At 35.3% G+C, this 144,179-nt stretch overlaps 3 protein-coding genes across 5 annotated transcripts in view; 1 reads left to right on the plus strand and 2 right to left on the minus strand.

Moving 5' to 3' along the window:
- Positions 1 to 38,337: 38,337 nt before the first annotated feature.
- Positions 38,338 to 80,588, plus strand: LOC145690911 (uncharacterized). Of its 2 annotated transcripts, none has more exons than XM_081766340.1 (2): positions 38,338 to 38,935; positions 76,259 to 80,588. In XM_081766340.1, the coding sequence occupies exons 1-2, from the start codon at positions 38,571 to 38,573 to the stop codon at positions 76,365 to 76,367; spliced, it is 474 nt and encodes a 157-aa protein (XP_081622466.1). In that variant the 5' UTR covers positions 38,338 to 38,570; the 3' UTR covers positions 76,368 to 80,588. The 2 variants fall into 2 exon arrangements, with proteins under 2 accessions (XP_081622466.1, XP_081622465.1); XM_081766339.1 differs by lacking the exon at positions 76,259 to 80,588 and adding an exon at positions 68,392 to 76,237.
- Positions 80,589 to 107,905: 27,317 nt separating this feature from the next.
- LOC145689067 (uncharacterized) lies at positions 107,906 to 109,415 on the minus strand. The gene is made up of 2 exons (XM_081763193.1): positions 108,139 to 109,415; positions 107,906 to 108,035 (listed from the first exon to the last, which is right to left on the minus strand). The coding sequence occupies exon 1, from the start codon at positions 109,340 to 109,342 to the stop codon at positions 108,413 to 108,415; it is 930 nt and encodes a 309-aa protein (XP_081619319.1). The 5' UTR covers positions 109,343 to 109,415; the 3' UTR covers positions 107,906 to 108,035; positions 108,139 to 108,412.
- Positions 109,416 to 135,128: 25,713 nt separating this feature from the next.
- The window catches only part of LOC145690912 (uncharacterized), a 23,555-nt gene continuing 14,504 nt past the window's right edge, over positions 135,129 to 144,179 (minus strand). Inside the window, exon 2 of one of the 2 annotated variants that reach the window (XM_081766341.1) lies at positions 135,129 to 137,061. In XM_081766341.1, the coding sequence (XP_081622467.1) occupies positions 137,049 to 137,061 (13 nt within the window). In that variant the 3' untranslated portion in view covers positions 135,129 to 137,048. The remainder of the gene's footprint in view (positions 137,062 to 144,179) is intronic. The other variant, XM_081766342.1, reaches the window with a different exon arrangement.

Genomic DNA, 144,179 nt, shown 5'->3' on the forward strand with positions numbered 1-144,179 from the left:
TGTAATTCAATTAGGCGCACCTTTTCTTGCCTTTTGGGCGTAAACTTTCAAAATTTTGGGTCTTGGCTTTTGCCTAATAAAACCATTTCTCCGCAGAATAAAAATACGTATAGTTTCATTTTTTCCGTATTGTCCCTACGCATTGTGTCGTTTCAGTTCTTCATGTCCTTCAAGCAATTTTTACATACTGTTATTAGCACTTTTGATATTTCGTGATCAAATGTTTGGAGGGGAACGTGAAAAACCCAACCGTTTACTCCAGGAAAATATGAAACCCATATTCCCTCATTTTACGTCTGCAGTATCCATCCACAATTTCATGCACTTCGGTTGACTTCTTGCCTTTCGCGTGTCAACTTTCAAAATTTTTGTGGGGGATTTTGCCCCTTAAAACTGTTTACCGCAGAAAATTAATAAAAACAGTATTCCTTTGTTTTTAGCGTATTGTCAATACACAAAGTTATGTTGCAATTCTTCATGTCCTTTACACACATCTGACATACTGTTACTAGCACTTTTGATATTCCGTGATGAAATGTTTGGGGGGTCCGTGCGCCACACAACCGTTCCCTCCAGGAAAATACGAAACCCGAATCCGCAGTTTACGTCTGAAAAATCTATGCACAATTTCATTCACTTCGTTTCACTTCTTCTTGTCTTCCGGGAGTCAACTTTCAAATTTTTGGATGGGGTCTTTTGCTCCCTAAAACATTTTTTTCGGAGAACATAAAAACCCGTATTCTGTTTTCGTTTTGCGTATTGTCCGTACACAAAGTTTCGTTTCAATTCTTCGTTTCCTTTACACACATCTGACATACTGTTATTAGCACTTCCGATATTTCGTGATCAAAGGTTTGGAGGGAATCATGACCCACCCACCCCTTTTCTCCAGGAAAATACAAAACTTGTATAATCATTACACGTCTGCAATATCTGTGCACAATTTGATTCACTTCGGTTTACTTCTTCTTGCATTTCGGGCGTCAACTTTCAAAATATTGAGTAGAGCCTTTTTCCTCCTAAAACAGTTTTTCCACAAAACGTAAAAAAACGTATTCGTTTGTTTTTGGCGTATTGTCCATACAAAAAGTTTCGCTGTAATTCTTCATGTCCTTGACACACATCTGACATACTGTTACTAGCACTTTCGATATTTCGTGATCAAAGGTTTAGAGGGAATCATGACCCACCCACCCAATACTTTTCTCCACCCAATACTTTTCTCCAGGAAAATTCTAAAACCCATATAATCATTACACGTCTTCAATATCTGTGCGCAATTTCATTCACTTTGGTGTACTTCTTCTTGCCTTTCGAGTGTCAACTTTCAAAATTTTGGGTTTTGGTATTTTGGCCCGTAAACTGTTTTACGCAGTAAATAAAAAAAGGTATTTGTTTATTTTTTGCGTATTGTCAATACACAAAGTTATGTTGCAATTCTTCATGTCCTGTACACACATCTGATATACTGTTACTAGCACTTTTGATTTTTCTTAATCAAAGGTTCGTAGGTATTCGTGCCCCACCCAACCCTTTTCTGAAAGAAAATACAAAACAACGTATCCTCAGTTTACGTTTGCAATATCTGTGCAAAGTTCATTCACTGTGGTTTACTTTTCTTTGTCTTTCGGGCGTCAACTGTGAAAATTTTGGGGTAGATTCTCTTGAACCTAAATCATTTTTCCGTAGAAAATGAAAACTTGTATTCCTTTATTTTTGCGTATTGTAAATAAAAATAGTTTCGTTGCAATTCTTCATGTCCTTTACACACATCTGACATACTGTTACTAGCACTTTGATATTTCGTGATCCAGAATTTTGTGGGTCCGTGCCCACCCAACCTGTTCCTCCAAAAAAAATACGAAACCCATATCCTCGTTTTACGTATGAAATATATGTGCACAATTTCATTCACTTCGGTTCACTTCTTGCTTTCCGGGCGTCAACTGTCAAATTTAGGAGGGAGCTTTTGAACCCTAAAACATTTTTTCCGGAGAACATAGAAAACCCATATTTTTCCTTTTGTGTATCGTCCATACAAAAAATTTCGTTGCAATTCTTCCTGTCCTTTACACGCATCAGACATATTGTTAGTAGCACTTTTAATATTTCGTGATTAAAGGTTTGGAGGGGTGGGTTCCCCACCCAAACCCTTTGTTTTGGAATACACTAAACCCTTATTCCCTCATTTTATGTTTACAATATCTGTGCACAATTTCGTTCTCTTTGCTTCACATCTCTTTGCCTTTCGGTTGTCAACTTTCAAAGGTTTTGGTGGGGGGTTTTGCCCTTATTTTTTTCCGCTGAACATAAAAAACCCGTGTTCATTTATTTTTGGGTATTGTTAATAGTAGTAATGGCGTGACCTGAGGAAAATTTGGACTTTGACCCCGACAATTGTGACGTCATAGGTCAAAGGTCAATGACCTGGGCCGGTGTCAATGACTTAGGGGTACCTAGGACCAACCCCTCTAAATTTTGGCAGGGGTAGCATGGCCCATCCCCTAAATTTTGGCAGGGGTACATAGGACCACCCCCCTAAATTTTGGAAATTGCCAAATCCAAAAATTCGGTATGGTACCATATGTCCATAGTATGTACCCCTATCAGTATTGGGTGTCTATGTCGTTCCCTTTCATGGGTAAAAAATTGCCAAAAATTCAAATTTCGGGGGTTTTTGACCTAATTTATCCCCTTTGATGAGGTATTATTACTCTACATAGTTATATGGGCGTATACAGGAGTTCATTACCTTTAAAAACATATGGGTATATTAATGCATCCCTTGAAAAATTTGGGAGGGGTAACTTGGCCCACCCCTTAAATTTTGGAAATTGACCAATTTAAACATTGGATATTATAGTACAGGACTTTAGTATGTATCATGATAAATATGGACGGTCCACCTCGTTTCCTTCTAGGGATACAAAATTGGCAAAATATAAACGTAAGCAATACGTTATATCACGTGTTTGGTATTTGGTCGATTTTATCCCCTTTGATGAGGTGTTATTATCCTATATAGTTATATGGTCATGTATAGGGGTCCATTACCTTTCATAAGATATGGGTATATTTGTGCACTCCTTTAAAAATTTGGGAGGGGTACTTTGGCCCACCCCTTAAATTTGGAAATTGCCCAATTTAAACATTTGGTATTATAGTACCGGACCCTAACATGTATTTTGATAAATCTGGGTGGTCCACCTCGTTCCCTTTTAGGGGTTCAAAATTGTTGAAATATAAACGTAAGCAATACGTTGTACCACTTGTTTGGTCTTTTGGCCCAATTTATCCTCTTGGATGAGCTTCTATTACCTTATATGGTTATATGGTTATGTATAGGGGTTTATTCCCTATCATAAGACATAGGTACATTTGTGCACTCCTTTTAAAATTTGTGAGGGGTACCTTGGCCCACCCCTTAAATTTTAGAAATTGCTCATTTTATATATTTTGTATTATAGTACTGGACCCTAACATGTATTATGATAAACTTGGGTGATTCACCTCGTTCCCTTTTAGGGGTACGAAATTGCCAAATTTTAGTACAACCACGTGTTTGTTTTGGCTCGATTTATCCCCTTGGATGAGGTCCTATTACCTTATATGATTATATGGTTATGTATATTGGTCAATTCCCTATTATAAGACATGGGTATATTGATGCACCCTTTAAAAATTTGGGAGGGGTACCTTGGCCCACCTCTTTATTTTGGAAATTGCCCACTTTAAACATTTGGTATAATAGTATAAGACCCTAGTATATATATATATATATATATATATATTACAATAAATTTGGGTGGTCCATCTCGTTCCCTTTCATGGGTACGAAATTGCCAAATTTTAGTACAACCACGTGTTTCGTTTTTGGCCTAATTTATTCCCTTGGATGAGGTCCTACTACCTAATATGATTATATGGTCTTGTATAGGGTCCATTTTCTATCATAAGACATAGGTACATTGATGCACCCTGGAAGGGATACCATAGCCAATCCCTTAAATTTTGGAAATTTTTCAATTTAAGCATTCGCTATCATAGTATATGACCTCAATATGTATCGTGATAAATTTGGGTGGTCCACCTTGTTCCCCTTCATGAGTAAAAAAAATGCCAAAATATAAACATAAGCAATATGTTGTATCACGTGTTTGGTTTTTGGCCCAATTTATCCCGTTTGATGCGGTCTTATTACCGTATATGTTTATATGGTCATGTATATAGATTCATTTCATATCATAAGACATGAGTACATTGATGCACCCTTTAAAATTTGGGAGGGGTATCTTGATTCATCCACTCAGTTTTAGAAAATGTTTAATATAAGCATTTGGTATCTTCGTACAGGTCTTCAATATGTACCACTATAAATTTGGATGGTCCACATCGTTCCCTTTCATGGGTAAAGAACTACCAAAAATCAAATTTCGGAGGTTATTGACCCCTTTGATAAGTATTTAGCACGTTATATGGTTTATTACCTCTATATATTTATGTTTGGGAATTGGGAATTATCAAATATTTGGGAATTGGGTTTAAATTTGGGAATTATCAAATAACAAAATTCAATAAACGTTTTCTAGGACCCATTGGTATTCCTCTTATGGCAAAATATTCAAAATTTAAAGGTTATTGACCGGCTTTATTATTGAATAAGTACAGGATTTATTACTTTTTTCATAAGACACAGGTGTGTTTGTGTACCAATCTTAAATTTTGGGAGGGGTACATTTCTTATTGTCATATCAATAATTGGTAATTGTTCTTAGAATTGGGTGGTATCTCTTTCTTTGGGTAAATCATTGTCAAATATGAGTATGATAACGTGGTCAGTTATTGACCTATGATGGGATTAGGAGTCCAGGACATTGGTACATTGAAACTTTGTAGGATAATTTGAGAATTGTCAAATGAAATTACGTCATTGGTTTTGATTATTCCCGCCAAATATAAACGTAAGCAATACGATGTACCATGTGATTGACCTTGATGAGGTAGTGTACAGGGATACATAGCTAACCTTATTGAATCTTATGACTCATAGTCTTAAGGAAATACATGCTACAACACTGGCAAAGTTATTGTTGATGCAATTTGATTGGTTGATTACTATCTTTCGTGCAATCTGATTGGCTGATCACTATATTTCGTGCAATCTGATTGGTTGCTGATTTTCAAATCTTTGCTGCATTCAGTTTTAAGTTTTGTTTAACATTTAAAAATCTTGGTTTCGTTCAACATTTTGCACTCACTGATAAATATGATCAAGAAACCGTTTATTTGTTAATCGAATAGTTAAAAACCGGATAAAGTTTGACGGTTAACCGTGAAACGTAAAATCTTTTTAGTTTGAAAATGTTTTGGTTGAAAGCTTTTGTTTGAAAACTCTTCTTTCAAATTTTTGTTTGAAATTTTTTTGTTTCAGAATTTTGTTTGAAATTTATGTTTCAAAATTTTTTGTTTGACATTTTTTTGTTTGAAAATTTTTAATTTTTTTTAAATTTTGTTTGAATTTTTCGTTTCCAATTTTTTTTCTTTTCAAAAATTTAGTTTCAAAGTTTGGTTTGACATTTTTAAAAGTTTGTCCACTCATTAGTAAAGAACTGGAACTGTTTAGAACTAAAGCCTTTGGCAACATTGTGGTGCAATAATATACGTCAGAACATGATAATGCAACGTCATCAGTTTTGCATCATATATAAGTATGGTTCGAGTTAGTATTCATGATAACATCATCATGGCTACTTGTCTGCAGTTTCTAAACACACGTGATGTGATGAAATCATTTACCAAGATTACTGATTTACAACAGAATGTATCTTATAGAATCTTAGCTAGCCAAATGATCCCTACAAAGTTTGGATTAAGAATCGTAGTGAAGCTTGAAAATGATAAGAATATAATTTTAGCAGCAAGATATTTACCCATGGAAGCATCGAAACAAGAAGAACTGCTGCGTTTCTTAAATACTGGATCTGTATCTTTATGTTACAAAGGATTCTTGGGTCGAAGTCATGAATTTGAATTTAGTACACAGCCAGATTCGTCAGCAATTGTCATGAAATCATGAATTCAAACGTCAGCACATTCCTTTGACGTCAAACACAGTTGTATGAATTTGGTTGGTCAGCATGAGGTCAGCAACTGTGATGAAACCATGAATTCAAACGTCAGCACATTCCTTTCCAATGACGTCAGCCGTAGTTCTATAAATGAACCAATACACTGTCATCCCACGAAATCATTTGAGCAAGTTCGTTTCAGCAGGAAAGATGTGTACTTCTAACGATAAAGATTTCATCTTCGCAAGCTATTATCCAATAAATATATTTCAAACAAAGCATGTGATGATTGGTATCAGTACTAGAACATTTGAACCAGTGATTCGATTGGGCAAAGCAGAACAATTTGGTGTACAACTGACTTGTGAAGAATGGCAAATATTATGTTCACGAATCGACCAAATGAACGATTATTTTCATGATGAGCTAAATGTGACCATAGTCAAATCATTAGGCTCAAATCATGAAGTGGTGATGCGTACACTCCTCGAAGAGAAGATGGTGCTGTTACGTAAAAAGAGTACATTCCATGTCCCTCGCAACATGGTGTATCTAACGCAAACAGAATGGAACAAATTCATCAATGTATTTCAGTGTGTGAAACATGCAGTGGAAGTGTGCAACAAAACAAGTATATACCTGAAAAAGTACTATTTTGAAAAATGTGTTATGCATATTGTACAACATGTATCTAGATATTGCGATGGTTGTCAACATCGTTCGTGGGTGCATACCTGTATTGATAAACAGTTTATTTGTGATCAAATGGACATTGAGTTTCCAACAATTGATATTGCAATAGACCTTAAAAGACTTCAATTGGAATTAAAATTATATGCTAAAGAGAAACTAGTGCAAGAAGTTCAAAATACATTGTATCGACAATATCCAGAACCACTGTCTGGTATGGATGTGTGTGGAGTGTAATAAAATGATCCATTTCAATGAATTGTGTTTTTTTCATTTCAAGTACAACCCCATGTTCTGACGTGTACTATTGAATCACAATGTTGCCAGAGGTTTTAGTTCTAAACAGTTCCGGTTCTTTACTAATAAGTGCAAAAACTTTTAAAAAATGTCAAACTAAACTTTGAAACAAAAATTTCAAACAAATCTTTCGAAACAAAAATTTTCAAACCGAATTTTCTTCTAAGCAGTTCCGGTTCTTCACTAATGAGTGCACAAACTTAAAATTTGAAATAAAAAATTTTCCAAACAAAAATGTTCAAACAAAACATTTTAAACAGAAAAAAATTCGAACATTTTTTAAACTAAAATTTCAAAAAAAAATTTTTTAGTTTTGAAACGAAAAAAATTAAAAATTTCAAACAAAATTTTGAAACAAAAATGTCAAAACAAAAAATTTCAAACAAAAAATTTTCAAACAAAAGTTTCAAACAAAAATTTCGAAACAAAAATTTTCAAACTGAAATTTTTTTTGTTTGAAACTTTGGTTTGATATTTTTTTCGTTTGATATTTAAAAAAAAAATTCAAAAACTTTTTTAAATGTTAAACAAAACTTAAAACTGAATGCAGCAAAGATTTGAAAATCAGCAACCAATCAGATTGCACGAAAGATAGTGACCAGCCAATCAGATTGCACGAAAGATAGTGATCAACCAATCAAATTGCATCAACAATAACTTTGCCAGTGTTGTAGCATGTATTTCCTTAAGACTATGAGTCATAAAATTCAATAAGGTTAGCTATGTATCCCTGTACACTACCTCATCAAGGTCAATCACATGGTACATCGTATTGCTTACGTTTATATTTGGCTGTAATAATCAAAACCAATGACACATTCTCAAATTATCCTAGAAAGTTTAAATGTACCAATGTCCTTGACTCCTAATCCCATCATAGGTCAATAACTGATCACGTGATCATACTAATATTTGACAATGATTTACCCAAAGAAAGAGATACCACCCAATTCAAAGAACAATTACCAATTATTGATATGACAATAAGAAATGTACCCCTCCCAAAATTTAAGATTGGTACACAAACACACCTGTGTCTTATGAAAAAAGTAATAAATCCTGTACTTATTCAATAATAAAGCCGGTCAATAACCTTTAAATTTGGAATATTTGGCCATAAGAGGAATACCAATGGGTCCTAGAAAACGTTTACCGAATTTTGTTATTTGGTAATTCCCAAATTTAAAAGAGATCATAAACATATAGAGGTAATAAACCATATAACGTGCTAAATACTTATCAAAGGGGTCAATAACCTCCGAAATTTGATTTTTGGTAGTTCTTTCCCATGAAAGGGAACGATGTGGACCATCCAAATTTATAGTGGTACATATTGAAGACCTGTACGAAGATACCAAATGCTTATATTAAACATTTTCTAAAACTGAGTGGATGAATCAAGATACCCCTCCCAAATTTTAAAGGGTGCATCAATGTACTCATGTCTTATGATATGAAATGAAACTATATACATGACCATATAAACATATACGGTAATAAGACCGCATCAAACGGGATAAATTGGGCCAAAACCAAACACGTGATACAACATATTGCTTATGTTTATATTTTGGCATTTTTTTTACTCATGAAGGGGAACAAGGTGGACCACCCAAATTTATCATGATACATATTGAGGTCATATACTATGATAGCGAATGCTTAAATTGAAAAATTTCCAAAATTTAAGGGATTGGCTATGGTACCCTTCCGGGGGTGCATCAATGTACCTATGTCTTATGATAGAAAATGGACTCTATACAAGACCATATAATCATATTAGGTAATAGGACCTCATCCAAGGGAATAAATTAGGTCAAAAACGAAACACGTGGTTGTACTAAAATTTGGCAATTTCGTACCCATGAAAGGGAACGAGGTGGACCACCCAAATTTATCATAATACATGTTAGGGTCCGGTTCTATAATACCAAATGTTTAAATTGGGCAATTTCCAAATTTAAGGGGTGGGCCAAAGTACCCCTCCCAATTTTTTAAAGGATTGCACAAATATACCCATATCTTATGAAAGGTAATGGACCCCTATACATGACCATATAACTATATAGGATAATAACACCTCATCAAAGGGGATAAAATCGACCAAATACCAAACACGTGATATAACGTATTGCTTACGTTTATATTTTGCCAATTTTATACCCCTAGAAGGAAACGAGGTGGACCGCCCACATTTATCATGATACATATTAGGGTCCTGTACTATATATCCAATGTTTAAATTGGTCAATTTCCAAAATTGAAGGGGTGGGCCAAGTTACCCCTCCCAAATTTTTCAAGGGGTGCATTAATATACCCATATGCTATGAAAGGTAATGGACCCATGTATACGCCCATATAACTAAATAGAGTAATAATACCTCATCAAAGGGGATAAATTAGGTCAAAAACCCCCGAAATTTGAATTTTTGGCAATTTTTTACCCATGAAAGGGAACGACATAGACACCCAATACTGATAGGGATACATACTATTGTCCTAGGCTACCATACCAAATTTTTAGATTTGGCAATTTCCAAAATTGAAGGGGGGTGGTCCTATGTACCCCTGCCAAAATTTAGGGTGTGGGCCATGGTACCCCTGCCAAAATTTAGAGGGGGTGGTCCTAGGTACTCCTAGGTCATTGACCCGGGCCAAGGTCATTGACCTTTGACCTATGACGTCACAATTGTCGGGGTCAAAGTCCAAATTTTCCTCAGGTCACGCCATTACTACTGTTAATACACAAAGTTTTGTTTCAATTCTCCATGTCAGTCACACACATGTGACATACTGTTAATATCACTTTTGATATTTTGTGGTCAAAGGTTTGTAGGGGTTCGTGCCCCACCCAACCGGTTTTTCCAGGAAAATACAAAACTCGCTTTTCCTGGTTTTTCTTCTGCAATATCTGCGCAGAATTTCATTGACTTTGGTTCAGTTGTTCTTGCATTTCGGTTGTCATCTTTCACAATTTGGAGTGGGTCATTTATACTAAAACTTTACGTTATGTAACTTTTTCTTTTTATGAGATTCTTTTTTGGGTGGAGAGGAGAGAAATGCTTTCCTCTGATATCTGTTTCTTGTCATTCGTGTTGTTTGAACTGCTTGAGTAAGATAATTTTGTAACTTTTTATGTCATCCAACTCTGTCATGATAAAGATTTTCGTTTTTCACAATTTGTTTTATTTTCTTATTTTCAGTTTGCCATACTGATATATTTGTTACAAAATTGAGGTTTGATTCAACGCCTTTCGAATTTACAGTCAACCCAACCGCCGAGCTGTTATGGGTTGCCTGCTATTGCAGGAAAAGGAGAATTGCAGGTGGTAATGCACTTTTGGAGTCATGTATACATAATGTATGCGTTGACCTAGTATTAAAACTAAAATTAAATTTTAAATATGTGGAACGGTTCACGAAATATACGAATCTCGAGTTGTGTGCAATGAAATATTTGACCTCTGTTTCACCTCAAGTTGACCACTTGGAACATCGATATGTCACTAAGCCATCAAAAATGGTTCTCGTCAGCATCGAAGATCTTGTGTCACCATTCTGGAAGGCCGTGAATTCCATCACGAAGAAAGTATTTAAACTGGCGTATCCAAGGAATGGGACAGCTGCAATGTCCGGGGAGTATGGTATATGCTATTTTGTTTCCACGTATGGATTAGCTTCGCCCCATAACAGGAGGACTGGCTTTAGAGTTTTGCAATAATGCTTGGAAAAACGGTGACAGAAAAAAAAACAGAGAGTTCTATTCAAAGGGACTTTGTACCCATCCTGTACTTTGTCGGGGATGCCGCAGTAGTCTCAAATACGATAGTCTTAAACAATGGAATGAGGGTATGCTCCGCGCAGCACCTCGAAAACTACGCATAAGAGTCATATCATCTATTGAGCTCTACGAAATTGAATAAATTAAGAGTGTCCTCTGTCTTTACGTGCAGAAACCAATTCTATCTGGAAAATGTTTGTGGCCATGGTTATGTTAAATAGGAATTGCAAAAATATGACATAGCCTTATAAAAATCGCTACATGTAAGTGCTTAAAAGGTTGTAATTTTTGGTGTTAGACAGAGGTTCAAAGGTGTAAAACAAGGTATTCTCATTTATTAGCTCTGCAATGTTACATAGGGTTAAAAAGTGTGCTCGTAGCTTTCAGTAATACTTCGTTATAATTTTTGTTATGTTAAATATATTCGCAGTCTGCTCATATGTAATTGGAACCGGAATTGGCACTGTAACCTAAATTGGAGCTGGACATACATATCTAAGTGCTCCAAAAACCATGTGTGTGTGTGTGTGTGTGTCTATGACCGGGAGATCTAGTTCAAAGCCCCACGATTATGCAGAATAAGCTAAATTGAAAGTTTATCCATTCCACGCGAGAACCACTAAGCCACCACATCTGTTATTTTTTAATTTCTGCTCTACTATTTGCCATAGTCTTTTTTCACACCAATACGGGTAAATGTTGTATGTTATTTAAGGAATTAAAATATATCATAGTCTTTTATAAAGGTTACAAAATACCCGCCGCCAATGTCATACTCGTTCTGCTGTTGTGTGTAATTGGAATCAGAACTGTACTTTCTCTGTGCATAAGTGTAACTTCTACTTAATTGCAACCGAATTGGAACTGTAATTCTATTGGGCATACGCTACCAAGGGCTCCGTGACCCCTGTGTATGTGTGTGTGTATGAGCCGAGTAGAAATTTTTAAGTTTTATGCCCAACGAATATGTCGAGTAAGCTAAATAAGGCGACATGCGAGGTGAAAGCAAACCACCGAGCCACCGCAACTGTTATTTTTAATCTCTGCTCTACTATGTTGCCACAGACCTTTTTCACACCAATACGGGTAGGAATTGAAATTTATTTAGGGAATGAACGAAATGGTCGTAAAAGGCTAAAAAGAACTAAAACTTTCATAAAACGTGTATCACCCATAAACTGTAAGGCCTAGGTAAAAGCAAATATGATACTCGTACTCAGCCTGTTCGAGAAACCCTATTTGCCGAGTTTGATCCAAATCGGTTAAAATTGACATAAAAAGGTCATATCCCACATAAACTACATGACCTAGGTAAGAATATATATGGTATTCGCACTTAGCATGTTCGAAAATCCCTAGAGACCGAATTCCATCCAAATCGGCTAAAATGTCTTAGAAAGAGCGTATGCTACAGAAACTATAAAACCTAGGTAAAAATAAATATGGTATTCATAATCAGCGTATCCAAGAACCTCTATGTGCTGACTTTCATCCAAATCGGTTAAAATTGTCATAAATATGGCATATCCGACATAAACTATAAGAGCAAGCTAAAAATAAATATGTTACTCGCAATCATCGTGTCCGAAAATTTCTATATGCCGAGTTTCATCCAAATCGGTAGAAATTGTCATATAAGGGTGTGTCTCACATAAACTACAAGCTCTAGGTAAAAATAAATATCTATTCACAATCAGCATGTACAAAAAAACCCGATAGTTCGAGTTTTGTCCAAATTGGTTAAAATTTTCATAAAAATGGCATACACGCATAAACTATAAGAACTAACTAACTAACTAACTCTATGGCATATGGAACCCGGAGGTTCAAAGCCGCGTTCACAAAAGCTCTCTACTGACTTCCATCCTTAGCTAACTGCATCCAGTTTCTACTTTGTATTCCAATCTCTGCGAGATCCATCTTAATATTGTCCTCCCATCTCCGCCTAGGTCTTTCTAATGGTCGTTTTCCGATTGTCAAGTCAAGACTTTGAAAGCGTTTTTACTTTCTTCCATTCTAGCTACATGACTCGCCCACCTAAGTCCCCTAGACTTGACGACCCTAACAATGTTGGGTAAACCATATAAATTATGTAGTTCCTCGTTATGAAGTTTCCGCCATTCCCCATTCCCGTTCCTCTTGGGTCCGAATATTCATCTCAGGATCTTGTTCTCAAACACTTTCAGTCTATGTTCTTCCCTCAGAGTAAGGGACCACGTTTCGCAACCATACAGAACAACAGGCATGACTATCGTTTTGTATATTTTAAGTTTCAAATTCCTCGACAGAATTCGCGACGACAAGAGATTTTGGACCGAATAGTAACACGAATAAACCCTGCTTTTAGTCGACATTTAATTTCTCCGTGAATATGATTTCCGTCTGTTAATATCGATTCTAGATATTTGAAAGTATCCACTTTATCAAAAGTATTATTTAATATTTTAACGCATCCATAATTTGCTGTATCGTGGTTCCGACGCATTTACATGTGTTTAGTTTTCTCTGCATTTACTTCTAAAGCCATGTCCCTGCAAGCGTTTAAAGAGATCTCTACATTTCTTTCTATTGTTCTCCTATCATCCCCTATTAAATTTACATCATCAGCATATGCCATAACCTGGTGAATACCGTTCAACTCTAGGCTAGGGTGTACTGAAAAAGACTTATTTTGAAATGTTAAGGTGGGTAGTGCGGGAAAGTGGCCATTTGTGACCAAAAAAAAGGCCAGATTTTTTTTCAGATTTTTTGGAGGTCGTTTAGGTGGCGAGCATCGACTGTGAAGTTTTGGTTATGCCACCACGCACAACAATTTCACAAAATACTTAATAATTGATTATTTTATGTAATTATTTGTAGGTTAAAGTAGTTTCTCATTTGTTCCTGGCAAATATAATAAATTTGTGCCTCAAGGAGGGTTCTATGTTATTTACGTATTATTTTTGGCTAGAAAAGTGATTTTCGGTTAAAATTCCTTTCTTTTTATGGATTTTTTCTAATTTCTTTTCAGTTTGATTTTTTTCGATAATTTCTCGATATAAAACACTAAAACACGTTTTTTCAGCGTTCAAATTTATTACCGTTTCTCAGTGTTTGTCTAGCTCTTCGCTTATTTTCAATGTTAATTGTGCTATGCAAATAACCCAGAGCTCACCACGAGGAGTTAGCTGGACTGCGAGCTACACCCACCCACCCACTCCAAATTATCATAGTAAACAGAAGTTTACTAAGAGGCTAGCCAGGATTTCCTTTTAGTTTTCTCCTTTATCTTTATAGTCACTTTTTGTTTGAAATATCGGCATATGTTCTCTAGATTGCAATTTTGCTTTGATGTAGCCCTCACGTTCTCTGGCGCCGAAAACGGAAGCAGCAGCCTCTGTGACAATTTTCACAAGTCGCTCTACACCTTGGGTGTGACAGGGGAAGTCTTGAAATTGTACTTTTTTTGTTTTTAATGTATTCATCTACTTCTTCATTTGTCATCTCCTTGATGAGCGGAGGCTCGTAGAGGGAGCATGAAGCCCAATCAATGATCTCATAGTATTGCTCTGCATTAAAATTGATGACTGGTAAACCAAAAGTTCGTATTCTCTTGCCTTTTGTCAATCCTCTTGCTTTCTTAATTCTTCTCCAGCCAAGACTTCTGATGTCTGGATTTTGATCCGTTACTAAAGCCAGCAAAAGATTTTCAGAGTGAGCAAAAAATGCATTTTGTTGAATGACCCTACCAGTCAGATTTCTCAAGTGGTCTGGAAGAAATCGGGACAAGTGGATCATATTCCAGAGGTATGGGGCTCCGTCACTTATCAATGGTTTCTTCTTGATCTCAAACCACACCGGTGCGTACAGGTTCATTATATACCTTGCAAGAAGTTGCAGCTGTTCAAAGGGGTGGTGTGTGCTTACATACAGCCGAAGAACACGGCATTCTGTCGTTAACTATCGTGACTGGACAAGTGATCCAGGCTTTTTCCTCGCTAGACTGCGAGGACCAACTCCGCTTGAAACAGCTGAAGAGATATCCAACATATATTGTTGATCCGTGCTTAAATCTGTTATACCTGACATTTCTTTCACCCAGGGGATTGTGATAGGTTCAAACAACATTGATTTGTGTGATATACAAGTGATCGGATGTGACGGCACACCGGTAAATACAGGATGGAAGGATGGAGTCATCCGTTTGATTGAAGAAAAAGTCGGCAAACCACTCCAACACGCAATTTATCTTCTTCATTTGAACGAATTGCTGTTTCGCCACTTATTTACAACATTAGATGGCACCACAAAAGGTCCGTCAAAACTTTCAGGACCAATTGAAACAGCCATACAAACCTGTGAAAATCTTCCAATTTGTAAGTTTGAACCTATCACAATCCCCTGGGTGAAAGAAATGTCAGGTATAACAGATTTAAGCACGGATCAACAGTATATGTTGGATATCTCTTCAGCTGTTTCGAGCGGAGTTGGTCCTCGCAGTCTAGCGAGGAAAAAGCCTGGGCCACTTGTCCAGTCACGATGGTTAACGACAGAATGCCGTGTTTTTCGGCTGTATGTAAGCACACACCACCCCTCTGAACAGCTGCAACTTCTTGCAAGGTATATAATGAACCGGAGTGGTTTGAGATCAAGAAGAAACCATTGATAACTGACGGAGCCCGACACCTCTGGAATATTATCCAATTGTCCCGATTTCTTCCAGACCACTTGAGAAATCTGACTGGTAGGGTCATTCAACAAAATTCAATTTTTGCTCACTCTGAAAATCTTTTGCTGGCTTTAGTAACGGATCAAAATCCAGACATCAGAAGTCTTGGCTGGAAAAGAATTAAGAAAGCAAGAGGATTGACAAAAGGCAAGAGAATACGAACTTTTGGTTTACCAGTCATCAATTTTAATGCAGAGCAATACTATGAGATCATTGATTGGACTTCATGCTCCCTCTACGAGCCTCCGCTCACCAAGGAGATGACAAATGAAGAAGTAGATGAATACATTAAAAACAAAAAAAGTACAATTTCAAGACTTCCCCTGTCACACCCAAGGTGTAGAGCGATTTGTGAAAATTGTCACAGAGGCTGCTGCTTCCGTTTTCGGCGCCAGCGAACGTGAGGGCTACATCAAAGCAAAATTGCAATCTAGAGGACATATGCCGACATTTCAAACAAAAAGTGACTATAAAGATAAAGGAGAAAACTAAAAGGAAATCCTGGCTAGCCTCTTAGTAAACTTCTGTTTACTATGATAATTTGGAGTGGGTGGGTGGGTGTAACTCGCAGTCCAGCTAACTCCTCGTGGTGAGCTCTGGGTTATTTGCATAGCACAATTAACAATGAAAATAAGCGAAGAGCTGGACAAAGACTGAGAAACGGTAATACATTTGAACGCTGAAAAACCGTGTTTTAGTGTTTTATATCGAGAAATTATCGAAAAAATTCAAACTGAAAAGAAATTAGAAAAAAATCCATAAAAAGAAAGGAACTTTAGCCGAAAATCACTTTTCTAGCCAAAAATAATACGTAAATAATATAGAATCCCTCCTTGAGGCAAAAATTTATTATATTTGCCAGGAACAAATGAGAAATTACTTTAACCTACAAATAATTACAAAAAAATAATCAATTATTAAGAATTTTGTGAAATTGTTGTGCGTGGTGGCATAACCAAAACTTCAAAGTCAATGCTCGCCACCTGAACGACCTCCAAAAAATCTGAAAAAAATCTGGCCTTTTTTTGGTCACAAATGGCCACTTTTCCGCACTACCCACCTTAACATTTCAAAAAAAGTTTTTTTCAGTACACCCTAGCCTAGAGTTGAACGGTATTCACCAGGTTATGGCATATGCTGATGATGTAAATTTAATAGGGGATGATAGGAGAACAATAGAAAGAAATGTAGAGATCTTCTTAACGCTTGCAGGGACATGGGTTTAGAAGTAAATGCAGAGAAAACTAAACACATGTAAATGCGTCGGAACCGCAATACAGCAGATTATGGATGCGTTAAAATATTAAATAATACTTTTGATAAAGTGGATACTTTCAAATATCTAGAATCGATATTAACAGACGGAAATCATATTCACGGAGAAATTAAATGTCGACTAAAGCAGGGTTTATTCGTGTTACTATTCGGTCCAAAATCTCTTGTCGTCGCGAATTCTGTCGAGGAATTTGAAACTTAAAATATACAAAACGATAGTCATGCCTGTTGTTCTGTATGGTTGCGAAACGTGGTCCCTTACTCTGAGGGAAGAACATAGACTGAAAGTGTTTGAGAACAAGATCCTGAGATGAATATTCGGACCCAAGAGGAACGGGAATGGGGAATGGCGGAAACTTCATAACGAGGAACTACATAATTTATATGGTTTACCCAACATTGTTAGGGTCGTCAAGTCTAGGGGACTTAGGTGGGCGAGTCATGTAGCTAGAATGGAAGAAAGTAAAAACGCTTTCAAAGTCTTGACTTGACAATCGGAAAACGACCATTAGAAAGACCTAGGCGCAGATGGGAGGACAATATTAAGATGGATCTCGCAGAGATTGGAATACAAAGTAGAAACTGGATGCAGTTAGCTAAGGATGGAAGTCAGTAGAGAGCTTTTGTGAACGCGGCATTGGAACTCCGAGTTCCATAGGCCATAGAGTTAGTTAGTTAGTTAGTTCTTATAGTTTATGCGTGTACGCCATTTTTATGAAAATTTTAACCAATTTGGACAAAACTCGAACTATCGGGTTTTTTGTACATGCTGATTGTGAATAGATATTTATTTTTACCTAGAGCTTGTAGTTTATGTGAGACACACCCTTATATGACAATTTCTACCGATTTGGATGAAACTCGGCATATAGAAATTTTCGGACACGATGATTGCGAGTAACATATTTATTTTTAGCTTGCTCTTATAGTTTATGTCGGATATGCCATATTTATGACAATTTTAACCGATTTGGATGAAAGTCAGCACATAGAGGTTCTTGGATACGCTGATTATGAATACCATATTTATTTTTACCTAGGTTTTATAGTTTCTGTAGCATACGCTCTTTCTAAGACATTTTAGCCGATATGGATGGAACTCGGTATATAGGGATTTTCGAACATGCTGAGTGCGAATACCATATATAGTCTTACCTAGGTCATGTAGTTTATGTGGGATATGACCTTTTTATGTCAATCTTAACCGATTTGGATGAAACTCGGCAAATAGGGTTTCTCGAACAGGCTGAGTACGAGTATCATATTTGCTTTTACCTAGGCCTTACAGCTTATGGGTGATACACGTTTTATGAAAGTTTTAGTTTTTGTTGCCTTTTAAGACCATTAATAATTTAATAGCTTAAATAATTTAAGTTATTATTGATATAGTTTTGAAAATTTTTGGTAAGGTCATAATATACTTATCATAGTCTCAATTCAGTCAGCCTCCCCCCAGAGCTTTTACCTTCTAGATCCGTCACTGGTTTCGTGCCTATCTCGGTGTCATCTCGTGTTTCCGAAAGAAGACAAATTGTTATCTAGTCTCCTTTCGTCTAATTTTCTTTCGTAAACCTCATAATAATTGAAGTAAAATTGGAACTCATGCGGCTTCGAAATGTAACGAAGTTTACAAGTTAGAATAATCGGACAACAGAGGGCTGTGGAATGGTTTCAAGACATTTAAAATGCGATGAGTCCAGACAAGGATTTAACCCTTAGAATCCCGGAAAATAATACTGATGAACTGTCAAACATAGTCTTGGAGTCCATTGTACCCCACTGGGAGTCCTAGGGTTAACAAAACCTATATTGTCTCGCCCATGCTGGATTGGAAGCCTCTCACCAGAGATGAAATAGATCGTGGGACGTGGGTCAACAGGACGTGACCCATTGCAACCCACCATCCGCCGTGATCCAACATAATCTACAAACCTACTACGACCCTCCAACACACTCTGCTTAGTGCATTGTATATAGCATCCTCTGAAGAGTGGCGAATTTGTCTAAATTTTACTTTTAGGATCTCCATTTTCTTCTTCTTCTTCTTTTGCATTTGTTTCTGTTTACTTACCTGAGATGAGTATATCTAACAAGGACAAGGCAGACTTTGTTATATGAACTTAGGGGCCAACTTTCGCGAGGTAGTAGTGCACAGTTAAACTGGGAGAGCGCAATAGCCAGAAATAGCTTAGAAAAAGCGTCTCAAAGTTTCGAGTCGCCGTATATATGGTACGATGCCTAAAATTGTCAAGTAGCGGTGTGGCAGAGTGTGGAGCATTGACGACTCTCGTGTAAAGGGTCCAGCGTTCGATTCCCGCTCGAGTCAACTTGTTTTTGCTTTTTACCAATAAAGTAGGTATTTATAACAACAAGTAAAATATTAATTTACTATATGTTCATATATTCTAAACTATAGAAATTTCAAATCAGTTGTAAAGTTTTTAATGTTTTATGTGAACTAGATAAAAAATATAACCTAATTCATAAATGTATTGATATCAATAGCTGTATTACGGTTACCACAGTCGTTGTGTCCGAAGTTTCGTGTCTATATCTGTGGACAATGTGAGAATTGCAAGTGGGATGAGGGGGAAATCCGCTAGGGAATACTGGATGTATGCTATAGCCAAAGGGGATTTCCGAATATTCCCCCTTGCAATTCGCACTTTGTCAACAGATATAGACACGAATCGTCAAGAAAATTTTTCATTTAACGGCTTTACGCAATAGGTTATATTTGTATCTAGTTCACATGAAACATTGAAAAGTTTTACAACTGATTTAAAATTGCTATTTTTTTCATGCATTATAAACATATGGTGAATTAATATTTAACTTGTAGTTATAAATGACTACTTTATTGGTGAAAGCGGGAATCGAACTCGCGATCCGTTACGCGTGAATCATGAATGCTCCACTCTCTGCCACATCGTCACTTGGGAATTTTAGGCGTCGTATCATATATACGGCGAGTCGAAACTTTAAGACGCATTTTCTAGGCAATTTCTGGCTATTGCGTTCTCCCAGTTTGTAATATTAACACTTTAAATATGCACTACTACCTCGCGAAAGTTCATTTAACAAAGTCTGCTTTTTCCTTGTAAGATATAGTCATCTCAGGTAAGTAAATAGAAACAAATGCTAAAGAAGAAAAAAAGAAAAGAGAGACCCTAAAAGTAAAATGTAGACATATTCACCACTGTTCAGAGGATGCTATATACAATGCACTAAGCAGAGTGTGTCGGTGGGTCGTAGTGAGTATTGTAGGTTATGGTGGATCGCTGGTTTATGGTGGGTCACGGCGGGTGGAGGATTGCAGTGGGTCACATCTTGTTGACCCACGACTTGTGATGTGAGGTGGAAAATTTTCTGCTGTATTTTTCCGGAAAATTTTCCGTTCTAAAAAATCAGTAATCAAGAAACAATTCCTCAGCAATCATAAGATAGGTTGAATTCGTGTACAGAAATGTAAAAATGTGAAAGATCGTTTAAGGAATCTGAAAATTTTCATCGCTCACACAATTTTCAGTACTATGTAGTAACAAGTTAAACCATTTTTCATGAAATATTTTCTGTCTTATATGGAAAAATTGATAAACTTTTTATGAGTCGGAAAATTTTCATCATTTTGAAGCAAAGAGTAAAACAACTTTTTGTAAATCGGAAAGTTTTATTGCTCTGTAGAAACAAGTGAAAGGATTTTTCATAGATCGGAAAATTTTCATCACGATGTAGAAACAAATGGAAAAATCTTTTCATAAGCCAGACAAATTTGGATATTATGTATAGTGATGTTAGGTGGAAAATTCTACACTATATTTAACTGCACATTCAGCTACAAAATTGAATTTCTGTAGATTAAAGTTAGTCAACAACAAATTGTAATTTACCAATTAGCTTTCGGAAACGGAAAATTTTCTAATATTTCAAGTTGGGAAGTAAATTTTACACAATGTTTCTCTCTCTCTCTCTTCATCTGCGAGTTCCTTCGTCCCTAAGCAGTTAGCATACGCGCCTTTGGCATGGAAGACCTGGCTTTGATTCCCAGCGAGAGCTCATGTAGTTTGGATTTCACGTTAATCATATTATACCGTCTTATAGTCTCGCTGCTGAAAGGGACGTTAAGCTCAAAATCAACTCAATTCAACTCCTCTCTCTCTCTCTATCTATCTATCTATCTATCTGTGTATGTGTGTGTATGCAAAGTGCAGAAAACATGAGTTCGTAGAGTACAAATATCCAATTCTATTATTTAAAATTTCAATAGGAATGATAATCAAGAAAGAGATTCAAGCTATTTTGATCATTGTAAAGTACAGAATATCCATTTTCGTATTTCTAGAAATGAGTCTTTTCCTTTAGAATTTTTGAACTTAGATTTTGAAAAGCATAAATATCTCAAAGCTTAGGAAATGTATACAATATACAAGAGAGTTATAATTGTAAACACTGAGATATTTTATTATCCTAAAGAGTTTTTACAAAACAGACCGATGTTTGTGATTAACACAAGCAAGCATAAATCAGTAACTGTAAATGATAGAACCAATTTGAAATTAACTGTTACTTTTGAAAGCGATGTACCAGATAAAACGATTTGTTATGTTGTAATGATTGGCAAGAAAAACCTTGAATATGATGTTCAAAAAGAAAAAATAATCGAGAAGGTATAAATCAATTACATGTTTAGTTTATAAAGTGCTTTTATGGTAATTATCAAGAAAATAAACAGATAAACCCAGAAGTATAGACCAAGAAGATAAACAGATTGTGATCCAAACCGTACAAAACGGAACGAATTGTTCCACTTGTGTTTAAGCTAAGATGAATGATGAATTGTGTTTATTAGGAACGAAAAGTTCCACTTGTGTTTAAGCTAAGATGAATGATGAATTGTGTTTACTAGGAACGAAACGTTCAACTTGCGTGCTGTATTTACTGTTAATTTAAAAATGATCATAAAAACTTATTTAATAAAATGAATATACCAAATAACATTCCACGAGAGAATCTAATTGCGTTAATTGAGGATAAGATATTAACACTTCAAAATTTACTAGTAAAAAATAAGAGGAAATTTAAGAGATTAAAATGCATTTAGGTTACTCTTATTGCATTTTCGATACTACTTTCTGCTTCTACAGGGTTTATTCCTGTTACAGTCTATTCAATTATTACAACAGCATTTGCATCTGCTTCTGCCGTTATCACTGGTTTACCAACACGATTTAATATAGCTTCGAAGAAAGAGTATTATAAAAATATGGTTACTCAAATGCTATGTTTAAGGATCAGCTTAATGTTATTAAAGTAATGAATGGAGAATTAACAGACGAACATATAAAAGACATTGTTAATAAAATTAACTATATATATAACGAGATAAGATCACTACAAAAATGAACACATTTTTAAAAGTTTTATACAATAAATGAGAAATGGACTCACAATTAAACAAGAAAAACAATATTAACATTTAGAAGCTTGTTAAAGTACAAGATCTGGAAGAAGGAAAATCATACGAAATAACCTCATGGAAATTGATACAAACCAAATACACGGGGGAAAGGGTATTAGTACATCTAAATGAGAAATACAAAACCTTATTGCCACAGAGATATAATGAAGATACTCATCAAGATTTAAAAGAGATGAAAACTAAGAACTGTTTATGAGGTATGATGAAATGAAGGATTTCTCTAATGGTTACAAAATACATCAACTGTTCTTTAAAAATGATTCTAAGTAACAAAAATGATTATTTTTTTCTAGTGTAAAAAATGGAGTGGTTAATATTGACAACCCAGCCACTCAGTGCCTAATTGGGGATGCAAAGTTGAGTGCAACTGGATGCCTTCCACTCACCATCTAGAATGAGTGGGATAAAATTTGATATTCATTTGCGAGAGGTTTCTTATTGGGGATAAAATCAAATAAAGATACGTCCACTTCATTAATTTGATATCACTGTATTTCTCTGAATTATGAGTTTACTGTAAGATTTCATAAATCATGTAATGACGGATATTAAGAACAATTTGCCAGACGGGTATAGAAACGGTCAAGTATTGAGCCTTTGAGCTCTGAGTCGGCGCAACACATACCTGGATAATCTGGTGTAGTTCCCACGATGCTCTGGCGTCGAACTTAGCTCCTCTATGCTGAATCTCCTTACTGCTGACTTACGAGGACGATCGTATGACTCCTCTCAATTGACTCGTATTACTTCGTATGACTCCTCTCAATTGCTTCTCTCTGCGTGATGTTCTACGGTGTTAGAATGATGTGGTATACGAAGTATTTCCTTTCTCTGTCATCTGGCTGACTGGCGACTATAAGCTTGGTTCTCCAAGAACTCGAACCAAAGACTGATCACTAAGACTTAATCAACTGCACTCCAAGGACTTCCACTAGGACTCGATCAAAACTCCATCAAAGACTCGATCTAAGACTCGATCAAAGACTCGATCAACTGCATTCCCAGGACTTGATCCAGAACCTCTCTCATCCTCTGGTTTTGTTGAGCTTCGTCCAACCTCCGTCGTCTGCTTGCGGCACGTGCGACACCGTTTTCACATGGAGAGACAAATTCCTTCCGTGTGTCAAGACTCAAAATTGCAATCCCCGACACGCTCTGATTTCCCGATTCTAAGCAATTTTCCGCATATCCGTAATTTCGTGAAATTCGTGAAATCTTACAGATTCACTTTGTACAATGTATAGAATCTGGCTAATGCGAGGATAGACACATTGTCAACATTTCCTTCCTACATTGCCAGACTCTCAACGAAGACATTCTTACTCACATTTATTTACAACAAACTGCTGACACAAACATTAGCAACATTGTGCAGCTTGCATTATAATCTCATACACAACATTTAATTACCTTAACCTTAATAAATGATTTTTATGACGTAAACATTAAAACAGAATCAAAAATATACAAAATAATTTACTCGAAAAACGAGTGCTGCTACAATATGGATCCCCAAAAGAAGTTTATACTTACTAATAATTTCAACGTAATGGTGAAAAATGTGCAAACCGAAGTCCAAGTAGATTTTGATATTAACGGTTGTCTATTCAGCTTGAATTATAATCAGTGGACAGAATTTAAGAAATCATTGTTTTCGATAGAAAACGAGGTTAACAGAAGACTCCATTATTAGTGTCCAAACTTGTAATTTTAAATATGTTCTAAGTGTATAAGTGTTTTTATGGTTTCAAGACTATAAAAACTGAGATCTTTAGACATACACAGCGCTATGTTATTCGATTTTTAAAGTTCTATACATAAATAAGAGATTTATTTGAGTTTTGTAATAGTATCCTTAGAGCTATACTACCCACAATGAATTCAAAAAATTGCAATTTTATTTCTCTATTGGTTGTCGTTTGAATTTTGAAAATCGGTTAATATTTGGCGAGGTTATAACAAATTCAAAATAATATCCTGACAATTATGCAACACACAAGGCATTCAGAAAATAGCGGATTTATTTCTCTATTGACTGCCGTTTCAGTTTTGAAAATCAGTTAATATTTGGCAAAGTTATAACAAATTCAAAATTTCGGGAATTTTTTACGGGTTTATCTTTGAGTTTTCGGGGAAATGTTATTTTTTAAAAAAAGTCCTAGAATTTTATGTAGATTACGCTAGTATTTTCTATTTCTCAAATATCTGAATTTTAATTTTTGCAGTGTTGCAAACTCATATTTTTTTTCTGAAATTTGCCCACCTTTTGTTTGATGAGTTAGCATATTGTAACTATGTAGGGGTAAAACTATCCTCTTAAAAATATTTGGGGTAAACATTATGATATTTGATAAGGGGGTTGGCAACACAGACATTTTTTCTTTTTGAACATTGATGCTTAAGCTAAATTGGACAGGTAGTTGAATATATTCAAGCAGTTACTCAATAGATGGCGTTACATATCATTTAGTTTATCACTTTACTAGTAGATGGCTCATGTGTAACATATGTGTAAATATATGTGTAACATATGTGTAAAATTCATGACGATACCAAAAAAGGAAAAATATGTCGTTGTCGCACTTGCATAAGCATCCCTAATTTTGTTTGCAAAAAAGTTTAGTAATTATTTCCCCTGTGCATACTGCTGACTATACGTAATGCTCGCTGGCGCGTTGTTTCCCAGTAAATGTTAATCCTAATTTGGAGAATTTTATAAAGTTTCACAATATTTCTCACTAGATAGTCTTCTATCTACTTGTTTGGATATTTTGATAACAGATTTCCCTATTAAATGTTTAATTTTCCCTAGATGTTTAATTACGGAAAAGTTTTACAATGTATTTGTATTAAATTGAAAGTGTTTTGAATTTACCACATGAGATAAGTAGCTCGAAGGAGGAAAGCTCAAGTAATTGATATTCTACGTAAAAGCTACCTATTGTAGAATGATGATACTTCTTGCCCTCAGCACATAATCTTCACGTTAGAGAGTCAGACACAAAAAAATTCTGGTTTTTCCTCCCTATGACCACCAATCTTAAACCTCTACATTCCGTTGTTCGTCTCACAAAATTTCGGTGCTCCAAAAACATTCATATAATAATAATAATAATAATAATAATAATAATAATAATAATAATAATAATAATAATAATAATAATAATAATAATAATCCTGAATATGCCATCCTTACATAATGTAAGGATATCTTAGTTTCTTAGTTTAAATCTTAGATATCTTACTCTAAAGTGCTTTCTTTAGTAATTATTTGAACAACCATGTAGGAGGAGGTACGGCGTTTTATTTTGCCCCTCTCATTTCAGTACCCTTCCAACAGAAAGTAATTTCTGGTAAGCAGGGTAGACAAAATGAAAAAGAAATATATTTACAGCATCCTCTCCCCTTTCATGATTGGAATATCACGTAACATTTTTTTTATTCTACCAAAGATGGCCCTGTGCGGTTAGGGGTAGGTAACTAAAGAAATACCTAATATATAGCGCCCCTTGATTGTAATATTACCGCTTCTTTATTTGTACGAGGGAGCCCCAACAAGGTGATAAAAAGAATAGGAAAAATGTCTATCGAATCCAGTGGCGGATCCAGCAAAAACTCCTGGGGGGGGAGTGAAAGATTCTTTTGATGATGTGAAGCTGTCACAAATTGCCACTTAACTAAACTAAACATAATAGTGGGGTGAACTGGAACCCAGCCAGTTTAAATTGATGTAAAGTTTAACTTTTGGCTTCATATTAAAGTTTTGGTTTCAAATGAGAATTTCAGTCCCAGTGGTCAAGGATCAAATCTCGTGGGGCTCTTCAGTGTAGGCTAATACGGGCCCCTTATGAGAAAAGGCAAAAATATTAAAATGTTTATAACGTTCGAATTTTTCGTCTATTTTAAAGAAATGTTGGGCTTCGTATTAAAGTGTTGGTTCCAAATGGCAATTTCAGTCCGATGGAGAATGATCAAATCCTGGAGTCGGGGGGGGGGGGGAAGGGGGCTCATCAGTATAGTGTGTTACGGCTCCATTATCGGAAAAGGCAAAAATATGAAAATGCTTATAACTTTCGAATTTTTCGTCTATTTTAAAGAAATTATTGGCTTCATATTAAAGTCTTGGCTTCAAATGACAATTTCAGTCCTTGTGGACAATTATCAAATCTCGGAGGGCTCTTCAGAGTAAGGGTTTCGGCTTCTTTATGGGACAAGATTCACGTAATAGATATTGCAAAATTGTTTTGTATACATTAGTGTAAACTTGCACCATTTGGTTAATTTTACATCTTATATTTTGCAGATTTCAAATTCCAAGCATAGTTACTTCTCAAAGCTAAAAGGCACTTACTAGTTTCATTAAAAGAAAATGTCTTTTATGAAAAGTTGTCATGGAGTAGACGAACGAACAGGCACCCAAACATTGGTTAAGTCGGAAGGTTGAAACTCGTTAAGCTCACTTCAATTATTATTATTATTATTATTATTATTATTATTATTATTATTATTATTATTATTATTATTATTATTATTATTATTATTATTATTATTATTATTAATAATAATAATAATAATAATAATAATAGAACATTCATGGGGTCCGTGGCTCGACTCCACTTCGCGCCAAGTGAAATTTGAGGTAGACAAATACCGTGTGCATGGGTATGGGTCTTCTTGGAATTTTCCATTTTCCTCCCACTTTCTTCATTTCATCATTTCATTCATCATCATTCTCCCTTAGCGTAGGTGCATATTCGTGCAAAGTTAAACTGGATATTCCATTTAATTTTAATTTCAATAATAATAATAAACAATTAATTCAACTGAAAGAACTGTAATTTATGTTGACGGCAATTATCATAAATATGCAACCATTATAAAAACAATGCTTTGAGTAGAAAGATAATCCTTCCCAAGTGTTAACGAATGCGCACGAGATAAGACATGTCTCGAGAAAGAGACGAGACGTGCTTTGTGACATCCAAAAGAAGACGTAACAAATGTTTTGGACACGAGATAGCTTTTAAAATGTCTCGTCTTGTCTGGAATGTCTCGAAAACAAAAGTCTAAGTTTTAAAATTATTTTTAAAGATCTATTCTCTCAAAAGTAGCTCTTTGCCTTAAAATTAATAACGGCATTTGTGATTTTTTTTAAAAAATAAACAATGTCTAAAGTTAATAGTTAACTTTTCGAAAAGAAGCTTCATTAAGGGTGAACCTGAAAGATGTCCACAAACTTCGGGAGATGATTCGTGACATCAAAAGGAGACAAATAGCTCTCTTGCAGTTTTCGAGTTCAGCTTCGTTGTCGAGATACAGGGTTTCCAACTGGTCGTGTTTGAGAAACTCACTGGAAATAAATTCAACTCCAAGAATAAGCTACTACAGGTCAATTGACTTATACCATGCTGCAAGGTTAAATATTTGTTTATGAAGTGTGTACAAAATTTGCCAGTGTCTTTTCTGAGAACATCGTCGAGAAAAAGTCACCTCCAAGAATAAACTATCCGTCGTAAATTTTTCTAAGAGAAATATCTGATACTTCAATATAGGGTTGTTAATTAAATATTGATTAATGAAAAATAAACAAAATTGTTAAAACCATTTTGGAGAAAATAGCTTTTTTCGATTTTCGGCTGTTAGTAAACCACACTTATTTTAGGCGGTAGGAAAAAATGGGAAAATCTCATGGCGGAATACTATGTAAACCCTAAAGGCGAGTGCACAGAAAAGTGTACCGAACGGACGGACCGGAATGACGGGTATCGAAAAATCACATTTTCGGTATGTAGACGCCATGAAATATGTAAATCCGTTGAAATCTGAATTTGATATACTATTTTCACAATCACCATATTTTCTTCTCTCTTTTGTCGCTCGAAAAAGAAAAGCCTGAGTTTACCACAAAAAGCTAGGGTGTTTACCAAAAAATATTTAATTACAGGGCCACCGCACTAAACTTTTTCAATTCAATTTCTTAACTGTGTTAGGCCGCAGTTGTTACTGAAGTGTGTATTTGGATAATACGAAAAAAAATCGTATTATTCAAATTTATCGAATCTCAGATTATCGAATAAAAAACTTCGATTGAAGAAAATCCACACTACAAAACTAACTCACACTTTGAGCACATTTTCATTAGACATATAAAAGGACGATTAATGCAATAATTGTTTATGAAATATGAAAAAATCAAATCAGTCATTTTCGAGAAAGTCGTTCAAAAAGAACACGTCAGAAGTAACCTACTTCTTGTGAATTGTTTCGAACAATGAGTTAATATATACTTTTGCTTATTAATGAAATATTTTTTTGCGAAATTTGAACAAAATCGCCTGTCGTTCGAGAAAATTGTTGGGAAAAACCTTGACCCCCAAAATAATCTATCCCTCGTAATTGTTTTTCATAGAAATGACTTATATTAAAATATAGGGTTATTAATGAAATATTTATTTATGAATTATCAATAAAATTGTCCACGTAAGTTTTGAGAAAATCGTGAGGGAAAAATAACTCCCCGAATAAGCTATCTCTTGAGGATTCTTTCAGGGTAAGCGAGTTATTCCATATTATTAGGTTTTTAATGAAATATTTATTTCTGAGTACGAACAAAATTGCTTGATTCATTTTTGAGAAAACCGTGGAGGAAAAACACCCCCAAGAGTAAACTACCCCTCGTATATTTTTTTTCAGGACAAACGAGTTTTGCCATATTGTTCGGTTAATAACGAAATATGTATTTTTGAAATACGAATAAACTCTTTTGAGTCATTTTTGAGAAAATCGCCCAGACAACACACTCCACCAAAAATAAACTACCCCTCGCATTTTTTAGGACAAACGAGTTATTTATGCCATATTGTTAAGTTATTAATGAAATATTTATTTATGAAATATGAACGAAAACACTTGAGTCCATTTTGAGAAAATCACTGAGAAAAAACTCACCCCTAAATATTAACTACCCCTTGTAGATTTTTCTCAGATAAATGCCTTATACCACAAAATAGGGTTTCTAATTAAATATTGATTTATAAAAAAGAAAGAAAACAAGATCGTTAGAGCCAGTTATTAGAAAATATATTGTTTCTATTTTCATCGTAGAGGAATCTACCCCTGTTTTGGGAGTAGGAGGGAAATAAAAGAAACTATAGTAAATACTATGAAAATATTAAACTAAAATTTGGTGCAGATAAGTTGAACGGTTGGCCTCTAGGCGAGTGCACAGAAAAGTGTAGCGAACGTACGGACGAACAGATGGACATGCATCAGAAAATTTATTGATTTAAAACTGTTTTAGTTTGTCATTTCACTTCCAATTGAAAGGTTTTACCATGACTAACGGCATACCAATGACGAGACGGAAGTTTTGAGGAAGTAAATACATTCAGAAGTCTAGACTACATTACGCCTATCAGCCTGTTTTTACTTCTGCAATCGTTGACAGTTGTAATTTCGTCCAAACTCTACATGAAATAATTCTTGGTTGTAGTCATTGTGTTACTATTTTAGTATTGTTCTCTTCAGACTTGGTTGAAGCTTTGTCTTAACGGTTATACATTTTTTCTTTCTTATTTCATCGTTACACATAAGAATAAAATGTTCTGGTAAGTGGATAGATTCGAACCTACGAACATTGAGTTTTCATTCTTCCAACACTTTACCAATGGACCAATGGACCACGTTAACGCACGGTTACAGGATTTATTAAGATTTAAATAAAATGGCTGGCTGTTAGAGTTTCCTGCCTAAATATTTCGATAAAAAATTTTCATTGCTTCGTAGATACGTAGAGCAATGTTTAGATACACATTTTAGGATAGTGCATTTTGGTGTATATAATAATTTCATGCCAAATAAAAGCTAGATAAGTTTTGATAAAATGTTTCATATGTAGTTCTCAATAATAGGTTTGCTGTTCGGGGTGAAGTTTCAAGGTTCAGCATTGACTAGCAGTTTTTGCTATTAATATCCCTTCTAACAATATTGGCAGTGGACAAAAGTTAGCCCGTGTTGAAGCTTTTTGCTCCTAATTTAATTATTTTACTTTATTATTTAACGAATATATTGAAAATTGTCAGCAGGCACGTATACAGTAATTTATTTCGGAAGGGGCCCGACTTCAATATTCGGATAAATTATAAGAAAATTTTAAAAGATAATCCCAAAAAGTAGGCTAAATTTACAGAAAAGTTGGGACTTCAGAGGGGGTCCGGACCCCCTGTACCCACCCCTAAATGTGTCCTTGTTTGTCAGTAACGTTTCCTCATTTTGAAACCCTAAAAAACTTCGGATATATAAAGGGAAAAGTTATTCTCGATAAAATATCACTTCAAGGAGACGCGAGAGTTTTATTGCACATGGTGGTATCCAACCTTCACAAGGGCAAGAATTTCTTCCCTTTTATTCTTTTGCTATTGTGCTCTATCGAAAGGTTAGGTTTGTAAAATATTACTCTTACAAACAAGCGTGATTGGCAGATAGGAATACTGAACAGAACTCCACAGAAATGCATGCTGAACTTACGTTTATAGCTACCCTTTGGTGATTTGGCCTCAAGGTCAATCGAGTGGTAATTCAGTTCCGTCTCTGTTCTTGAGCCATGTTCGTATTACTTCGAACAGTTTTGCTAATGAAAAGCATGCCTCGTAATATAACAGACTTCTTTCGCGTAAGAAATCGAAACTCAGTTGGTCAGAGCAACTAGTCTGTACGAATAAGGTTGTTAGTTAGAGCACAGTACGAGTAAGGGTTTTTATTACTATTGATTGTTTTTATCTTTTATAGGTGAGGAAAAATCAAATTGTGACATCGCGATATCAAATGTATTTGGTTAGGTAACTTTGTCTCAGCTAAACTTTAAACATCAGTAACCGTCGAAATTATTTCACTAACCTATCAGTCACTGAACATTTCAAACACGTCAAACCAGTGGAATAATATGAAGGTTAACATCTCCTCCGCAGTCCTTAGTTATGCGTCCGTACTTTCAGGTGCGTGCCAAGGGCCGGGCGACTGCCCAGGGCGCCAGAGAAAGAGGGGCGCCAAAACGAGCCTCAAAAAGTAAATTTTAGAACGTGTTTTCTACTGACGTTTTTGGTTTATATTCTTGTAAAGTAATGGCAATTACATAACCATGGAAGAAGAGAGTTTCATAGTAATAAGGGGGCTGAATCGAAAAATGGAGAGATGGCATGCAGAATAAAGAGCGGCGAGGGTGTTTGTTTGCTTGAGTTTAGCGTTCCACGGTTATGCCTTAATGGCCAAAGGAGACGTGGATACTAATTATAGTGGAATCTGAACCACTTTTATCGTTCAACAGTAATCCACCGGGAATTGGATCCGGTACCACAGAAGGCAGGCGTGCTAGCCACAAGACCAAGCGGGGGGCGGAGAGTTCGTATTGTTTATAGCGGGCCATATTCTTTGTGAAATTTTCCTAGGTAATGAATGTCTTTTTGAAAAATGGGTTTAAAATATTAAAAACACTATGATAAAATGTAAAATATAGGCTAGTTTTAGGGGGAGGGCGCCAAAAAGTCACTTTGCCCGGGTGAAAATTTGGCCTGGTCCGCCCCTGCGTACTTTCTGTATATTTTTGGCCTTTCAGCTTGTGCGGTCCCCACGCCACAGGGTTGCGGGGGCGCTATTTACGCGTATGCTTCGAACGTAATTCAATAACTGCTTAAGAAATTCTACCATCAGCGTGGAAACGGGAATATATATATTTTCTAATAGTCCCATAGAACTTTCATTCGGAACGCCAGATGCAATGAAGTAGAAGGAGGATCTGATGTTTCCTAAGTAAGTTCCTTTCAGAAAGTTTGCTATTTCTTTAACGGTGATGTAAATAATTATACTCATCATTATTAGCCCGACACAAAACCATCCTGGACAAATCCCTCTAGAAAACTTTATTCTGCCTAATTTTATAAGCAACTCAACGGTGAAACACTTGTTAACGAAAGCAATGCTGTGTATACACTGCCTTGTTTCTGACAAAATATAAAGTGTTTTGTAATCTTTAGACACTTTTCCTATTCTTTTTGTCACCCTTGGTTATGTAGGGTGGCCTCTAACAAATAAAGAAGAGGTAATATTACAGTCAAGGGGCGCAATAAATATAGTAGGTATTTCTTTTGTTACCTAACCATAACGGCCTAGGGTCGTCTTCAGTAGAATAAAAAAATGTTACGTGATATTCCATCCACGAAGGAGGAAAGGTTACTTTAAATATATTTCTTATTCATTTTGTCTACTGTGCTTGTCAGAAATTATATACTTTCTGTTGGGACGGTGCTGAAAAGAGAGAGAGAGAGGGGGGGGGAATAAAACTTCGTGTCCCCTCATACATTTTAAATTTTGTTACATGGTTGCTCAAATTATTACTAAAGAAAGCACTTTAAACCAAGATATCTAAAGTTACATTATCTAAGGGTGGCATATTCAGGAATAATAATAATAATAATAATAATAATAATAATAATAATAATAATAATAATAATAATAATAATAAATGTCTTTGGAGAGCCGAAATTATGTGACACGAATCATTACATGTAGAGCTTTAAGGTGAGTGGTCATAGGAGAGGAAGAAACAGGGTTTTTCTCTGTCTGACCAACGTAAAGATTATGTGCTGAAGTTAAGAAGCATAATCATTCTACAATAGGTTTCTTTTACGTAGAATATCAGTTACTTCAGTTCTCCTCCTTCGGGCTACTTATCTCATGTGGTAAATTCAAAACAATTTTAATTTAAGACAAATACATGTAAAACTTTTCTGTATTAAATATATATAGGGGAAATTAAACATTTAATAGGGAAATCTGTTATCAAAGTGTCCAAAAAAAGTAGATAGAAGACTATCAAGCGAGAAACATTGTGAAACTTTATAAAATTCTCCAAATTAGAATTAACATTTACTGGAAAACATTCGTTATGCACCAGTGAACATGGAGTGAGTAGTGAGCACAGGGGAAATTATTACGAAACTGTTTGCAAACAAAAATTAGAGACACTATTGCAAGTGCGAGAACGGCAATTTTTTTTTGGTATCGTCATGAGTTTTACACATATGTTACAATTTGTTTTTTCCCACATAAAAAATAAATAAAATAACCACAGTAATAAAAACGACAACGGCACTTCCATCTGGATTCGAACCCAATACTTTCGGCATACAGACTAGTTGCTTTAACTAAATGAGCTACTTGTTTTCTTACGTGAACTGAACCTGTTCTACGGTAAAGACGATTTTTCATTACGATTGTGCTAAGAATTCGTCTTTTTCCATAGGTAATTTCCACTATTTGCTCTATCTATACGTTAATACTTAGCATAGATTCATATATTTGGAGTTCGCTGATAATGCATGTAATAAGACACATTAGAAATGTTTCGTTAAAAGTTTCGTTTGTAGATCTAATCCACGTCTCTCTCAATGACATAGATGTCGCTGCTTCGTGTTGAACTGCAGAATTCCCTCGCGTTCTTGAAAATTTCCCACTTTAGCAGAGTTGGTAATTCTCGAGATTTCTGTCGATTTAATGTTTTTTGTTTCTAATTTATTTATTATAAGCTAATATCTAACACTAAAAATGGGTTTGTTATTAACCTATCCTGCTGGGGAAACCTTCCGAAATTTCGAACATATAAAGAAAATGGAGATATTTTCAAAAAACTTCAGAATAAAGAGACGCGTCATTTATTTTGCTCATGGTAGTACATATATGTATTTTACCTTAATTTGTCTTAAGTACTTTGAGGAGAAACATTCATTTCTAGATATAGTTTATTAACAATACTTCAAGTCTTTACTACTCCATCGCTGTAGTTAAACCCGATACTACAATCAGAGTAAGGTGCCTTGACATATAAGATAACTGACTTCTGTCTGTCAGTTTCACATTACTTTCGTTTTACAATACAAGCCATTATCAGACTTCCATCATTCAATTTTCATAACAGGACTGTCATTAAACCAATTGCTTGGAGTAGATTGTATCTTAAGTATTAAAACAGTTACTTGACACTTCGTCACGCCGTTTAAGAGAAACACTTGTAATTTAGTCACAAACCAGCTGAATAAACATTAAGAACTTAACATCACACTTCATACGTACAGCGCAATAATCTGAACGGAGTAGTTCTCGCCTGAGCTAGCGCCGATTGAAAGAAGTGTTACCACCTCCTGGCTCAGTTCAGGTGCCGAAGTCAACAACCAACGAAGGAAAGGAGGAAATATTTACTGAACCTCCCCGCTCGGCAGCTCCAACCATGGGCGCACTTTACTACTAACTTTAATGTCATAATGTTAAGGAAGTCAAGTATTTTACACCTGAAATCTCAATCACCACTTCAGCATGATCGAACTCCTGTTCACACATTTCACAAAGCTCACTACGCCGTAACAGCTTAGATAAGAACGTGTACAGCCGAACATTCAACCGGGCCAACACAGCAACCGGTGACTTGAACTTTGATAATAATGTTCCCTTCCTTGCGGACAAGTTAGACGGACAGTATAAACAGTAGATAGTAGGTAGACAATCTAAATTTGGCAATGGACAAGAGGATATATAGTATACTTAGTAGACGACGATGGGATGAGATATTTATGTATTAACTGGATAGACGTTGGACGGATGGACGTGAATATATATCAATCTATGGAATACAAAGCTTTATTTAAACTGGAGCTTTTAACAGTATGTAATTAAACTAATAAACTGATAATTCGGTTCAACACAAGACTTAATAGACGTCACAGCACAGCGAGAGAGAGAGAGAGAGAGATTAACACAACGTGTGAATTACATGATGAGAAGACTGACTAGGACTGTTCGAGGCCGTGCACAGGCCAGGCCCCCTGGGAGAGGGTTCCTCCCATAGGAACTCTTTACCCGGACATCGTGTCGTGTGTGAAATACGATTGTAAAATATACATTTTAGAACTCACTAATATGATTTTGTACATATGGAAAACGGCAATACTCTATTTTTGTTTATCTCAACTATGCTAACCCACTATAGTGATCAAAATGGAATAAATGGTTTCTTTCAGAACAATCTTGTTTCTTAATAATATAACTGAACTAAACACACCAATTAACTTCCCACGAGTTCTAGTTTCAAGATTCGATATTTCCAATAGAGAAATTGAAATTCACTTCACTTCGATGTTTCCAATGCAGAATAGTCACCGTAGATGGACTTTAAGTTAATCACATTACCTGGGATGCAGCTACCAGAGAGAGAATTACCATTATCGCTGCATAAATCCGAAGCACAAAGAAATCACCATGTGCTCAGCTGGCCTACTCACTTAACGTCATAATTATCCACTTCTCGTCAACAACAATGGACTAACAACATTATTTTCAGTAACACAATGCTTTCGATAATCATGTTAAATGTAAGAGAACAGCAGGATAAGTCTTAACACTTCAAATAACTAAATTTCTTTCACTAGGGAAAGAAAACACAAGTAACAAGTTCAATCTGGTGCAGGTGAAGTACACAGTATATAGTTGCGAAATGTGATAAACATAAGAAACTCTGTATCGCGCTGTTAAAATACAATAACAATATGAGTAATATAATCCAAAATTTACATTGAGCCTAGTAACTTGTCTGTAACAAACAAGGTATGTTACAAGACGTATGTTAGCAAATGTAATTCTTCTGACGCCTTCAGTGAAATCTATAAGGTTAAAATGACTTATGAAGATGCTTATGCTCTACTTGCTTCTATCCGACCATTTGCATGCAGTACCGCTTTATGTGAATCTTCGTTTTCTGTGTTGACCCGCACAAATAGCCCAGAAAGACTTTCCATGAGTCAGAAACGATTGGCCAACCTGGTGTTTCTTGCGTTTGTAAAGAAACGAACTGCAAACATATACATCATGAAAGTTCTCCAGAAGTTCAACGCAATGAAGAATAGGCGATTGCAGCTTTTTTAAGTCAAGTAAGTAGACGCATTTTCTTTTCCTTTTTTTAAAGAATCATTGAGTTTTACGGGCCACGGTTATGCCGAAGATGCTAAAGGGGACGGTGATGATGAGAATAATGAATGAGCTAGTGGAATGAAGAAAGTGGAAGGAAACGGGAGAACCCGAGAAAACCACGCACACGGTGTTTGTCCACCACAAACTGAACTTCGCGTGAGCAGTACCATGATTTCAGATTTTGCTTGGGGGGGGCAAGACCTTTTGATATATGTAAAATTTCGCGTCTTCACTGATTACTACTAGTCCATTGATAAAATTTATATAAATCTCAAACTCAGGGGGAGGGCAATTGTCCCTCCCTGCCCTCCCCAAATAACGCCCCTGGGCGTGAGCTGGGATCGAACCAGCGTGAACGCTCTAACACTGAGCCACTAGTGTCTTCCTCCCTATTGTTTTATTCACAAGAAAAATAAATTGATGAATCAGCTATACATTCATTATTTGTTATTGGCTTTGATCATTTATCTAAAATTTTAAACTTTTACACACAGTACAGAATTATAGAGGAGTACAGATTGTCCAAATTGTAACTATAGTATAGCTGATTTATCTATTTTATTTCTGTATTAATTTCTTCATATGAATCCTTTATATCTTACTTCAAACAATTACATATCATTGTTTATTCAGTTTTCAATGTAATTCAATTTATACAAACTCTTCGAGTTACCATTTCTCCAAATTTGTCTTAGGAAAAAAAATTAATTTAATAAACAGTATGTTTCACATTAGTGACCTTTAATTATTTTCTGTGTAGTTTTCGATTATTCTACTCTGAATTCTTGTTGGGGAATACAATGATCGTAAGTTAACCTTTAAATGCCAAAGGACGCATCTGCTACGTTGGACTTTAAACCTTAATAACTCAGCCCCTAATTAAGCTAGGAAAATAATTTTGGTATCAAAGTCTTCGTAAAAGATGAAGCTTGTCGCCGATATGCATTTTATGTGTGTTGGGAGTACTACGGCGGAGACGAGAAAGGTAAATTTCGTGTTTATTTTTCGTTAACTTTTTGGGGGTCATTCTCCATTGGGGGTAAAGTCATAAAAATTGCACCCTAATACCCTGCAAAAGTACTTGTTACTTATATGAGGGAAGTAGGAAAGGGACGAGGTTGGCCAAGATTTTAAGTATCATTTTTTTAACGTAAATTACATTTATTTTCTGAACTTCCATATAAGACGAGATATTTTCTCACTGAATTGGTCTAGAAGCATAACTCTTGTTGCCTAGTTGCAATCTGTGTTCCATAACATATCCAACGGTGTTTCAATCATGATTAGAGGGGTCACCAGGGCCGCCAAAGCGAATTTCTGTAACAGCCCTTCGAAAATTATATACAGGGCGCTTTATAGATTTTTTCTGAATTTTTCTCTCGCTTTGCATTGCAGCAATTGCTACCATTTTTTAAAGTAATATTATAACAAGCGTATTGCATATACATTATCATCGTTTGGCAGCATTGGTTGTCTGTGTGGGTTGCAAGGACCCCCCAAGTTCTAATTTTTTCGTATTTTTAAAAAAAGTTTTACGACAGCCTTCTTCTACGATTAGGGTGGGAATTCCACAGTGATACCTCGTTGGAATGAGTGTTCCGTAAGCTTTCCAACGAGCTATAGATACGGGGGAATTTGTAATTAGGGGGTCCCCTAGGTCCCCAGCGTGAGAGTCTACGATTTCGTTCAAATTCTTGCCAATTGTATAAAGGTTAAATAGCAACAATAAATATGAAAACGTGGAGTCAGGTTGTTCACCGCAGAAGACACAATCAAAAGTAAAACTTGAAGCAACAATAGCACGTATATTAAATAAAAATCAGTATACGAAACGGGAGTTCGACAGTCAATCAAACCGCAATGGCATACAGAAATACAGGATTTGCTATTCCCGCTAAAACGATAAAGATGGATGGATACCTTCTGAACCAAGAGAATAGCGGTATGCGAGAGTGAGCAACACTAGCGACAAAAGATCTCACTTGAATGAAATCTGAACTAAAACAGTATACATCCGGGTTCCATTTTGCTTTCCTCCGGCTGCTACAAACAAATAAACAATTGCCGACAGAGCGATCGTGGCAAAGTAAATAAGCAAAATCAGAAGAAAAAGATTTGAAATATAAAGTTGCATTTGTGAACGTTTTTGTCAACCATTTCATTTACACTGGCAACATAAAATATAAGGAAAGTATAAGAACAGTATATAACAGTATATAGAACAGGAAAGTATAAGAAATTCTTATTATATTTCAATTCACAATGGCTGGTGAGGCGTCTGTTAAGTTGGAATTGATGTGCAAAGAAGAAATTGCTTTTGACTTACCTCAGGATGATCCACTCGAAGGGAAAGGGTGGACATACGAACTAATGACTGACAAGAAAGAGTTAATATTATCCACAACGGAAGGAGAGGAAACAATGGACAAGGATACAGTTATGTGTTCTTTGGATGTGAAACAAAACGTTGATAGGGTGAAATCAGAATTAGCAGTAAAAGAAGATCCTGAATTTGAAAGGAATATAGAAACGCCTAGAAAAATAGAGGTTCAGGAGACTTGCGTGTCGCACTCCAATGACTCCCAACAATTAACAACAAAAAGTTTAAATTCAGTTCGGGCAGCAAGGTAATGTTCAATTCTTTATAAACTAATTGGCTCAGATTGATAAAACGGTTACATGCGTTTGGAAAATTTGTTGGTTAAAAGCAATACTTCACGAGAAATGTTTAGGTATGGGGTATATCTCGAACGTAAGTTAGAAACATACAATTTGGAAATGGCATGGCACACATAGACTAGCTGTATACCAAATAAAAATAATAATAAGATCGATACGACTCATACAAATCTTATGTAGTTCATATTTTGATAAAATAATTAATTCTTTATTATTGATTAGACATTCTCACTAATTGTTGCACATATTTAAAATATAGGTGGTCGACAATATTGTTTTATTTATGTAGAGACTTATGTAAAATAAGAAATCGTGAGAATGGTATTTATCGTAAAATTTTCCAAATTTAAACGTGGAATGTATTATATTGGAACAAAAACTATGGACATTTGAGTTTTTATTTAGGATTTAGCTCAAATGTGTCTAGCCTCATTTTTTCGGTGCACTTCGAAAGACATTAGCAAAATACATAATATGTAATATTTTAACCATCAATGAATGGATGTTCATTAATTGTAGAGGTCCATACATCAATCCATTTCACAGCTGCACTTTTCTTTCAAGGAAGTCGATTATTTACATTCCCATGAATCATTTCTATAGAATGGACCTCCATTTCTCAATATATAATCACTTTGAGGGCTTAGTGAAGTGAATATATGAATTATTGTTCAAACAACGCTAATCAGCATGTGCTAGATGGCCGGTAAAGATAAGATTGCTATGCAGATTAGGGCATTACGCAGAATTTTGGTAGACGAGGATAGCGCAAAATTCTTTATTTAGGATAAACTTACATATCTTACGTGTTGAATGTGTTCTTGAATGTATTTTATAGGTAACACCCTGAAATGCTTTCTTTGCTTCTATATTTGTGTTCCAAATAACACAATATATTAGGGACGTAATTTCTTAATTATATGGATTCCCTCCTTTCCAAACGTTTTTGTAGTTTTGTATCATGATTTGCCACATTGAGTTTTGATACTTCGTTTCGCTACCGTAACACGCTGTTACTTTGCACAACGGGCATTACTTCCCAAAAAATATGAAAAGAGTTTCAGTCTTCTGTTGGTAAAACCATGAACTGTAAAAAAATTGGTGCTAGTTTATATTTTTCTCACAGGGTGCCTCTGTACATTCATATGGTACTCTGTTACTGTGAAGTCACATATTCTGTCTGCTTCTATGTGTGGAATGCGGTGAATGGGTAATTGAATTTTTGTTTCATGGGGACGATCCTAGCAACTATTCTACAACCAACATTACTGAATAAATAACTTATTTATTTTCATTTTTAGTAGTTAAGTTTAACAAATTAGGAGTTTGTGCCTTTTACAATTTAGAAATTTGTAAGAACATCCCTAGGTGGAAACTACAAAGAAAGTTTGAATTCGTTTTATTTCAAGCGCTTTCCAATTCGATTTTTTTTTTTTTTTTGCGCTGCTCTGAGCCTATCGTAGAAGTATATATTTGACATCCTGCTATTCCTAGTAGAAGAGGCAAGTAACACGTGAGTATTCTTTTTTTTTTTTAATGAAAAAGGAAGTATTAATGTCCGTACTGACAAACAATGAAAGAAATTTTGATTCGTAGCATTAAACTTGTTTCAAACTTCGTCATCAGAACGGCTCCTACTCTGCGGATGGTATAATTTGAGATCGTTTCATTTCTTTTAGGCGAGTAAAATGAATTGAGTTTTTAGTTGAGAATATAAAGGAACGTAAGAATATCTCAGGTACAAACCATGAAAAATTTAACAAACATTCTATTTGAAACATCTTTCGAACTATTTCCATTTATTTTGCTTTTAACTGCAGTGAAAGTAATTTGCGATCACGTCTTTCTTATTAGGTGAGCGAAATAAATTTTGTTACTCTGCTTTTAGATTCTAGATAGAAATGAGAATGGCCATAGATACAAGTCCTGCAGGATTTTTTTTATTATTATTTAAGAAGAGAAGGTTAAGAATAGATTTATCAATACAAGATATCTATGCAAAGTATCTTTTTTTAGAAAATATAATCTTATAATGTTTAGAAAATGTGCCCGACGTCGGCTTCTTCTTTTTAGGTTCCCTGTAAAGGGGGTGGTCATTATGACTACAAATCGATTTCTAAGAAACGTTAGTTTCAATTTTTGTTATGGTTTATCAGATAATGTTCTCGTTGTACTTTTGAAAAGGATATTTTATAAACGACTTTTCGTTCTTCTATATAGAACTCTTGTAGAACTTCTACATAGATCATCATTTTTATTTAAATTCATTTCAGAGAGATGTTAAGTCAAATTTCATTGCGGGTTAATGAGATGTACTCATAAAATGCCAGCGAAGCGTTATTTACTTATTTATTAATGAGCCCTGTGCAGTCCAGATTAAGAATATCGTAAATGAGATATTATTAAGTACATCCCGATTTTCGAACAAAATCTCTTAGTAGGATAGAAAACTACACCGTATAAGCTTCATTTCATTCTTGAAAGTAGGTTTACTTTAGGGAAGCACGATGATGGTTGATTCCAAGTTTTTATGAGAGAAAGATATAAACTGTTTTAAGAAAAATTATTGTCCACTTTTATTTTATTTCTTACACGGGGGAGTATATTCTATGATCCAATCGAAAGTGCAGGAACGAGAGAGTACAATGAACCAAGTCAGACGAGAAGGTTATGGAGCTAATGGTTTATAGTTTATTTTTGTATCAGTTTTCTGATATATTTTGAGTTTCCACGTAGTTTTTTCTTTCTTTAACTTGCTTTTCTCTCAATTTTTAAGATTTTTTCACACTATTTTAGATTCAATTCCACCAAGGTACGAGTTTTCTATCATTTTGTCAGTACTAGTGTGTATTGATAGATTTTCCCATACTTCATTCTGCATTTTTGGACAGGTCAACATTTTTGCACTTGAAGTAGTAAACGCTGAGCTATTCCATATAAAATCAGGAAGATCACGATTGAAACCTTAAAAATTAAAGTTAGATTTTACATTTCAAAGGAAATGGACGTTTGTTCGATTTGCACTTGCTGATGGTTCAAAGCTCTTAGGATACAGGCATGGGTGTCGTTCTTAAGCTTATGCATCACCCTTTACAAGAATTTCCATTAAGAAGCCTGGATTTCTTTAAATGGTACTATTGTTTTCTTTTAAGATTTTAGGCTGCATTCTCCGTTTTTTGTTGACTACTTACAGTCTTATCTAGGGCATTTGCCTCGTGCCTTTTTTTCCATGTAATTGTCTATTTCCGTTGCAATTCTTTTCTGGTTAGTTATAACTCAGTAGGTTACGTTTATGCATTTTAAATGTTGCATCGTCTCTGAAGTTTAAACTCAATTCCTTTTTCCTTCGTTTCCGTCTGTTTTTCTAAGATATTTTCTGAATTTAAAAATTACTCTAATAGCATATACCTTACCAAAATGGAAATCCTAGAAGAGCTGGGAGTGAATCCAAAAACTACTCTCTCTTCTTTGTCTTCAGCAAATATAATGTTACTATTTGGATGAATCCTTCGCGGTTAATTCTACCAGTATTGTCTTAAAATCGATAGGATAAAGCGGGAGTAAAATGGAATTAAAAGAAGAAGAAACTGCTGGCAATCAACAGGGATATCATCTAAAAGTTTGTTCTTGGCTTTCTTTTTATCCTTCCGAATATCTTGTTATGGTTTGTTTCTCTTTTCCATTTGGTCTATTGCGAAACAACATGTGGAATTACAAACATGTATTATAACGAACACTAACAAATCGGAAGTGATATTCACCTGTTCCAGGTTATTTCGAGAGAAGATAATTTTGTTTATAACAAGTTTTCGTCTTCGTTTATAAAGATATTTAGTTTTTGCTAAAGTAATGTATGCTTTTTTTTTTTTTTTGCTTTCGTTGTTTTTTTCTTCTCGCGATATTCTTTACTATATATTAAATTAAGTTCTGAAATTAATTTTCTATCTTAACATTTATGTTATCCCATGTTTCTGCATTATTTTTTTAAGTATCAATAATGTTCTCATTTCTACCAGGATCATAATAAGAAGCTGTGAGGTGCGTATACCTAAAATCAATAATTAGGCGCACTGACTGTAACATAGGAACGTTATTACATATGCGTATTTTTTCTTAAACTGGTTTATCAACAGTTGTATGAGGAGTATTATTAAAAACTATCCTCGCAGACGGTTTAAACGCTCAAAATTGTAAGTTTCAGTAAAACGCAGCGAAATGATAGCTATTCCATAATAAGTTACTAGGTTTGGAAACACCTGCTCGAAACACAGGTACCGTAGTGAGTCATCAAAATGGCCTTCTGACAATTTTATAACTTTTACGTTTGTAAAGAAAAGTTTAATCGAATATTTCTGATTCAGGCCTATACATCCGGAATAACAATGCTACCAACTTGAAATGTGCAAAATGTAGCTAGAGGACCAAATATATAAACATGTACATATTTTACTCTGAAATCCAAATTGAAATGTTGAATATATGACAATTCAAAGATATGGTAGTAACTTAGATTGATTATTTTTTCTCTGTTGGTTCAAACTTCAGAAAAACGATCATATGGCATTTCACTATATTTGACCCAAAAGCCGTTGGTTGTAGGAAGCGCAAACCGTTGGCCGCTAGGTTAGTCTGATGCTGATTTCTTCCGGCGTTTGGTCTACCATGCAGTAACATGTTTAAACATATTCGGTATTTAATCTTCTAGTATAAGGATTACGGGAACCATGACCTGTAAACACTTCTATCGTTTCTTTGTTTAATTTCCTTTTCCCTTTCCTAATTAGAATAGTCGGTATATTTTATTCCAATTTGTCCTTTTATGGTTATTTTTTTACCATGATATGCATTTTCTTTTAATGATTGCGTTTAGCTACATAATCGGAATTGTTCCAAATATTTTTTAAATGTTCACTTATTTTTCTTTAATCCAATTTTTTATTGTCCTAGTCAGCTAACCACTAACATTTAAGGAGACTGGCGTTCTAAGTAATAGTATCTCCGTCCTCTAGTTGAACATGGCAACACGCATGCCCCAAGATACGACATGCCAGTACATTTCTCCAATTGGAGCAAAAAAAAAAAAAATGAACATTTCGCCATCACTTAGACACGCACTAGGTAGATTTGATAAACTACATTCACGTTGAATTTTAAGAGATGAAAATTAATACAAACAAAATGAATATAACAATTTGCATCTGCTGAGAGAGAAAGCATGGACAGAACAACGAAATTTTACTCTCATGCATAGACAGTTTGAATTTCCTTCCTGCCCCATCTTTCTGTTTTGGATTTTTCTCTTTCCTCTAAGGAATAAATCGCTTTTAGCTGCAATAGCGAACATAATTTACAATGCTTAACTCCCTGAAAATCAAAATGTAGTTCCAGGCTGCCAATCGAACGAAGAATAATTAAAATGAGTCTCACACTCTGTCTAAGTAGGTGATCAATCTAAGGCGTATGTTCAAATTAGCCATAAAAGTCCACACTGCCGTATAGCTGCCCCGGTTCCATTTCAATTTTTAAGTTTATTTACGGCTTTTAGCTGTTTATGGGTTAAGATCTTTCTTCAGAAAAAAATATTGGATTTGTAGATCAAGCTCAGACAAATTTAATCCACTATCTTCAGAACTTACTGTTGCGTGTACATATATGTAGTATTACTAAAGGATTTCCATTGAGAAAAGCTAAAATATCCAAGTTAGAAGCATTTTGAATGTGGTATTGGCGCACAATGTTGAGTATATCATGGACCGAAAGAAAAAGAAATGAACAAGGACTAAGGGACAAACAGGACAGGTCATGAAAATAATAGGGTACAGAAAAAACATTATGCTTTGCCTCCTTATTTAGCACTCCGATTGGATCACCATGCTGATAGCGGGAAAAGCAATAGGAATACCAGGAAAAAGAGGACCAGGGATACAGTATATAGACAGTTACGAAGAAGAAAGGTTATCAAGTTTTAAAACTCATCTCCCAAGGTAGAGAAAAGTTTCAAAATTTCCATGTAGCCCACCTACCTATGGTTGGTGTGAACAGGAAGGAATCGACGATTTAAAGAGTGATTTATTAAATTTACTATATTCACACTAGTTCTTGAAGAAGGATTAGAACGTTGATTTCATAAATCTACGAAGCCAGTTCTACCTTTTGAAGGAGGTGTACTCACCAATAATCCATGCGGGAAGGACATTTCGTAGCTTTGTTATGTAACATTTTTGCAGCGTAAATAAAACTTCGAAAATAATATTTGCAAGCTCTCGCATGAATACGTTGGAACTGGGTCGTGTTGTTTTTTCAAATAAACCGCGTTCAAGTATCGGCTTGTACAAGCTATATTTTACTCTTAAAATACATTAGTTTGTTAATAATAATTTGTTTTCCGCATTTCTTGTACATATGTTAAATTTTATTGGCCAGTGGTTAGTCGACGCCAGTGTTTGTAAAAAATCTTTACCCTTCTATTTCTGTCTTTTAACTGCGTGGGTTATTCGTGTGGCCATGAAATCGTATTTTGTGTGGTTGTTAGAATCTTGTAAATTTATTCGTAACCTTTATATTGATTTTCGCTTTTTTTCCCAAAGTTTACACTTCCCTCTCTCTCTCTCTTTCTGTTACTTGTTTATTGCGTTTATCCCAACTTTGGTATGGCAAATCACGATTTCTTCCGTACCTACGTTGTGTCATAAACCGAAGCTGGGGAGATCGGTAGACAAAACATAGATACCGTAAAATTGAAAAGTGAGCAAATGAACAAATTAAGCTCAGATATTAACAAACTAAAATTATCTCGTGCAAATCATAAAATCTGGTTAAACTGTACAGAAAATATAATAATACCGAATATAATTCATACAAATTAAAAGAACACTAAAAGGTTACAAATGAAAAAGTAGCCTTTACTGTATATATTTTCGGCCGTTTTAACTTCTTTTATTCCCCTTTTATCTTATTTTATTTTTTCTAATACTGTACTGTGTGACACAATTGATAAATTAAGATTTCACTTACAATAATCTTCGACCGGTCAACTCCTTCCGGGGTGTTGCAGTTATAAGGATCTCATTCGTTTACGTCGGGAGCTCCCTCGTGGCTAAGCGGTTAGCGTACGCGCCTTTGGCGTGGGAGACCCGGGTTCGATTCCCAGCGGGAGCTCATGTGGTTCGGATTCCACGTTAATCAGTAGGTCCACGTCTCATATAGCCTCGCTGCTGAAAGGGACGCTAAACTAAAATCAACTCAACTCGTTTACGTCGGATAATCCAAAGGATTCGCTGGAGTCCTCTGCTGATAGTAATAAGCGATCGTCCAAGCCGGCATAATTATTCCTTCCTTTTCATTGATTTTGAGCCAGGGTTTGTCACACAAAACTGTTATTACAAACGAATGTTAGGGTTAAACAGTGTGGTGCATTGTTCCAAAGTAAACACACGTTATTCTTTTATGAGTGCTCCAATTGTACGGATTGATCTTCGCAAGCTAAATAGCAGTTTGCATACGTGAGAGCCAAATTTTTTAGTTTATCATCAGTGTATGTACGATATTTTCATTCGCCGCACACGGTGGTTCTTCAACACAAAACCTACATGGCACGGGCCGGGATCAAACCAAGGTCTATGTACCAGAGGCGACCGCTCTACCAATGAGCCAACGCGGCTCCAGTAAATGTACTAGTAAGAATGCTACCATAAAAACAACTACAGCCTCTAGAGTACAGACGGTAAAGGTAACATATTTGTCATAAACATATATTTAGGAACAAGCACAAGGAATAAAAGATGAATACATGATATTCATCGTGACAAGTAACATTCCAACATGAAGTAAAAGGTATAGAGAAAAAACTTCTAAAATGCAGTACATGACATTAACTTACCCTAAAATAGTCGTTAATGTTGTAAGAAAAAATGTCCTCCACAGTTTTACAAGGTAGTTTTATGTATTCAGGAAAAGATCTAGTAGCCTCTGGTTTGGGAGAACAATTTTCTATAATAATTTCCTGCTGCTCGCCCACTTCTTCCAGCTTTCTTTCATTTTTTGCAAGGTGGCGGGAAATCACTGCCAAATAGTTTTCGTCCAATTCGAAATGCCTTTCATTTGAGCTATGATCAACAGCTAATGAACTTCCTTCACCTAAAATTAAAATGGGATAAAAATAATGGTCGGAATGCAATTGAAAAATACAGACTAACTTACAAGATGAGAGCACATTTTGGGAACATTGTTGTCGAATCAGTCTTCCAGTAGTGGTACTTCAGTATTAGTGTTTTATTAAAGCCCTGGCGCGCACTGCCAAGACAAAATAGCGAAACTCTTCCTAAACTCAGCCACACATATTGCCACTTTTTATACGAGATATTCTCTCGACCACAGTTCGAAGTGGAAAAAGCAGAGGCAGCATGTTCTATTTCGATTTTGACTCGACATACCGGCTATCTAAATGTTGAAATACAGTGAGGGTACGTTGCTTAAAAGATTGAATGACTAAAAACCAGTCAAGAATTTCTTTGTAGTTAAGGGAGGGAGGGACATGGGAAGACTTTGATCCCCTACCAACAACTTTCTGAAAAATTAAAAATATTCGATTATGTTGCATTATAGAGAATAACAGGTTTCACATACTTTTTTGAAGAATGAATTTCCTGACTCTTTTAGATTTTTCCCGAGTGTTCACAAACAATTCTCCGTCCTCTTATTTACTTTGTTCTACATTGTACCTATTACAAGCACATGCTAAAGTTTCAAGAGTTTCCGTGTTTCAATGAGAATGGCATTTAATTTTTAACAGCCTTCTAATCACCCCACTTTAATAGCCATCCATCCTTCTGACTTTATTAAAAGATACACAAACACAGTTTACACAAAACAGTAATGGATGATTAAACAAATAGAACTTATCCTATAGAACTCATGGCTTATCACATATTTCTATAATCTGCATTAAATTATTGTTTAAAACTTTACTGTTTCCACATATACATCGCTAAGATGTAATGAAAACCTAATATGTTATTTGCATATTAGGAACTATTGAAGGTACGAATAAAAATGTGAAGGAAGAGCTAGGTTTATCGTAAGAACATATATATATATATATATATATATATATATATATATATATATATATATTTAGGATGGATAGAAATTTTAAGGGTGAATTCCACGCACTAAAACAAGAATAATGTTCTTCTCGAAATTCCAAAGTTTCGCAGCTAGACCCGTGCAAAGCTAAAGTGGCGTCGATATAAATGTCGTAATATATCTAATAATGACGCAAGCCGTACCAATTTAGCAAATCACAGCGGAAGTTGTAACCAATGGCTCTATTTTTAGCGAACTTTATGATTGGATAATGCTGCTTGGATTTCTTCACATGCTTTATTAAACCATACTAATATTGTGACAAATGAATTTGTACGTAGGGAAAATTTTGTATGCAGCACTCCTTAATCAAAAAGTTTGCTGGAATAGATGGATTGGGTACACCTTCGAGTGTGATTCCCTAAAGCGAAAAGTCTTGCCTTAACTAGATGTTTTATTAAAATGAAATCATGTGGTACCGTAATTTATCCATTTTTGTGAACATTGGTGTGTTACTCTAGTGGTAGCTTGCAAGATTTAAACAAGCTTACTTGCAGATGATAAAATCAGGTGTTCAGTAGCCTCGTTCCGAATCACAAGTTGGTCAGTCCTTACGCGAATATCCAATTCAGATGACGACCTGGTGCAATCTAATGACGCACTTGGTGGTGTTGGGAATTTCAGTTGATTTTTATCTATAATTCGCATTCTTTTCTCACGTTCATCATCAGATCTATCTGAATCACTTTCCGAACCAGAAAATATTCTCTTCCTTATTCTTCGTTTTTTCTTCTCCGCTTCTTCTATTGCGGATTGTAATTCTGAATCGCTTTCTGCTTGCTTCAATTTCTGTCTGGCTTTAAGAATGTCATCTGAAAAGAAATTTGTTATGAACAACTATCGTAATTTCAGACGAAAAGTACATTAAATAGACAAAAAATTATAACCGCCGCTTTCAAAATGAACATATTTGGTTGACGTCAGGAAAATGGACAAGGATCAGTTACTCGCCGTGCGTATTAGGAGACAGTCTGCTGTGATATATCGGAGTTTGGCAAAGGGATGAATCTACTATACATCTGAACTTCACAGCCGTGACTGACAATTACCGTAAGAGATCTTCATATCACAGCATACCTTATCATCGATACTATGTTTTTCATATAAGCTAAAATACTTTTACGCAGGAATTTAGAACTGCAGAACATTTTTCGAAAGTGACAATGGCACCTTGACAACAGGGACATAGTGTCCATTAAGGCTATAAGGCTTAGCCTATCCATTTATTTATACATCAGCCTGAAATGTTGATTTTGGACATTGATACAATTAATTTTATTAAAATGGATTTATTTTATAATGCGCTGTTTAAACATCACGCGAGAATAGTTGGAAGCTTCTGCAAGAACGCATTGTACGCTATGAGCCGCTAGCCTTCCGCCTTTCTCATACAATCTTGAAAATGGGGCGGTGCCATCCGCTTTCCCGTCACCTTCAGCAGACGAAAACCATGAGGAATACATAAATGCAACACGATGCAACGAAGGTGGACGAATGCTGACGAAAGGCTAGCCTTCCGGGCGTTTGGGGAAACAAAAGCGACAGGACGCGGTATTGTAAAAAAGTATAAAACAGAGAGACTATGAAAAATTTAGGAGCTCGCATTCAGTCACAAGTTCTGATAAAGAAAGGAAAAGATAATAAATCTTTTGAATAGTACTAATACATCAGGGACCTTATTGCGTACCGGTTTGCATTATCGCAGCGTAACATTTGCATTTTAGTTGGCAATAATTGATGCAGCAGTTATAATTGCTTGTTGTATTTTTTCCTTTGTGTTGCGACCCGCAAGTTTTGCGAAGATTGATACTGAATGAGGCCTCAAATGAGGTATAGTTTTTTTTTTTACTTTCAATCTAAAAATAGCTTTTTCTGTAAAAATCATCAATTGACTGTGAGCTGCAGCACATTAGTATGCTGATATATTATGTTGTGGATGAAGTGGTTAAGTTTGTGTCTATGATTTGGGGAATTTAAAATTAAGATAGCTCTATATCCGTTTTCATTTGTTTCTTTGAAATAGTAATACAGTGCATGTGTGATATGCGAGTATCGCATATGTAAGGGTGATATGAAGCAGAACAACTCTTATACTTTTTCCTGCGTTGTATGAAAAACATATTGCATGAATTAGCATTTTTCTGTCAAGCATTACAGCCAGGTCCATAGTCAGAACACTAAGACGTGATCGTTTAGATAAGAGCGGGATAGTTTCTTTGGGGGGCAACTTGAATTCACTTTACATTCATATATACATACAACAAACAATTACAAGTTTCAGGGGACCTACCCTAGCCACCATCTAGCTATGAATCTAGTTTCAGTCTACCCATGTCAAAACTTCACGCTACGTTACTGCTTGACAATACATTATCACACAAACGTGATAAAGTGTGAAAAATGACCAAAATATCCCAGCAAAAAGAAACAACTTCCTTTCGAGTTCTTTCATCTCTGGGTCCTGCCTACAAGGACTAACTGGAAAATCCCTACCCTTCAAAGGGCTGTGGCATCAAAAAGTACTTTTTATATATATACACATGGTGTTTCAAAACAACACCGACAACGTTTGGGAGGTGAATCCTGACACCAAAATAAGACAAAAACTATAGTCCATCCTGGGTTCACAAACATCCCACACAGCAATGAAATATTTTTAAAACGTTTTTGAAACGTGCCATCATTTTCCTTCAGAAAATGTATCCTACTTCCCTTAAGGAAATATATTCCATACGTTGTTGAAAACATTTTCTAATTAATACTGAAAATATTCTCGTAACACACTCAAAAACGTTTTACAAATATTTTATACGCCGTTTGAAAAGTTTTCCAAAAAATGTTTTCCGTACGATTTCCAAACATTACTAAAAATGTATTTGAAACATTTTATACAATGTTAACGAAATGGTTTTTAAAATGTTTGGCATGGAATATTTTAAAATTATTTACTAATAACACAGAAAATAATTTGTCAAGAATGAAGAAAATTGTTTTCTAAATATTTTTAAATGTATTGCGTACATTAGTTGAAATATTTTCTGAAGATTTGTAATTCATTTTTAACAAAGATTAATGATCGGTAAAATAATAATTTTAAAATGTTTTCCATACATAACAAAAAAAATTTCCTGTATATCACAGAAAATATTTAGTGAATATTTCCTGTATATCACAGAAAATATTTATAGAATATTTTCTGTATATGACAAAATATTTAGAGAATATTTTCTGTACATGACAGAAAATATTTTCTGTACATGATAGAAAATATTCAGAGAATATAGGGTAGACATATCAAAAACATTTTCAAATTAATTTCCTTGGTGTTCTGTAACAGTAGAAAATGTTTAGAAAATACTAAACTAGTTTCAGATATGAATTTGTGATAACAAAGAAAATATTTACGAATCATTTTTCAAATAGCAATTGATATGTTTTTGATTTGTTGTTGTATGTAGTTTCAGAACTTACTTAAAATAATTTTCTAACATTTTCTAGTTTTCAGAGAAAAATATTTTAAATTCTTTCTGAATATTTTTCGTCACTACCACAATAACACCTACAGTTTGAAATACATTTCTTTCTTCAAAACTGAAGGAAATGCATATGAACAGTTTTCCAACTCTTGTGAGTTAAAATATCTGGATTTCATTTATACAAATTCATGGGGTGGTAGAAGTTTTTGTATGCTGGAACCGGTTTAGAATACACGGAAACTTCTAGCATCACATAAATTTGTGGAAACAAATTCTAGTATTTTAACTTACAGGTTGAAGAAAGAAATGTATTTCAAAATAATCGTCCGAGTCCGACCCTACCTGAAGCGCAGGCCCGCCCAAGCCCGGCCTGGAAACAGCATAGCTGGACTTCCCAAGCCCGACTCGTGCACTGCACACACACACACACACACACATATATATATATATATGTGTGTGTGTGTGTGTGTGTATAATCTCCAAAATATTAAAAAATATCCAACATGATATCTAAGGATATGCAATTTAAATTAGAAAAATGTTCCAGAAACATTTCCTGTAAAATTCATTCTAGGTACAGCAAGGTATATTACTTTTATGTAACTGAAGCATATATTGTGAGAATAATGTGAAAGTATTTCTTTGATATATCAGAAAATATTATTAGCTAAAAGCACAAACTATATGTCAAAAACGCGATGGTAAACAGTTTCTATTCATTAGACCCTATTAATATATGTTTTAAATGTTTAAATTAAACATTAGATACGATATTCTGAAAATAATTCTAAAATAATGTATGAAAATATTTCATTTAAGTTACAGGAGAAGGTAATAAAAACATTTGTATACAAAATTAATAGGCGTTTTTAAAACATTTCTGGAAAATATTTCTAATATTACGAACGAATTTATTTTTAAAATACTCGAAACATTTTAAAAATTGTATTTCATACGTTTTCTCGTAACAATAGAAAAGATTGCAAATACTACATTGGGAAATATTTATAAAATGTATGGAATACATTTCCTATTCTGTTTTCTATATCATGTATGTAAAACATTTTTAGTATTACTTCGAAAACATTTTCTCCCTCAACATTGAAAACATTACATTACATTCAACACAATATTTCTAGTACAATTTGTGGAAATTTTCCTTACATTATTTTTTCCATAAGTAGAAGCTTTGCTTTGTTATAATTAAGTATAAACTAATTATTTGCTGAGCAAAACTATATATTTTCATTAAAATTCAACATGTGTTACAGTTTCACCAACTAACCCTTTGGCTTCATCAGACACTATGTGATACAATATAACTGTACAATCGTATATACAGTTTTCTAAACTGTAAAATGTTTTCTAAAACTTCATAAAATGTTTTCTAAACATTTCATTAAAAAATATTTCCGGTAAATATTTGGGATATTTCTCAGATATAACGAGGAATATATTTTCTCCAGTAACGGAAGAGTATATTTTGAAAACAATGTAAAAATGTTTCTATAATATATCAGAAAATCTTGGTAACTAAAAACGCAAAATGTTTTCCAAAATATAACGGAAAACATTTTCTATTCATTTTTAATGGGTTTAATTTTCCCTGTTTTGAAGTTTTGTATTTAAAATTCGATAAAATATTCTGGGAATGGTACTAAAATATTGTACGAAAATATTTTGTTTAAGTTATAAGAGAAGATTACCAAAATACTTTTGTAAAAATTAGGTAAACCCTTTTAAAACATTTCTGAAAAATATTTCTTATACCACGAAAGACTTCTAAACCTTTTTAAAAATATATATTCAATATGTTTTCTCGTAAAAATAGAAAATATTGCAAATAACGTATTAGAAATTTTTTTTAAATGTATGGAATATGTTTCGTTTCATTGTTTTCCGTATCATATATGGAAAACATTTTTAGTATCATTTCGAAAACATTTCCCTTCTCAACAGTGAAAACACATTGCATCCAAAACATTATTTCTAATATATTTTGTGAATATTTTCGTGGATTTACTTTCCGGCTAGCATTCTCAAAATGTACTCTCGGTAATTTCTAAAATGTTTTACAAACATTTTCGGGAAATATTCAAAATACATTGGGGAAACCAGCATGGAAATCTCCAGAGAATGAAAACCTTTTGGAAACCAAGAAAAATATTTTCTTTTGATTGAGGAAATATTCCTTGCAGTGTGGGATGTGATAGCTGTGTAATCCCAGTACAACATTTTCGCTGCACTTCGTTGTTCGCCAGAGCACAACAGATTACTAAAGTATAGCGTTCATTTTCTTTATCCTTCATCTTACGGCTTCCCCGTGCCTCTTTAGACAACATGTCTGTTTCTTTGAATTGATATTAGCATCCTAAACAAGCAGATGAACTGCCAAGGGCGGACGGAGTCTACAGTATTTGTTAACGTGCACTGGAAATAAATCATTGCGTTCGATGGACACCATCGAGACTTGAACCCGTGAGTAGGCGGCAGGTGCACAGAAATATATATTACCCTACTCACCAATATTGTACCCTATACACCAATCCTTCTTAGTAAATAAATAAATAAAAAAAAAAACATTCATACTTAAATATGCAAAATTCGACATGTAGATATCACTACCACTACTACTGCCTATTACTACTCTTACTAGGAGCTTTTATTTTACTTTCGGCCGAAAATCAGGCAAATCAGGTGGACGGTCAACTTCAGACTCGTTACAGAAAGATAGCAATTAGGCCTAACTTCACTTCCTATCCTCCATAGGTTTCTCACCACCACTATGGTGGAAGAACATATAGTCCCACGTATATCTACGTATTTCATCCTAAATATAATGGCTCGTGACTCCGAGTTATCCTCTTTGCGTTTCCCCACTCCAACACACTCTCCTTAACATCACGTTTCTCATATAAATTTGACTTTACTTGGTGTAGATAAACTGATCCGAACCCAAAATCTTATTGATTCTGTTGGACGCAGTAAGGATCCTATGCCAATATAAAAATAGCCTTGTACATATTCAACCATAGGCCTACCTGCTTCCTTTCTCGTTCGAGATGCAAAGAGCATAAATGAAGATTTTATAGTGATCACCATTTACAATTTTGTTGGTTTCGCTGTTGAATCCACGAAGTCACTCCCGTAAATTATTACGCAACTGGAGTCACACCAGGTCATTATTATTATTTAAAATTGTTATAAAGAATGACGAAAATTAGCTTGGAATTACTCGAGCAGAAGGTTCTATCAAATTTTGACTTATCTCTTACATTTTCGGGTTAGATTAGAGCTTTATATTTCTTTTAACAGAACATGCACTAAATAAGAAGCTCCATTACTACTTGCAGATTGAATTCAGGAGGGCTTAGTAAATATAGTGTGACATACGCATAAAAACTACAGTGCATAAAATATGAACCAACTTGTACTATTTGGCCATTAGAAAGCACGAATGCTATCCAACAGAATTAGGGCAGGAGTGCAGCAGTGGGAACCAACGGTAACGAGGAGGTGCGTCCGTAGAGAGCAGGCGCGTCAGCTTTGGGAAGTATAGCATAAACGAGATAATGGAAGAAGACACACATACAATACTTTCACCATTACTCAAAATTCGGGTTCACTCGAGCAAACGGTTGTACTGAAAACAAAATTTATAGGTAAAATACGATGTAAAACACTTTTCATAAAAGTAGAAAATTGTGAACATGAGTAATTTCTGTTATTGGATATTATATTGAAATACATTTTGAATGGCAGTGAACGTATTCTAAGTGTAACTATTTACTGGAGCGGAAGAATACAAAAAAGCAAAGGTGGAAATAACCGGCGGGAATGCTTTGTTCGTGTTAGCATTGGACGTTTGCGATGGAAGTAATGCAAACATACGATTTTATTACAAAGAATTGTGTGATAAAGCGCGTAATGTTAGAAAGTTTTTGCAGCGTCATGATATGTTGAAACATAAAATCTACTGTGCGAAGTGTGGAAAAGAAGTAAAAATTAAAAACAGACAAATATCTCCTCGCAGCGGAAAAGCGCCCCATTTCTCCCATTTGAACCCGGGGTAATAGTCTACATGAGAACCCCCTGATCTGCGTTTCTTCTGTGTTCTATTACCACTTCTACATGAAATACCATAAATTTTCTACGTGGTGCAATAGTAAGAAGTATCCATGTGCACAAGACATGCGATATGCGTTAAATTCCCCCCCCCCCCACACACACACAGTCATAGATAAAGTACAAATGCAGATATAAAGTACAGGTACATTCTTTTTTATTTTCGTATCAGTCGATAAGTAAATAAAATTCGCTTTGTTACCCCCTTTGTAAGTTCACACATACTTAATGAATAATCCCTAAAAGTATGAGCGTCCTGCTCCTTCTGGAACTGATGAAGCTTCATGTATGCTATATCCGAACACGGGAAAGCAATGATGCCATTCTAAAGATAGGAATTATTACAATTATTTAAGTTCTTTTGAAGGTAAAAATTATTGCGGATATTTTATGTACTTTTCCACTCTTCTCGCTAGTGCGTATGCCCTCTATCGCTGACGCGACTGCTCCTAGACGCACCCTCTCTCTCCGCTCGGGTCCCCCTGCTGCACTCCTTTCTGACTCGGTTAGATCGCATTCGTGCTTTTTAGTGGCCACCTAGCACAAGTTGGTTCATGGTTCATGCACTAGCTTCTCATTTAAAATAAACCTTAAAATACACTAACTGTGTGAAAATTTGGTTTAACCGTCTGCTCGAGTAATGCCCAAAATTCATTTCAAAGACTGTCCATTGACAGTAATTACTCATATTCAGACTCTCATCCTTCACGAAAAAAGTTTCACATAGTACATTTGGGTAAACTTTACATAACATGCTCCAGCTGCGCATCGAGAAGTAAAGCCCTTTTAAAAAGTATAGTACAGTAGGGTAGGGTAGAGTAGAGTAAGATAGAAATAAGTAGGGTAGGGGTTAGGAACGGGTTAGGTAAGTTTTGATCCATTTTCATAAAATTATTCGAGTGTAATTTCTCGTTTCTGAGTGAGTATACCTGCTGGAGCGGTCGTTGTAAAGTTAACTCGTATAATTTAGCTATACATTTTCTATTTGGTAGAACCGTCTGCTCGAGTGAACCCATTACCTTAAGTTACTTGTGTTGATAGGGTCATTCTTTTATGTGACGCTCGGTTTTACAATTATGAAAAAGGATTATGCCTGAAAATGCCGTTAATTTATACATATATGCAAGCTTGCTGTTGAGTCTGCTCTCTGTCTACCACTTCTCAAGCGAACTGTACATTTGAGTGTTATTTTGAAGCCCTTTAGTATCTATGGCTCAGACTATGCACCGTACATATAATGAACAAATACCACGGCTTTAATTTTGGACAAGACAGGGGCATGTTCTCATGTACTTTCGTTGAGTATGCATAATATAAGCTGTTGGCCTCGTTCTGTAAGCAAAACAATCAGCTTGATACCCATAAATTACAATAAGGATGAAAGCTGATATTTCTTCACCAACTTTAGGGAACACATATATGCACTTCTACATAATAATTATTTACTGAAAATACATAGATGTAATTTATAAGTAATAAAGAAACACAACTCACCTTCCCGCGCTCTACTGCAACATTCAACTTCTTTGCCTTACTCCCAGAATTCTCATTCCTAAACTTCAGCTAACAACGACGCAACGAATCGCGAGACACCTCTGTTAGTGACACAAATTCATTATCACACAAATCCATTATCTGGATGCCCAACAAATGGAATTGACAATATTTAAACGAAATATATAATTTTAGATCTCTCCGTTCAATTTCTTAATTTCAGAATAGGCGACAAACTCCCGATGTAGGGGAGGAAAAAAATATCAACAAATATTGGCAGTCCTTTTCTGGACGACTTTGATTATCGGGCCGATATCGGTTAATCGTACCAAAAAGGATGTTTTTTTCCCGACATTTTCGAACATAGGGCCTACGTGCTACATTGTCCTGAAAACGACCGAACGATAAATGGACGATGCCCGACCATAAAAGTACATCGGCCCGATGGTCTGTGCTACTAGGGTAACCTTTAATTTTACAATATACTGACAAACTGACGTAGGCACTCCGTACTATCGATACATCATAGTATCCAGTGTTTGTCGAAGTAAAGGGTACCGTGGAATCGTAAACGGGTTTTCATTTTTCTTTTTTTCGAGACCGGTTTATGACTCCCGGCACAATAAAACAAGAGTTATTTTCAAAAATCGAAAAGAATAACATCTAAGCTACTTTCTCAAAATCTAAATCAAAACTAAATATTATATCAAAATGGAAATCCGAACACCAATTTTATTACTATTATGCTTTTCTCTAAATATGCCAAATATTAAAAGTTAATATTACAAATTTTGAAATGTGTAGCCAATTGCCGAATCTACGCATTAGCTGGGACCCAACCAGGCGCCGTACTGGTTTCATCACTTTAATTTTGTAACAAAAGTAGTGATGTCCCTAGGGGATGAATTATATTTTAAATTTAAACTCTTCTTAACTTATAATATCGCTTTCTTCGCTATGAATGCACATTGACTTTCCGTAATAGACGGCATATATATTCGAACGACGTACAAATCAACAAACAGCTTTATGAAAATCAACGTAATTTTCAATTATTTTCAATATTATACTAAATTGTGTTTAATATACAGTACTTTGACAGCGACTTAATCTTATATTACAAATTTAGCATATTCTCCCATTATAGAATCACATCAGATGAATAAATTCATTATCTGAAGAGCACACTTTTCTAATTACTCAAAATTTTAAGTTTATCATTAATTGTAGTTATTACTAGTGCTTCTCTAATTATGTTCGTAAATATCTCTAATTGCCTAACGTTTCCCTAAATGATTGATTGTATGGGGACAGCTAAATGTTAATACAAACATAAAGGAGAACGAATAAAAACTCAAAACAAAATTTCATAATAAAATTTAATTATGAAGTCCTGTTCCCAAAACTGGAAACACCTTAAAAATATATATAAAACTTGAACATTCTAACAAGAATTCGACACAGAAAGTCCACATCCAAAACGCCATAGCCATACTTTTCAACAGTGGTGGGGTATTATTACTATTTGAAAGTCCAAAATTGCGCTCTAAATAAATTTCCTGTTTAAAATTTTCAATGCTGCCCTTCCTCTGCTTTCCACACTCATCTTTCATCTGCAAAAGCTTTAAGGAAACCACAAAAAAAGACATCTAAGTGAATGTACCTGATTGTAGAGCGATATTGATGGTTTCTTGGACTGGCGCGTCAGCGGCTGTGGGCACATATTTTGACTATGAAAAGTAAACACCTATCCTTTGAAATACGAGGGGAATAATCTAATAAATTATCAATAATAATTTTTTCATTCTCCCTAAAAGTTTTAAAGGTGAAATTTGGTATTTCTTATTTCTCATCTCTTCCGGGGTTTAGTCCTAGTTCGGGTGAAGTTCACGCTCTTTTGCGCTAAGATTTTAATTTTCCATATATGCCGGTTACGCTTGTAAGCTGTAATTTAGCACGTTTACGTGTACTTTTCCAGTTAGTTTCTTTAATTTGCTGAACTTTTCTCCTTGTTACAGCGCATTTACAAAATTTCGCCTAATGACACGCATTAGTTTACGACAATTGGATTTACGCTGCATTGCGATACATGTGATAAATTTCTTCTTATGTTTGCTCTTACTATTAATATATTTTCCAACTAGTTTACTTAACAATGTTCGTATGTGTTTTCGCTTATTTTTTTTTAGTAGTCTTCGGAGTCGATGTTATACTTTTTCCGCATGTTTGACTCAAAATAAGATCACCTACAGCTCGACTTAATTTGCATCTAGTTCGTCTGTGACCGGGTTTAGTTCGTTCCGTATTACGCTTACCAAGGCACTTTTATTTTATTCTCATCTTATTTCCTACTGCACGCCTAATGCATGGTTGCAAGCTGAGAGTACGCTGTACGGGGAGGTCGACGAACATTCTTGTCATCACAAGCAATGAACTGTTCTACATTTTGAGCAGCCCAGTACTTAAATTGTTGCTCTTTACTTTTTCGCAATAGTGAAGTACTAGCTTGAAAATTCACACATTTGGGCAACTCAAAATTAATAAATATTGCATCTAATGTACTGATAATATTATTACGTCTGCTCATTTTAATTCTGCTGATTATGCTCCTCGAAATAAAGTTTATGTTAACTGACGTATTGACAAAACTCGAGTGGGTGTCATTGGCTATCTTATTTTTCTTCTTAACCTTGGTGCTATATGTCAGCTCTGTAACGGAAATATAAATTCGACTTGGTGTGCTTTATTGGAAGTGTTACTTTTACGGTTGTTTACGGTAAATATTTCCGACCGATTGATTATGTACGAGACGTTCACTACGTAAAACACAATTCTCTTCGCGGGCCTACATTCTAAACTGTGAATTTGAAGTCGTTTCCTTCTACAATACTCAAAGTTGATAAAGTCGGAATGGATTTGCAGCAGTAAAATGCAACTCACTTTAGACATACACGGTTAGGAAGAGAAATATGAATTTGTTAAATCGTGCAAAACCATTTGTCTGCGACACACAAACGACAAGACTGCAACTTCGTTATCACACAAATCTAACAATTGTACTCTCAAGCCTTCCCTGGCTTCTTCGAGAGGATGGGTACGCGCAACCTCAACGCTACAACTCATCATGTGTGAAACATCGGCATCCCCCGCCGGCAAAACAATTACATTAGAAACATAATTGTCTACAGGTACACGTAACGATTCTACCTTTTTCGCTATCCATACACTGCATATTTCCTTTTCCTGACTGTAATCGACTTTCTGGTTTATTTGGCACATATCTTCCACACCGTGGGCAGGCTCGAATTCTAGAGTATTTACGGTTTCTTTTCCGCCTTGCACTGTTGTATTTTGATGGCTTGCCTACACTCAACCTGTGCCGTTCGCATATATTCACAGAATTCACTGAGACCTTCCTTTCATTCCACTACACTATTTTTAAACTCTGCAGTTACTGAATAAATATGATTGACTGCGTTAACTAATTCAGAGCGTACCTCAGTTAATTAGTTATTCGCTTACTTTGATATTATTACGTAAACGTTCTGCTTTGGCATTCAATTCGCTCTTTCCTACGCTCTCAAATCGCATCTGTTACAGACTCTTGAAATTTACTTACTGATTCAGCTAATTTTTTCCTACACGTCCAATATTCATTTCCATTTTCTGAGCAATCGTTTCTAATTGTTTCCTTAATTCCTCTGTCAACATTGCTTGAAATTGTTCTAAAATACTAGGCTACATATTAATATGTATTTCGAGCTACTATATTAAAGTACAAAGATATGAATATCTAAGTTTAATACGAAAATAAGAAATATGCACTTAAAACATGAAACACTAAGAATTTTGATATTACGACCATTAACAACCAATTCTTCTTTTCACAACTCAGGTTTCACTTTGCGAAGTGCTTCAATATGAAATTAACACAGATGTAAACTAGTACCATATACAAAACATTGCCTCTTATTCATAAGTGCATATGAAGGTGCATAGTGTACAGCATGTATGTGTGTTTGTATACTTAATCAGCTGTTTGCTATCCACTCATATCTACCTAGCATTAAAAATCAACAAGAAAATTTTTATAAGCTACATTAATCTCTGTCGCTCTCAAAGTCAAAACCTATATACTTAACTTATGTGAAAAATCTACATTACTTCCTTTTTGTGTTTATCTATCCCTGTCCTTTTTTTTTGTTAATTGTGTTCGCGCATGAGCTGATGGAAATTGACTGTCGACACTAGGCTAATTAAATTCGAAACTCAATGCGTTATCCGTTAATGGTATTTTAAAAGCAGTTGTAAAAAGATTACAATAATTTAATAACTTAATAGAAAAGTGTTGCAGGTAGGTATTGATCAGTGCTGTGTCATGGTGTGGGTGAGCGGGGCAACGACCCTGGCTGCCGAAGTAAGGTGGGGCAAAATTCGGGAGTAAGAAATAAAAGGAAAGAAAAAGAAAGAGGGAAAATTACTTGGAATATTTTAGATCAATAGCAGATAATGTTACTCGTGTTAGGAAAATCTATGTATACCCAACAACAAAAGTCTTTCCACCCTAAGTGCTCTAATTCCATAACTTGGGGTCCAGGTAATTTGCAGTTGTGAGAACGCCTGGACAGATGCAACCCAATTTACACATAACTTTTCTCGGCACTGACAACAGTTGGTAGCACTGAATCCAGTCTTTATGCAAGTAAAATTGTGAGTAGATGACGCACGAAACATTTCTCCATTCTGAGATGAACCTCTCTGGATCAGAGCATATTGTCCAATGAACATCATATGTTAATCTCAATATTGTTGTGTATGTAATGTATTATTTCACTATATACTGTATATTCAAAGAAATAAAAACACTGATCACACATGAATCAGAAAATGCTTGAAAGTAGACGAAAATATCAAATCTAGAACAACTGCTGGAAATAAGTGACAAACGATTGCCTTCATTGAGAGACCTTCTCCAATTCTCTTCATTCCAACATTTTTTTCTTTCTGGAGGAGAGAAAATCTTGCTTGTCACACTGAGTATGTATTGAAATTGAAATTGAAACATTTGAAAAAGTTAGAACCTGAACGGGATTTGAACGCGGGTCCGCCGAATATAAGTTCAATGCGCTAAACACTTACCCACCTCGTCACTTCATCTTCCGCCTAAACTATTAGCTAGTTAAAAGCAATGCATGTAAAACTATACACAAAATACTCGTACTAATACTCGTATAAGGAGACGTTCCTTATGAGTGTCACAATGACTTACTCGAGGTTTCCTTCTTTAACTCAGAAACAAGTGATATAGACCTTCGTCAATGAGGAAAATATCGCGAAGAGTTCTTCAAGATGAGGCTACCTCATTGTTTTTAAGTGGTGCCGCCCGATTTATATTACTGCAATTCTTCCTCACCGTAACTTCTAATTTCTAAAGAAGAAAAGCCGGCAGACATTATTTTCGCATTCTTTGAATTGCATCAACACATGTAGAAATAGTGTGTGCTGTGTTTATGTAACAGCTACTAGTTTATTTTCTTATCTTTTGTATAGAGTGTGAAAGCAGAGAACTGCCATTTCAGTGACTCGGGTTCGAATCCCAGCGTGACAGTTATTTTTTCTTTATTCGAAGGTATTGTTTACGTAATTTATATGTAATTCTGTTTATTATTATTATTATTATTATTATTATTATTATTATTATTAATTATCATTATCATTATTATTATTATTATTATTATTATTATTATTATTAATTTGCGTATAACTGTATGAATTTCGATGGCAACTGTAACCGAATATTAAAAGGTGAATATGGTAGAACTATGAAATAAAGTAAAGAGATCCGCGTAATTTTATCATAAAATTATATGGCGCAACGAATTTTATCTTATCGCAAACGGTTATCGTCGAATATACACGGTTAAAGGAGCACTCTGTTGATCAAATTAATAGAAGTTGCTAGACAAGTATTGGCCACCGGCAGAAAAAATACAGAGTAACTGCAAGTCGAGTACGTACTATTGTACAGGAGTATGCTCAAAGACCTTTAGAAAACTATCTTCGTGGCTTGGTTCACAATTTTAATTTGCAATCCACGCAAGCAGTTTGAGACAAATGTCAATCGTATTTGGCATTTGGAAAGTTAAGCAAAAATGATAATAAACTTATGTCCAATATAAGTTGGAAGAATTTCAAAACAGATTAAAGTAGCCAGAATTTTTCCATGTAAGTTTACATACTTTATATATCTGCGACTTGGGACTAAAAGGGTTAATGTCAACACAAAGTAGTTTGGAGTATATATACTATTCATATTAACATTTGCTTTTCTTGCAAAAGAAAATATCCATTTATAGGCGTTAAAATTTGGCGAGCATCTCATTTTTTGCCAAAAAGTTACACTGGCTTTTTTAGACCCGAATCACATGTTTTATATATATATATATATATATATATATATATAATTTAATCGACAAGATATGAAGATTTTTCTTTCTAACAATTCATGTTAAGTAAGTACTTTTCAAATATAATAAATGTAATGTGTTTATCTCAAAAATACTTTTGTTAGTAATGCCTTTATTTCACTCTTTTTATCTTACTGTAAGGCTTTATGCAACATTGGTACTTCTAAAATATAATGATCATAGTTTAATGTTAATCAAAGTCAAGTTGTTCAAAAAATGGAGAGTATGGAGAGTATGAGAAGTAAATGTTTTGAAACAAAGTTTTGTTTTGAAAGAGAAGTTTTGAAACAAATGGAGAGTATGAGAAGTAAATGACATTCGGTATTTCGGTATTCAGAGTGTAGCATTTATTTTCGCACGCCCTATTTACTTTTAACGTAAAAAACAACAATGACTAGAGTGTTTCACGATGCTAATAACACTCGAGGGGATTATTTGCAAAAGCCGTGTAATAGTAGCATTCCAAACACAGTATATATTTTGATTTCTGCGAATGACATTACACAGGGTTATGATAAATTTAAATTCTATGTTTAGAGCACAAACATAAAAGCATTAGTAATTATCTAAGAGTAACGAAGGTTTTAATGGTTGTCCATATTACCTTATCGTGGAATTCTGCAAATGTTATATCATGTATTTCAAATAAGTAGATTAAAATTACAAGAAATTGAAAACATTATGCTTGTCAAAAGTATTTATTTAATAACAATGTATCAGATGTAACTACGTAGCAACATATCAATATACGCAAAATTTTACTATCTCAAGGTATCAGGCTATATAAAATCGCAATTTGAAATTGGTATACATAAGGAAATCACGTATCTTGTGCAATATTTTAAAAGTTATTGTATCGTTCCTTTGTAATGATAGTGTCAGTTTCTTGTAGCTGCAATTGAAAAAATCTCTTCCGATTTTTAAATACTCTGACACAAAAAGTAATGATATATAAATAAAGTTAGTGACACCCGTCTCTATTTTCACTTATAATAATGAAATGTTTATTCCATATAGCACAAAATAAGTATTTTGGTATGTACCAGGTTAACTCTGATATCGTATATATCGTGACGGACTTAAGTCTTTGACCAGGTAATGGCGACTGTTTGAAACAAATGCAGCTTATGAGAATTAAATCTTTCATATCTGTAGTTTCCTGTGCAGAAGAATTATACTTCTGGGTCATGATCGCAGTGGTTCATGGTGAGTGGTGGGTCGTAGTGTGTCATGGTGGTGGTGGTTGGTCGCAGTGGGGCATATGATTTTGACCCATGACCGACTGACCCACCGATTGAACGAACAATTCCAACAGTGGCACTTTCCGGAATATCCGTACAGATTTTGGAAAAGTTCCAAAGGATATGTAATGGTTACATTTTAGGTTTAGGTATTACTAGTCTGCAGTTTCATTTATGAATGGAATAAGGATTCTCGTGACTTTTTCTACATATTTTTCGTGAGAAAACGTTAATGACCAAAAGAAAATACAACTTTTTCGATTCGGATTGGTTTGAGTTAACAGTTCGAAAATTAAATCCTTTAATGTCCAACGATTATGCCTGTTAGGTTAAGGAAGACTATGATTAAAGCAAGTGAATTATGATGGACGAATTCTTGGAATGACAAAGTCGGAGTATCCTGGGATAACCCACAAGCACGATGTCTGTCTCAACTTTACTTGCCTTGGGAACGAACCAGGCACCCCACACATCAGATTGTTTATTATGCGGAGTCTCACTTTCGATTCCCGATTGGAAAGACTTTTAAATATAAATGTCCTCGATGTATCTGTGTTCGTGTCCCTGTCGTTCAAGGTTATTGGAAACACCTGTAAAACAAGAATAACCGAATATAATAGAGATAAGTTACGGAGATACTTTGGGTCTTTTAAAATTTAATGTTGAATTCTCTGGACTACAGTATGTTATCTTGACCAAAATCAGTGATTCATGGTTAATAGCACATTTGCAATTCGCTACATAGAAACTCTTACATAAAAGAGCAATTCGCAACTCTTAATTAAAAGAGCGTTCTTAGGGTAGTGGCTTGAGCATTTGCTGTGTGTGCTAGGGGTCCGCGGTTCGATTCTCTCCGAGGATATTCAGAAAAAAATCTAATTTAGAATGTTAATATTTCTGATGTATAATAAAATGAAAGATTGTAAATTTCTCTTGTTCTTACAAGTTAAGAGTTGAAACGACTTCTTTCACAGGAAAAACTAATTACATGACGTCACAATCTCGATTCCTACGGTCTGAAAACTTCGCTTGTTCTAGAAACAATTCATGAATACAAATGGGACATCCTTCATGCCTATGAGTCATAAAATTGCCTGAATTGTTACTGACTGTTCTACTCTTGCTAGAAACAATAATAATGTTTTCCTTCTCCATTTTCAAAACGTTCCATATATTTGTTCAAGAAAATTTATAAATAGTAACTATTTCAATTGTATATTTTGATGATCTTTCAATATAACGCATCCATAATCCAACATCTTTTACCCAAATAAAGGGTGTTACTTAGAAAGAGTATCGTGATGAAGACAAATCCTACTTAGCTTCTTTTAAGGCATCCGAAGTTTCGAATTTCTTATTGTCAAGTAGCTGACACATTTTTTCTCTCTTATAACTCTCTTGTAGTATCTCTTATAACTCAATACCTCCTTATAGAGGATCAAAAGAATTTATTTTCATTTTCGTAATTTCAGTATGCTTATTTGCATTGCAGTAGGACGTAATATTGAGGTATCAAATATTCAGTCATAATAATAATAATAATAATAATATAGATTGGAAATTCCATACGAGGACACATATTATTAAAGCCTGTAAAAATCGCCGGTAGCGTTAGCCAAAAGTTACAAAATAGTCGGGATTGGGGAGAAGTGTCAGGACCATCAGGACATACCCTCTCCATACGTCCCTTCAACTAGAAAAATGTTATAACGGAAAGTTTCGAGACAAATTTCGTGTAGAAAGTAGGGATTCTGAATTCACAAGAGCCGTAAGTAAATATTTTAAGTAATGGTTATGTCGGATAAGCTACAGAAGAAGTCGATGATGAGAATGAAAGAAATATTCCAAAAAGAAAGTGGAAGTAAGCGGAACACGGAGAAAACCAATACACACGGTGTTTGTTCAGCACAATACTCACTAAACAGGAGTTGGGTGAAACAGGTTCAACCATTAAATTTACAACACTTCAGTAATAATGATAATAATAATAATAATAATAATCATAATGATGATAATGGTATTAAAAGTTTTAAAGTTGCCCTGAAATTTTGCAAAACTTATTTAAACGTAGGGGTTTCGGAGAAGGGGTTCCGTACCTTCCTGAGACATTTCTGTAGCTACTCAAATTTAATCGAAAGCTTTCCGCTAAAGTTTCCTGTAGAAAATATTGTATTGCACGATTTCAGGAAAATAACTGTAATAAAAGAACTGAATATCATTGAACACTAAGGGTTATAATAAACTAACATGTCGAGTTTGCAGATGTAACTATATAAGCTTTGCTAATATATATATATATATATATATATATATATATATATATATATATACAGACCATAATACAAAGTAAGAAAATAATATATAAAATTCAGTCTAGAGAGCAATTGTTACCTAAAAAGTGGCATATACCCTACCCTTTCGAGAATCGAGATGAGACGAGCAATGTTTACGATACTGCTCATCTCGTTTCGATTCTCATCTTTAAAGCGTGAAGATATTGTGAGTTAGCCTTGTCCCTTGTCCCATCTCGAATTAAAATGTTAAGCCTCATCCCGATTTTGTTCGGTTTGTTTTAGAATGGAGATAAGAAATTCGTCTTTTCATGGGCAGCATTACAGAAAACCGAAATATTTTTTTTTTCTAATATCACTTATCTGGTTGTAATGGTATGACCTGTGCGATAATAATTTTTTTGTTTAAATATCTCACGAGATAATTATTATTATTACTAGTATTATTCCTGAAAATTTGATAGTTCAAGTATTGAATATACGAGTATTCAAATATTTGAATGTAATAAAAGTGTGTCTGCCGATCAATCGCAACCAAAATTCCTAAAGTAGAAAAAAAAGTTGCTCGACGTGTATTCGGTGGAAGACCCTCCAGTTTACCGGTCAAGCGACTAGACCACTGAACCACGATCACTACGCTTAAACGATTCATCTTTAGTCTGGTTACGTTAAGTTTCTCTGCCTCAGCTTGGAAAGTTGTATGTTACTTTTTTGTTTTTTTCGAAACGTCTTGCGTGTTCCTTTTATGATAATATAAGTGAATAAACTTCGGTAGAGTTTTTATTAATAAGTTGAGTTGTTCTTAAACCTTTGGATCAAAAATTTGTTTTTTCTCCACACGAAGCTACAGATATGTCATTTACTTCTCATACTCTCCATTTGTTTCAAAGCAGTCACCATTACATTGTCAATGACCTATGACCGCCACGATACAAAGGATTGTTCAATTTGATATATTGAAAAAAGCTACAGGCTCTTATTTTGAAAGTAGAAAGATATGGAGACTTCTGAATGGTACTCCAGTTGATATTTCTACAATATTTCATGTAATAAAAAAAATTGAGGGTAATTTTATGATGAAATATAGCCAATGAGGACATTTTTTTTTTGTTGCTACTTAATCATTATCTCCAATCACATTTCGTTGTTTGTTGAATATGTTTCAGGTCCGATAACGTATATGCTTTCCACGGAGAAGAGAATACGTTTATTATATTAAAGAAAGCCATTTCTAATTCAGATCAGGAATCTCATACTTCGATGCAGTTTGGCAAAGGTTTTCATCGATCGCGTTTTTCAATACATATGCTGACACAGGAAAGTGGAAAGCGTCATACGTACCAAGACTCTGATGAACGCTTTAGTCAAAGCTCAAATATATCAAGCGGTAAGTTACTGCATACAAGTAAGAAATCCCATATCTGCGGAGTATGTGGAAAGAAATTTCGTGTATGTTCAAGTTTGGCTAAGCACATGTTAATCCACACAGGAGAAAAGCGTCACACATGCCAAGAGTGTAGTAAGGCATTTAAATGGCGTTCGCATTTGGCTAGACACATGTTGATCCACACAGGAGAAAAGCATCATACTTGCCAAGTGTGCGGCAAATCATTTAATCGACGTTCATATTTGACTAGGCACATGTTAATCCACACAGGAGAAAAGCATCACACATGCCATGAGTGTGGTATGTCATTTAATCAACGTTCAATTTTGACTACACACATGTTAATCCACACAGGAGAAAAGAATCACACGTGCCAAGAGTGTGGTAAGTTATTTAATCGACGTTCAAATTTGGCTACACACATGTTAATCCACAGAGGAGAGAAAAATCACACATGCCAACAGTGTGGTAAGTTATTTAATAAACGTTCAAATTTGACTAGACACATGTTAATCCACACAGGAGAAAAGCATCACACATGAAAACAGTGTGGTAGGGTTTTCAGTCGATCGTCAACTATAGCTAGACACATGTTAATCCACACTGGAGAAAAGCATCACAGTTGCCGAGAGTGTGGCAAGGCATTTAATCAACGTTCACATATGTTAATCCACACAGCAGAAAAAAAACACTTCCCAAGTTGGCGGCAAATCATTTAATCGACTTTCAGGTTTTGACTAGACACATGTTAGTCCACTAAGAAGAAAAGCATCACACATGCCAAGATTGTGGTTAGTCATTTAATCTACGCTCACATTTGGTTAGGCACATATTAATCCACACAGGTGAAGAAAATCACAATTGCCAAGTTTGCGGTAAATCATTTAATCGACGTTCAAGTTTGACTAGACCTATGTTAATCCACACAGGAGAAAAGCATCAAACGTGCCGATAGTGTGGTGAGGCATTTAATCAACGTTCCAGTACACAGGAGAAAAGCATCACATATTCCAAGAGAGTGGTAAGTCATAATCGACGTTCAGATTTGACTACACACATGTTAGTCCACACAGGAGAAAAGAATCACACGTGCCAAGTGTGTGGAAAGGCATTTATTCATCGTTCACATCTATCTACATATATGTCAATCCTCAGAGAACAAATATCACACGTGCAAGGACGCTGGAATTGAATTTATTCAACGCTAATAAGTTTTGACCCACAGGAAAGAAACGTCATACGCGAAAAAATGTGGAAAGGTGTAAAGTCTATGCTCAAATCAGGTGACATTTCAGTAACAAAGTAGAAGACCACAGAGATGCAAGAGCAAAGATTGCATTTACTCAAGGTTCACACATAATAAATCACATGTTAATTCACACAGGACAATAACCACACGTACGGAGAGTGTAGAAAAACATTTACAGGCATTTCGCATTTGGCAAGTGGATATATTAAAACATTTCAATTACCAGGCATGCAAACGGTGTTAAATAGGATATAGTTTGGTATCAGGTTTGGCAAGACATGTAACTATACATAGGATATAGAAAGATTTGACGTACTCACAAGATATTAAGTTCTGAAACAAATGATAAAATCTCGATTAATGTCCTACAAAAGAGGTTTACAATAATATTAAAGGAAATATTAAGTATTTCAAATGACATACCTCCACTTTGTAACGGAATGTGCTTTAAAAGACATGTTTTAAGTTTGTAATTTTGGCGGATATTACGGCAAATTGGTGCCGCATCTACTCTACGAGCTGCGCTTTTGCCTTGCCGTCACAGGGATTGTAGCATAGTGAAAAATGACTGACGCCGAGGAAGATTCGAATGACGATTCTTCAAGTAAATAATTTATCTGAAAATAATGACTTCAAATATACCCCTTCTTGAGTCTACATTAATGCAATGGAGATGACGGAAATAAGTTTAAGCGACATCTATAATCAGGGTGCATCTTCCTCATCAGCTACAAGTGTAGATATAGCGGTACAAACATGTTCCATGTCTATTTCAATACTAGGGCCTTCTGGATCGCCTGCGATTTGGCTGCATCTTGCTGGTTGATACGTGGTTGCGCAGGCCCGTTTTTACCGCATATATGTATACAGGGTGCGGCACGTAAAACCGGCCCGTAAAGTGAACACATAAAGTGAAATGTAATGTATTGAATATGATTAACTACAACAAATAAATGAAATGTAATGTATTGAATATGACTACTCACCTTCACAGCAGCCTTCCCAGCAGGTGCTGAAAGTGTCCTCCGCCCACTTCAACACACATGTGAGCACGATTGAGGAGATTCATATATACCCTTGTCAGCTCTTGTGTTGTAATGCTATTGGTGACATCCTGGATCCTGGTCTTAAGTTCCTCAATTGTGTGTGGATTTGTTTCGTATACTCTTCCCTTTAACAGTCCCCATAAAAGTAACACGTGGACAAGTCTGGTGACATTGCTCAACAGCCATGAACAGAAATGCACCCTCTTCTGCTGGTCACGCTCCCTCAGTTCTTCCACAACACTTATCCGGTATTGGTTTAACTTCAGTCCCCCTAAAAATTATCTGAAACTTCTCTCAATCGTATGAAACTGTTGACTCAATCTCCTGGTTGACTTTCGACGGACTTCTTGTCATTATCTCCTCCACCTGCATCTTTAATTCAGTTGTGCAGACAGATGGTCGTCTGTTCCTGGGACCATTTTGAACCGATCCTGTACGCCGCCATATTTCAATCAATTCCTGTATGGTGTTCTTACTGGCACATAACGTCCTGGAAATTTCTCCCGAAACAAATTCTTCGTTTTCACAAAAGATCCAGTGGGAGTGAACCCTTCAACAATGGCAACACGCTCGGGTATCGAATACGGCATTATCACACACTGACACTCACCGGGCTAAACACAACGAGGCCTTTTTCTCAACTGGTTTCGACAAGTTTCACTGGCTGCGGCTGCACGTGACTGCTGCAGGTCACGTAAGTCGACCCGACTTCGACACGCCATATCTTGGTAGGAAGGTAGATTATTTAAGTGTTGCCAAAAACACAATATACCCGAATATTACGACGGGCCGGTTTTACGTGCCGCACCCTGTATTTCCCAAGACATTTTTTTCATGCTGATTGGCGGAAACTATGGCAAATTGAAGAAAAGAAGCGATCAAAAAATGAAGTAGTCCTCTCTTCCACATGGGTTAAACTGATCAGACGAACTTCACGCAAAAGTTGTATTAAGGTTGTATGTGTCAAGAGAAGACTCACTAATAAAGGTGAACATGATTTCACTCCAGTTGTTAACGTCTTCGATTTTAAAGCGACCTTAATGTCATTCCTATCTAAAGTGTTATTGACTTTAACGGAATTCGTGGTGTATGTTCGGAATGAGTTTGTGTACCCGAACTTCGTTGCACAGTATTTTCTACTCTCTTTCGCTCACTGTCGTTTCTAAAGCTCGGGATGATAACGTAAAGTGAAAATGCATGTGGGTTGTTAAAAATAAAGTTCATAGATATGTTTCGTATTCCTTACCTATTCTTTATTCTGTACTCAGAAGCTGTTGACTGACTTACTAACTTTTAACCCGTTTTATAAGAAAAGTTGTTAAATCAGGTTTTAAATTCTATTCAAAAGCCTTCTGCTTACCTTGTGCGTATCTGGTATTTTAAGAAAACGTCACACGTTTCGGAACGAAACAACATACAAAATTTTATTCCATTTATTAATATAACTGTATGTCAACACATTTCTATAAGGTTTAAACCGCGATCCTGTAAAATCTAGCAATAAAATCTAGCTAGCAGCTTCTGATTCTAGTGCCTCATCTTATTCGCGTTCAAGCTTGGCAAGACAAATTTTAATATACGTAAGTGGAAAGCCACACATATGACGAGTTTAGAAAAGTATTTTTAAGTTTGGCAGGACATTTTAATACACAGATGAAAATCTCTCACACAGTTCAAAAGAAGATTTATATGGATCTCACATTTTGCAATGCGTATGTTAAAACACGCAGGAGAAAACATATTAAAAACTAAAGCGTTCCAAGTGTGTAGAAACGACCTAATAAGTTTATATTTTGCAACAGATATATTAATACACATGGGGAGGAACTGCTCGTGTCAAGACTATGAAGATTGGTATAGTCGAAGTTCAATTTTGGGGAAACATGCTATTTCATACAGGTAAAAGATGGCTATGCATAATTGTGAAAACCGTTTACATGAAGTCCATAAGATATAGCAAGATATGTGAAACGATTTACTGAAAAAAAGTGTGTATATAAAATGGTATAGTCAAATTACACACGTGAAAAATATACAAATGCGAAACACGTTAGTTGTGAAAAGTTTGCGATAAAATTCGTTAAATATCACGTTCTTTAACCTTCATCCGCTCACGTACTGCCAATTCACGTTTCCACTCGCGACGACGTCAAAATGGCTGCCATCGATTAATCACCAATTTCAGCATTGTGCATGATGCAAAATGTATGTTTTGGAGCATTTAGGTTTAGTAAATTAAAACAAATCATTGTTGACCAAAAGTATGCTTTTGCTTTAAATTAAATTACAACACAGTATGAGTGAACACACTGAACCAAACACAAAAGAACAGAATCTAACCTAATCAACATCCATGTCACTGAGCTAGCTGTGATAATGTTGATATTTATTGCAGGGAGCAGTAATCATTGAGTGCTTTTTGCACATTTTTTTCCACAATATGTAGATGCTAGGCGAGTTCAAAATTAATCAACCTCCATGTCACTGCCCCCTTTCTGAGATTCCTGGCATGTATTGCAAGTAGTAGTAATTGTTGACTGCCTTCTGAACACATTTTTTCCACAATCATTACATTGAAGGCGAATTCTGTTTTGTCTTGACCAGGAGATGTAGCAGATATCTCTTCGGATATGTTAGACTGGTTCATCATCGGTATTTTGCTTTCTATATTGTCCCAAGAACAGCAGCAATTTTTTTTTTCAAAGTTGAGATTTCAGAACGGGCTTTCAGGTTTTCATTTATTAGTACTAATGCTAACTCATACAGATGTGGTCTTCTTGTATTATTTTTGATGTTAGGGATGTTAAAAATGAAACAGCGACTGAAACGTAATGAAAGTTTTACTTACATTTTATGTAAATGCGAAACAAAAAAAATCACATTTTGGCTACTTCTGATGGCAGATGGACCATACACCCTCCAATCCAAACTTTGGCATTGTACTGAACCGGAAGTAATGTTTTCGATAATTTTCTCGTAGAGGATTCATATGTTTCAGGGTAGCGAGATATTGCTTCAGGATGAGACATAACTTTCTAATCCAGACTTATAAATGGGAGAGAAACGGGCTGCTTTCCAAGAACAGGGAAAATTGGTTTCCATGACGCATCTATGAAAAATCAGCGAAAGCGGAAAAGAAATAATAGATATGACGTTGAACGCAGAAAGGTTTTGCTTATATTGTCCTGGCCTGAGGCTCTCAGACCGGAGAGAAAATAAAAGTAACTCATCCTCTGCAGAAGTGATAGATAAATGAGATATAGTGGGCGAGCAAACGGATTGAACAGGGAAGTACGTTGATTTTGCACTTTTGAATTTATTACAAAAAAACTTGTTAAAATTTTCTGTTTTTCCCTCAACTTCTTCACCTGATGCGTCATTGGACCTTACTAAAGGTATGCTAGAAGTTTTAGACCTAAGACCAAAATTGTTTAGTGTTGTTGATGCTGGTGTCTAATTTTTTTTTTTAAAAAAAAAATATAATTTAGTTGCAAAAAATATAGTATTCGCTGCATCTCAATAGCTTTTTTCCTATATCAGAAATTCTTTTAAGAATATGTGTTCATTTGGAAATACACGCCACAATTCCCAAAGCTTTTTCTTATTTCGGAATGTATGGCAACTCTGTTCGCCGTTCCTTGTTGGAAATTTCATTGATTTTACTTTTTTAAACAGTACAAAGTATTTATTATTGTTGCATTAAAAACATCGGACAAATAACCCACTGTCTCGTCTATTGTTCCATCTAGTAAAAGTGTCCACTGTAACACCTGTAGTATTTTACAAATTTCACCCAAAGGGGCCTTCCTTCAGTCAGGCACAAACTTTCTTTTTGAGTTGGATAGCTGGCTTCTGGTTTCGGGAGTAACATATGGAACGGGGAACTCGCGGTCTGGGAGAAGCAACTCTGTATATGAGATGACACATTCTGTTGGAAATATACAGATGACATAACCTAAGCTGTTATTTTTACGCGCGTTATTAATATTGTACTATCCCAAATCGAGTCCTTGAATAGAATTGTCGACAAAGGGTCTGATGTTATCCCATGTTTACTGTCGATCCATATCTAAACCCAAGTTATAGTCACCAAAATGAGCAACTTTGTCACCTTCTAATGGCAACTGGAAGTTATTCGTGGTATGTTTCAAGTAAATTTTGAGGACTGTTTCTATATAGTCTGCAGAAGCACCCGACGAAATTTGTGTTTTTGAACACACTTACCTTAGCTCAAATAATTTCACACTCACGTACAAGATGATTCTGTCCTCTGCTGCCCCATTATTTATTACTACGAACACTCCGCCCCTATTATCTTGCGATCGTTTATCTATGTAGACAATTGTATGAGAAACGGCATTCCACTGCTCATTACCGATTCTTTCGATCACGTTCACTCACCACTAAACAGCCATATTCCGGTAACAAACTAATATTCATAGCAGAGTCTAAAATTGTTTTAATGCTTCGTGTATTTTGGTAGTATACCTTAAATGTGGTTTTCTGTTCCCTGCACTTTTGATCTGCATCCTTCTGTACATCACCATATTAAACAGAGAATATGGAGCACTTCTCTAGCGTAGGATCACGTTGTCCAAGTCACTCTCACTCTTTTCTTGCCATCTGTGTTGAACATTGTAAATTATATTAATTGAGTGTTATATAGCAACAAGAGATAACAGCATTTCAATGCATTTCCAGCTGGAGATACTGTCAAACGCAGACCCTAGCCGTAAGCTTACTACTGGGTTCACAATGGAAATGATAAGCACAGAGAAACCACAAATATTTTCTCGAAACAGGAGCACGAAATTTAACTTTTCTACAGTTTGATGCCATCTTTTTGAACTTTATTCATAGACGATCCTAAGTACTTTGAAAGTTTTCTTAGTGCCAAACCTAACATACAGATCTACGGTGAGGAGCGGCTTCATCCAAAATCTATCAAAAATTTTGATCCTCTAACCATAAGTTTTCCACATAGGTTCTGAATGTGCACAAATTTTTAGAAGATAAATTTTCCTTCATCGCTGATAACTATCATGTGAGATTTATATTATGAAAATATTTGACAATATGAAGAGGTAGCAGAGGATTTAATATAAGAGTAGATAGTTAGGTATTGAGAGTACATTTAGAACACTTTTGTATGATTCTAATACCAGAGTTCGTGGTTTTATAGTGACAGTAGTAAAAGTGGGTATACAGGGATGATTATGCATGATGAATTGAGGAGGATTGGGACACTGTCCCACTCCTTTCTACTCACAAGGGTACCTTTATTATAATTCCTGTGTTTCCGCTTGGCTAGCGCTATATTTATTTAGTACTTTTTCACATCTGTGTTTCAGAAAAATGCCACGCAAGTGGAAGAAGATAAACCTAGACTACACAAAAACAGCAAACAGTGCTATTCTGCAAGCCGTAAACATAGTAAGAGAGAAAAAGAAGATTATATGAGAGGTAGAAAGAGAACACAACATATCGAAATCAGCCTTTGATAGACATATTAAAAAATACAAGGAGGACTCAAATAGAGATCCTGTAATATTTCAAGGAAATCTTTTTTGTGGGAAACGCTTGTTAGCGCAGGTAAGGCGAACTATGGGCTTAGAACGAGGCACGTACGAACTTTGGCTTACGCATATGCCTTGAAGAAGAATATGCCTGAATCTTAAACTGTGCACAAAAGTGCGGGATACGACTGGCTTAATGGTTTTATGCAGCATCCCCCTCAGTTATCACTGCGATCTCTGGAATCAAAAGTTTAACAAGAAATACCAGCTTCAATAAGTATAACGTGAACGACTTTTTGAACAATTTGAAGTTAGCATATGAGAAATGTAAGTTTACTCTGAAGTGTACCTTTAACTGTGATCAAACTGGATTTAGTACTGTACACAGAATACCACGAGTGATAGCTTAACGAAGACAGAAACAAGTCGGACAGGTAACATCAGCAAAACGTGCTGAACAAGTGACGTCCTACGTACCTTCAATGCAATTAGAAATAGCATTTCTCGAGTTTTCTATATTCGAGAGTAGGGTACAAGAATTTCCTCCTGAAGAAAATACCACCTCAAAGCTTGACATTAGAGCGAAATCGCAGATGGTCCAGAAGGCCCTAGTGTTGGAATAGACTTGGAAAAGGTTTGTACCGCTGGATCTACACTTGTAGCTGATGAGCAAGGTGCACCCTCATTATCGATGTCGCTTAAACTTGTTACCCCTGACTCCATTATATATATGAAGACTCAAGAAGGGGTATATATGGAATCATTATTTTAAGATAAACATTCACTTGAGGAATCGTCATTCGAATTTTGCTCGCCTTCTGCGACTTTTTCACTATGCTGCAATCCATTTGACAGCAAGGCAGAAGCGCAGTTCGTAGAGTGGGTGCAGACCAAATTTGCCGTCCTATCTGTCCCCAAATTACGAACTTAAAATTTGTCTTCCAAAACACATTTCTTTACAAAGGGGAGGTATGTTATTTGAAGGACTTAATGTTTCCTTTAATATTTAATATTATTGTAGACCTCTTTTTTAGGATATTTATCATGAACTTAACTTCTAAACTTGACTTGACATATTGTGAGTGCGTAAATCGCTTTCTATATCCTATGTCTAGTAAATTTTCGTGCCAAAGCTAATTACAAACAAAATCCTATTCAACATCATTTGCATGTTTGGTTATTGCAATGTTTTAATATTGCCACATGCCAAATGTGAGCTGCCAGTAAATGATTTCTACACTCTTTGTACGTGTGATGATTGTCCTGTGTGGATTAATATGCGTTACGCTATGTGTGAACCTTCAGTAAACGCCATCAACGCTCTTTGAATTTCTGTAGTTTTATACTTCTTTATAGAAATGTCTTGAGAGTTTTGAGCGTAGACTTTATTTTTTTCTCACATTTTTTCACGTATGACGTTTACTTCGTTTGTGGGTCAACACGTATGAACGTTGAATAGATTCTATTCAATTATCTGGGCACGTCTGAGATTTTGCTCCTGCATGCATTGACATGTGTCTACTCAACTATAACGTGGATTAAATGCCCCACCTCACTCTTGGCATGTGTGATCTTTTTCTCCTGTGTCGATTAACATGTACCTAGCCAAATTTGAACGTTTTATAAATGCCCTGCAACACTGTTAGCATGTGTGATGCTTTTCTACTGTGTGAATTAACGTGTTTAACCACATGTGAACGTTGATTTAATACTCAACTATATTCCTGGCATGTGTAAGTTTTCTCTCCTGTGTGGATTAACATGTGTGTAGCAAAACTTGAACGATGTTTAAATGCCCGGCACACACTTGGCATGTGTGATGTTTTTCTCCTGTGTGGGTAAACATGTGTGAAGCCAAATTTGAACGTTCAGTAAATGTCTTACCTCACTTGTGGCACTTGTAAGGTTATTCACCTGTGTGGATTAACTTGTGTGTAGCCAAACTTGAACGTCGATTAAACGTCTTACTACACTCCTAGTACTTGTAAGGTTTTTCTCCTGTGTGGATTAACATGTGTGTAAGCAAACCTGAACGTTGATTAAATGCCTTACTACACACTTGGCACGTGCGATGCTTTCTCTTGTGTGAATTAACATGTGTCTAACCAAATTTGAACGTTGATTAGATGTCCACCACACTCTTGGCAGTTATAAGCTTTTTCTCCTGTGTGGATTAACATGTGTCTAACCAAACTTCAACGATGTTTAAATGCCCCGACACACTCTTGGCACGTGCAATCTTTCTCTACTGTTTGGATTAACATGCGTGTAGCCAAACTTGAACGTCGATTAAACGCATTACTACACACTTCGCATAAGTGATTCTTTTCTCCTGTATCAATTAACATGTGTGTAACCAAATGTGAACGTCGATTACATGCCTTACCACACTCCTGGCGCATGTAAGGCTTCTCTCCTGTGTGGATTAACGTGTAACCAAACTTGAACGAAGTTTAAATCCAAAACCACACACTTGGCATATGTGATGTTTTTCTCCTGTGTGGATTAACATGTGTCTAACCATATTTGAACGATCTTTAAATCTATAACCACACTCTTGGCATGTGTAATATATTTCTCCTGTGTGGATTAACATGTGCTTAGCCAAACTTGAAGAAACACGAAATTCCTTTCCACATACTACGCAGATGTGGGATTTCTCACCCGTATGCAGTAACTTACCGCTTGACAATTTGAACTTTGACTAAAGCGTTTATCACTGATTTGGTACGTACGACGCTTTTCACTTTCCTGTGTCAGCATAAGTCTTGGCAAACGTGATCGATGAAATCCTTTGTCAAACTGCATCGAAGTATGAGATTCTTCTGAATGAGAAATGGCTTCCTTTAATATTATAAACGTATTGTCTTCTCCGTGGGAAGCAAATACCTGTAACATATTCAACAAAAAACGAAATGTGATTGGAGATAATGAATACGTAGCAACAGAAAAATATGACATCATTCCCTATATTTCATGATAAAATAGCGCTCAATTTGTTTTATTACATGAATTACCGCAGGAATATGAAATGGGTACAACTGTGAAGTCTCCATATCTTTCTACTTTCAAAATAAGAAGATGTAGATTTTTTCACTATATCAAATTGAACAATCATTTATATCGTAGCGGTCATAAGCTTTTGACCATGTAATGGCGACTGCTTTGAAACAAATACAGAGTATGAGAATTAAATCAGTCATATGTGTAGTTTCGTGTGGAGAAAAGCAAACTTGCGAACCAAAGGTTTAAGAACAACTCAAGTTATTAATATAAACTCTACTGAAGATTATTCACTTATATCATCATAAGTTGAACACGAAAGTAGTTTTTTAAGCGAAGAAAAAAGTAACATACAACTTTCCAAGCTGAGGAAGAGCTTAAAGACGAATCATTTACAGCGCAGTCATCGTGGTTAAGTGGCCTAGAAGCTTGACCAGTAATCTGGAGGTTCTTCCACCAAATAAACGTCGAACAACTTTTTTTTCACTACTTTAGGAATTTTGATTAAGATTGATCGGCAATGACACGTTTTATTACATTCGAATATTTGAATACTCGTTTGTTTCAATACTTGAACTATCAGATTTAAAGGAACAATACTGGTAATAATAATAATTATCTCGTGAAATTTTTAAACAATAAGAACTTATTATTGCACAGGTCATACCATTACAAGCAGCGACGTGATATTAGGCAAAAACAATATTTCGGTTTTGTGTAGAAATTTTTAAACAATAAGAACTTATTATCGCACAGGTCATACCATTACAAGCAGCGACATGATATTAGGCAAAAACAATATTTCGGTTTTGTGTAATGTTGCCGATTAAAAGGGGAATTTCTCATCTCGATTCTAAAACAAACCAGACAAAATCGGGATAAAGCTTAACATTTTAATTCGAGATGGAACAAGGCAAACTCACAATATTGTCACGCTTTAACGATGAGAATCTAGACGAGACGAAAAGTATCGTAAAAACTGAACGTCTCATCTCGATTCTCGAAAGAGTATATGCCACACTTTAGGTAACAATTGCTTTGTAGACTGAATCTTATATATTATTTTGTTACTTTGTATTTCAGAGCCCACAGAATTATGGTCTGTGTATATATTTTTGTCACAAAGCTTATATAATTACATCTGCAAACTTCACATGTTAGTTTATTACATCCCTTAGTGTTAAATGATATTCAGTTGTTTTTATTACAGTCCTTTTCCTGAAAACGTACAATTGAATTTTTTTCTACAGGAAACTTTAGCGGAAAGCTTTCGATTAAACTTGAGTAGCTGCAGAAATATCTCAGGGAGGTACAGAACCCCTTCCCCGAAACCCCTACGTTTAACTAAGTTTTGCCAAATTTTAGGGCAACTTTAAAACTTTTCATACCATTATTATTATTTCTATTATTATTATTATTATTATTATTATTATTATTATTACTGAAGTGTTGTAAATTTAATGGTTCAACCTGTTTCACCCACCTCCCGCCTAGTGAGTATTGTGCTGAACAAATAACGTGGGTATAGGTTTGCTCCGTGTTCCGCTTCCTCCCACTTTCTTTATTCGAATATTTCTTACATTCTCTCCTTAGCCGGCAGTAGCTTAGCCGGAATAACCATTACTTAGAAACACATTTTCCTACGGCTCTTGCGAATTCAGAGTACTTACTTTCTACACGAAATTTGTCTCGAAATTTTCCGTTATAGCATTTAGCTAGTTGTATGGACGTATGGAGAGGGTATATCTTGACGCTACTGACACTTCTCTCCAATCCCGACTATTTTGTAACTTCTGGCTAACGCTGCGAGCGATTTTACAGGCATTAATACAATGTGTCCTCGTACGGAATTTCTTATCTATATTATTATTATTATTATTTACTAAATATTTGATACCTCAATATTACGTCCTACTGCAATACAAATGAGCATACTGAAATTACGAAAACGAAAATAAATTCTTTGGACCCTCTATAATGAGGAATTGACCTATAAGAGTTCCTTTGCAAAGAGAGAAAGAATGTGTCAGCTACTGGACAATATGAAATTCGAGACTTAGGATGCCTTAACAGGATTTAAGTACGATTTGTTTTCATGACGATACCTTTTCTAAGTGACACCCTTTATTTGGGTAAAAGACGTTGGATTATGGATGCGTTATATTGAAATATCATAAAAATATACAATTGAAATAGTTACTATTTATCGATTTTTCTTTAACGAATATATGGTACGTGTTGAAAATGGAGAAGGAAAACATTAATATTGTTTCTAGTAAGGGTAGAACAGTTAGTAACAATTCAGGTAAATTTTATGACTCATAGGCATGAAGGAGGACCAATTTGTATTCATAAATTGTTTCTAGGACAAGCGAAGTTTTCAGTCAGTAGGAATCGAGATTTTGACGTCATGTAGTTAGTTTTCCCTGTGAAAGAAGTCGTTTTAACTCTAACTTGTAAGAACAAGAGAAATTGACAATCCTTCATTTTATTATACATCAGAAATATTAACATTCTAAATTATAATTTTTTTCTGAATATCCTCGGAGAGAATCGAACCGCGGACTCCTAACACACAAAGCCAATGCTCAAGCCACTACCCTAAGACCGCTCTTTTAATTAAGAGTTGCGAATTGCTCTTTTATGTAAGAGTTTCTATGTAGCGAATTGCAAACGTGCTATTAACCATGAATCACAGATTTCGGTCAAGATAACATAGCGTAGCCCAGAAAATTCAAGATTAAATTTAAGAAAAACCCAAAGTATCTCCGTAACTTATTTCTAATGTATTCGGTTATTCTTGTTTTAGAGGTGTTTCCAATAACCATGAACGACAGGGACACGAACACAGATACATCAATAAGATTTAATATTTAAAAGGCTTTCCCATCGAGAATCGAAAGTGAGTCCCCGCCTAATAAACAATCTGATGTGTGGGGTGCCTGGTTCGTTCCCAAGGCAAGTAAGGTTTATGCGGACATCGTGCTCGTGGGTTTTCACGGGATACTCCCACTTTCTCATTCCACCAATTCGTCCATCATTATTAACTTGTTTTAATCATAGTCTTCCTTAACCTAACAGGCATAATCGTTGGGAATTAAAGGATTTCGTTTTCAAGCTGTTAACCCAAACCAATCCGAATCGAAAAAATTGTATTCTCTATTGGTCATTAACGTTTTATCACGAAAAAATATGTAGAAAAATCACGGCGAATCGTAATTCCATTCAAAAATAAAACTGCGGACTAGTAATGCCTTAACCTAAAATGTAGCCATTACATATCCTTTGCAACTTTTCCAAAAATCTGTACGGATATTCCGGAAAGTGACACAGTTGGATTTGTTCATTGAATCGGTGGGTCAGTTGGTCGTGGGTCAGTGGTGCATATGATCCACTGCGACCCGCCACCACCATGACAAACTACGACCCACCACTCACCATGAACCATTGCGATCATGACCCAGAAGTATGTTTCTTCTGCACACGCAACTACAGATATGAAAGATTTAATTCTTATAAGCTGCATCTGTTTCAAAGCAGTCGCCATTACCTGGTCAAAGACTTAAGTCCGCCGCGATATATACGATATCGGAGTTAACCCGGTGAATAACAAAATACTTATTTTTTGCTATGTGGAAAAAGCATTACATTATTATAAGTGAAAATAGAGACCCGTTCTCCCTAACATTAATTATATATAATTAATTAATGTATCAGAAAATTTAAAAATCGGATGAACTTTTTGCAATTGCAGCTACAAAAAACTGTCACTATGATTACAAAGAAACAAAGGGACGATATAACAACTTTTAAAATTTTGCACATGATACGTGATTTCCTTAAGTATACCAATTTCTAACTGCGAAGTCTGTGATTAGACTCAAAAACAGTGACTTCAATCGGTTTTTACAGGTTTAGTCACTTCCTGGAACTGTTTCTGCGTGAGTCACTTTTTTGAACTGTTCATGCCTTTGGTGTGACGTCTTAGTTCAGAGATTGGTGGTACTCAGTACTTGTGTGTATTTATAGCTTTTATCATACTTCATACTGCCTTTTTGGACAGTTCCTTATTTCTGCACTTCAAAATGTAAACGCTGAGCTATTCCGTATAAAATCAGGAAGTTTACATATGAAGCCTCAAAAATTAGAGTTAAATTTTACATTTCAAGTAGTATTACCAGTTGACGAAAAAAAAGTGGAAGGCTGAGATTTTTTCGAAGTCAGTTTTGAAATTACAGGACCTAAAAATACTGATAATTTACCAGCAAAATATTCCATTCTTGACATTTGTTCGACTAGCACTTGCAGAGAGCTCAAAGCTCGTAGGATACTAGCAGGTAGCAAGATAGCACTTGCAACATAGATATTTTCTATTTTGTATCCAAGTAGTATGAGAATCTTCAAGGTAATTTAAATGAAATTTTTATTAACTGTTTATGGTAATGAACAATTTGTTAAACAACTAATTTATATTTTAACTGAGTGTGACGTGAAAAGTCACGAAATATCAAAACTGTACCGTCAAATGGGGTGAATAGAAACACATTTTTGGCTATATGAGTATATAAGTTTGGTGATGTTAAAGACTTCCCTTATCAGATTATTCCAAGAAAACGGTCTTAATATGCTAATGAAGTTAAGTAAACGTCATATTAATTTATCATCTCCACTTTTCTTCACCTTGATTTTTTTTAATGTCTCTATTCACCCCATGGGTAGGGGTGAATAGAAACAATGACTTTATTTTCATTGTTGTTTCTTTTGTACTATTGGGAAGGTAAAAAGAAACAGCGTATTTGTAGATACGAACTATTTATTTGATACCTGCAAGATATAAGTTCAATAAGACCAGTATTACATAAGTTACAAACTTATAAAACAATACAATGTACATACAAAGTAGGTACAAACAACCGTATAATTTTTATGACATTTGAAAAAAGACTTAACCACTGAAATCACTAGGGAAACTTATCGTATACTTAAAGCGTGCTGACGAACTCCTAATAAGACCCGACAGTTTCGTCAGAATATCCTCATGTAGTAAGAACGATTCTTCAGAAATTTCTAAAAATTTCATTGTTTTTGTTCCTCTTATAAAACACTCCCACATATCAACCATGTTCACATTTTCGCACCTGGGTAGCGAATAGCCTCCCCGAGTATTTTAGCTTCCCTTAAACCTTTACCACAGCAAAATCACCAGCTTTAGAAATCCATGATCTAGTTCATGATCGTCTGGAATGTTGTCTTCTGGAGTGTTGTCTCATTCCTTTTCCGACAATACACCGGTTATAAAACACTCCCACATACCCACCATGTTCACATTTTCTCATCTTTGTCACTGTCGTGAAGGCAATAATAGTCTGAGCTCTATGATGACGATTGTTCCACATGCATCAACTTTCTTGTTCGTGAGAAATCCGTTTCGTTGCTGTCGGAGTAAGAGAGCGCAGGTTGAGTTTCGTTGTGATTTGATGAAAGTGTATCATTTTCAGAATACAAACCAAAATTCTTACCAGAAACAACATCTATTTGTTCCCTCTTCTTCCGTTGTTTAATTTTTTCATGTTCTCGCATGTTCTTGAGAAGACCCATAAGGGAACGGTCTACAGTCTGAGATGTATCTTTGCTGTTCTGTTTCTTCTCGTTCAGTGTCTCTTTTCGGCAGCTTCCTCAGTACTTGGTCTCGACAAAGGGGAAAAATTCCACACTTTTCAAATCCAGCCCTGATATTTACCCCCTTCAGTTTATCACACATTTTTTTGAGAAGCGTTGGAAATTTGTTCTTAGAGAATATTAATTTACTATTATTGCGAATACAGTTACTATTTCTCTTAACATTCCTGACTGGGTATGTGCTGTCATCTCATGATATTGCAAGTTTGCATACTGTCAAATGGGGTGAATAGAAACATGGCAGTCAATAGAAACAAAACTCCCAGATTAGTTTTAGATTTATCTGAACGATAAATTAATCAACAAAACTGAAATTTCTTAACATTGTCTTAAATGGCTAAAGTGTTCACAGCAGATACAAAATCTTTTAGTGAGTTGGGAACACTGAGGTAACGGCAGCAGCGTTAATATGTTACTGAAATCCTACACGGTATTTTGGCGCTCCACAAACTTTCTTGGCAAGTATGACATTTTCATATTTGTTGCATTTAAACATAAGCCAATTTTCTAGTTTGTTGTTTCATTTAACCCTCGAGAACTCGCAGCGCAGTCTTTTCGACACTTATAAATATTCTTTGATTTTGTTTAGTGACTTTGAGAAAACTTCCCCTCACCCCCTCTAATCCTTCCCCAGACTGTATTGTTGCAACACTCCACTGCTTTTGGCAAGTATACAATTCATTTAAAAATATGTAATTCATTCCTGAACATCGAATTTACAACGCGGTCATTTCGACCGCGTGCGACTTCTCGCGTGTCGGTCTGTGCGCGAGTGCTGAAGGGTTAAAGAGGTTCATAGTAAACGTTTTCCTTTTGTAAATTATTTGTAATCAAAATTTAACTTTACTGGGTTATTGTTACGATTTTTAATTAATGTTGTGAATAGAAACACTTCTTGAGGAGTGGAAAATTTTGAGGAGCGGAAAAAAGGACCTGATAGGAATGAATCAACCATCTCTAAGAACAAATTTCCAACTCTTCTCGAAAAAATGTGTGACAAATTGAAGGAGGTAAATATCAGGGCTGGATTTGAAAAGTGTGGAATTTTTCCCCTTTGTCGAGACCAAGTACTGAGGAAGCTGCCGAAAAGAGACACTGAACGAGAAGAAACAGAACAGCAAAGAGACATCTCAGACTGTAGACCGTTCCCTTATGGGTCTTCTCAAGAACATGCGAGAACATGAAAAAATTAAACAACGGAAGAAGAGGGAACAGAAGAAGAAGAAGAAGAAGAAGAAGAACGGAAGAAGAGGGTTTGTATTCTGAAAATGATACACTTTCATCAAATCACAACGAAACTCAACCTGCGCTCTCTTACTCCGACAGCAACGAAACGGATTTCTCACGAACAAGAAAGTTGATGCATGTGGAACAATCGTCATCACAGAGCTCAGACTATTATTGTCTTCACGACAGTGACAAAGATGAGAAAATGTGAACATGGTGGGTATGTGGGAGTGTTTTATAACCCTTGTATTGTCGGAAAAGGAGTAAGACAACACTCCAGACGATCATGAACTAGATCATGGTTTTTTAAAGCTGGTGATTTTGTTGTGGTAAAGGTTTAAGGGAAGCTAAAATACTCGGTGAGGCTATTCGCTACCCAAGTGCGAAAATGTGAACATCGTTGATATGTGGGAGTGTTTTATAAGAGGAACAAAAACAATGAAATTTTTAGAAATTTCTGAAGAGTCGTTCTTACTACATGAGGATACTCTGACGAAACTGTCGGGTCTTATTAGGAGTTCGTCAGCACGCTTTAAGTATACGATAAGTTTCCCTAGTGATTTCAGTGGTTAAGTCTTTTTTCAAATGTCATAAAAATTATACGGTCGTTTGTACCTACTTTGTATGTACATTGTATTGTTTTATAAGTTTGTAACTTATGTAATACTGGTCTTATTGAACTTATATCTTGCAGGTATCAAATAAATAGTTCGTATCTACAAATACGCTGTTTCTTTTTACCTTCCCAATAGTACAAAAGAAACAACAATGAAAATAAAGTCATTGTTTCTATTCACCCCTACCCATGGGGTGAATAGAGACATTAAAAAAAATCAAGGTGAAGAAAAGTGGAGATGATAAATTAATATGACGTTTACTTAACTTCATTAGCATATTAAGACCGTTTTCTTGGAATAATCTGATAAGGGAAATCTTTAACATCACCAAACTTATATACTCATATAGCCAAAAATGTGTTTCTATTCACCCCATTTGACGGTACAGTTTTGATATTTCGTGACTTTTCACGTCACACTCTGCTAAAATATAAATTAGTTGTTTAACAAATTGTTCATTACCATAAACAATTAATAAAAATTTCATTTAAATTACCTTGAAGATTCTCATACTACTTGGATACAAAATAGAAAATATCTATGTTGCAAGTGCTATGTTGCTACCTGCTAGTATCCTACGAGCTTTGAGCTCTCTGCAAGTGCTAATCGAACAAATGTCAAGAATGGAATATTTTGCTGGTAAATTATCAGTATTTTTAGGTCCTGTAATTTCAAAACTGACTTCGAAAAAATCTCAGCCTTCCACTTTTTTTTCGTCAACTGGTAATACTACTTGAAATGTAAAATTTAACTCTAATTTTTGAGGCTTCATATGTAAACTTCCTGATTTTATACGGAATAGCTCAGCGTTTACATCTTGAAGTGCAAAAATAAGGAACTGTCCAAAAAGGCAGTATGAAGTATGATAAAAGCTATTAATACACACAAGTACTGAGTAACACCAATCTCTGAACTAAGACGTCACACCAAAGGCATGAACAGTTCAGAAAAGTGACTCACGCAGAAACAGTTCCAGGAAGTGACTACACCTGTAAAAACCGATTAAAGTCACTGTTTTAGAGTGTAATCACAGACTTGCCGTTAAAAAAAAATCATGCGATTTTTATTTATTTATTTATTTCATTTTCCGCCGTAAGAACTTAGCGTTCATGGCTTCGTCAAGAGATACAGTTACTATTACAAGTTATAATAATAATAATTGCAGGAGATACGCTACAATTAGTAATACAATTATTTAAAAAATAATATATAATAATACAATATATAAAGTAATAATAGAAAATATATACGTAACAATAAAACAAACTAAGTGTACTTTTAGAGAAAATATAAATTAACCTTGTTTTATATATTTTAAAATTCAAATATATCTAATATTTACATTATAAAGAAAGATCACAGTGAAAATATTCATCTAAACCATAGAAAAGATGTTTGAGTAACAGTAACTTGAGGTGTCTTTTAAACTGCAAGTTTGGCATTCGTTTGACACGATCTGGTAATTTATTATAAAGTTTTATTCCTATGTGGTGTAACGAATTTTGAGTTCTTGTTAGACGGAAATTTTGGATATGAATATGATTGGTTGTTCTTGTGTTGTATTCGTGTAGGTCCGAGTTGAGTTAAAAGTTTCTTTTATTCATATGTATAAATGATGTTGTTTCTAGAATGTATATACACGGCAATGGTAATATTTTAAGTTTCTGAAACAGTGGTCTACTTGGTGTATGAAACGGGACTGATAACATTATTCGTAACATTTTCTTCTGCATAGTAAACACTTTTTTGCATAACAGGTATTACCCCAGAAAATGATTCCATACGATAGAATTGACTGAATCAATCCGAAATAAATTGTTTTCAATGTTTCTGTAGTTAGAATCTTACTAACTTTACGTATAAGATATATTTTCGCGCTTAGTTTCCTCAACAAATCATTCACGTGATCGTCCCATGTTAACTTAGAGTCTAATTTTATCCCTAAAAATTTACAAGAGTCAGATACCTGTATGAGTTCCCCGTCTATACGTATTTGATGTATATTTAGAGAGTTCAGTTTTCCTTCATTGAAACTCATTATAGTTGTTTTCGCTGCATTTAAGTTAAGTTGGTTTGCTTTTATCCATTCTGTAATTTTATCTGTCGTGTTCTTAAATATGATTTCCTCGGAGCAAATGTTATTTGGAATTTCAACTAAAATATTTGTATCATCCGCAAAAAGTACGCTTTTGTTTGCAACTATATAATCAGGAAGATCGTTAATGTATATAAGGAAAAGTATAGGACCTAATATTGACCCTTGTGTAACTCCGTGCCTAATGTGTCTTACCTCTGACTTGGTTGGACCTATTTCTACATATTGCATGCGGTTAGTCAAATAGGAGTGGAACCATAAATTAGCATGACCTCTAATATCATAACTACGCAATTTTTCAATAAAATTTTATGATTAACAAGGTCAAAGGCTTTTGTGAGATCCAGAAAAATTCCATATATTTTATTTCTTCTCACTCTCGCTTTATATATATCACTTAGAAAAGCAACTACAGCATTGTTAATTGATTTGCACTTCCTAAACCCGAATTGGCTCTTCGTGAAGATATTATTCTTTTCCAAAAAGGGCACCAATCTGTTATACATAACTTTTTCTAAAATTTTGGAGAAAACAGATAGTATAGAGATAGGACGATAATTTCCTGGGTCAGTAGTTGATCCTTTTTTGTGTATAGGTCTTATTTTTGCAAGTTTAAGATCTTCTGGAAATGTTCCCGTTTCAAGAGAGGAATTGCATATATCAGTCAACGGTATAAGAAAATATTCTGCACATATTTTAAGCAAGTAATAAGGAATATCGTCGGGCCCAGAAGATTTTTTCGTCTTCATTTTTTTAATAATCGATAATATTTCTAACTCTGTGGTAAGTATTAAGTATATAGATACAGAATTACTAGGTAATTTTATGTTGTTAGTCTTTTCAGACTCAGAATTTGATTATGTTTTCGCAACGTTGGCAAAAAAATCATTAAGTAGGTTTGCAATATGTTGTTTATTTGTTATTTCTCGGCCTTGCTGTATTATTTTTTTAATTTCTATTTTTTGCGTTTTTGATGCGGTTGATTGTTCATTTACTACTTGCCATAGTGTTTTGTTCTTGTTATCAGATTTAGATATCCTATTTGATGTGTGCATTTTCTTTGCTTCTTTTATTACTCCTTTAAGAATACTTCTATATTTATTAAAATATTCTTTTAATTTCCTATTATTCGTCCTTTTCACAATTGTATGTAGTTGTTTGTTTCTCATGCAGGAATTAATTATGCCTCGTGTTATCCAGTTGCATCTAGTTTTGTGAGAATATACCTTTATCTTTTTAAGTGGAAAGGCTATTTCGAAATAGTGCCTAACTGTATTAATGAACTGTCTGTATTTATTGTTTACGTCATTTTCTAGTAGCGTGTCCGTCGAGTCTTCCTTACTAAGAAGATATTGAAAGTACTCCACGTTCGTTTCATGAAAGTTTCTTGCCCACTTACATTCTTTTCTATCAATTTTCGGATCTTGGGGTTGAAGTGTTATGTTTATTTGAACTGCATTATGGTCGGAGAGTGATGTGTTAAGATTATTTGCTTTAAAGGAAGTAGTTTCATTATCTATTATAATTTGATCTATACAAGATTCTGAGTTTTCTGTAATGCGGCTTGGAGTGTTTATAGTGTGTTGTAGGCCGAAGGATTGCAAAGTGTTTGATAATAATGTTAGGTGATTTGATGGTGTCAGGAAATCAATGTTTAGGTCGCCACATAATACGATTGGTTTACTTTCTTTCTTAACTAGAGTTAACAGTTGTTCTAATTTTTCAATAAAACGGGGAAAGGAGCTGTCACGTGTTCTATACATGACTATTATAATGAACCTATGTCATGATTTTTCGATTTCTATTACTGCATGCTCAAATGTCTGTTCCTCATTCAGATACACGCTGTTGTTTTTTACCTTCTACATTAATATTTTTCTCACATACATTAAAGCACCACCGCACCTACTGAATGTCCGGCAAAATCCACCAACACATATATAATTTGGTAGGACTGTATACTCTATTTTATCTTCCCTCAACCAGTGTTCGGTAATACAAATTACATCTGGGTTCATCAGCTCAGTGTCGTTTCTGATTAGTATGTCTAGTTCATCTATTTTATTTCTAATGGATTGTATATTCTGATGTAGTACCTTTAGTTCAACTGTACTATATTGGTTTGATTGGTAGCATACTGACCTAGAAGAGGTATCTATGTCGATGAGTGGAGCATTTGTTATCTCTTTGATGCTTAGATTTTCATCAAACTTAGATACATGTTCCCCATTAACTACTTTAGAAGTGATATTATTGTCTCGTCGCATAAAAAATCATTATTCCTGAGTTTTTCGGGTAATCGCCTTTGTCGGTTGGTCACACGCGTACTACTACTTGGGGCGCCTATTGTTGAATGTGTATGTTTCTTTGTGGTGTCATGCATTAAGAAATTGGGAGGATAACTTTTGCGTTTCTTTTGTTGTGTTCCGAAACGTTTTTACTGCCTTCTGCGTTACCATTAAAGAAAGCCATGGATTGCGAACTCTCAGTAGATGTATCTGTACTCCTTTTTTTCAAGTTACATGTTTGGTTATGTATTGTCTTTCTACTATTAAGATTTACTAGTGTTACTGATGTACGCCCCAAATTGTGAAGCATCTCTTTTGCCACAAACAACATTTGGCTATCCTCACTGTGCATTTCAAGCAATCCATTCCCCATAACTAAACTAAAACTTACGTTGGAAAACTGAAATGTGTTCAAAGCTCTAGAACCACCTTTTACAACTGTACATTTAGACGTTACCTTTGTATTATTAGTAACCTGTTTGCAGGCTAAAGATTTTGTTTCCCATTTCTGTACTGTACTATACTATATGATTTTCCACTGGACTTATTAATTGATTTACCTTGTCTACAATGAGAAGCTTACCTCTGCGGTTTAAATGTAGACCATGCTGAGTATGGTGCGTTCGGTCGAGAGACGCAAGATCGACAATATGTACATTAGTATACTTGTTACATAATTTCATGATTTCCTGATTAGTTTTCCTCACTTCTAAATTGACACAAGATTTATCAATTAAGTCGTACCGGTGAGGGACTGTACAGGCCAGAACATTGGTATTACCAAATTTACCTAATACACTTTCATAAGCAGCTATTACACTATTTGCTTCGTTTTTAGATACATCATTAGTTCCAGTGATTATTAACACATAATCCTCTTTTGTGAGTTTTTCTGTTTCTTGTACGCAGTCCTTCAACACTTGCTCAGATCGAGCTCCTGGCTTAACAAAGTTAACAGTTCTTACCTTGTTTAGTTTGTTGCTCATAAGTGTACCTAACCCACGACCTTGGCTATCTGATAATATAACTAGTTTCTTCAGGTCACTTTCCTGTCTATTACTCCCTTCAGCATTCCTATTTCTTCTGTTGTTTTGTCGAGTCACATTTACGTCTAATTTTGTTCTCAGCTTGTTATGGGTTTCACTATCTTCAAAGAATTTCGGAATACTTTTCCTGTCCTGCGACGTACTACTTTTAAAATGTTCTTTGACGATTTCACCTTCAAGCACTACAAATCTATTCTGAGTTCTAATGCCTTCTGGTGAACCTACCTGTTCATAGTGTGGGGTTTCTACATTACGCATAGTTTGCGACTACAGATTATATCGCGGTTTACTTTTATTTGTTTCGACCTTTTCTTTGTCCTCCAATAACTGCGTTTCGTATTTACTCTTGTATATTACATTTACATTGTTTTTCTTCTGCCGAACATTTCCAACAAATTTCGATGAGTTTTTAGCTATTGGTTGGTTCACACTATTATGCACTGAATGAGAGACATTGTTTCTTTTCACCTGTTCAAGGGTGTTGCTTTCTTGCGAGTTGGGGTGTACATTAATATTGCGTTTTACAATTTCACTCCAGGATGCACTTGTATTTTCGTTTTGAGAGATCTGTCCATTATTTTGCAGAATGTCTTTAGATAATATGTCTATTATTAATTGTTTCGATAGAATTTCTTCTAGTTTTGCATTCAGTTCTCTTTGCAGTTTTTCACAATTTTCAGTGGGATTCAGCCTGAAAGTTACAAACCCCGTAAATCTTGAACTGATTAGTGTTCGGATCATACTTGGACAAAGGAATAACTAAAACAAATAAGTTTACGAAAATGATATATTCTGTTCATCAGTTGGCACTTTTGTGGGACATATGTTAAGCTATTAGAATGTGGTTCCAGAGTCGGTACCAGAAAATACATAATTTTCTTTACAAATATCGATAATTGCAAAGTAACGACCAATGTGCAAGGTAACTCCGTGTTACGGTATCTAGTAACCACTGAAAACGAAATGGAATATCAAAATTCAATGTGTCAAATCATGACACGGAACCAGAAAAATGTTAGGGAATGAAGGAATCCATATAATTGAGAAATTACGTCCCTAATGTATCGTGATACTTCGGAACACAAATAAGCAAGCAAAGAAAACATTTCAGAATGTTACATATAAAATACTTAGGAACGTTCAAGTACACATTCAACACGCAAGACATGTAAGTTTATCCTAAATGAAATGTTTTGCGCTATCCTCGTTTACCAACTTTCTGTTTAATGTCCTAATCTGCATAGCAATCTTGTTTTCACTGGTCATCTAGCGCATGCTCGTTAGACTTTTTTTAACAATAATTCATATATGGTGTACGTTTACTAAGCTCTTAAAGAGATCCTATATTGAGAAATGGAGGTCCATACCCTAGAAATAATTGCTGGGAATATAAAAAGTTGACTTCCTTGAAAGAAATGAATGCAAATATGAAATGGATTTGTGTATGGACCTCTACCATTAATGAACATCCATTGTTGGTAATCATATTCTTTATGTTGTATTTTGCTAATGTCTTTCTAAGCCCTCCGGAGAATTGAGGCTAGGCTCATTTGAGCTAAATCCTGAATAAAATTACAAACGTCCATTTTTTTTTCAATATAATACGTTCCACGTTTAATTTGAAAATTTTAGGATGAATATCGTTCTAGCGATTTGTTATTTTACAAAAGTCTCTATATAAATAAAACAATATCGTCGAGCACCTATATTTTAAATATGTGCAACAATTAGTGAGTAATGTGTAATCAATAATAATAGAAGAATCAATTTTTTATCAAGATATAAACTACGTAAGATTTCTATGAGTAGTAGTTTGTATCTTGAAAAAAAAAAAACATTCTTTCTTATTATTTGATATACAGCTAGTGTATGTGGGCCATGCCGTTTCCAAATTGTAGATTACCAACTTACGTTTGAGATATCTCCGATATCTAAATACTTCTTGAGAAGCATTTCTATTAACCAACAATTTTCCGAACCTTTTTAATCATATTGTCAATCTAAGCCAATTAGTATATGAAAATTGAACAATAACTTTGTGGCTGAACTGAATTTAAATGTTTTGTGGTTAATTGTTGGGAGTCATTAGAGTACCGGTACGACGCACAAGTCTCCTGAACCACTATTTTTCTTAGCGTTTCTATAGTACTTTCTAATGTAGGATCTGATTTTGTAAATTCTGATTTCAGCATATCAACGGTCAGTTTCACATCCAAAGAATACATACCCGTACTCTTGTCCATTGTCTGCTCTCCTTCCGCTGTAGATAATATTACCTCTTTGTTGTCAGTCATCAGTTCGTATGTCCACTCTTTCCCTTCGAGTGGATCTTCCTGAGGTGAGTCATAAGCAATTTCTTCTTTGCACAACAATTCCAACTTAACAGACGCCTAACCAGCCATTGTGAATTCAAATATTATAAGAATTTAACACTGTTCTTATACTTCCCTTATATTTTTTGTTACTGAAATTATTTTCAAGAACTTTCAGAAACGTAACTTTATTTTTCAAATCTTCTTCTTCTGCGGTTGCGTATTTCATTCGTAAAGTGATTACTATAAGTGGCACCACTGCTTATACAACCAATGGAAATTCACATTTTTCCAGAATGCTACAAAACAAACCGCTTGCATAGCTTTGTCTACTACCAGCAAAGAGTCTTGTCTAGTGATGGTTAGTGGGAATATTCTCGGGGGGAAGGAATTTTATAAAATGGGAATACTTCCGTGTTTTCTCCCAGGCCTATAAAATCTCGGGAAGGAATTTATTTCCATTTCTTTACATTATCTTCCAAAGAACAATATGACTAATTACTTTATTTTACGATAAGACTTTAAATATTGTGAACATACATATTATGCCCAAATGTTGACAAAATGGTGGGACACATGTCTTCTGACACTTACCCAACCTAATTTGTTTATAACATGTAAAAATTTAATATGTTTATATCAGTAGTTCAGTCAAGTTTAGAAAATCCACTTACATGTAAATTTAAACTTTTTTAGCGGTTTAAAAGTATGTGGACATACTACACCATTTTTGGAACATATTTTCTTTCGTACAACATATTGTAAATAAATAGCCATATATGCGTACTCTCTAAATACAATAAAATATTAATAAAATAACATCGTTCAGAATATACATTTTAAAGACTCCTCTTGGGACAATTGTAATAATATATTGTGATATAAAACGAATTTAACTTTGAAATGATAATATAGTAATAGAATGTACTTTTATTTGTGATTGTTCATAAATTCCCGAAAAATTCCCATTTCGGGGAATCTTCCCGGGAATATTTCCGAAAAATATCTTCCCGGGAATTTACCCATCACTAGTCTTGTCATGTTCTCGTCATAGGACAGTTTGTGCACGTGGATAAAGCCTTAGCCGTTGTTCAATTTGCTAGCGCGTGCCATTGTTGCACGTGGTCCCGAGTTCGATTCCCGACATAAAAGTTCTAAAAAAAATAAGTTTACAATCAGTTACTTTCTTCATCAGGATGCCGCGGTCGGCAAGAGGGATTGCCGCCGTCGACGGTGGCAGGCCGCCGGTAGGCAGCCGGCACCCGTCCGCGGCGGCACGACGATCTACTTGTTCAAAATTGCCGACCTTTTGCCGAGGCGGCAAGCGGTCGAAAATCGTAAAAAATAATGCCCTTTGCCGACTCTTTGCCGGCTGTTGCCGACCGCCAGAGTCGGCAAAACAGTCGGAAAGACCTCTTTCCGACCCTCTGCCGACTCCTTATGCCGGCCTCTTTTCGACGGCGGCGCCGGCGCATTTACTGCACCTTTACAGCTGTTTGCCGACTGCTCGGCAAGGCAACTTTCCGACGGCGGCGCCGGCGCATTTAATGCTCATTTCCGGCTGTTTGCCGACTGCTCGGCAAGTCAACTTCTCGACGGCGGCGCCGGCGCAGTTAATGCTAATTACCGGCTGTTTGCCAACTGCTCGGCAAGGCAACTTTCCGACGGCGGCGCCGGCGCATTTAATGCTCATTTCCGGCTGTTTGCCGACTGCTCGGCAAGTCAACTGTTCGACGGCGGCGCCGGCGCATTTTATGCGCCTTTCCGGCTGTTTGCCGACTGCTGGAAAGGACCTCTTTTCGACGTCGGCTTCCCGATTCTCCCACTGGCGGCATCCACTTCTTGCCGCCGTCGAAAAGTGGCCCTTTGCCGACTGGAAATCAACGCTTCAGGAAGGCAAAATTTTCATCAGCTTTTACATTAGTCTTGCCTAAGTCTTCCTCCATGCTATGATTTCTCGACAAGGAGCACCCTTGGAAGTTCTTGAAGTATAATACTTGCATTTTTTTGTGTGTCCCAGTATAAAATTTGTTCTTTTTGCTTTTTTGCAGCACTTTCAGCCAAAAAACAAGAAATTGAATGGGACATGGAAGTATTATATACTTTCAGAACTAGCAATTGTGCCCTTCATGAGAAATCATAGCACGGAGGCAAACTTAGGCAAAGCTACTCTAAAAAGTGCTGAAAATTTTGCCTTCCTGAAGGGTTGATATCCAGTCGGCAAAGGGCTACTTTTCGACTGCGGCAAGAGGTCGGATGCCGCCTGTGGGAGAATTGAGAAGCTGACATCGAAAAGAGGTCCTTTCGAGCAGTCCGCAAACAACCGGAAAGGCGCATAAAATGCGCCAGCGCCGCCGGTGGAAAGTTGCCTTTCCGACCAGTCGACAGACAGCAGAAAAGATGCGTAGCACTGCAATGAAAATCATGGCGGATTCCCACCAGTAATAAAAATGAAATGAAATCTTTAATTTTACGTCCCACGATTATGCCGGTTAGGCTAAAGGAGACGGTGATGATGAATAATGAATGAAATGGTGGAATGTGGAAAGTGGGAGGAAACGGGAGAACCCCGAGAAAACCCACGCATACGGTGTTTGTCCACCACAAAGTTCACTTGGCGGGAGCAGGGCGGCACCAGAGGTGAACGCTCTACCACTGAGCCACCGCGGCCCTCCCCCACCAGTATATTGCACTCGGTACATACGCAGTACATTTCTACAATTCTCAGTACGATTTAAGTGCTATATAGAGGAAAAGTATCTGGGAATGACTTGCAAATGCTTAAAAGCGAAATAAAAATAACAACTGAGCAGCTAATAATGAACGTTAAGAATAATTCAATTAACATGTCTGTGCGCCTAATGTGAAAAACTTATAACAGTCAGTACATTTTCCCCCTGAAAGCACATCTTTCACTATCACGACCACTAGGAACAACACTGTTCTATGCAATCAAAATTTGCTAGTTGCAAACGCTTTCTTCGAAAAAAAAAAAAAAAAAGCCGCATAAATCCGTCGGAAATACGGTCTTTTTAGGTTGTCGTTTTCCCATCAACTATTGGAAAAGGATCAATGATTTTCTAAACTTTTTTAAAGTACAGGGGTCACACTCCCAATGGAAAATGAGATTTAAATAAAAATTAATGAAGTAAAAATTATAAATAAAAATACTGTAATAAAAGGTATGTGGTGGCGGAGAGATTCAAACCGAGCCTACACGCAAAAAAAAAAAAAAGGATTAAAGTAAACAAGAAAAATGTGGACAGTAACGATGTTAGTTTGTCAATATATGGAAAACAGAGACGTGTATCCAAGCAGCCAAGCCAAAATGTCTCTGCATTTGTTGTAACTTTGGTATTAAAAAAAAAAAAAAAAAAAAGTGGCTGGAGCGATCAATTGTCTGCTTACACCCATGACTATATTCGTAGAAACCAAACACTGAAATGCACTAAACACAAGTTCTAACGACTAAGCTGTCAGTTCTAACTCTATGCCTTAAATATTTATTTAAATACACTTTAAAAGTGGAAATCATATTAAGATAAAATAACAATTAAGTAGGTAACTAATTGTTCATTTAATTCGTTCCTATATGATTTATACATTAATTGTATACAATGAAACAGAAAAATGTGAGAAAATAATTTATATCGTAAATGAAACACCCATATGTACAGTATACTCATAGTGCATACCCATTATATAGAGAAAAAAGGTTAATGAAGTCATTTACATAAAAAATGAAGTGTTTTAACATAATACTCTGCAAAGATCCTTTGTTTTAAAGGAATTCTTTAAGAGAATAAATGAAGGGAAGATCACAATTTTTTCTGGTCTATATTAGCACTAAAAACACACCAAATTCTATTAACAAAATACAATGCACATCGTATTAACTTATATACATTAGCCTATGTAATGAACCTTATCATCATTTAGAAGTTATATGTAATATACCTTCGGATGTACTACTACTTTTTTTTTAAACAGAAATTTGTAGCATTCCATAACATTGAGTTTTAACACAGATAGCCTTCATACAGTATGTAAAATCAGAAAAGCAAATATATATGAAGTGATTACAATGTTCAAAAAAGCACTATATTATTCTAAAGAATTCCTGCTATCCATATTTTGTCTTGAATAACTCAGCCATTTTTCTTTTTTAGCCCATTGATATATACGAGGAAATCTTCCTCTGTTTCTTTGAGATTTTAAGGGTTTTACTTTTTATTATTTTTCTTCAGGTCTATTTAAATGTCTCTTACTTTGTGGAAATAATATTCTGTGTTGTATATACTAAAAGATCATTTTGACAAAGCAAGGGACATTTAAATAGATATTCAGAAGAAATCAGTAAAATCAGAACATCAAAAATTTTATTCATTTCAAAGAAAAGAAAGAATACTTCCCCTACAAATCAATGGGATAGAAAAGAAAGGAGGCGATGGTACCGTTAAGGAGCTTGTACTCTGAGAAATATAATTACACTTTCTCTCTTAACTGATTCCACGCAAAAAAAAAAAAAAAAAAGTTAATAACAATATCAAACAACAGTTGTCTTTATAATTGAAGAAAACTTCAAACCTATGAAATAGTAATGTAGAATTTAAATAGCTCAGAATCAGGATTGTGAGAATATAGAGAGATACAGAAAATTTTACAACACTGCATAGAAAAGATGAAGTAATAATAAAAAAAGAATTTAACGACAAAAACTGGGATAGGGAGACTAAGGTAATATTGGCAAAACAAAAATTAATTTCAAAACCGTAATTCTCAATATTCGCTTGAAAGGTAAGTGATGACCATAATTCCCATGTGATTTGAAATAAACCGCATTAAAATGGGAAATTTTTTACAAATGTTATGATTGAATGAAATTCACCCGTTCTAAAAGGAAAAAAAAAACTGTAGTCCCACATGTATCCTACCACTCTTCACAAATATCTTTAAGGATGTTAGTACATATGATTTTTGTCAATACTCTCCGTTAGTGGCGTAGGGAAGGGGGGCCCAGAGAGGCCGGGCCCCCAAAGAGGTCCGACAATGTAGTTTGATGTTTGTAATTTTTTATATATTTTTATGTTTATATATTTTTTGTTTGGAATTGTTCCATATGTACCTATAACAGCACTTGCCCCCCCAAACACACATCCTGGCTAAGCTACTGCTCTCTGTGGGTCTTCTTCCATTGCAACACTTCTGTATTTCTTGAGCAACATTTCCCCTTGCTTCCAGAAATAAATGAACTATCTAAAATAGAACAAATATAATGCTTTGTAAAATATACTCTTCAATGTGTACGGCGTTGGCACATCACGTATATTTATTACGATCGAAAATATACTTCATCACACCAAAACCATACCAAACTACCTTGTTGCAATGAACCGGCTTCAACGCTATATGTTAGACGCTATATGTTACAAGAAAACCTGTAAGAGTAATGAAAACTATAGTCACTGATGAAGAATTCAATTACGTCGAAACAGTTAACTTTTACTTAACCTTTTGTCACTCGCGCTGTTGGAAAAAAACAAACAGGTGAGTAAAAACTAATGATTTTTACGAATGGGGTCGCATTAGCGGAGTCACCCTCACTGCTATTCCTCAAGTGGCTCCTTCCCCTCTTTCACCCTAAAGCTCGCTGACGTGATGAAATTGTAAAATGTACTAACAATTATTTGGATAAATTACGAACAAGTTTCGGCGAAGAACGCACTGCAACTGTACAGCAACTTCAAGAGCAAAATTAATGACTTTATTTCGACGTCTTTATTTGATTGCCAAAAGAAAGGAGCACGTGATGATGTACGATCACTGTGGACATGTGACGGAACAGGAATTCCAATCGTAAGAGCAGCAATGAGTTACACGAGCTTTTTACTGCTACTCAGGGCATTAGATTCGATGATTTCGAAAGCCGATCTCAGAGAAGAGATATTGACAAGCTATAGATATACCACATTGACTTGACACCTAGTTTTCTGTTCCAAGCGTTGCTATCGGCTGAAGGAATTCACTCCCTTTCGCCAAGGCTCTCTCGTTTAGCAACAGCTGAACCCTTATTGGCTTAACGCGTGGATGTGTCGATGGTTTGAACTTTAGTTCGCATTTTTGCCACGGATCAAGACATTTTGACAGCACTATAGCAACAATTCCAAATATCCTAAGTATTTACTAAACAATTGCATGCATTACTTCAAATAAGTTTACTAAATATATTGTTTGTATCTCAAAATGTCAATGTTGGAAAAAATCAAACGCGCGAGTAGTTATGTTACTAAATTTGGCGCGAGTGACAAAAGGTTAATCTTTATTACAACAGTACGGTCGCCACCCCAAACGAGAATCAGAAAAGAAAAGAAATCCTGGCGTATATCCAATGGTAGGAATTTGAGTTTCTTGAGAAATCTTTGAAACATTACCTTGAAGCTGCAAGTTAAACAATAAACCCCTAAGTCCCTCACCAGACAAAAAGATGTATTAAAATAGAATATTATATTTAGTGAAGATAGCATTATATTACTTTGAAATAGAACTTCGATACGCGTCAGGGTTTTGCGACACTATTGTATTGGCAATTGAGAATTTTGTATTCGGCTGAATACAAAATATTACATCTTAAAATAAAACCTTGTTAATGGAACAAATAAAATGCACATATACTTAAATAAACTACAGGTAAAATCGATCAGGTGGGCAAAAATGATAAAAGTTTCAAAACAAATACATTTTATGTTCTCCTAGGAGTCAATTTGAGTAACATATCTAAAACACAAACCATCTGTAATAAGAATTCAATCGAATGAACATAACTTTGAGAAACGCTATAAAAAAAAAAAATCACAAAACTATAACTTTACATTTGTTCGTTTGTCTGCCGAGCTCCTTTATGGCTGAGCGGTTAGTGTACGCGTCTTAGGCGTGGGTGACCCGGGTTTGCTTCCCGGAGAGAGCTCACGTGGTTCGGATTCCACTTTAATCAGTAGGTCCCGTCTTATATAGCCTCGTGCTGAAAGGGACGTTAAACACAAAATCAACTCAACTTTCGGCCTTTTAAGTTAAAATTTTCAGAGTACAAGCACGAGACACTCTAAACTCCCTGTTTAGATTTTGGCGGCATACCAACGTAATATATCAAAATGGCGGCCATTTTGTCAAATGAACGAGTATCTACGCTACGAAGCGCAATTTTCAGTCTTTTAAGTTGAAATTTTGACGGTAGAAGCACAAGATATGCTAAATTTGCTGTGTAGATTTTCTCGGCGGTCCAATGTAAAAAAAAAAATAATCAAAATGGCGGCCATTTTTTCAAAACGGCAGTAAGTAGAAAATTGTTGCAAGTTGTGACAATGACAATATTGAAACATAAATCACATTTTAACACTTTTACCCCAAAGAAATTGAAATATTTCGAAAAAAACGATTAAACCCGAAAAAAAACAATTAAACTCGAAAAAAACCGAAAAAATGGGCCCAGGTGGGTTTGGCTTTTTCAAAAAAGCAAGGGTTTTTTCAAACCCTCGTTCATGATGAGCTTTTCTCCTCAAAAAAGTTTTAATAGTAGTCGCTATTGGTTTTCTACAGATGTTAATGTTAAATTATTAAATTTTTTCAAACTTCCGATGTCCAAGTTTTTGTACCTACACATCGTGAAACAGTGTCAGGAGAAAGGGTTAACACTCGGAAAATGAAAATGAAATATTTGAGTTTTACGTCCCACGGTTATGCCGGTTAGGCTAAAGGAGACGGTGATGATGAAAGATGAATGAAAATGGTGGAATGAAGAAAGTGGGAGGAAACGGGAGAATCCCGAGAAAACCCACGCACACGGTGTTTGTCCATCACAAAGTTCACTTGACAGGAGCAGGGTTTGAACCAGGAATCCCATGCACCAGAGATGAACGCTCTACCACTGAGCCACCGCGGCCAGCAAAAAATCAAAATAAGACAGTCTGGTGCAGGTGTAGTTTTGGTGCACTACATTTTGGAAGATTTACAGGTAAAATCCAATACTTTCCATGGAAAGACATGTTTATAAGGAACGAATTTCTACAGGTAACTTAATTACATACAATGTAATACAACTGTATCTTACGTTTACTAATGTTAAACCATTACAAGTGCTTTACGACGAATAAAACAAATGAGTGCTTATGAAAAATGGCTCTATTAGATGTTATTTTCCACGGGCGGCTTATTTCTGCACCGTGTACACCGGCATCATATTTCTGCACAGTGTGCAGAACCTGTATTTTGTTTACAAGTGGAGAGTTACTAGTATGAAACAACAACAAGTGTTGTTGAAACTTGTATTATTTTCAAAACGCACTTCCTTTCACTACCCTCACTTCGCATACACACTATCGCAGACGTACCTGCTCCCTTCGGACGTATTCCCGCGCGGGCCCACCAGCTTCGCCCTTTCTGACTCGGTTCGATAGCATTCGTGCTATTTAGTGGCCACCCAGCACAGATTGTTTTGTGCTTTTTTGCGCTGTTTTTATGCTAGACATCTGGAAGCCTTATTTATACGCAAATCGTAAAAGAATTATAATTTTTCAACAATTATTTCTAGAGGTCCCCTTGAATTTTATTTATGCCAAGTAAAATATATTCCGCCCATTTGAAACCGACTAGGGGACAATAAGAAAGAAACTGGCGAAAGAATTATAATTTTTCAATTTTTTTTTTAGTATTGCGCCACAAGTAAACCTGTACACAAGAGCGTTTAACCACTACCTCATTTCTCCTGTTTTTTTTTTTTTTTAATTGGAAGTTTTCGCTCACATGTGAAACAAGTCCTGCTGTATATAATCTAGTGGATCTTATTAGGTTACTAAAGATACACTAAATACTAGAGAATACTAAAGGAACACAAACCTTGTCATGGCACAAGCATTATGAGAAATTGTCCACGTTTCTCTAAGATAATTATCTTGCTTTTTGGTATTTCGGCTTAAAACTTATGTACAAATCAGAATTTGTGTTCCTTCAGGTTTATTTTCGGCGCACCACCCAGAATAATTTATGAAAAATTTTCATTATTTCACCAATTTCCTTCTTATTGCTTCTACTGGGCGACATGAAAATATCACACCCGGCATAGATAAAATTAACTGCTTCTAGCAGCCATGTTATCCTTTAACCTCCAGTTGGTTACCGATTAATTTTCTCAGTGTACCACTCACCGCGCTGACGTTTTCCCCTGGAGTAGGATTTCTGCTTGGAAATAGCGTTCCTTTGATTGTATTATAAGAGTGCAGCCTGTATACCACCTCGCTTTATTAAGTATTTTAGCCATAAGAAAAGGTTGCGGGTCACTTTCTCACTCTATTATGAAACAACTATTCACAAAAGACAAAATCAAGCTAACATCTCTAGTAGTACGTCAGAGCACTTAATCTAAAAATTACCTAATCTAACCTAACCTAAATTTAGGGATTTACTGTTGTATCGCAGAACCAATTTGAAAATCGAAAAAAAAAAGTACCAAAACGTACTCCGATCGGTTATATTTGGTTGGATTAGATTAAGTTACGTTCGATTACTTTACATTAGCTTAGGGGCATAAAAACTACAGTGCAAAAACACGAACGAACCTGTGCTAGTCAGGGGCATATCCAGGACGGATTTCTAGGGGGGGAGGTAGGTTGTAATACTACTACTTTGAGCTACTTTTAAGTACTCGAAACTCTGGAATGGGTTTTATTTATATATAAAGTAAGAAGGATTTCTCTTTGGGAGGGGGCAATCGCCCCGATCGCTCCCCCTGGATTCGCCCCTGGTGCTAGTTGGCCACTAAAGAGCACGAATTCTATATAACTGAGTCAGAGCAGGGCAACGCTGATGGGAACAAGTGCGTCAGCGACGGTGGGTATACGCGTAAGCGAGGGTAGTGAAAACATATGGGCTTTGGTAATCATACATTTTTCAATATCACTTTTTATGGTTTCATACTAGTAACGCTTCAGTTGTAAACATAAAATACAGCTTTCGTACACTGTGCAGAAATACATTGGCGTTGAGTTAGAAGACACTTATCTTAAAAACTAAGACATGTAAACTTTTGCAATTTCAAGAAGAAAATAATGTACTACAGTTTCTTAATTGTCCCTCGTTTTGTAAATAAAAAATAAGTGAAACCTTTTAGTTTTTTGTCCAACGGTTATGCCGGTTAGGCTAAAGAAGACGGTGATGATGAGTAATGAATGAAATGGTGGAATGGAGAAAGTGTAAATAAACGGGAGAACCCCGAGGAAACCCACGCAAAAAGTGTTTGTCCATCACAAAGTTCACATGGCGATGGCTGGGATCGAACCCGGGACCCCAAGTACCAGAGGTGAACGTTCTACCACTGAGCCAGCGCGGACCCTACAATTGTAAGCGAGTTCTTGATATACCGGTAACTCTTTACTTTGGGCAAGGAAATGATATCCTGTCAGTACATAGTATTGCCGAACGAGCGTTAGCGAGTGAAGGCGGGTTAGAGCCCCGCAGGGCACGTTGTTATCTGTCTTTCCTTCTTGGGAACTGTAACTATAATTGCGGGAACCAGTTCAGATGACTTGGTTATTGTCACTGCCTTGCCTAAAGTAATGACTTGCCGATATACCTTAGGGGGTTCGTGAAGTTAAGCAGCAAGGCAACAAATAGAATCGAAGTTAATACACAGGTTGGGCTAGGTAGTACCATTTAAATTACTTTCTTTGATACCCGCCCCCCAAAAATTTTATATGCCAGAGACGCCAGTGCGCGGGAACATACTATAACCGAATCTTTTTCATGCGCAGCAAAAATTAACATATGTAACACAACATATAAAATTCATGACAATTTGAAATGTATATGCATAATATTAAATTAACTCACCACATGTATATGCATAATAAGTGCAATAATATATGCAAATGTATATGAATAATATTAAATTAACTCACCATTCTCTTACTTCATGTTTTCGTGGTATTTGCTTAACCAGCAACTGCGTACAGTTCCAACGAATGAATATTTTAATGATAAACATAATTTTCCCCATTTGTAAACTTATCTCAACGATTTTTTTTTTTGAAGGACTTTACCCACACTGCATCACAATGTGACAAATGAAGAACGCGAACCGAACATACAGGCAGCGCAACCAGACTACGATTTCTGCAATCAGGCTCTTCAGCGGCAAAGGCGGCTCGGCGCCTGTCCGAGCATCTTTTCAAGGTCGGTCCATCCGCTATTTGCCGACCTTCTTTCGGCTCCTTTACTTGTCGGCACGCCGCCAACGTTTCGGCGTCTTCCCGACAATATTTGCCGCGGTCGCCGTCCGCTGTTTGCCGTCTCCTTGCAAAATGTTTGTCAAGGATCCTCTCGTACTTGTAATTTATTTTAAGTATTTACTTCTCATATACCCTTTGCGTGCAGTCCCTTTACTACATTTCTTTTCATGCATTTACCTTTTTCGTGGTAGTAGTAGGGGTCCCCGTATGGCTCGCCGAGTCAGCAAAAATTTCTCGATTCTGATTGGCTGAGAGAGGTCACGTGACGTTAGGCCCCGCCCACGCGGGAAATTCAAATTTTTTAGGTCACGTGGTATGATGCCCCGCGGGGAAATCCCTCATTCTCTTTTATGACCAAGATTTTTGAATTTGTTCCCTTTTACGGGTAAGATGTGTGATTCTGATTGGTTGATAGCTGTCACGTGATCTTAGACCCTGCGATATTTGAAATTCGTTCCCTTTTACGGGTAAGATGAGTGTTTATGATTGGCTGATAGAGGTCACGTGATCTTAGGCTCAGGGATTTTTTAAAATTCGTTCCCTTTTATGGGTAAGATGAGTGGTTTGGTACCTTGAATTTGATTGGTTGATAGCGGTCACATGATCTTAGACCTTGGGTTTTGAAATTTGGGTATCCTCTTTGATGAGTACTTTGGTACCTCGATTCTGATTGGCTGATAGAGGTTACATGATCTTAGACCCGCTACACGCTGAACAGGTCACATGGTATGACGTCATGTTTTACCCTTGCGGGGAAATCCATTACTAATTCGTTTCCTTTTACGGGTAAGATGAGTGCTTTGGTACCTTGATTCTGATTGGATGATAGAGATCACGTGATTTTAGATCCTAGGATTTTTGAAATTAGGGTGTCCTTTCTGATGTATACTTTGGTATCTCGATTCTGATTGGCCGACAGAGGTCACATGATTTTAGACCCATCACACGGTGAACAGAATACGTGGGAAAACCCCTCACTCATTTGTTTCCTTTTATGGGTAAGATCAATGTTTTGGTACATCAATTTTGATTGGTTGATAGAAGTCACATGATCTTAGTACCCCCACAGCCCATGAGTGAAATATAGAGCGATATGTCGGTGATCCTGGATTTTAGAATTTAGTTCCCCTTTTTATGGTTATCCTTAAAGTTCCCGTGGAGGGTTCAACCCATCCTTAAATAACCCTTTTATGGTATGATATTGTACTGAAGTTTACATTAAATATTATCGTTCCCTCTTTGACAGATAAGATGATTCTTACCTTGATGGAGATCATGTCCTTGAATTAGCAGCCTATGTCTCTGGAAGTAACAATGGTGAAAGAGAGGTGTCGCTTGTAGATTTCTTATAACACATTGTTGTGAGTTTAAGCGATTTATTGCTCAGTAAGCGCTTCATTGATGGAAACAATGTTGCCAGATTTTTCTTACCTAAACTGTTCCGATTCTTTTCGAAACGGTTCCGCAGAGTGCAAGAAATTTTAAACTAAAAATTTTTCGAACTAAAAAAAAATTTCAAAACTAAAAATTTTCGAACCAAAAAAAGTTTGTTACTAAAAATTTTGAAACAAAAAAAAGTTTCAAACAAAAAATTTTCGAACAAAAAAAATTTCGAAACAAAAATTACAAATAAATTTCAAACTAAAAAAATTAAACAAACATTTTTCGAACGAAAAAAATTTAAACAAAAAATTTTCGAACCAATTTTTAAAAACAAGTTTCGAACTAAAGTTGTAAACCACATTTGAAAGTTTTCAAATCAATTTTTTGAACTAAATTAAAAACCAAATTTTGGACACTAAAAAAATTCTTTAATTATTTTTTCGAACAAAATCATGTAAACCAAATCTTGAATATATTTTCCACCTTAAATTTTCAAGATTACCATGATTTGAAAACAAGTGTTCAGGGTTTCAAGAAATAATAAAACATATTTTTTTTTTCAACTTGTTGTATTTTAACGAAAGGTATGTGCTCTTCTCATACATGTTTATTAACATAATAAATACAGGATCTAGTTTAATGAATATGTTGGACGTATCATCATCTTCGAATGTTGCAGACGTATCCTGTAAAGAAAAAGAAGAAACAATGGATTACTTTATGAATTCTCTTTTTTTTCCTGAAACAATAAAAATGAGTCAATATTGATAAGAGAGAAATAAAACTTACTCGTAAATGATGGATCTGTTTAGGCTCATCTTCCTCCTCGGGTACATTTCATCCACTGATGGTGGTTTACGAACTTTTTCTGGGTATTGCATTTTCTAGGTGTTGCTCCTTTATGGTCAAGGTTCCTCCTTCGGTACGAGATGACTACATTTCTTCCACTGATGGTGTTGTTGATGGTTTATGAACTCTTGTGGGTACTTCATTTTCTTCTTGGTGTTGCTGCTTTGTGGTTAAGGAGTGGAAAAAAAGGAAAAGGAAAAAAGAAATGGCGGCCTTATTGGGTATTTACAGTTTTTTCTTCTTCATCTTCTTTTTCCAGTTCCATCTTCTGTTTTTTAACGTACCCGTACGGAACCGTATCGTAGGAATTGAATTCTTTAAATCGACGTTTTGTGTACTGGATACTGTACATTTTTTCTTCTTTGCGTGTGACGATGGTATGGTCTTTGGTCCTGCATATCTTATGGGGGATAGTGATGGTGACTTGTCCACGGCATTGATTTGTAATCATTTCTTTTAGCGTGTTGAAATTTAATTGTTGTCCTGCATTGTAATTTAATGTAAATCCTCTAATTTTGCATATGTAACTGGTGACGTTGGTATCCGGATTGTATATTTCTAGGCTGTAATTTTTTGGTCCTCCACTGACAAATGTTTTGATGTATGCTCGTGGTCCGTAAGACTCCATCTCATTCGATAAGCATCCCAAGTACGTTGAAGGTTCAATGGTTGGCTCCCCGGGCTTCTCCGTAAATATCACAGAATCCGTGTCGAAATATAAAACACGTTCCTGCAACATTTCCAGGTACTTGTACAGTTCCAGACGTGCCTGACATGTTGTAAATGCACCTAACACGACATTGGTGTTTCGGTTTTGAACAGGCACATGTTCATTGTACTCCCAGAACGCATACAACATCGTATCATTGATGGGTACAATTTGATGGAGTTTAATGTCGGGGGAAGTGAGTTTTTCATAAAATTCTTCCGGCCGGTCAATAATTGTGGTCTGGCTAAAGTTTGATCTTTGGCAAAGCTTTCCCCATAATGAGTTCAAACAGAGCTTAGATAAACTTCTTCGTGTAGGATTATTTTCAATTTTGGTCGGATCCAATGCAATACCTTCACGCTCCAGGACGGTTTGTATGAATTTTGATTTGTCTTCTTCGCTGACACAGGAACTGGGCCAGCCAGACGCTTCCATTTTCGATTTCAAAAATGTATTGATATATTCCGTGAACAAGCCACCTGTTTTCGTGATGGGATCATATTGTTCAATGTCATAGTCCCAAATTTCAAAAATTTCCACCGGTTGATATCCCAATTCTACTGCTTTCTGGATTTCATATGATACCCATGTTCCAGTGAGGCACCGCTCCTGATCATTGTGCGTACACGTTGCTGTAGGGTCTGGGTTCATTTCTTCGGCACACGCAGCACACAGTGGAAAGAGTAGTTTCTTGTTACATCGGTAAGGCAGGAGACCATGATAAAGATGGCGACTTGGTAATATCGTCATTTTGATCAGACCATTGACTTTATTTATTGGTGGTATATTTTCATCACCCTGTAGATAAATTCGTGGATGGCCTACCGGGTATTTAGCACACTTATTTATGTAAGGATAAAGTGAGACAATATCGTAATATTTTATTACTTCCCCCACTTTTTCGTCGACTTGGTGGTACAATTTCACGCAATTGGTCCTTCCTCCAAAAAAGCTATCTCTTGGATTTAATGGTCTGCGGTTCATGTACGGGTGATTCTTCAGATACGTCGCCATTGCAGGATTTTGTTTTAAGAACTGATTAAATTCGCACTCCCACATTTCATGTACAATGTACCCCAATTCACGCAGTCTTGCATTTTTGCGTTGCGTTCGTTCATAACGGAATTCCATGGTGTCTTCTGGATTGCTGTAGATGGGCTGATTACGGCCTGTAGTAAAACATACTTTACACCCGTGGTAAAAACAGCCGGCATGCTCGTAGATGTGCTCCTCTAACGTCTCAGGATCTTGGTAGTAACCATCAACATGGAATCCCGCAATAAACACTTCTTTTTGTCGGGCCGCATGTAAGATTTGTTTTTCTTCGGTTTTTTCAATGTAGGCCAGCCATTGCATTGCAGCGATCGATTGGGTACTTCTCCATCGATAGCCATGTGCCGGTAGAATTCCTATGGTGTTGGGTTTAAGGAAATTCCGGCGGAATACTAAATTGGAAGCACTTGCAATCGTGATCGTCTCCAAGAAGGGATTCACTTTGGTTTCTGTTTCAAATGACGTCATAAACGAAACGCATGCTTGTCGCAGTACATTGACATCTTGAATACAATACTTGAGAATTTCTTTCTGGAAATCAAACGTGTCATTACGATGATCGTTGTACCACTGCATGAACTTGTTTCTGTCTTCGACGGCCATTTCATCTGCACCATAATACTTTGTTTCTGGAAGTGGTCCAATATACGATTGATTCTCCTTGGTGTTGAAGAAATGCGGGAAGTAGCCTTTGGTTGCGGGTAAATTGAACGCTTTTGACAATTTACTTAATGCCATAGGTAGGAAGTTCAACGAGTCAATGAACGTCAGATTATTCAACGTTAAACTCAGTATCTTGGTCCCATTTAATATGACGTCAGGTCTCCATTGGCATTGTTCTACCATGGTCTTTAGGATGAAATGTCCATCGTATCCCTTAGCGTTGTGCGCGACACAGAAAATCCTATTTATATTGGGACGCCGTTCCCGCAAGTACTGAAGAAAATCATAAACTGGATCCTCTCCTTGGAAAATATGCTGGCGCTGACCACACGTACTGCAAGACTGCTGGATATTATTGTTTTCAACACATGCATAACATACTTGTTCTGCAACCAATAAATTTGGAATGTGTACATACGTATTATCGCCAATATTCGTGTCCTGCATAGATTCTATATCATAGAATATCAACAAGGCTTTCTTTGCGTGCATGAGTGAAGGAACACCAGGTTTCAAGCATTGGCGATCGGGAAGCATAAAACATTGATGGGATCCTGGAACAATCTTCTTACAAACATTGCAAAAGATCTCATTACAATCATGCATGCGTTGTCCACTTCGTACAAAAGAATAAACTCTGTAACATTTAGTACATTGCTGCACCATTTTGCATACAGGTTCCCCATGATGATATACAATATTACGATGATTGTTAAAACATTCTTCCCCATAAAATTGACGATTGCAGTCTTTGCATAATATCGGCGTTTGGTTCTTGTCGCATAGAGGTCTCTGTAAGCATTTGGAGCACGTTACAGGACAATTTTTCACATGTCTGTTACGTTCACTATACTTTTTATGGCACGCTTCACAGTAGAACTTGGTTGCAAAACAAGCAGTTAAAGATTGGATGATGTCAAAATGGCCAGCCAAACAAATCAAATTTATGGGAGTGCGATTTTCATCATTGGGCCCCTCGTACATGATGTCATGGCCTGTGAAACTAGTATACACAGTAATTTTATATTCTTTAAGGTATGCCTGGAATTGTCGTATTTCATTTACACTGGCACCATGATCCAAATTCACTCCTGCATTTGCACATAGCGCATCCACTTCATCGTCCACAATACATTTTCTCTGATTTTTATATTGCTTATGTCGTTTCATATCTGTATTCTTGTATTTTTTCAGGCCAATAGCAATAACAAGGGCGTACGCCAAGCACCTTGAATCTTGATTTTTTACACGTACAATCCCTTTTTTGCAACGTAACAATTCTTCGTTTTGAAGTACTCCTTGCCGCAAACCGCCATAGCCACGTGGAATATCGACACGATGAAAATGAACGGTGAATGGCTCGTGCAGGAGAAATGCATTGTTACTTTGTAACACTCTTTCGAACGAGGCCCACATCGTTTCCAGTGTCAAGTTTCGTGCTTGGCGAAAACTCACCCAAAACGGTTTATTCGTGTTCCGTGGTGATATTACGGATAAACCAACCATCGCCTCATCGTCGACATTGGCTAACAAATGGTCCAGCATTGCTTGGAAACTATTATGTACATACTGTATGATATCGGTTCCTACGGGTGGTGCGTTGAATTGAATTTCGAGCATTCTGCCCTCGATGTTAAATCGTCTATAATGGCGAGTGATTTCATTGCGAACAGTAAAACCCGATTCGGCCATGTTAATGAAAGGAGAAAACAAACAGGTACAATTACGGTAAAACAAATATGTAATGGGAAAAAGGAATTGAGCAGCGTGAATTTACTACAAAAGAAAAGAAGAAAGAAAAATCTTAATCACCTGATAAACAGGAAATCATAACGTTTATGATAAATTCTTAACTAAGCAATTCATGTAAAGGTCCTGAGTTTGATTCCTGGCGGTGACGTTCAGAATCTCATTATGAAAGCACGTGTACTAGAAATCAAAGTTTTTTTAAAAAATAATTATGTTACTGAAATGAGTGTTTTATTGCTGTCAAACTCGAGAGCACTACATCGGCATTTAACTGACCTACCATTCTATAGTGATAAAAAGAATGCATGAAATGAATGAATGTTTCATCAGTGCTGAGATGTGATAAAGTACGCGTCAGCATTTTTTCTACTCACAACGACCTTTAAATGATGCGTTTGCAAGTTGAAGAGACTCATCGAACATTAACGATACACATACGTAATTGTCGAAACAAAATCTGTATAGCGTATTTTTTTTATTATTATTGTGACTAAGCGGTTAGCGTACATGGTTCGGACGTGGAAGGTCCTGGTTCAAGCCTCGGTGGGTTTGCTTTCCACGTCGGGGCATGTCAAGCCTTTTCTGTAATTTAATATTCTCACGCGTTATCATATATTCTTTTCAAAACTAAGCTAAATGGTTGACGTGCACACCTCATAATACATAAACGTACATAAATCGTCTATAATGTCGAGTGATTTCATTGCGAACAGTAAAACCCGATTGGACCATGATTAAAAAATGAAAACAAACAAACAGGTACGGTAAAACAAATATGTAATGGGAAAAAAGGAATTGAGCAGCGTGAATTTGAGTTGATTTTTTGATTTTTTAGTTTAGCGTCCCTTTCAGTAGCGAGGCTATATGAGACGTGGACCTACTGATTAACGTGGAATCCGAACCACATGAGCTCCCCGCCGGGAATCGAACCCTGGTCTCCCACGCCAAAGGTACGTATGCTAACCGCTTAGCCCAGGAAATCATAACATTCATGATAAATAATTAACTAAGCAATTCATGTAAAGGTCCTGAGTTTGATTCCCCTGGCGGTGACGTTCAGAATCTCATTATGAAAGCACATGTACTAGAAATCAAAGTTTTTTAAAAAATAATTATGTTACTGAAATGTGTGTTTTATTGCTGTAGCATGTAACTGACCTACCATTCTATAGTGATAAAAAAAGAATGCATGAATGAATGAATGTTTCAACAGTACTGAGATGTGACAAAGTACGCGTAAGCATTTTTTCTACTCACAACGACCTTTAAATGATGCGTTTGCAAGTTGAAGAGATTCACCAACCGTTAACGTTATACATACGTAATTGTCAAAACAAAATCTGTATAGCGTAAATCTTTTTAACCACATATTCATGCACTCGTGGCTAAGTGGTTAGCGTACATGCTTCTAACGTGGAAGGTCCTGGTTCAATCCTCGGTGGGTTTGCTTTCCACATCGGATCGCTGTCAAGTCTTTTCTGAAATTTAATATTCTCATGCGTTATCATACATTCTTTTCAAAACTAAGCTAAATGGTTGACGTACACGCCTCTGGCCTTGGTTCAATCCCAGGTGATTGCTCGAATATCACGTTAAGCTGAAGGGGTCGCTAATGCTTTTAAAGGGAATCGAACCATATTATTCTCAGACATAGTTTCTAAAATTTTCTAATGCATTCTTTTCAAAACTAAGCGCACACATTTTTCTGGCCATGGTTCAATTCCCGACGGGAGTTCACATTCAACATTAAGCTGAAGGGACGCTAAACCATATCATTTATCGTGCTTACTTTTAATGTGTAGAGGTTCCTGATTCGTACTCCCACTTTCCCATTCCACTAATTTCTTCATAGTCTAAATATTTCGTACTAAAAGTAAAACAGTGTATTCGTGATCCGCCCACAAATATGAAATAAAAATGATTTTCGAATCTTGGGTGACAAATAAAATCTCACTGAACTTACCTCAATTCAATGAATAAAAAGTCGGTGCAATGAAGCTTAAATGAAAACACTTTTAAAAGGAGATCTTCTTCACTCGCTAGTTGAGAGCGATGTAGGATTTGAAAAATGAAATTTAGATTTTTATTTAGGTCGCTGCGAAAACGATGTCACCGTCAGCCAATCAGAAACGAGGAAATTTATAAAATGACATCACAACGAACCAATCAAAACGCTCGCTGCTTTTGTCATGAATCACGAACGAAAACGATGTGTAACAATCGATCGTGACGTCATTCAAGTTTCTCAATAGTTACATCATCTAGTATCGCAATTTCGATGCCAATTCCCTTCTGCCAGGATCATGTCACTACATGTCGTAACTGTGACGACATTTCATTTTCCTCATATTCCACACGTGAATGTCAATGTTTGCTTTTTTCATGAATCATGCTGACACGTTCGTAGTAAAACAAAAGTAATGCGATCCGCTGACGTTTGCATTTTTCAATCATATGTGCTTCTATGTCGTCACACAAAGAAGTCTATCAGCATTTTATTTTAATCCACGAACGGAAGCGTTACACTGTCAGATTTATTTTCTTAAAGTATAAGTGTATCCTTTTCAAGGACCATGGTTCGAAACCCACCAAGCATGATTAAATCCGAATTCATTCATAGCTAAGCGGTTAGGATACACATCTTTGGTTTGAAAGACCTGAGTTCGATTCCTGGAGAAACATTTCTTAGGATTTTTCTTAAACTTGGTTTAAATTTCTAGTTCGAAAATTTTAAAAGTTTAGTTCGATAAAAAGTTTGATTTGAGAAGCGTTACACTGTCAGATTTATTTTCTTAAAGTATATGTGTATCCTTTTCAAGGACCATGGTTCGAAACCCACCAAGATCGATTAAAACCGAATTCATTTAAGCGGTTAGCATACACATCTTTGGTTTGAAAGACCTGAGTTCGATTCCTGGAGAAACATTTCTTAGGATTTTTCTTAAACTTGGTTTAAATTTCTAGTTCGAAAATTTTAAAAGTTTAGTTCGATAAAAAGTTTGATTTGAGAAGCGTTACACTGTCAGATTTATTTTCTTAAAGTATATGTGTATCCTTTTCAAGGACCATGGTTCGAAACCCACCAAGATCGATTAAAACCGAATTCATTTAAGCGGTTAGCATACACATCTTTGGTTTGAAAGACCTGAGTTCGATTCCTGAAAAAACATTTCTTAGGATTTTTTCTTAAACTTGGTTTAAATTTCTAGTTCGAAAATTTTAAAAGTTTAGTTCGATAAAAAGTTTGATTTGAAAATTTTTAGATGTGATTTACATCTTTAGTTCGAAACTTTTGTTTTTAAAAAATGTTTTAGTTCGACAAAATTTTCTTTCAATTTTTTTAGTTCGAAATTTTTTTTGGGTTCGAAAATTTTTTGTTTGAAACTTTTTTTTGTTTCAAAATTTTTAGTTCGAAAATTTTTTTGTTTGAAAATTTTTTTAGTTTTGAAATTTTTTAGTTCGAAAAATTTTTAGTTTAAAATTTCTTGCACTCTGCGGAACCGTTTCGAAAAGAATCGGAACAGTTTAGGTAAGAAAAATCTGGCAACATTGTTTCCATCAATGAAGCGCTTACTGAGCAATAAATCGCTTAAACTCACAACAATGTGTTATAAGAAATCTACAAGCGACAACTCTCTTTCACCATTGTTACTTCCAGAGACATAGGCTGCTAATTCAAGGACATGATCTCCATCAAGGTAAGAATCATCTTATCTGTCAAAGAGGGAACGATAATATTTAATGTAAACTTCAGTACAATATCATACCATAAAAGGGTTATTTAAGGATGGGTTGAACCCTCCACGGGAACTTTAAGGATAACCATAAAAAGGGGAACTAAATTCTAAAATCCAGGATCACCGACATATCGCTCTATATTTCACTCATGGGCTGTGGGGGTACTAAGATCATGTGACTTCTATCAACCAATCAAAATTGATGTACCAAAACATTGATCTTACCCATAAAAGGAAACAAATGAGTGAGGGGTTTTCCCACGTATTCTGTTCACCGTGTGATGGGTCTAAAATCATGTGACCTCTGTCGGCCAATCAGAATCGAGATACCAAAGTATACATCAGAAAGGACACCCTAATTTCAAAAATCCTAGGATCTAAAATCACGTGATCTCTATCATCCAATCAGAATCAAGGTACCAAAGCACTCATCTTACCCGTAAAAGGAAACGAATTAGTAATGGATTTCCCCGCAAGGGTAAAACATGACGTCATACCATGTGACCTGTTCAGCGTGTAGCGGGTCTAAGATCATGTAACCTCTATCAGCCAATCAGAATCGAGGTACCAAAGTACTCATCAAAGAGGATACCCAAATTTCAAAACCCAAGGTCTAAGATCATGTGACCGCTATCAACCAATCAAATTCAAGGTACCAAACCACTCATCTTACCCATAAAAGGGAACGAATTTTAAAAAATCCCTGAGCCTAAGATCACGTGACCTCTATCAGCCAATCATAAACACTCATCTTACCCGTAAAAGGGAACGAATTTCAAATATCGCAGGGTCTAAGATCACGTGACAGCTATCAACCAATCAGAATCACACATCTTACCCGTAAAAGGGAACAAATTCAAAAATCTTGGTCATAAAAGAGAATGAGGGATTTCCCCGCGGGGCATCATACCACGTGACCTAAAAAATTTGAATTTCCCGCGTGGGCGGGGCCTAACGTCACGTGACCTCTCTCAGCCAATCAGAATCGAGAAATTTTTGCTGACTCGGCGAGCCATACGGGGACCCCTACTACTGTGGTCGGCACGCCGTCAACGTTTCGACGTCTTTACAACCATCCTTTGACGCTGTCGTTCCGTCCGCTGTATGCCGACTTTCTGCCGACTCCGTTTTCACAAGACATATTTTATGGAATTAGTGCCCACCCACAAGAAAAACCTTCGGACAGTTTCAATTTTTACTTCATCATTAAAGAAGATACAGGCTCTATTCATTTTCCAAAATTCGACTCTTTGCCGCTGGTACGCGTTATTGCAACTTTCGCCGACGTCGTGCCGACGTCGCTTTTCAAGAAATTGCCGGCAGTCTCTTTTTGCAGTCGTCGTCCGACTGTCTGCCGACTCTTTTGAGAAAGCTTTATACGAGGGAAATATAAGCCCTAATTCGTATTTTAAATCAACAAATTACCTTCTAACTCTCTTTGTTTTCTATTGGTGAACGAATCTCTTTTTGCTCGTCGCGGTCGAAAATCGAGTGGAAAGACGCCGGTGTCCGGCGCCGGCAATCCGACCGCGGCATCTGGTCGGCATGCACAAATTGTCCGACTATAGGCGGCAGGATCCTGATGGGGTTAATTAATTATCCATCATCAGCGCAGAAGTTAGAGGGAAAAAAAGAGACAAAATCTATTATGCTTATAGTTTCGAGTAGCATGTTCTTAATTATATCATATTGTACTTAAATTCTGATTACAAAATAAATTAATATTAGTATACCATATCTATTGTAGGAGAGCTGCAAAGTGGTACTATTCTATTTTTATTGGAAACACAGTGGCTGAGTGGTAAAGCTGTGCTAGTTCGTTTAGCTTCCGTCAAGCGGGTTTTGTATTTGAAGAACAAAAACCTTTACGTGGGTTTTCGAAGTATTCTTCTGTTTCCTCCCACTTTTTTCATTCCTCCGTTCATTCATTGCTGTCATCAGCGTCTGCCTTGGTGCATAATCAAGTAACATTCAAGTAAAACTAATAATAACTAGAACTCCTCCTTGTTAATATCAGGGGGGGCCCCCAGAAGAGGAAACTTTCTTATTTTATATATATAAATAAAACCCATTCCAAACTTTAGAGCCCTAAAAAGTAGCAGTATGACAACCCACCGCCCCTCCCAGAAGTCGGTCCTCGGTCCGCCCCTGGTTAATATGGTGGGCCGGATTCGGGTTTACAAAGCATAAATCACATCGGGCCTGAGTAGTAAATTTTTAAATATACAACCATATTTCTCGGGCCTAACTTTGTAAACATGCTCTACAACGATATTTATTGGACCGTTCTTTCTGGAGAACTTTCAACGCACAACTGCAAAATTAAACCTCCAAATGCTGTAAATAAAAATACAAGTTTACGTTAATTATTAACTTTCTGTAACTCTTGCTTATTTGAACGAACACAGGCCTAAATGCTAAAAAATATTTCGGACTTGGGTCGGGTTTCACATTAAAAATTCACTAAAACTTCCGGTCCTTGCAGACCTCCGAGATGAAGTCACGGAGGTACCCCCCTACGCACACACAAAAAATGTATTTATAAACACAAGAAAGTTAATACACACACGAAAGTAGAAGGGCGACACCTGACCCCCGGTAGCTGAAAAATCGCCTTTTTTTCCAGGGTCTCCTGAGAGCAATGACTCAATTTTCCAGTGTCTCACGATACGCTATGACCCACGCACCGTCCACCCATGGTCTTTTACGACCTCCATTTTAGGGTTGTATTCATTCCGTTTTATGAGCACTTTTGAGGGGGTGTATTCATTCTATTTTATGAGCACTTTTTAGGGGCGAACCCGTTCCCTTTTATGAGCATATTTTTCAACCCTTATTTTAACATAACAGACGAACACATAGAAGAGCAGATAAAACATAAGACTACGTAACATAGCAAGGGTGTACTTGCTTCAACCCATAATTGAACATAGCAGATAACACATAAGATTACGAACACACAGAAGAGCAGATAACACATAGCACTATTTTAACATAGCAGGTAACACATAACACCGCGAACATATAGATGAGCAGAAGACTACGTAACATAGCAAGGGTGTATTCGTTTTCAACCCCTTAGCATAAGACTATGTAACATAGCAGAGCTAATACAAGAGTATGGCTTATTTTACAACCCCTATTTTAACATAGCACAGAATACATAATATTCGTTCCCTTTTATGATCACTTTTTCAACCCCTATTTGAACATAGCAGATAATACATAAGACTACGTAACATAGCAGGAGTGAACTCATTCCCTTTTATGATCATTTTAGGGGTGTATTCGTTCTTTTTTATGACCACTTGTTTCAACCTCTATTTGAACATAGCAGATAAACACAGACATTACGAACAAATATTTTAACAGCACTCATATGTAATAAGGGGGTGTACTCGTTCCCTTTTATCAACCCCTGTGTAACATAACATTCGTCAATTACTGCATGTCCCAAAATTAGTGGTCCTCTAGGTCAAAGGTCAAAATACTTAAAACCTAATAACTCGAAAATAGATCCTCATATTGAGATGATGTTTTCACATTTAGTAATTGGTCATCAGGTACTACACGCCACAAAAATTAGTGGCCATCGACGTCAAAGGTCAAAATACTTAAAACCTAATAACTCGGAAACGGATCCGCATATTAAGGTGGTGTTTCCACATTTAGTAATTGGTTATTAACTGCTACAAGTTCCAAAATAAAGACTATCGAGTTCAAAGGTCAAAATACTTAAAACCTAATAACTCGGAAACGGATCCACATATTAAGGTGATGTTTCCATATTTAGCAATAATTAATATTCTACTACAAATTCCAAAAATAATGACCATCAAGGTCAAAGGTCAAAATACTTAAGGCCTAATAACTCAAAAGCGGATTCAAATATTGGGGTGGTGTTTCCACATTTAGTAATTGGTCATCAGCTACTACAAGTTCCAGAATAATGACCATCGAGGTCAAAGGTCAAAATACTTTACCCTGCAGTGCTCGCTTGCGGACTCTCAGTCCGCAGTCAACAATGGTTGAATTTTTTCCCGCGCAAATCACCCCTCCCCCTTACTGTTTTTCATACCTCCCAACAATCGGCTTCTGCTTATCAGTACAGTTACACTTCGAAGCATGCACTAGTGTTGGTGATATTAGCTAATGCGGAGCGTGAGTCCGCAGCGACCATTAACGTAGCTAAATATAGTGGTGACCAGAAAGATGTGGGAAAGCTCAGTGGGAAATAAATATATATATGACGAAGAGAAAAAGCGTATCCAGCGTTTGTTGGATGAATGCTCAGTCGATGAAAATGATACCGTGTGTGAAGCTGATGAAGATGAGAGAGAAGACGACAATTTGGCTACTGAAATCATAGACACGGACACCGAACACCAAATATCTCATGAAAAGGAAGTGCCACATAGCAAGCAGGTTAGTCAAACAGGGAAAGATCAGAAGACAAAGTGGAGTGTGCACGTACCCCGGAAAACGTAAGAACAAGATCAGTGAACATAGTCACGCACTTACCTGGTGTAAAACAAGCCACGAAGGATGTGATAGACCCACTCGAAATTTGGAAATATTTTTGCCTGAAGAAATAATGAACGTTATTGTAGACAATACAAACAAAGAATTTGCACTTGTAAGACAAAACTGTATACGTGACCGAAAAGAAACCGATGTTGCTGAAATTCAGACCCTCATTGGCCTGATATATTTATCAGGCGTTCTGAAATGCAGTAGGTTTAACGCTGAAGGCCTGTGGCGAACGGAACTTTCAGACTCACTATGTCTCAATCCAGATTTCGATTTCTTTTACGTTATGTTAGGTTTGATGACCCCTCAACTCGTGAACAGCGCAAAGCTCAAGATAAGTTAGTTGTGATTAGATTCGTTTTTGACACATTTGTCCAAAAATGTAAAACTGCTTACACACCTTTCGAGTTTTTAACCGTGGATGAAAAACTTGAGGTATTCAGAGGAACATGTGCATTCCGCCAGTATATGCCTAGTAAACCTAATAAGTATGGAATTAAAATATTTGCTCTTTGATTCAAAAATGTACTATACAAGCAATCTGGAAATATATGTTGGCATGCAGTCTCCGGGACTTTACCGAGTGGATAATTCAACATCATCTGTGGTAGAAATACTTTGTGAACCAATAAAAGGGAAGGGTAGAAATGTCACCACGGACAATAGGTTTACGAATGTGGAACTAATGAAGACCTTAAAAGTAAACTATCGGTTGACATTGTTGGGTACCATCACAAAAATGAGAGAATTACCCCATGAATTTTCAAAGCCAGTTAGTCGTCCCGAGGTATCATCGATGTTTACTTTCCACGAAGATTGTGCCTTGGTGTCATACATTCCCAAGAAGAAATGAAAAGTTCTCTTGATATCAAGCATGCACCATGATGAAAGTTTTGACGCCGAAACGAGAAAACCAGAAATTATATTGACATAAATTGAAACTAAAGGGAGTGTTAATATGGTGGACAAACTATGTTCTGTCTATGACTGTGTAAGAAACACTTGCAGATGGACGTTGGTTGTGTTCTATTCTATGCTCAACATTGGAGTCATAAATTCCTACATTATTTACAATGCGAACAACTGTGACTTGTGTGTTCCTCGACGAGAATTTTTGAAATGGTTGTCCCTACGAATGGTAGAGAGCCTTCTGAAAATTAGAGTAACTGTCAGCAATATTTCCGGTAGTCTGAAGATCCGAATTCATGAGCTTCTGGGAACGGAAGCTACTAAAAACTTACCTGAAACTTCCAAAGGCGTCCGGGGAAGGTGCAGTAAATGCGACAGAAAGGAGAACCGACCTACAAGGTATTTTTGCATTTGATGCACAACATTTTTGTGGTTAGAACATTCATCAGTGGTGTGTGTAGAATGCATTGGAAGTGCCTCGTGGGAAAACTAAGTGATTGGGAAAATATTACAGAATGTAATTGTATCTAGAACATGCGTAGTTTGTATTGAAAGGCCTTCTTAGAAAAATTCAGTGTTGATGGAAAATGTGATTTTTTTATTTTTATTTATTTATTTATTTATTTGCGAATGACACTATAATACAACAATATGCATACTATCTCTTTTATATTGTATAAGCTCTGAATTATAATAATGCTAAACAATTGGGACTTTAATAACATTTTATTACGTAAAACATGTTTTGTAACTCATTCTAAAGCATCGATTTAATACAAGAAAATTAACTAAACGGAAATACGCTAGCGACAAATACAATAACTAAATCAAGTGATGAAATAATAATAGTTTTATAATGAGTGTTTTCGTGAAGGTGAATATTGTTTTCAATAAAATAGTTAATATTCTTTGCGATTTTTGTAATATCATTTATTAATATGCAATTAAAAACTTTAATTTACCTGCGGAGTGTCAGTCCGCAGCGACTATTCATGTCATAAAATGAGCGCGACTACAGCAGTGTTAAAACCTAATAACTCGGAAACGGAGCCACATATTAAGGTGCTGTTTCCACATTTAGTAATTGGTAGTCAACCGCTGCAAGTTCCAAAATAATGATCATCGAGGTCAAGGGTCAAAAATTTAAACGCGAATAACTTTTAAACATAACAACGTATTGAGGAGCTGTTTCCAAATCTAGTAATACGTCATCAACTACTACATGTTCCAAAAGTACTGACTATCGAGGTCAAATGTCAAATATTAGCCTGTGTGACCTATTCAGTTTTCTATCAAGCAGAGAGAAGTGAAGAATGAATAAATATGACTGGCTTACTTCGAGAAGGAAAGCAAAGATATACCATTTTAACTAGCTGAGAATTTTAAATCATCTTGTACTATTTAAACAAACGAAATGATAAATTTGAATGACCTATTCAATTTTGAACCAACGAGAAATGCCATTTTATCTAGCTCAGAATTTTATATCATTTTGTACTGCGCCAATAAACAAAGGAATAGAATATTTAGTTTTGTACCAACTAGAAAAAGAAGCGAAGAATGAATAAAATTTAGGTGGATTATTTTCTTTTGTACCAACTGGAAAAGAGAAGAAGAGCTATTTTAACTAGCTCATTATGTACTGTTTAAAGAAACGAAAATTGACTATTTTAACTAGCTCAGAATTTATGTAACTTTTGAACTACTTGAATGTTCAATTTTTGTATCAATCAGAAAAAAAACAAGAAGAGCCTTTTAACAAGTTCATAATTTCTGTAACGAAAGAATAATTTCGATATTCTACTTTTTATACCAACGATAAAAAATGAACTAGCTGAATATTTTATATCATACGAAAGAATAAATTTAAGTGACCTATTCAATTTTGTACCAATGAGAAATGCCATTTTAACTGGCTCAGAATTTGAGTTGTCTAAAAAGGCGAAGAAGGACTATGTTATATAATTTTACCACTCAAATAAGCAATAGAGTATTTAGTTTTGTACCACCGAGAAAAACAAGAAATTGCACTATTTTGGAGTATTCAAATAAACAAAGGACTTATAATTTGCGTCAACTCTAAAAAGGGCCATTTTAACTAGCTGAGTATTTCATACCATTTTGTATTATTTCAACAAACAAAAGGAAAAAGCAAAAAAGGACCATTTTAAACTAGTCTAATAAACGAAAGCATAAATATAAGTGAGCTATTTAATTTTGTACCAACGAGGAAAAAGCCAAGAAGGATCATTTTTGACTGGTTTAGAATTCTATACGTTTTGTAAATTTGTACCAAACCGAAAAAAGCAAGGAAATACCATTTCTGTGCTAACCAAAAAAAGCAAAGAAAGACCATTTTAAATAGCTCAGCATGTTATTTCTTTTTGTGCTTTTGGTCTACCCAATTTCTTGACCATGTTGTACTATTTAAACAAACAAAGGAATAAATTTGTGTGACCTATTCGCTTTTATAGCAAGCAGAGAAAGCCACTTTTAGTTTTGTACCAACCACGAAAGAAAGGGAAGAAGATCCATTATAACGAGCTCGGTATTTTTATACCATTTTGTATTACTCTAATGAATTTGGGTGGTGTATTTCATTTTTGTAACGATCAGAAGAAAAGTATAGATGATACATTTTAACTTGCTCAGAATTTTGTGGCGCTACATTTTGTATTATTTTTGTGTCATCCATAGAACAATTTAAATTGGCTCTCCCGTAGCTAAGTAAGGCTCATAAAATATTTGAACGTGAGATTTAACAACCAGAGTTACGTCATACTTCAATTATAACTTAATTGTGTAGAACAGACTGCATAGCAATTGGGGTTATTAAGAAACTAAGACGTACTAAAGAAAAATGTAGAATCAGCATGCTTCGCCATTTTTGATCAAAGCAGAAGAGATCATATCAAAGTAAGGAAAGTTTTCAAAGTTCCATGTTCCATACCATCTATAAAGAGTGCTGCAGATATTTAAGCAACGTTACGAATGCGTTACCTAACATTTGTATTGCTAGTATAGGTACTGACTATTGCTCAACGATTCAATTATTTTTTAAACTTTCTTTCCTCGTCTAAGTCCAAAGACAAATATATATTTTTGCACTTATGTATTTTATTATAATGGAATATAAGTTTGTGGAGTATATTTAGAAAATAATAGAACATACATCATGATTTTATATTAACGAATTGTTTATTCGTATTGCCTTGAAACATATTATTTGTTTGTAATATAAGAGGGAGAATGCATAGAATGTTTTTATTGCAGGTATATAAATAGATGTATCGCACTTGATTTGTTTTTGGTGAAGAGCAGAAAAATGACTAGCATGGAAATTGTTTATGTTTCATGTAGAGAAAAAGAAATTCAGCGTGAAATGGAAAAACCTATAATGTTAATTCACCCGTCTGACCCCGGTTTCCCAGATGAATTACGTGATAAAGTGAGAATCATATATCCAACACAAGAAATAGCAGAAGTGTATTAGTTTAGACGCTATAACAGATATAACGATGAAATACTCCGGAAAAGTGATGATGACAGTGTTTCAAATATTACCTGTTTTGAAGTGGAAGTTAATGAATGAGGGTGTACTAGTGAAAGTATTAGTGATACATGTGTTATACAATTATTTAAAGAGTATACACCAATTCAGTATTATTATGTGAAGGATGTTCTGAACATAATGAAAATGATAAAGATCACAACTGTTTGGTGCAGTATGATTACGAATTATTACAAAAGGTGTGGACGATCTTAATTAAAGGTGTGCACAAACATTCAGTCCACCGAAGAGTATTTGCCAGATTTTTCTCGTACTTCTGTGTTAAAACAAGGGGTACAGAGGGGCTAAACGTTGAAAAAGGGAAATTTTTACAAAAAATCACTCACGGGATTTTCCCGCCTTAGATACATAATGGAGGCAAGTGAATGGTACCGCCTGAGAGGCAGTTCTAATCTGAAGAGAATAATGTGCAAAAAAATGATCCTAGGGTAATTAAGGATGTCTCAGGGAATGTTTAAAAATTTCCCCCTTTATACGGGAATATGGGACATTGTCGGTATATATATTTTTTGGCGGGCTTACTTTTGCACCTGGAAAATTGGAATTGTGCATAAACATTCACCCCACCTAGTAGTATTTATCAGATAATTTTCAGATGTCTGCGTTAAAACAGAGGGGTCCAGAGAGGCTAAAAGTTGAAAAAAGGATATTTAGACCCAAAAATCCATTTTTTCGGGATTTTCCCGCCTTAGATAGATGATGGAGACGCATGAGTCATACCGCCTGAAAGGCAGTTCTATTCTGAAGAGAATGATGGACGAAACATGACCCTAGGGTAATTATGGATGTCTCAGGAATTTTTTACCTGAGATCATGCTGTTTTACAGTAAATTGGGGCATGGTGGAGATTCGTGAAAAAATTTCTCCCGCCCTTAGTATTCAAGATAGATACTTGAAATTTGGGACACGCATTCAGTATACCAAGTAGCATTTATCAGATTTTTTTGAGATCTCTACGTTCACACAGGGCCTTTTTGGAAGGGCCCAATTGTGCAAAAAGCATTTTCCTTCGAAATTTTCCATTTGACATCAATTTTCCGTCTCCTGGTATATGGTATGGGCATGCACGTGGTACCATTTGAAAGCCAGCTCTATTCTGAAGACAATGATGTATGAACCATAATCCTAGGATAAACAGTGACGATGCAGTAGCTGCTTGACTGAAAGTCTAAAGAATACCCCCATAACCCAGATACCGGAAAGGGTTAAACTAGAAATCAAGGAAAATTGTGGAGTTTTACTCAGGAAGTGAAACATACTTTTAGGTTTTGCCTATTTGTTAAGAAAAGCCGATAACTGAAACACGAGAGGGATATAATTAAGATATATGAATAACACGTTAGTTAAAGTTGAGAACTCTAGTTGCTATTTTTCAGTTACAGCGCATTTTTCTCAATTGGCCTTGTGGAGGGGATATTAGCAGTAACAACTTTTCTTTGTTTAAAAAAATTGGAAATTAATACAAATATACCTGGAGAAAGCCTGGAATTTAAAAACAAACATCTAGTAGACATCATCTAATATCATACCGAAGGTAAGTAAATGATTTCTATTTTGGGATGAGTGCTAGTCGCTTTTTTGCATGGGCTAGTTATTTTTTTTTTTTTGCTTATTTGCATCCCTGCTCTAGTCCCTTATAAGCAGCTAAATAAATACATACCTGTCTGGCTTATTACGTAACAGTCTCCTATTATAAATCAACTGGGATTGCTCCTCAGGTAAAATGCTAGTAGCAGTTACGATTAAAGTAAGTTACAGGTTTCGTGTAATAGTTCAAGTACTCAGAGAATGCCTATCTGTTGCGAGTTCGAATCCAGTTCAAGCTTGATCATAGTAATCTCTTGTCCCCTTTGGCCTAATAAATTCACCAATAATAATAATAATGTGCTTCCCACTAATGAATCCAAGTTGTATGACAAACTTCAACTTTGTAAAAAGGCTTTCAGACAATTCACCGATTTGATAAATATACATTTGATATAGCTTGCATTTGTTTCTAGAATATTCATATTGTACACGAATGGATCATTCAAGTAATTTTGTTACTTTCACTGTCAACAAAACTACAAGAATTTGGCCTATGATAGATTTTCTTTACTTTCATGAAGACAGATTTTTCCCTTCCTTACTTTTAATACTGTTATTTTTCGAAGACCGCACTTTCGGATTTTTTTTAACTGATGTAGATATTCTTCCCTTTTGTCGTAGTGTTTGAAGATCAGCGCAAAACTATACCATTATAACGTTTGCAGTAAATTTCTCTTGCACGTACAGAAAACAAATTAATCTGAATGTAATGGCGAAAATACGTCATACTTGACCCATCCATTAGTAATTGTCAAAACAGAACTTTAATTCTGATGCTACGGTTGTAGAGAACATCTCTAAGTTTTTTTTGGTTATGAATATATGAGTCTATTTAGTTAAATCCTTCAACAATATCTGGAACATAGACACTTGATCTAGAAATCACTTAGATAATACAGCGCGTTCAGTGCATAAGCGAATCAAATCCATTTTGAACGTATCTCTTCTTTAGGACCTCCATCAAAACTCCTTATAGAGCTTACAAGATTCACAGCTTTGTCTCCTCTTGTAATAACTTTGGTAATAAAACTTGTTTCCCTTGTGCTCTGATCGCATGAAGTAGAACAGAAGCGCTTTCTATACAACAATGCCTTTATTGTTTGCTTAATTGCTTTATTACTTGTTTATTTTCTTGTCTGTGGGGCCGCCCTGGCCTTGGGTAGGTTCCTGGCGGAGGTAGATTTATTAACCTGACCGATAGGCGGTTAGACGGGTTCCTGGAAAAGGTTGAGTGTTAGGAGGGATGGAGTAGTTTCTAGAAAAAGGTTGAATGACATGTATCACGTGATTTTTGATAGGGGTTGTTTCTAACAACTATGCTGTGATCAAATTAATTAATATTTTAATCTTTCGTTTTTATAGGAAACTGAGCCTATGTGCTGGATCGTATCTTTCTTTCATTCCTTTGCTTCATTAGAAGCTCATTATAAAAATAGCATGTTCGAACACTGTGTGAGCATAGTCTGCTTATTTATTGGATCGTTTGCTGTGCAAACTCGTTGTTAAAATGTTGTGATCATATTAATTAATTTAATTGGTTTGTATTATTTAATTCGATCATTTGCATAACAACTTGTATTTTGATGTATCGTATCTTTTTCATTCTTTCGCTTCATTAGAAGCACATTGTAAAAATATGTGAGTGTACTAACGAAAAGCTAATTGTTAAAATGCGGTGATCATATTAATTATTTGTTTTTTTTTTGTATTATTTATAATAATACTCGTTGTTATAAATAGGAGGGAATAAACTTCATGCATGCGGGACTTTTTTCTTTAATTCGATCATTTCCTTACCAAATTCAGAACACTCTTTGAGTGTAAACTTGGTAAAAGCTCGTATACGGAGTACATATACAGAGCTTGGTTTTCGTACGTCTTTCGCTGGTGAACTCAAGACATGAACTGAACTTTTCGCGCGCTTTTTGGAAACTGATTGGACGGGACTGAAAGATGGCGTTGTTGGGTAACAGGTGCATGTTAAGACATGAAGACGAATACAAAAGAAAACCGACGCCGTGTCAAGTATACACTACAGAGTGCCGACAGAGTAATAAAAGCAAGTTTGGCGCCTCGGTAGGTGAACACAAGACATTGTCGGCGGAGAATACAAAGAAGATTGAGGTCGTGGCAGTAAACATGTTGAAACATGCCCCTATGCTAATTGATAATAGAAAAAAAGTTTGGCTCCGCGTTAAGTGAACACAAGACATTGTCGGCGGAGAATACTAAGAAGAATAAGATTATGGTAGATAAACATCACAGAATACCGTCAGAGTAATAAAAACAAGTTTAATGATATGGTAGATGAAAATAAAACATTGTCGGCGAAGAATACAAAAGAAGTTTGGTACCACGAATGGTGGTATATGACGCGACATTGAATGGAAATACAAAAGAATTGTTGATCCTGTTGAAACATGAAGCGGTACTGAATGCGAATACAATAGAAGATTGTCACATTGATGTGATACCGAATGCAAACACAAAAGAAGTTTTCAGAATGAATTGTGTTGACCCTTTTCTTTGTACGTAGATGCAACTGATTGATTAGTACAGGATATGAATAACATTATTGAGGGAATACTGTTGTAAGATGTGAATGGTCGTGGGACAGTGTAAATAACATTGATGATGCTGTTTCAAAAGAATGTTTCATCAAATGAATGATATATGAGAACATAAATGAAATGTATGTACATGTTTCCTCCCTCCCTTATACCTATGAAAATTGTATACAGAATTGGGAAAGTACATGTGAAAATATTTTAAATGATGTAAGGGGAGTGTTTTAAAGTATCACGTGATATGATGTCGACATAAGTTTTCCTTATATATGGGGTATGATATAAAGATTGGCATAGTATCATCATGGAGTCGTTTGGCAGTATAGTAGAGCGAGAAATTGAACTTTGCAACGAAGTAGACTGGGATTCTTCGTTTGAGTATGTTGAATCTCCCAAGAAAAAGTTCAAATCGAATAGAGAATCTCCGTACTTGTTTATTGATGAAGAAACTTGCAAATTTTCTCCGCCTTCCCCAGATGTTATTATAAAGGAAAAATTATTGATTTGAGAGAAGACCCAATACTAACTCGAACTTCGCCTGTTGGATCAAGAACACCTTCACCAGTACCAGTAGCAGGAACATCGGTGCAAAAGTTTCAAGTTCCATCGATAAAGTGGACACTTGCTGAAGAAGAAGAAAGACCAACATCTCCTGATTTATTTAATAAGGAAGAGGAGGAAGGAATTTGTAAATTATTCAGTGAGATAGATGAGTGCAAACCCAGCACACCATCACCAACTATTTCACCGCTGGATTTTCCAACTTCACCCCAAAAGGTGCCACTGGATTTGCGTGTGCAAACGAAACAGTGCCAATGCAAATGTAGTAGTGAGTTTGTGAGTGAAACATGTGTTAAAGACAGTATTTTAAAGTGGGAACCGAATACAGTTTTACTTTGTGAGGGATGTAACCTAAATTATTTCAATCAGTTTGAGCATAGGTGTTTTCTTGTGAATATATTAACACTTGAAGCAGAAGCATGGAAAATTATGGACAGCAAAAATGTGAGAGACAAAGTGTATGATAATTATGTGAAATCCCATACACTAGCAAAAGAATGAAACATTTGTTTAATGAAAAATATAACAACTTATTACAAAAATCCAAATTATAGTCAAGTACTAGTGGACAAGTTTACTAGAAAAAGACAGAAAAGCTGCAAAGTGATTTCTTTTGGTACATAATATTATCTGTATATATTATTTTCTATAGTTTTGTGGGTGTATGTGTGTGTGTTATTGTGTTTGTACATATATGTATCTATTACTTTCCATACTTATGTTTGTATGCATGTATAAATCTTTATATCCAAATAAATACATACAAATATTTCTGGATTTTTATATAATAAAAACTTTCCTAAATAAAAGATATCATTGGTATTTTACAAGGTGAAACTCATTTATGTATTCTATCGTTTACTTTTGGAAACTTGTTTGAAAATTGGTATTTGATGAGTGTTTTACATTTTTCTTGATTTTTTACTAATACTTTGAACTATTTTTACTTTGTTAAAAATTTTACATTAAATTATTTTCAAGTTCGCAATTTTCAAAACATAGTTCCTCAAAGTTTGTGTAACAAACATGCCATTGAATAAGAAGGCTTTATGTAACGAAAGATCCATATAAATAAATAAGATCGAATTTGTGCAACAATTATTTGATGGATTACACTCTATGAGTATTGTGTTAAGAAAAGCAGAGTTTCTACAAGAATTTTTAATATTTTCAAAATCGCAGATTGATCAGAGCTTCCAAAAGTTACTAGATAATAAAATATTCACAATCAAGATTTTAACACTGACTTTCGAATGAGAAACGATTTTCTAAGTTCGCACTTAAGTGTTCTTAGCATTTTACATAGTAATTATTTACCACTACACAACTGTGATGTTGTAAGAGTATTACTTTAAAGTAACATGAAATAATAAAATAAAAAGATTGTTCATCGAGTAAATTTTACGAGAGAATAAAATATTCATAATCAAAATTTCAATATCAACTTTGGAATGGGAAAGGGGAATATATAAAAAAGACAGAAACTAATCTAATAATGAATTTTGCAAAACTCTGTAATATTATAGTGTGATTTATATACTTACCTTATAAAACGCAACAAGTTTTTCACATGCATGCAATATCATATGCAGAAGTGTTTTTACAAACGCGAATCATAACATGCAGAAACTGTTTTACATACACGTATCATATCATACAGAAAATTTTCGCATACATGTAATATAAAATGCAGAAACTGTTTTTACATATACGCATCACAACATGCAGAAAGTTTTCACATACATGTAATATAAAATGCAGAAATTTGTTTTTACATACACGCATCATAACACGCAGAAAGTTTTTCACATACGTGTAATATAAAAGACGAAAAGGGTTTTCAAAAACAAAATGTAGAAAACGTAAACTAAGAAAATACGACTTGATAAAACGAATACGCAGAAACGTAAACTAAAAAAATGTAACTTGATAAAATGAAAATGTAATTTTCAAAACTAAAATTGCAATTTACGAAAACGAAAATGCAATTTTCAAAATTAAAATTGTAATTTACGAAAATGAAAATGCAATTTTCAAAATTATAAAAGTCTAAGAACGTAAACTAAAATGCGTGTTGATACAATGAAAATATAATTTTCAAAATTAAAATGCAATTCTCAAAATTAAAAATGTAAGTTGCCAAATGAAAAGGTAATTTTCAAAATTAGAAATGCAACTTGCGAAAATAAAAATGTAATTTTCAAAATTAAAAATAAAAGTTTAAAAACAAAATGCAGAAACGTAAACTAAAAATGCAACTTGTCAAAATGAAAATGCAATTTTCAAATTTAAAAAGGTAACTTGTCAAAATGAAAATGCAATTTTCAAAATTAAAAAAAGCAAATTTAAAAGCGTAAACTAAAAATGCGTCTTGATAAAATGAAAATGTAATTTTCAAAATTAAAATGCAATTCTCAAAATTAAAAATGTAAGTTGCCAAATGAAAATGTAATTTTCAAAATTAGAAATGCAACTTGCGAAAATAAAACTGTAATTTTCAAAATTAAAAATACAAGTTTAAAAACAAAATGCAGAAACGTAAACTAAAAATGCAACTTGTCAAAATGAAAATGCAATTTTCAAATTAAAAAATGTAACTTGTCAAAATGAAAATGTAATTTTCAAAACTTAAATTCAATTTCCGAAAATAAAAGTGTAATTTTCAAAATTAAAAATACAAGTTTAAAAACAAAATGCAGAAACCTAAACTAAAAATGCAACTTACGAAATGAAAATGTAATTTTCAAAATTGAAATGCAATTCGTAAAAATGAAAATGTAATTTTCAAAATTAAAAATATAACTTGTCAAAATGAAAACGTAAATTTCAAAGTTAAAAATGCAACTTGCGAAAATAAAAAGGTAATTTTCAAAATTAAAAATACAAGTTTAAAAACAAAAAACAGAAACGTAAAGTAAAAATGCTACTTGCCAAAATGTAAATGCAATTTTCAAATTAAAAAAATACAAGTTTAAAAACAAAATGCAGAAACGTAAATTAGAGATGCAACTTACGAAAATGAAAATGTAATTATCAAAATTAAAAATGCAATTTACGAAAATGAACATGCAATTTTCGAAATTAAAAAAAAAGTTTAAAGACAAAATGCTGAAACTTAAACTAAAAATGCGAAAAGTTTTTCACATGCATGCATTATAAAATGCACAAAGAAATTTTAGGTACACGGATATCAACATGCAGATTTTTTTATGCTATAAAAATGCGAAAACTTTTTCATATGCACATGTTAAAGTTTTTAGTTGCAAGAGATAATTTTCACAGAATAGTTTAAGTACGATAATGTGAAACGCATTTACACATAAGAAAGTTTCTTACAAAACATACATAAAAGAAAATAAACACATACATCTAAGAAAATAAAGAAAATGAAAAAAGTAATATACAGTGATAAAATTATATTTACAAATTACAATAAGATATATATTTTACATACAGATACATTTGTGATTTTAATAATGTTAACATTCCTTGAAATATTGTTTCATACAATCTATATTTATATTAGTATATGTACAATTACATTTTGGCCAATTTATGGCTGAAATTTTTTTATCAGTTGTTTTTGTCAATTTATAAACTTTGTTTTTATTATTTTGTAAATGATTAAAAGAAGAGTTTTTATTTTCCATTATTATTATTGTACAAGTTTAAAATTGCATATTATATTGTAAATCGTTTTGTAAGAATAACTCACTAATTATCTGAATATTGTCTTTATTTAACAATATGTTATATAATGTGTATGTAAATGTCCAATCATCAATTGCAATATCACAATGCACTCTTGCAAATTCTTCATATAAATCATCAAAAACTTGCATATTAACCATAGCACGCTATGCATTATAGCATATCATAGTCTCAAGTAATACACTCATGTTCTTCTAAATTAGTGCGATTTTCAAAACAACCGTAACACAAAAGTTTATGCTGTGGTTTCCAGCGTGCAATACATAATAACATGCACTGTTCATCTATAGAAAAAGAACACTGATATTCGCAATGGTCGTACACATTTAGGGAAAGACACTGGTACTCACAGTATGGATTGTTGATACATATTTTTATCCTGTTCAAAATATGCTTCTCTTAAATCAGAAATATGATAATCATTAAATGTAATCTCCTATATGTATAGTTAAATTTGTTTATAAGTTGTGGAATAATGTCTGCATCTATATATTTCACATAAATTTTTCGATATTGTTTTAATATTTCTTCACGTGTTGATTTCTTAATTAAGAAATTCCACACAATAGTATTTAATTCTTCATCACTTTCACTTACACATTTATGCTCAGTTTCCTTCTCACAACGAATTGCACAACTTTCGCAAAGTAATGGTTCAGAAAGTATATATTTTTGTAGTAACTGTTTTACACAAACGTCACTTACTTCATTAGGAGTACAACCATACTTCACATCATTGAGTATCAGAATGTCATTAGAAAATGTATTTTGATCTACTACTACTTCCTTTTCAAAGAGCATTTCATTTCGTTATCTGAAATCTCGTCTATACACAGCATCGTCTATGATAATTTCTTGTGTGGGAAAAATAAACATATCTTTCAGGGTATTCTTCAGAAATGGCAGGATCATTTGGATATACAAGAATAATTTTCTTTTGTTTTTCAAGTTCAACACGTTTTTCACGTGGTGAAATATATTTAGACTTTACATGTGTACTTTGCGATAAGGAAAGATTGGTTTCAATTTCACCTTTCCGTTTCTTATTACGAAAAGAAGAATATGTTCTTACTTGTTTAACATTATGCAAGTCTTTATATATTTTTCGCTTTGCAACCGCTGAAACAGCTACCTTTTGACTGTACATCTTAACACCGTATCACGCACTTTATTTGTGCTAATACAAGTACGCGCATGCGCGGGATTTATAGTGCAACGGTAGGGAATGCGCGAAACAAATGCCCTGAAAAATAAGTATGAATATTTTAAAAGTTTTTCCCCATTGCAATACTTGTTTACGTATTGAGTTAGATTCTATGTATTTTAAATATCAAAAAAATATTTAATTCAATACGTCAGACTAACTTCACTCTTATTTTGATTGAGTATAATAATTTAAGAATTACATTAATTATATACATGATCCTATGAAAATATAGTGTGAGAAAGCATGATTTTTTATTCATACAGTTTTAATTGGGTGACAATTCAGTATTTGGATGTTACAGTACTATATCCATGAGTAATGTTTCATGATAAAACACATATGCACAAAGTAAATAAATAAAATGTAACAGTAGACATATACGTGATATGTTGTGGCTTAAAGTAATATTAACAAATGTGGACATTGTGATACCACTTACTGTATGCTAAAGTTTTATCGCATTCCGTCAACAAACGATATATTAATAAATAATTTGAGTATCACAGAAAACGAAAAAAATGTCAAAGATGGGAATTCGAACTCGTAGGTTCTGAGGTTAGTCATTTAAATGATTTGACTCCGTGAATTATTTTCTTCAAATGAAACAGGAATCTTTTAGAATTTTCTACCTCATGTCAAAGCAAAGCAAAGAAAAAATATATGAGAGTATCATACACATGAAAGAATAGAATTAATGGAGGATAACATTAGGACGAACCCGGGCATGAAACATATTGCAAAACATTCTACAATTCAATGTAGGGAAAATGGACATAACGATCGGACTTACTGCAGAACAAAAATTTTGTCTTACATGCTGTTAACGCATTGCCATGCTACGGGTGTGAGGGTAAACACTGTATTATATGTAAAGTTACTGCATGCAGTATTCTTGCATTTTGACTGTGTACCGGGTACTGTATTGAAACATGACTAAATAGTAGTTATGTTTAGCTTGATTTCATCTATCCCTTTGGTCACTATAAGACCGATAGATGACTAGATTTTGCGGTATCTTCTCCACCACCAGCAACTAGCGCTGGAATATAGAAATAAATCTCATCTGAAAGATAATTCTACAACTAAAGCATGTGGGAAATGTAGCTCATGGTATTTAGAAATCATAACTCATACTCAAATTTGCTTTTAAAAGTGCAGCAGATAAGGAAAGGAAAATTAAGTATAAGAGTAATTAGTCTGGCGTAGTCACTTATTGTTTCGACGAAATAAACAGTACCTTCTTCAAAGTTAGCAACTCCATTCTTCTCCTCCCTCTCTCGCTGGCTCGTTGCTGTTCTTACAACTCCAAACGAAGTACCCCGAGAAACACTCACCAACCAGTTTTGTTTCCCGGACTGAGGCCTCAAACCACACCTCCTGATTTCCTCAATACCAAATATGGTCACTCCATAACTCACCTCCTAACACCGTGTTCGTGACGTCACATGAGTCAAAACGTTTGAGAGTCGAAGACCTCACACGCTGGGGACTTCACCTCCAAATCCTGAATTGTACTTTCTGAGGAATTTCAAGTGTAAAGCTAAACCTCAGCGAAAAGTAGAAAATAAAAAATACACACTTAATAATCGTTGACGTAGTTACCAGACAATAACTTTTAGTTGAGGCAATCCATTGTGTCAGCTAGAGAAGAGCTAACTGGGCGCTCGAAATATTTACAAATAAGTTGAATGTGAGCAATGTCCTCAAACGCAGACCAGTGACACTGTCAAGAAATGGAAACGTAGCCAGACACAAGTAGAAAGTTGATAAGTTGCACAAAGGTAGGAAAACAAACAAGGGTAGTGACTTTATATGAGGTTAAAGGAATCTGCTATTGCACTTATCTTTTAATAAAACACAAAGGTATACAAATATGCTTCTAGGAAGCTTGAGACTACATAATTGAACTTTCCGAGGAAAGAAAAAAAAAATAATCCAGCGAAGTAGATGACGTAAATCCAAAAGTCTGTCGTTGGAATCAAACCAGGGACCTCCGACGTATAGTATCGTAACATGCCCTCCCCGCAAACAAGATGATTGAGTCTAAGAGCTGAATACATGGAAGATCTAGAACAATCATCGGCATCTAAAAGAAACTTAAAAAAAACACATGTAAGTATGCATTCAAATTTTTCTCAATATTCAAAATTAACAACCAAATAAAAAAAACCAAATCATACTTAGTTACGACCTCGAAGTTAAGATTAAAAAACACTAGATGGCATAGGCTGTATCGGACGACGAATCCAGGCAGACGACAAGTTCTCAAATAAGCGAAAGTGGCGACGCCATACATCTAGTAGGAAAAACTAAAACAAAAGAAGATTTTAAAAAAGTGATGAGAAAAATCAAAATAAAGATATTTTAAAGGTAAGTCCTACAAATATACAACAACAGAAAAAAACAATGTTATAATATAAATATATGTATAGTCTTGAAGTAGGGAAAAAACTGATATGGATAGACGAATAACTAAGCCAAAGTAAACGGAAACAAACCCGGTATTGAAATGTGTAGAGCACAAGCAAACTTAAAAGAAAAATAATGATAATATTTCTGTTATGTTTAACCTTCCTTACTGAAACAAAAGTTAATAAGCAGTATACAGCAAACGAAGGGCAGTAATAATAAAAAAAAAATAATTGAAATCCAATCAGCCTTGCACTACAGTTTTTTTTTAAATATGGGATGAAATAAATAATCCACAATGTCAAGTCTCTAATGTAGATCTCACTCTAATGGAAGACAAAGCTTAATAATTTACGCATTACTAGGTAACTACCCATAGAATAGCACAGAATGTTGGCGGAACAAAACCGGGGGGCAAAGAGTGGTCCTATTAATCTTAAGAAAATTGAACCATGAAGGGTTTAATCTTCACGGTGTCCGTAGAAATGGACTTATCGCGGTCCATATTCGCACTTGCTGACAAGAAAAATAGGACACGACAGACCACCACCAAACTACTCCTAACCTAACGCGGCCTATAAGTGAAGATGACCAGGTGAAATATCCAAGGTGAAACCACTGCTCGGGGCGACGTAACAACAACCAGTCGGCAGGATCGAAGATCACAATAAGTCAAATCCACTAGGCGAGAAACTTCTATGTCCAATAGCAAGGCTGAGGCGTAGATTTCTCAATTGTAGTCCATATCAGAAAGGCAAAATAAGTCCAGACGAAGCATTGGAAGTGAAAAGTATGTTCGTAGTCAGAGGTAGAAGTTTAAATACTAATAAAATCACAGTCTATAATGTAAATAAAATACGATCTGTCATAGCATACAAATTATGTAGTATTATTATTTATAAATATATCTTCCTTCTAGTCTCATTAAAATCAAAGTCTATACAAAATATGCATATACAATAAAGATGATACTAATCCATTTCTACATTTTCTTCTCTTTCCAGAAATATTACTTGAATCCAGCAACGGGACGTAGGCTTCAATGCATCCAAGGATTTCCACAAGGTAACTATAATCTCAATATCCTTCAAATAATATAATGAAAATACTAATGCATCATATGCCACTACGAATTCTTAAAATATATATGTCGCAATACAACTGTACAATGTTAATACAAAGTTATTATATCAACGCCTATAAATATCTTTCTAATAATAATACCTAATCCCAAGTTGCAGTAAGTTCCAATAAATATCAATAATATGTTATATAGTCATGTAAATAAGAAACTGAAGGCGAAGGATGAACATTAGTTCTATTGCTTTCACTAGTAGTTGGTGGAGGGGGTGGAGGCAGGCTAGCGCTTCTAAAAACTGCGTGCGTGATACAGTAATATGTAAAACATTAGTGAATTCTTTTTTTTTTTTTTTTACTTTTAGCTCATTAGTAATACATGTAGGTAAGAATAGCTGTAAGAGCTCTACTAACCTTCATATATGCGCTACTAACCACTGCCTTTTTTTTGTAAATCCGCACTGGGAAATAAGCAAACATATTATTTTCATATAATTTCCGGTTCTCTTTATCAAAAATACACAGCACAATACGATCGAAATCTTGCAAATTAGCTTCCAGAACATTTCGAATCGTGGATAAAGCAATCTTCATTGCCTGAAACTTATCAAAATTGAATTTCCCAGTTCCCAAATTAGGGAACGCTATCGTCCGACAATTATTCTCAAAAGCGCGTTGTAGACAATTCGTGTAACATTGTCGTAAAATTCTCTTATTATTATCTCTAGGCGCGCAAGTGAATAACACATATTCCGCTGGTAAATTAAAAGCCGAAGAGATCTTAGCTTCACCAGGTTTTAACGAACCTAGCTTTTTACAAACTTCAGCTAGTTCCTTCCCTGCCCCTCTGTGAATTGCTCCGTCGACTCCAGACAAAGGAGTAAGGGTCTCATTCGCTGCATTAACCACGATGTCAGACTTCAGATCCGCAATATTACCATAATATACACTCACTTTCCTGTTAATGTCCTCATTATAACTATATAATGGCTTCTTGTATGCGAATTTCTGAGACGAATCCATTAAAGTTGGAAGCTCCAACACATCCACAACTCGCTGAATTTCCACGGGATCACTGAGTGCAGTGGTGAAAGTTAGCTGGTTAAACTCTGCACTACGTTCAGAACAATCTTTGGCAACATTTATCACTTGCATGTCACGTATTTCTTCTTCTTCTTCCTCGCCTGTCATCGGTTCTGGGGTTACATCCGGGTAATACGGTTTAAGTCTAGTAATGGCAATCGACTCAATTTTTTCTCTTCCCTTTGAAGTTTTGTACTTCACAAAATAAGCAGTTTCATAATCTTTTCGTACAATAACAGCAGGTCCAAAAAATAATCCTGAAAATGCTTTGGCATTACCTCTCCGTCTTGAAGGGTCAAAAATCCATACACGCTATCCTTCCGTGAACTGTACAGATCTATAGTGTTTATTGTAAGATCTCTCTGAAATACGAAATCGATTAAAAAGTTTATCCTGAGCCTGTTCTCTAATATCGACAAGAGTGGCTAGACGCTCTTGATTCACACTGTGTACACACGGTCCATTAATGATAGCCTGGTGTTCTAAATAAGGATCCACTCCGTGTAACAGATTAAATGGGCTAAATGACGTGGAATGGTTCACAGTGATATTATAGGCAAAAGTGACGGCTGGCACGTGATCCACCCAACTACCATGATTGTTAGGATCCACTTTCCTCTTCAATAGTGCTTCAATATGGCGGACAGAAGTCTCGACAAGACCATTGGTCTGGTGAAAGTAAGGATTAACAAAGTTCATTCTAATATCTAAAATATTACATAGTTCTTGAAACAAAGAACTCGTAAACGCCGTAGATCTATCTAAAATCACTTCTTTGAACAAACCAAAGCGTAAAATTACATGATTGTACAAAAAATCTGCCAAAGCAGCGGCTGTCTGTTCACCCAACGTGGCCGTTACTACATAACGAGTATTCCCACACAGCAATGAAATATTTTCAAAAAGGTTTCAAACGTGCCATCATTTTCCTTCAGAAAATGTATCCTACTTCCCTTAAGGAAATATATTCCATATGTTGAAAACATTTTCCACATAATACTGAAAGTATTCTCTGAATACAATCAAAAACGTTGTAGAAATATTTTATACGCCGTTAGAAAAGTTTTCCTAAAAATGTTTCCTGTACGATTTCCAAACATTACTGAAAAAGTATTTGAAACGTTTTATACAATGTTAACGGAATGGGTTTTAAAATGTTTCTCATGGAATATTTTAAAATTATTTACCAATAACGCAGACAATATTTTCCTACATATGATAAAATATTTTCTTTACATGACGAAATATATTTAGTGAATATTTTTTCTACATCACAGAAAATATTTAAAGAATAGTTTCTGGGCATGACAAAATATTTATGGAATATTTTCTGTACATGACAAAATATTTACAGAATATTTTCTGTACATGATAGAACCCAAAGCCCATAGGCCAATTCGGTTACTACTGCAGATACGAAAACAAGGTAAGATACAGAAGGAAATTTTTAAAATGCAGCAAGTTTTGTTTTTATATTAGTATACCGCCCAATAGTAACGAAAACTACAACGCTGCCAAAGTTGGACAACATCGAATGAAAGAAAGTGTGGTTTGAAATTATTTGGAGTTATTCAGTATTAGAATACATGTACTATTGGAAAAAGTTATTGTTTTAATTTGTGGTCTTGTATGTTAAACCTCCGCTGCCCATTCTTGAACAGCAGACAACTCACTTCGGATTTGTGTGTCAGTAACAGGAAAAAGAACATACGCCACCTTCACAGTCTTTCCAGTCTTACCCGTTGTTATATCGACATTACGTTACATCGAATGATGCTTATTGCCATGAAAACAAATTTGAAAGGAAAAAAGCTTATGTCAAATTATCGTTTGTGTGTGTGTGTGCTTGTGTTTTTTTCTTTTTAGACTCTTGATTTCTTCTCTCCCTCTTTCTTTTTTTTCACATCCAAAAGTGCAAGAAATGCAATCAAAGTGTGTAAGGAATGTTTTCGTTCAACGAAACTAAATTATAAAGATCTATGTATGCGGAACACGAATATTTCCAAAAGATAGCATGAATATGAACGATAATCATACCATATTTCTACATTATATAGTAGCGTGATAAACTGATATTAAAATGATATAAAAACAGATATTAGCTTTTTTTCTAGCATGGCAACACATTAAACGTAACTTATTAAATTTTCGGAATTACAAATTATCACCTTACGTGTCGTATTCCTATTTTCACGTTCGAGCGACGAAAGAAGAAATTGTAGTAATAGTGATAAAAATCGAATTCGAGATTTCAATGAATTCAAGGTTCACGCCACCACATATCGAAAAAAGTGATTTTGATGTCTGTCCATCTGTTCGTCTGTCGGTTCGTCACGCTTTTACATGCATTCAAATAGAGGCCATACTGTTCCACGTGTCTGGACCAAATTCTAGACATGAAGTTTTTATAACACTTTATCTTTTCGAATTCTACATCCCCCGACACCTAAAAATAAGGTTAATTTACTGAAGGATGAAAATTTAAAATAATTAAATTGTCTCAAAAACAGCTGTAAGGAATTTGCTTACTTTTTTACAAATATAGTAGGAATCATTGCCCTGAAAAAAATACGTAAGTTGTAATTTACTCTATGGGATGCGTTTTTTCGAGCAAAATTCTCAATCACATTTCAAAAATAAATGTATCATTAATAACCTAATAATATGACACAACTTGTTCGTCTTGTAAACATTCAGAAGGGGTAGTTTACTCTTCTCCGACGATTTTCTCATTAACGCCTGGCGCAATTTTGTTCATATTTCATAAATAAATGTTAGCCTACAAAAATAACTAGCCTACATAAATAACCTAACGATATGGTATAGTTCCATCATCCTAAAAAGCTAGAAGTTGTATATTACTTTTCGGAGCAAATTTTACCCTACGATTTTGACGATAACGACTCAGGCAATTTTGTTCGTATTTCATAAATAGCATAACTCGTTTGTCCAGAAGAGATACACAAGGGATATTTTATTCTTTCGGATGACTTTTTTGACGATTTTCTCAGAAAGTAATTAGACGCTTTTGCTCATAGTTCACATACAATTATTTCCTTAATAATTCTAATATATGGCATAAGTTATTTCTAACAAAAATATAACCAATCCGTACTTTACATTTGGACGTAAGTTGCTTCCAACAAAGTTTTCAAAAATACATTATTTTATTCGCATTTCCCAAATAAATGTTTCAGTAATAGCTGCAGCCTAACACGAGTCAGTTTAAGAAATTGGAGCTAGAAAATTAAGTGCATTTCATCCGTTCTTAAATATATTTTTAAATATTACACCTAATCACAATTTTCCTAACAAAATCGAAACTAATTTTAAAATATTCCTTGTTGTGGCCAAATGGTTCAAGTGCATTGGATTTTGATTTGCTTGTCGGAGAGAGCTAGTGTATTTTATCCAATGTTAAAGTATCGGCGATAAGTAGGTGCAAAGAGAAAAGTGTTTAAACAAGCCTAACCAAGCTAATGAACAATACAAAGAAATAATACAATATTTCGAAATTATAGAAGAAACGTTGTTAATATTAGACATTTGCGTGTGAAATGTCCAACTGATGACTCTCAACTCCAAAGGTAAGAAAGTGAAACATCCAATACCAGGTTAATCAGTGGTCTCTAGTTAAAGCGGTTGTAATTAATTTGCAATCTACAATACGATAGGTTTTATTAATTTCTAAGTCTTGTAATTTTGTAAAAGATACTAACGACGTTGCATTAAGTTTGGTTAATAAATCCATTGACGATGCCATCTTTAACTAATGGATTATGTGTTCACTCTCGAAGACGTATTCTATATGTATGACCATTAAATCACCTTGCCCTCATTGTCTTAAGAATTTGCAGGATACTTTTCTTATCTCTCGGAGGAAATAATAATAAAGGACTCTCTTGCGTGAGACACAAAACTTAATACATTCACACAGGATTGAAAATTTTCAAGCTCATCCATTTTCCTTAACATTGTGTGAGAACATGATGTCTTAAGAAATCCCACGAACAAAGATCATTTCTTTGATCACATAGGAAGTAAATTGTAACGAAATAAGCCGAATTGCATAAATAATGAAATTTGCAACTAAGTAAGTTAACGAATAGTGTAATGAGAGAATTTGATTATCATGGGTACAAAAGATTTATTACACTAATTTTACAGCTAAAAAAGGTGCTAATGCTATATCCATGCATATCAATTATTTATTAACTTGAGAAAGGCGCACGATTCGATTATGTGGGAAACAAAATTTGAAATACCGAAAAAAGTTATTTAAACTTATTAACATATATTTAAATAAATCTAAAAGTAATAAATTTTTCTTCACGAACTATGAGATAGGTCTGAAACAAAGAGAGATGCGTTGACGCCCTTATTATTATACTGAGCATCTAGACTAGTATTACGTGAAGGCAAAATTTGTATGTGATGTCTTGTACTTCCAAGTCGAGTTGCCATATGACATGATTTAACGGATATCTTCCGATTAAAGCCTTAATTTACAACAGTGAAAACAGAATGAATCTATTTTCTATGACTTTTATAAGGAGTTCTGTCCGACATTGGATCTCATAAATTTTTGTAAAAGTATCGTTGATCTTGCTTCTCGATGTATTCTATCTCGTCTCGAGAATGAACTATATCATGAGGAACGTACCCTCGCCACAGAATTAAGATTTCTTGTTCAAAGTAATTCTACTTACAGAATCAACCTAGGAAATTTTGGTTTCTCCGTTTTATTTACTGTGCAAAAATGCAAAATTAAATCAAGATGTAATTTGTTTCGTACAAAAATTGAGTACTATACATAGCATAACACCAGAAAGACGTTTCAGCTATCACGACCTGAGGA

Source organism: Thermobia domestica, chromosome 7, assembly GCF_964235325.1.
Source record: "Thermobia domestica chromosome 7, izTheDome1.hap1.1, whole genome shotgun sequence".
NCBI classification, from domain to species: domain Eukaryota; kingdom Metazoa; phylum Arthropoda; class Insecta; order Zygentoma; family Lepismatidae; genus Thermobia; species Thermobia domestica.

Coding starts and splice junctions, on each gene's coding strand:
- LOC145689067 (XM_081763193.1), bottom strand. CDS start 109,342: ATGGAAGCGTCTGGCTGGCCCAGTTCCTGTGTCAGCGAAGAAGACAAA.
- LOC145690911 (XM_081766339.1), top strand. CDS start 38,571: ATGGCTGGTGAGGCGTCTGTTAAGTTGGAATTGATGTGCAAAGAAGAA. Junction 38,936..68,391: donor AATTCAGTTCGGGCAGCAAG/GTAATGTTCAAT, acceptor AATATGTTTCAG/GTCCGATAACGTATATGCTT.